Raw genomic sequence first — 144,179 nt, forward strand, 5'->3', positions numbered from 1 at the left:
TAAGCGCGATTACTTAAAAAAAAAAAGTAGAATGGCCGCTTTCGTGGGACTCTTTACTTTTAGGTGACGTAGCTGTTGCAAGATTGATCATCTATACCCATCCTGCTTAAAATAAAAGGGAACAACAGCTGTGCCCGTACGACGAAATAATGTTAGGAGAGAGAGAGAGAGAGAGAGAGAGAGAGAGAGAGAGGGGGGGGGGTAAGTAAGAGGGAAAGGGGGAGAGAGAGAGAGAGAGATGGTGGGAAGGAGAGAGGGAGGGAGGGAGAGAGGATTCTGTAGAGTCACGAGAAGTTTGTTTATGACTGCGAAGAGATATCGCCCCTGGCCTTGAACGTGATAAAGCGTGTAGCGGCTCTCACGAGGTTGACCAGATGGTCCACAGTCTGTAGGGAGACGTACGCGTGTCAACAGCCGGCGGTAGCGGGGAAGGCTCCTGACAGCTGCCACTGCGTCGCTGCTGACTGCCGGGTCGCGGGTTCGAAGCCAGTCCACAAGCACAGACGAGTCGCGTAAGTCTGTCTCTTTCATCAGCAGAGCGGACCTGGCTACACAGACAATATTGCGCAGGGTGTCTGGGGGTATTATCTGAGAGTCTCGCATTAGGCCACTGGTGGTCTCCGCTGGCTCGATACAGTGTAGCTACGTCTCGTTTGAGTTCTCCGTCCCACTTGATTTTTGTATTTACACTGAGGTCACAAGACTCATGCCTCCTAATATCATGTTGGACGTCATTTCGCCCAGAAGTTTTGTAGCAACTCTATGTGGCATGGACTGAAGTCATTGGAAGTCCCTGTAGAAACACTGAGCCATGCTGTCTCAATATCCGTCCAACTGCGAAAGTGTTGCTGTTACAGTATTCTGTGGACGAACTGACCTCTCCATTACGTCCTATAAATGTACCATAGGATTCTGGTCAGCTGATCTTGGTGGCCAAGTGATTTTCTCTGATTGTCCACCATGTTCTTCAAATCAATCACGAACAACTACATCGCACTGTCACCCATAAAAATTCCATCCTTTCTTGGGATCATGAAGTCCATGAATGGCTGCAAATGAAGTAGCCGAATATAACCATTTCCGGTCAATGATCGCTTCAGATAAACAAGATGACCAAGCCTATTCCATGTAAACACAGCCCACACCGTTATGGAGCCACCATCAGCTTGCACAGTGCCTTGTAGACAACCTGGGTCTACGCCACAGTCGAACTCTACCGTCAGGTCCTACCAACTGAAATTAGGGCCCATTTGACCAGGCCACGGTTTTCCAGCCGTCTAGGGTCCAACAATACGGTCATGAGCTCAGGAGAGGCGCTGCAGGCGGTGTCGTTCTGTAACCAAAGGCACTCGCTTAGCTCGTCTGCTGCCACAGCCCATTGATATGAAATTTCGCCTCACTAAGAATACGTTCCTCGTACGTCCCATATTGATTTCTGCAGTTATTTCGAGCAGCGTTGCTTGTCTGTCAGCACTGACAACTCTACGCAAGCGTTGCTGCTCTCGGTCTTTAAGTGAAGGCCGACAACAACTGCGTTATGCGCGGTAAGAGCTGACGTCTGAAAAGTGGTATTCTCGACACACTCTTGACGCTGTGTGTCTCGGATTATTGAATTCCCTGACGATTTCCGAAATGGAATGTCCCATGCATCTAGTTCCAACTACCACTATGCATTCAAATTCTGTTAATTTTCGTCATGCGGCCGTAACCACATCGGCGATCTTTGCACGTGAATCTCCTAAGTACAAATGAGACCTCCGCTAATGCACTGCCCTATTATACCTCTACTACCGCCGTCTGTGTGTGTGAAAATGGCCATCTCGTCACTTTTGTCACTGTACATTGCACTGAAAATGCCTGCAGCAGCGGCCCACATCTCAATGGTATGCGTTGTGCGTCTTGTCTCCACACAATCTTTCTGCATCCGCTCACGGTTCTTGGATGTTGAGAACAGCGAAGCTCACAACACTGTCCGCCCTCAGGATCGCGTTCAAAACTGCTCGGTTCTGTACCAACGTTAATTGTTCGGAAACTGTACCACACAGCAGTGTGGACAAATTTACTGCTCATCATCTGGCCGATGTGCAAGTCGTTTGTGGGTTCACTGAATGCAGCGCGAGAGCAGCAACAAGCGACTTGCTGCTGTCGTGTGTTGTATATTTTGCGGAATTCGTATTACAGATCTTTTGACTGTTGTGAAGGTATTTTCAAAGATCCCAAGGTAATTGGGGCAGCAAAGCGAATGAATCGTAATTACGTTATTACTCTGTAACGAGCCATCTGACAACACCGCCGGCCGCAGTGGCCGTGCGTTTCTAGTCTCTGCAGTCTGGAAGCGCGAGACCGCTACGGTCGCAGGTTCGAATCCTCCCTCGGGCATGGATGTGTGTTATGTCCTTAGATTAGTTAGGTTCAACTAGTTCTAAGTTCTAGGGGACTAATGACCTCAGAAGTTGAGTCCCATTGTGCTCACAGCCATTTGAACCATTTTGACAACACGGCTGTCTTATACTAAAATATAAACTACCACTATTATATATATATGCTGTTTTTGTTTTCACTTGGAAGACTAGTTTGATGCAGCTCTCCATGACACTCTGTTCTCTACAAGCCTCTTCGTCGAATAATTATTACAACTTCTGAATCTGAAACTTCCTGGCAGATTAAAACTGTGTGCCGGACGGATACTCGAACTCGGGACCTATGCCTTTCACGGGCAAGTGCTCTACCAACTGAGCTACCCAAGGACGACTCACGCCCCGTCCTCACAACTTTACTTCTGCCAGCACCTCGTCTCCTACCTTCCAAACTTAGCAGAAGCTCTCCTGCCTGTAACAAACAAAAAAAAAAAAAAACTGAGATAATGGATCAACGACAAACTGAAACGGGTGTCTTGCGACGTCCGCCCCGAGCAGATACAATGAACGAAAATGAACAAAAAAAAAAAAAAAAAAAAAAAAAAAAGTTGCCCGCGAAAGGCAAAAGTCCCCAGTTTGAGTCTCGGTCCGGCACACAATTTTAATCTGCCAGGAAGTTTCATATCAGCGCACACTCCGCTGCAGAGTGAAAATTTCATTCTGGAAACTTCTGAATCTGCTTACTGTATTCATCTCTCGGCCTCCCTCTACGATCTTTTGTTTCCCCATTTTCTGGAGGGAGGGGAGGGGGGCATGTCGGTGTGAAAAGTTTCTCAAATGATTAAAGTTATAAGTGAAGTTTGTTGGAAATTGCTAAATGCGCTCATTGTCAAATACTGGATGAATCAAGTCCAGGAATATAAGCGCCTTCACTTAGGCTGCCTCAAGACGAACACACAATGTTTAACTATAATACGTATATTATTGGGCTAAATTTTTAATATACGATTTTACCTCCTAATGACTAGATTACGACAGCTTTTTAAATTTTTAAAATCGGTCTATAATCAAGCGAAATATTGGAAATACAATTTCTGCTGCCCTTCGAAGGTGTTGCGCCAGTGGTTCCACCGGTTCCCGTGAGATCACCGAAGTTAAGCGCTGTCGGTCGTGGTCGCCACTTGAAGGGGTGACCATCCAGGCCACCAAACGCTGTTGCCATTTTTAGTGGCGCCAATTAAGGAGCTACTCGACCGAATAGTAGCGGCTTCGGTGAAGAATACCATCATAACGACCGGGAGAGCGCTGTGCTGACCCCACGCCCCTCCTATCCGCATCCTCCCCTGAGGATGACACGGCGGTCGGATGGTCCCCGTAGGCCACTCGTGGCCTGAAGACGGAGTGCTTGGAAGGTGTTAAGTAGGCAACCGGCAGCTGGTATCGGTTTCCGGTGCAGCGGTTTACTAATACAGATAGCAACAGAAATGACCAACCCGCAGAAGCAGAAATAACTGCCCAGTGCGGCATCTAGGCCTTGCATGGACTCGACAAGTCGTTGCAGCCCCCCTGCAGAAATATTCACTCATGCTACCTCTAAAGTCGCCCGTAACTGCGATTTTGGCGCTGCAGGATGTTCTGCATGCACTGACCTCTCGATTACGTGCCATAAATGTTCGATGGGACTCATGTCGGGCCACCTGGGTTGCCAAAACAGTCACTCGAATCGTCCACTTCAGCCGCCCATTTCCCTCCAATACTAAATTGGTAAACTGTTGATGTCTCAGAACATGTCCTGTCAACCAATCCTTTCTAGTCAAGTCGTGCCACAAATTTCTTTTCTCTTCTATTCTATTTAGTACCTCCTCATTAGTTACATGATCTACCCATCTAATCTTCAGCATTCTTCTGTAGCACAACATTTCAAAAGCCTCTATTCTCATCTTGTCTAAACTGTTTATCGTCCATGTTTCACTTCCATACATAGCTGCATTCCATACAAACAATATCAGAAAAAAATTTCATGACACTTAAATATGTATTCGATGATAACAAATTTCTCTTCTTTAGAAACCATTTCCTTTTCATTACCAGTATACAATTTATATCCTCTCCACTTAGGCCATCAGCAGTTATTTTCCAGAATGAGATTTTCACTCTGCAGCGGAGTGTGCGCTGACATGAAACTTCCTGGCAGATTAAAACTGTGTGCCCGACCGGGACTCGAACTCGGGACCTTTGCCTTTCGCGGGCAAGTGCTCTACCAACTGAGCTACCGAAGCACGACCCACGCCCGGTACTCACAGCTTTACTTCTGCCAGTACCTCGTCTCCTACCTTCCAAACTTTACAGAAGCTCTCCTGCTTCACAGCAGTTATTTTGCTGCACCAAATAACAAAACTCATCAACTACTTTGTCTCGTTTCCTAATCTAATTTCCTCAGCATCACCTGACTTTATTCTACTACATTCCATTGTCATTGTTTCGCTTTTCTTCATGCTCATCTGATATCCTCCTTTCGAGACACTGTTTATCCCACTGAACTGCTCTTCCACGTCCTTCGGTGTCTCTGACACAATAGCAATGTCATCTGCAAAAACTCAAAGTTTTTATTTCTCCTCGCCGAACTTTAATTCTTACTCCAATTTTTTCTTTGGTATCCTTTCTTGCTTGTTCAATGTACAAACAGAACAACATCGAGAATGCGCTACAGCCATGTCTCACTCCCTTCTCAACAACAGCTTCTTTTTCATGCCCCTCGACTCTTGGTGGTGGTGGTGGTTAGTGTTAAACGTCCCGTCGACAACGAGGTCATTAGAGACGGAGCCCAAGCTCGGGTTAGGGAAGGATTGGGAAGGAAATCGGCCGTGCCCTTTCAAAGGAACCATCCCGGCATTTGCCTGAAACTTATAACTGTCGTTCTGTGTAAGCTGTAAGCAGCCTTTCACTCTCTGTAGTTTATTCCTCCTACCTTCACAATTTCGAAGACTGTATTGTACACAATGTCGTCAAAAGCTTCCTCTAAATCTACAAATGCAATAAACGTAGGTTTGGCTTTCGTTAACCTATCTTCTAAGATAAATGGTAGGGTCACTGTTCCCTCGGATGTCCCTGTTTCGTTTCAGAATCCAAACTGATCACCCCCGAGATCCGCTTCTACCAGTCTTTCCATTCTTCTGTAAAGAATTCGAGTAACTACTTTGCAACCATAACTTATTAAACTTATAGCTCTATAATATTCACACATATGAGGACCTGCTTTCTTTATAATTGGAATTACTATATTTTTCTTGAAGTCTGAGGGTATTTTGCCGGTCTCATACATCTTGCTCACCAGATGGTAGAGTTCTGTCATGACTTGCTCTCCCAGTGCTGCCAGTATTTCTGACGAAAAGCCGTTTACTCGTGGGGCCTTGTTTCGGCTTAGGTCTTTCAGTGCTCTGCCAAACTGTTGACGCAGTATCATATCTCCCTTCTCACTTTCATATCTACGTCCTCTTCCATTACTGTAATATTTCCCTCAAGTTCAGGTCCTTTATATACTCCTTGCGCCTTTCAGCTTTCCCTTCTTTTCGGGAAGGAAGTCGGCCGTGCCTTTTCAAAGGAACCATCCCGTCATTTGCCTGGAGCGATTTAGGGAAATCACGGAAAATCTAAATGAGAATGACCGGACACTAGTTTGAACCGTAGTCCTCACGAATGTGAGCCCAGTGTGCTAAAATAAATATGACACTTCGGCGGGAGTGTAACGATACACAAACAGATACATATACGTGTGTGTGTGTGTGTGTGTGTGTGTGTGTCCCAACACTCCCACCGAAATGTCATATGTATTTTAGCATACTGGGCTTGCATTTGGGAGGACGACGGTTCAATCCAGCGTCATATGACTGGATATCAACCGCCCAACTTATGCTTCAGAAGACCGGATGGAACCCTAGAAACCAGTACCAAAAACAACTGTGACATTCTGGCAAAGTACTTTGGAAAACGCCTCAACACGGACCCCCCTATGGAAGAAATGACGACAGAAACCAGCACTTACAATCCAGATAGTGAACGTCCAACTCTAGAAGAAGTTAAACAAATAATGAAGTCACTCAAGAATCGTAGAGCATCAGGAGAAGACGGCATCATCGCGGAAATCTGGTAGTTACAAAACACAGAAAATCCCTGATGACTGGAAAACTGCCCTGATACACCCACTACACAAAAAAGGTGACAAGACTGACCCGAACAACTACAGAGGAATATCCCTACTACCGGTCACATACAAGATCCTCTCTAAAACTTTACTAAACAGACTAGAATGCCAGACCGACCACTTGATTGGGGAATACCAAGCAGGCTTCCATAAAGGGCGTCTTGAGCGGAACAAATTTGGAACCTGAAAATGATTTTACAACACAAACAGAACCTGATCACCACCTTTGTGGACTTCAAAAAGACGTAACACTCTATCGACCGGAAATCTCTCTTAAAAATTCTAGCAGAATACAAAGTAGTCAACAAAACACGAGCTATCATAGAGCAAACATTAACCAACACGACTTCCAAAGTAAAGTTCTGTGAGGAACTATCAGAGGCCTTTGAAATTCGCACAGGTGTCCGACAAGGCGATGGCCTCTCACCTCTCATTTTCGATCTAGTGTTAGATAAGGTAATAAAAGAATGGGAAACATTACAACAGGGGATAACCTTAGGAAACCTACAGATTAAATGCCTGGCTTTTGCAGACGATTTGGCGATTGTCACGAAAGATATAAATAACACAAAAGACGCTATTAAAAAACTACACGAAATCGCTTCCAAAACTGGACTACAGATCTCTTACGAAAAGACAGTTTATGAGCACAAAGAAACTCTCATCTCTGAACACAAAGTACGGCACGATTTACAAAATGGCAAACTTTAAATACCTCGGTGAAACGCTGCAAATGAGCGGACATAACAGAGACTCAAACGAAGAAAGAAAAACTAAACTGGACAAGGCATACAAAGTAGTGTGGAATCATTGCAACGAGAAGTCTAAATCACAAAAAGCCAGATTACGCCACTACGACACGGTGGTGCTCCCCGAGGCACTGTACGCAGCAGAGACCACACTAATCCTAGGGCATACACGTATCAGACAACTAGAAAAAGTAGAGCGGAACATACTTAGGAAAATATTTGGCGCAACTTACAACAACAATGGAATATGGATCAAGAAACCTACAGAGGAACTATACAAACATACGGAGACAATGACGGAAAAGATTAGGAAACGCAGACTACAATTCTATCAACACCTGTACATAATGCCATCACACAAACTGACGAAACAGATGTTTGACTGGGTAAGCACTAGACACAATAAATGGGTTTCAGAAGTAAAAAACGACCTGAACCAATTCAACATAACAGCAGACACAATAAACGACAAAATAAATTTCAGAAACATCATTAAGAAAAGTAAACTACGTGTGACACAGTGTGACAAACGAACAGGTGTAAAATGGACCGAAGAACGCAAGCAAGATCACAGCCGGAAGATGAAAGAAATATGGGCATCCAAAAAGGCAATCATGATGAAGCCGAAGACACAAAGCCGACAAGAAGCATGGACAGAGGAGCGGAAACAGAAACACAGCGAGCGAATGAGGGAAGTTTGGGCAGCAAGGAAGGCAGCAAAAGGAACTGGCCACGTAGTTTAGTCCAACTGCGCTCTTTAAGGGCAAAACACCAATAATAATAATAATAATAATAATATACATATATATACAGCGAATTCAAATACCAACGTTCACAGATGTAGCTTTAAAAACACATTAGTGCCGGCCGCGGTGGTCTCGCGGTTCTAGGCGCGCAGTCCGGAACCGTGCGACTGCTACGGTCGCAGGTTCAAATCCTGCCTCGGGCATGGATGTGTGTGATGTCCTTAGGTTAGTTAGGTTTAAGTAGTTCTAAGTTCTAGGGGACTAATGACCACAGCAGTTGAGTCCCATAGTGCTCAGAGCCATTTGAACCATTTTTGAACACATTAGTAGTTCTATAATAATGATTTATTAGAAAAAAGAGCTTTCACCCACTATTTCACTCCCATAAGATTAAACTTCCAAAAATTATGAAACACATATTTCTTTATTTCTGACCACCAAATACCAATGTTCGTAGGTCTAGCTTTAAAATTATCTAAGTAGCGAACTTTCCTTAAAATCCTTCATTCCCTATTTCACACCCTAAGGACTGGAATTCCGAAAAATTGCTTCTTAAACGACGCCTCCTGTATAAGATCCACGCCTTCTCCAAATTTCAAGCATCTATCCTTAGCGGAATAGGCTGGGCGATGGTAAAAAAAAAGCTCAAATGTGTGTGAATCTTATGGGACTTAACTGCTGTGGTCATCAGTCCCTAAGCGTACACACTACTTAACCTAAATTATTCTAAGGACAAACACACGCCCCGCGCGATTGGCCGAGCGGTCTCAGGTGCTGCAGTCATGGAGTGTGCGGCTGGTCCCGGCGGAGGTTCGAGTCCTCCCTCGGGCACGGGTGTGTGGACTTAGCAGTTAAGTCGCATAAGATTTCACACACATTTGAACTTTTTTTTTTTTTTTTTTGACAAACACACACTCCCATGCGCGAGGGAGGACTCGAACCTCCGCCGGAACCTGCCGCACAGTGGCTAAGATCAGCCAGTGAGTCAGTCAGTCAGGATATTGTGAATCAGTCAGTCAGGATATTGCCTATTATGTACGGATAAGAAGAACATTGTGAAGCCATGTCAGGTTCACTAGCGTCCGTGTAATCTTCATTTTGCATCTTATGTGATGCAACAAAAGGTAGCTTTCCCCACGCATGTTACGGCGGATCACTGAGAACGTACCAGGATACGACGCGGGATCTACCTCGGGTCGCCTGTACACGTGTTGGAACCCGGCACTTTGTGAGCGGCGACTCACATCGCCCGTTTTGTCAGTTTGTTATCGCGAAAATACAGCAGCCACGGTCGTGACCCGTCTTGCGTAAGTCGGACGGGCAGATAAAAGGCCCGGCCTTTCCCAGTGGCGGCGCTACAGAAGCTGGGCGTGCCGAGTCAGGCAAAGAGAAAAACATACAGAGTACGAACCCGACACCACTGTAATGCACGGCCGTCATAATAAAAATCTGGGAGGGTGGAACAATCCCACGGGACTGGAAATGTGCTTCGATACACGCTCTGCTTAGGAAAGGCGGTAAGGCAGACACGAAAAAATGCACTGAAGCGACAAAAGGCGTGGTATAGCCATAAGCACGTTTACAAATGGCGGTGGTATCGCGTACGTAAGGTGTAAACAGGCAGTGTATTGGCGGAGATGTCATTTGTACTCGGGTATTCGTGAGAAAAGGTTTCCGATGCGATTACGAGTGCACGACAGGAATTATATTACTGACCATTAAAATTGCTACACAGAGAAGAAAAGCAGATGATAAACGGGTATTCATTGGACAAATATATTATACTAGAACTCACATGTGATTACATTTTCACGCAATTTGGGTGCATAGATCCTGAGAAATCAGTACTCAGAACAACCACCTCTGCCCACAAAACAACCACCTCTGGCCACAATAACGGCCTCGATACGCCTGGGCATTGATTCAAACAGAGCTTGGATGGCGTGTACAGGTACAGCTGCCCATGCAGCTTCAACACGATACCACAGTTCATCAAGAGTAGTGACTGGCGTATTGTGACGAACCAGTTGCTCGGCCAACATTGACCAGACGTTTTCAGTTGGTGAGAGATCTGGAGAATGTGCTGGCCAGGGCAGCAGTCGAACACTTTCTGTATCCAGAAAGGTCCGTACAGGACCTGCAACATGCGGTCGCGCATTATACTGCTGAAACGTAGGGTTTCGCAGGGATCGAATGAAGGGTAGAGCCACGGGTCGTAACACATCTGAAATCTATCGTCCACTGTTCAAAGTACCGTCAATGCGAAAAAGAGGCGACCGAGACGTGTAACCAGTGGCACCCCATACGATCACTCCGGCTGATACGCCAGTATGGCGATGACGAATACACGCTTCCAATCTGCGTTCACCGCGATGTCGCCAAACACGGATGTGACCATCGTGATGCTGTAAACATACCCTGTATTCGTCCGAAAAAATGACGTTTTGCCATTCATGCACCCAGGTTCGTCGTCGACTACACCATCGCAGGCGCTCCTCTCTGTGATGCAGTGTCAAGGGTAACCGCAGCCATGGTCTCGTACACTCGTGTACAAAGTATTAGTTTCCCCTGCCATTTAGTTCCAGAATTATGGCTTTTGAAAGAAGGTGGCGTGACCAGGAAATTGCAACCCGCATCTGGCAATCTATCCTCAGAACCCAAATTCAGGTCTTAACAACTTTGGAACTATTCCACACAGTCCAGTGAAATTTATTAAACCCAGTAACATCCATTTAGGGAACACACTCCATGAATCAAAACACAAACAACATATTTCTGAGAGAAAATAAAAAATTCCAAAATGTGATTAAAAATGTAATACGTTAAAAGGTACATATTGTAGGTGCCCTCTATGCCAAATATAATTCACTCACAAAGAGTATAAATTTTTTTATGGTAAGCTTAATGTGGCCTAAACACATAAAGAACTCATCATGCCCACATCAGTCACAAAAACTAAGTTAGATGCACACGAAAATACAAAAATTTGAAAAATTACCTGAGAAACATGGATTTTCCACTTGTAGCACAAAAGGGACATGTGGTGTCCAACCCAAATTCCACACACTGCATAAGTAGACCATAGTGATATTTATATCAAAATTTCAGCATGTTATTGCAAGACATTTGTGTACAATGGAAGTTGACAGACGTATTTGGTGATGTGGCCATTGTTCCACAACACAATTTTGTAAAAACATATCGTAAACTGTTCTGTCTCTTCTTATCCTCTCCCACAACTGTTTAATCACTAAGCAACAACATATAGGTTTGACGATTCCATTTCTACCTTTGCTGTATTATGATCATAGTAATTTATTTTGATAGTGTCAGGTGATTTTGGTGCTCTATCACTACCAAATGTTTAGCATACCTTTGTAATTTTACTCACTCACTCTGGTGCCTGCGTATATACAGTGTTCATCTTCACACATATTACATAAAAAATTATGAGGGATCTGTAGCTTTTCAGTGAAATAGCAGTTAAAACACATTATTTCAGGGAAAAGTATCTACATGTGCATCCACTTGGCTGTTTGCAGATCGATCTTAACTGCCTAAGACTGATTCCAGACTAATTCCAGACTCTTGAAGAGCGGTCGGGAAAAATCGGTACCAAGTCTTTTCGTCCGAGCTCTCACCTCTTATTTTACAACGATGATCATCTCTCCCTATGTGGGTTGCCGTCAACAAAATATTTTCGCATCCACAGGGGAAAGCTGGCGATTTAAGTTTCAGAAAACATCTCGCCGCAACGAAAAATAATTTTGTTCTACAGACTGGCACCACAAGTTTGGTATCACATCCGGGACACTCTCAGCCCTGTACTAGCTGCTCTCCTCTGACGCTTTTCGACGTTCGTCGTCAACTCTGCTCGATACAGATCCCACACTGTGCAGCAGTACTGCATAAGAGGACGGAGAAGCGTAGTATAGGCACTCTTTTTAGTAGACTCATTGCATCTTCTTAGTGTTGTACGAATAAAATGGAGTTTTTGGTTTACTTTGTTCATTCCAATTTGAGTTATCGGTAATTGCAATTCCTTCGTGTTTACTTGAAATAACGCTAAACATCGCCTCAGTATCAAAACGGATACGTTCCTCGTACGTATCACGTTTATTTCTGCAGTTATTTCACACAGTGTTGCTTGTCTGTTAGCACTGACAACTCTATGCAAACGCCGCTGCTCTCTGTCGTTAAGCGAAAGCTGTCGGCCACTGCATTGTCCGTGGCGAGAGGTGATGCCTGAAATTTTGTATCATCGGCACAGTCTCGACACTGTGGGTCTCACAATAGTGAATTCTCTAACGACTTCCGAAATGGAATGCGCCATGTATCTAGCTCCAACGACCATTCCTTCCTCAAAGCGTGTTAATTGCCGTCGTCTGGTCATAATCAAGTCGGACATCTATTCACATGAATCATCTGTGTATGTCTGTATCACTATTCCATGACTTCTGTCACCTCAGTGTCTCCACATTTTTGTGTTTGTAGATAAAAAATAGTATTTCTGTAAATACACACCTCAAAAAAAAGTTTGGCATCGCCTCGGTTCCCAGAACTCCCGAAGATAGACGTTGACTGTGGACACTGAATCTCAGACACAGTCCCTTTGGCTGTTCAGAGATGTCACTAAACCCGCCCAAAGATGTAAACAACCATGCATGAGCAGCGCCTGTTAGACGGAGGGGGTCCGCCAGCCGATCAGTTCGTCATTCCACCAGGAAGGAGGCACACGGCTCGTGTTGTCTGTAGTTCAACCGTGCCTAGACGGTCAACACCGCGGTTCGATCGCGTCCGCATTGTTACTTTATGCCAGGAAGGGCTCACAACAAGGGAAGTGTCCAGGCGTCTCACAGTGAACCAAAGCGATGTTGTTCGGACACGGAGGAGATACAGACAGACAGGAACTGTCGACGACATACCTCGCTCAGGCTGCCCAAGGGCTACTACGGCAGTCGGCGACCGCTACTTACGGATTATGGCTCGGAGGACCCCTGACAACAACGCTACCAACTTGAATTAATGCTATTCGTGCAGCCACAGGACGTCGTGTTACGACTCAAACTGTGCGCAATAGGCTGCATGATGAGCAAATTCACTCCCGACGTCCACGGCGAGGTACATCTTTGCAACCACGACACCATGCAGCGCGGTACAGATGGGCCCAACAACATGCCGAATTGACCCCTCAGGATTGACATCACGTTCTCTTCACCGATGAGTGTCGCATATGTCTTCAACCAGACAATCGTCGGAGACGTGTTTCGAGGCAACCCGGTCAGGCTGAACGCCTTAGACACACTGTCCAGCGAGGGCAGCTAGGCTGTTTATGGACGACATGACCAACCAACCACTCTGAGGGATCTACGCCGAATCGCCGTTGAGGAGTGGGACAATCTGGCCCAACAGTGCCTTGAAGAACTTATGGATAGTATACCACGACGAATACAAGCATGCATCAGTGCAAGAGGACCTGTTACTGGGTATCAGAGGTATAGGTGTGTACAGCAGTCTGGAACACCACCTCTGAAGGTCTCGCTGTATGATGGTACAACATGCAATGTGTTGTTTTCATGAGCAATAAAAAGGGCGGAAATGATGTTTATCATGACCTCTATTCCAATTTTCTGTAGAGGTTCCATAACTGAGCTGATGCAAAACTTTTTTTGATGTGTGTGTAACGTTTTGCATATTTACAGACTGACCGCTGAAGATGCTTCATAAATAATAGCGGAAGACGCCTGTGAAAAAGTGCTTAAATTGCAATAAGTTTTAGTTGGAAAAATTAATAGTAATGATACATAACAGCTGCTGCGGAGAATGGCCATGCAGACAGACACAATAAGAAATTAATTATTTTGTGCAACCGTTGGGTATTCATTAGTCATATATATGTAATGAAATCCTATCAGTACCGTATAAAAATTTTGGTAAAATACAGGTAAAAATAATACAACAGTAACAACATCCAAGTAAGAGGCCTGTGCATTTTAAAGCTTTACTATTCACTGAAAAATGAACTACTTCTACTACAGATGAGGATAACTGGATATTTTCTGTTCTGGGATGAGCATTATGCAAAATTGGAAACAAATTCGTTTTCCAAAGGCGTAAAAATATTAAACACCACAGATATAGTCAAAAATTGTGTACCGCGAAAAAATCTAGTTTTTTGAAAAAAATTGTTAATATCACTGTACGTTTTTCTACAAAATCTGTAAATGGACCTTCATATATGCAAAACCGACGGCAATCGTAGGTGTCCAGAAAGGCATAAATATTGAACGCAGTGCAGCGCTTAAAATTCTATCTGACGTTAGCTATGACAAGAATAGATTTATTTTACGGCGGAGGCATCTTTATCATGGTGTTAATCAACGAAATAGCTTCCGGAATGCGAGTGGTTACCCAAAAAGAAAAACCGGAATAACATTGCTTGTGTAGTACGCATTTCTGCCGCTAGGCGAGTACAGCGCACCTCATTGCCAGTTCAGTGCCGCCTGTGTTGTCGAGGGGATTGCTCGACTTAAAAATGGCGACATGCCGATAGATGACAAACATCGTTCTCGACGTCCATCAACTGCCCGAATCGACGAAAATATTGAAAAAATTAAAGAGCTTGTACTCACAGGCCGTTTTAGGAAGATTGTGCAACAGCGTCCGTCAAAAAAGACCCGATTTTTGGCAGACAGAAGACTAGTTGTTCCAGCACGACAACGCACCTGCACACACAGCCATCTCTGTTGGACAGTTTTTGGCTAAAAGTGGCACGGTTCCGCTGTCCCACGCACCTTGATCGCCTGATCTGACTCTGTGCTACTTTTTCTTATTTCCATGCAACAAAAGGGGCGTGAAAGGACACAGATTTGACAACGTCAACGAAGTGAAGAGAAAAGCAAGGGAGGGGCTGTCAGCCAATTCTAAAGACGACTAAAAATGTTTTCAACAGTGAAAGCACCGGTGGGACAAATGTATTAGTTATAATGGAGAGTAGTTTTAAGGGCATAAGGTTGTTCTGTAAACAGCTTGAAAATATACAGGGTGGTCCATTGATAGTGACTGAGCCAAATATCTCACGAAATAAGCATTAAACGAAAAATCTACAAAGAACGAAACTTGCCTACTTTGAAGGGGGAAACCACATGGCGCTATGGTTGGCCCGCTAGATGGCGCTGCCATAGGTCAAACGGATATCAACTGCGTTTTTTTTAAATAGGAACCCCTATTTTTTATTACATATTCGTGTAATACGTAAAGAAATATGAATGGTTTAGTTGGACCACTTTTTTCGCTTTGTGATAGATGGCGCTGTAATAGTCAGAAACGTATAAGTACGTGGCATCACGTAACATTCCGCCAGTGCGGACGGTATTTGCTTCGTGATACGTTACCCGTGTTAAAATGGACCGTTTACCAACTGCGGAAAAGGTCGATATCGTGTTGATGTATGGCTATTGTGATCAAAATGCCCAACGGGCGTGTCATATGTATGCTGCTCGGTGTCCTGGACGACATCATCCAAGTGTCCGGACCGTTCGCCGGATAGTTACGTTATTTAAGGAAACAGGAAGTGTACAGCCACATGTGAAACGTCAACCACGACCTACAACAAATGATGATGCCCAGGTAGGTGTTTCAGCTGTTGTCACGGCTACTCCGCACATCAGTAGCAGACAAACTGCGCGAGAATCGGGAATCTCAAAAACGTTGGTGTTGAGAATGCTACATCAACATCGATTGCACCCGTACCGTATTTCTATGCACCAGGAATTGCATGGCGACGACTTTGAACGTCGTGTGCAGTTCTGCCACTGGGCAGAAGAGAAATTAAGGGACGATGAGAGAATTTTTGCATACGTTTTATTTAGCGATGAAGCGTCATTCACCAACAGTGCGTAAACCGGCATAATATGCACTATTGGGCAATGGAAACTCCACGATGGCTGCGACAAGTGGAACATCAGCGACCTGGGTGGGTTAATGTATAGTGCGTCATTATGGGAGCAAGGATAATTGGCCCCCTTTTTATCCATGGTAAACTAAATGGTGCAATGTATGCTGATTTCCTACTTAATGTTCTACCGATGTTACTACAAGAGTTTTACTGCATGACAGAATGGCGATGTACTTCCAACAAGATGGATGTCCGGCACACAGCTCGCTTGCGGTTGAAGCGGTGTTGAATAGCATATTTCATGACAGGTGGATTGGTCGTCGAAGCACCATACCATGGCCCGCACGTTCACCGGATCTGACGTCCCCGGATTTCTTTCTGTGGGGAAAGTTGAAGGATATTTGCTATCTTGATCCACCGACAACGCCTGACAACATGCGTCAGCGCATTCTCAATGCATGTGCGAACATTACGGAAGGCGAACTACTCGCTGTTGGGAGGAATGTCGTTACACGTATTGCCAAATGCATCGAGGTTGGCGGGCATAATTTTGAGCATTTATTGCATTAATGTGGTATTTACAGGTAATCACGCTGTAACAGCATGCGTTCTCAGATATGATAAGTTCATAACGGTACATGTACCACATTGTAACAACTGAAATAAAATGTTCAAACATACGTACGTTCTGTATTTTAATTTTAAAAAACTACCTGTTACCAACTGCTCATCTAAAATTGTGAGCCATATGTTTGTGACTATTAGAGCTCCATCTATCACAAAGCGATAAAAGTGGTTCAAGTAAAAGATTCACATTTCTTTACGTACTACACGAATATGTAATAAAAATGGGGGTTCCTATTTTTAAAAAAAACTCAGTTGATATCCGTTTGACCTATGGCAGCGGCATCTAGCGGGCCAACGATAGCGCCATGTGGTTTCCCCCTTCAAGCTAGACAAGTTTCGTTCTTTGCAGTTTTTTCGTTTGACGCTTATTTAGTGAGCCGCGTACGATGAATGGACCACCATGGATAGCCTTTAAAAAATAATTCCGTTTTTTTTCTGGGTACCACGTGGCAACGTGCTTAGTGGTCACGTGCTAGGGAACCTAATGTTACGAAATACTGATGAGTGGGTAATAGCGAAGCACCAAAACACTCCGGAGAAGATATCAATAGCGCACGTGCCGCAGATAACGGAAGGGTAATCTCTGTGGAGATAAAAAGCCAGATACGCGAGCAATTAAAATGCACTAGCCGAGAAACAAGAGACAGAGATAACGCGAGCCGCTCCGATGGCTGCAACTAGACAGCTCGAAGGGTAAACTGAGGTTGCGGCACTTTCGTCGACCTCCTCCTAATGGGCGTGGCCACTCTTCATCACTGCCGCAGACGAGTAAAGCCGGGTTCACACAGGCAACAAAAGTATCGCCACTGCGAATGGCGAACTGCAGTTGCTTTGTAGTTGCATGTGTGAACTCCTAGTTTTCGGTGGCGCCATTTAAGAAGCGCACCTTTCGTCACGCCACAAAAAGTTGAACTAGGTTCTACTTTGTTGCGTCATTTTGCCTTCTCCACAATCGAATAACTTCATTCGATTACTACCTGGCGGCTGGATTCAAACCTTTCTAGTGCGTCTTCATTCGCAGATTATGCTTTTGTTTCTGCGTTTGCTATTACTATGTCAAAAAAGTGATCAACAGCGACAATTATGAGATACTTGTAGGTGTATCAAGAACGAGAATGCCTTTGGAACCACAAAAGCGAATCATACAAAGACAGAAATTTGAGAGATGCTGCAGTAATTGAAATAGTAAACAGCGTGCGTGAATATGCACCTGGAATTGATGTAGCTACAACAAAGTTAAAAATTCGAAGCATTCGAAATGCTTACATGAATGAACATAAAAAAGTACTGAAATCACTTAAGAGTGGTGCGTCTACAGACAGTATTTATAAACCCAGCCTTGCTTGGTTTGAAGCTGCAGACCGGTTCTTAAAACATTTAGTCGAGACAAAATACACGAGAAACACTTTGGTAAGTAATATTTTACATTTATTATGTTTCCAAAACATCTTATTTAGTAACACGTACAGCCGTTTAATCAGCTGATACAGGTGACGCCATTTTGCAAACTGCGCATTTACGAAGAATTCGTGGCGCCCTGTGTGAACGGTAGCTCACAGCGGCGCTTCAGAATGGCTTGACTTGTGGCGATACTTTTGTTGGCTGTGTGAACCCGGCTTAAGGCACACCGCCAGATGGGGACGTGGCCACTCAACACGCCCTCGGCTGTTGCATTCCTCAACTGTGCGCACTCGACAGTCAGCTGGTTCCCAGCTCACGGGACGCAGGCTGGCTCTACAGTGCAATGTTGGCCAGCGTGGTGGATGTCTCTGGCCTGGTTCTGTGAGGCTCTCGCCACTCCCCAACCCGCTAGGCCAGCCGTCCAGGGTGAGGGGCGAGGGAGGGAAGCAGCGGGTAATAACGGAGGGCGCCGGCTTTCATTTAAGGATTTATTTTTCGCATTATGTAAGAAAAAGACTTCTGAGGAACAAATTGCTAGCGTCTGATTCTCATTTCCATTAAAAGACGCCAGTAATACTGTTTTGTTGGCAGAAGAGCCAACACCGGTGTTACTAGGGGAGGCCGAAATGCACGCGTCTTAGCTCACGCAGGCTGGCGTGAGGAGGGAAGAACTATGCTGACGTGAGGTCTGGAACATGACAAGGAATTAGAATTCAGAAAGAGGACGTAATTAGTTTCATACATAACTTTAATCCATTAATGATGAACGTCGCTCTTGACGGTACATGAGTCACAATATTATCTGTTCAGAAGACATAGTAACTGAATATGGCGCCTTGCTAGGTCGTAGCAAATGACGTAGCTGAAGGTTATGCTAAACTGTCATCTCTGCAAATGAGAGCGTATGTAGACAGTGAACCATCGCTAGCAAAGTCGGCTGTGCAACTGGGGCGAGTGCTAGGGAGTCTCTCTAGACTAGACCTACCGTGTGGCGGCGATCGGTCTGCAATCACTGATAGTGGCGACACGCGGGTCCGACCTATACTAACGGACCGCTGCCGATTTAAAGGCCACCACCTAGCAAGTGTGGTGTCTGGCGGTGACACCACAAATACACTGAAGCGCCAAAGAAACTTGTATAGGCATGCGTATTCAAATACAAGGTTATGTAAACAGGTAGAACGGCGCTGCGGTCGGCAACGCCTATATAAGACAACAAGTGTCTGGTGCAGTTGTTAGATCGGTTACTGCTGCTACAGTGGCAGGTTACCAAGATTTAAGTGAGACTGAATGAGGTATTATAGTCGGCGCACGAACGATGGGACACAGCATCTCCGAGGTAGCGATGAAGTGGGGATTTTCCCGTACGACCATTTCACGTGTGTGCCGTGAATATCAGGAATCCGGTAAAACATCAGATCTCCGACATCGCTGCGGCCGGAGAAACATTCTCCAAGAACGGGACCAACGACGACTGAAGAGAATCGTTCAGACAGAAGTGCAACCCTTCCGCAAATTGCTGCAGATTTCAATGCTGGGCCATCAAGAAGTGTCAGCGTGCGAACTTTTCAACGAAACTCATCGGTATGGGATTTCACAATAGTAGGCTCACTCGTGTATCCTTGATAACTGCACGACACAAAGCTTTACGCCTCGCCTGGGCCCGTCAACACCGACATTGGACTGTTGATGACTGGAAACATGTTGTCTGGTCGGACGAGTCTAGTTTCAAATTGTATTGAGCTGATGGACGTGTACGGGTATGGAGAAAACCTCAAGAATCCCTGGACCCTGCATGTCAGCAGGGTACTGTACAAGCTGGTGGAGGCTCTGTAATGGTGTGGACCGTGTGCAGTTGGAGTGATATGGGACCACTGATACTTCTAGATACGACTGTGACAGGTGACACGTACGTAAGCATCCTGTCTGTTCACCTGCATCCATTCATGTCCATTGTGCATTCCGACGGACTACTTAAACCTAACTAACCTAAGGACATCGCACACATCCATGCCCGAGGCAGGATTCGAACCTGCAAGCGTAGCGGTCGCGCGGTTCCAGACTGTAGCGCCGAGAACCACTCGTCCACAACGGCCGGCTATGTTAGACAATTGTGGGACATCGAATACTGTAAACATCATTGGCATTTTGCGATCTCACACTCGAGGGGTTCCTTCTAAGTCCCTGACTGTAGCTGAGAAAATTATGTCACTAGCAAACTTGAAACTTCAATACCCTAACCAAATTTCTCCTTGAGTTTCTTTGCTCCTTGCTCAGTGCAGAATTGAATAACACCGGGTGTAGGCAGCAACCCTGACTCACTCCCCTCTCAACTTTGGCTTCGCTTTAATATCCTACAACTCTTACACTGAAGCGCCAAAGAAACTGGCATAGGCATGTGTATTTAAATACAAAGACATGTAAACAGACAGAGCGGCACTGCGGTCGGCAACGACTATATACAACAAAAAGTGTCTGACGCAGTTGTTAGACCGGTTACTGCTGCTGCAATGCCAGTTTATGAAGATTTAAGTGAGTTTGCACCATGCTGCTATAGTTGGGATAGAGCGATGGGATACAGCATCTCCGAGGTATTTTCCTGTACGACTATTTCACGAGTGTACCGTGAATACCAGGAATCCGGTAAAACATCAAACCTCCGACATCGCTGCAGCCGCAAAACGATCGTGCAAGAACGGGACCAATGACGATGGAAGAGAATCGTTCAACGTGGCAGAAGTGCAAAACCTTCCGCAAACTGCTGCAGATTTCAATATTGAGCCATTAACAAGTGTCACCGTGCGAACCAGTCAACGAAACTCATCGATATGGGCTTTCAGAGCCGGGTCAACACCGACATTGGAGCGTTGATGACTGGAAACATGCTGCCTGGTCGAACGAGTCTCGTTTCAAGTTCCATCGAATAGATGGAGTGTACGAGTATGGAGACAACCTCATGAATCCGTGGACCTTGTCTCTCAGCAGGGGACTGTTGCAACTGTTGTAGGCTCTGTAATGATGTGGGGCGCGTGTCGTTGGAGTGATAGGGGACCCGTGATACGTCTAGATACGACTGTGACAGGTGACACGTACGTAATCATCCTGTCTGATGACCTGCATCCATTCATGTTCTTTGTGCATTCCGACGAACTTGGGTAATTCCAGAAGGACAATGCGACAATCCAGACTTGCAGAATTTCTGCAGAGTGGCTCCAGGAACAATCTTCTGAGTTCGAATACCTCCTATGGCCGCCAAACTCCCCAGACACGAATATTATTGAGCATATCTGGGATGCCTTGCAACGTGCTTTTCAGAACAGATATCCACCCCTCGTGCTCTTACGGATGTATGGAGAGTCCTGTAGGATTCATGGTGTCAGTTTGCTCCAGCACCAATTCAGACATTAGTCGAGTCCATATCACGTCGTGTTGCGGCACTTCTGCGTGCTCCGGGGGCCTTACGCGATGTTACGCAGGTGTACCAGTATCTTTGGTCCTTCAGTGTATTTCATCGTGCAGCTCCAGTCAGCGATCGCCTGCAGTATTAGCTACTTATCGAACATTTAACGACCCTTAATGACATTAAATGAACACTTTGCACAGTGGCATTAATGAAGACGAAAGATCAGTCCTGACTGCTGCTCGAAAGGGATCTTTTAAGGATTCATCCAAGACTGGATTTGCTTTCTTTTCAATATAAAACACACATATCACACAAATTGTGCAAATTTCAGAAAATTCCGACTTTTCAATCATATGCATTTTACTCCTTTCATTTTCTTTTTGGATGTTCAGCGTCAATGCAACAGCTTTTAAAATCGCATTTAAACATTGACTGGTGTTCTATTCTCAACTGTATGTCGTGATCTTTCACATATTAAAACATTATGAGGGAATGAGAAGCAATATAAATGGAAGTAATCTGTGCACTAATTTGTAAAAAAAATGTCTAGTGAAATACACATCTTTGCTGAGTTACAATAACTGCACCTGCAGCTGTTGTTATTTATAAACTGATAGTAATTGTTAACTTTCACCACCTTTTACTAATTGAAATATATGATTCGTTTAAAATTTTTTGTCCTGATTTGATAGAAGACCCTCTTTAATTATTGCTATTGTTGTAACTGATCGTTGCAACAATTAGAGAGAAATATACAGATATCCAGGGTCATTTTCGTGCCAAGTATGAGAAGTGCTGAGAAAGAAAGAATACGGGGTGGGGGGGGGGGGTGGGGGGGAGGAAAACGTTTCAGAAGGGGGACGCGATGGAAAAAAATTTGAGAATCCCTGCAATAAGCTATAGCACCCTATGACTTGTCTTACCAGCATGGGCGTCGCAGAAATTTTTCCAAGAGGTTACCAAATTCTGATATTGTAATTTCTTATGTGGCCAATTCGGTGAGTTTTGAAAACATGTCATGTTCCAGGAACTAAATTTATCAAGAACTACACAAAACTTACTGTACCTCAAACAGTTGATAGTTGTCCAGTTAATACTTTTAAAATCGACAACTTCCAAAGCCACACAGTTAGCATGTTCATTTGTACATGCGAAGTACATTTTTTTGTGTTTTCAATATGATCATAACAGCACCATCTTGATTCAACGATTTAAAATTTCATTCTCTTGCTATTAAATCTAGTGTATCCAATGGGCTGTGAAATAATGCTAAAAGACATTTATAAAAATATTATTTGTGGCCATGTAATGCGACCTGAAACTAAAATTAAAAATCTGAAACTGTGAAGATGAGAACAATTTACAAAACGCTGTAGGATACAACAAAAATAAGCGACATTAATACTCCTCGAATTGGAGGAACACATTGTAAACTTCCAGAAAAAGGCTTGTCAGAGTTAACGTCATCTACAACACTTTCTTTGCTTACAAAACACATCTGACGAAGTTAATGGATTTATTTCATTACTTCCATACTTTCTATTTTTTTGCGTTGTCTAGCATATCTCAAATTAAAGAAAATGTGTTTTGAAAATTGGCTTGAATACGTAAAGTGTATCCTAGGGACAGTGAGCAATAAAACTGTCTCTTGATAAGGACACAAGGGTGAACTTTTGAGTCTGATTGAAAAGTCCCGAAAGGGCATGCTATTCTGGACTTCCATGTAACATCTACCTCAGGTAAAGTGATGTAGTTCCATTGAAGGAACGGCAAACAACCGTTGACCTCATGAAAAGGCACAGTCTTGGAAAAATTAATATCTGTAACCCATTGGTATACGTTTTCTTTTGCAAAACGACAATCCTTTAGGTTCTCTTGTTTCAACTGGACAATTCAAGTAAATTTTAGCCATTTATATTAAGCTGGAAGCGATGCATTTGGCGATGCAATGATCGAACACCATGTGTGCTTATCCTTAATAATTTAATTATTCTTAAAAATCTAGCCTACATCTTAATGCAAAACGGGGTTAACTTTTTACAAATTAGGTTCTTTTATGTGGACATTAACTATATACAAGGTCATTCGTCACCAAAAGCGTCATTATTCAACAACTAATTTTTCGTCTGAAGCTAATTTTTATTCATTCTACTAAAATAAATGATTAGCACTTCGTTTGAAGTAAAAATAATCACCATTCACAACAGTTTCAGTTACAGATGAGAATAATTGCACTTTCCCTTTTTTGTCACCTTTGGAGTGGATCCTTTTGTATCAGACTTTATGATATAATCTGGAAAATTAATCAGTTTAGACAGAAGAAACCACTTCACGAGCCAGAGGAACATGAGAAATCTTCTACGATCACTCTGAAATGAGCCTGTAGAATGCACTTTTAACAGCCCAGGACTAAACCAAGTCAGTCCTTATCTTCCCACTTGATCACGTTATTCAGCAACCATGCCAACTCGACTGCCGAATTCGCAGGTCTACGACTGCAAGTGGTGTTGTGTTACATTTCATGCAGTTGAGACGGTTCCATCTGCTGGAGTGGACACCTTTGTGACCTTGAAATTCCACTCTTTTTTCCGGCACTTGTAGGCATAAAATGATATTTTCTATTTCGACCGAAGCATTTGGACTCACAGATAACGTAGAGATGGCTGTGTTCATTAGAGTCTACTGCAGTAGTCCTGCAGTGTAAAACTGGAAGTAGAATTTGTAAACCACAATGCGTCTTCTCCTCTACAGACAGTCGGTCGACTACTGTTGAACTTCCATTCTGCATCAAGATGGGGGGCGTTCTCGAGGACACGTGATGCGCATGCTACCATGTCAGCATGCTGGACCGGTTCCTTCTGGCAACTGCCAGAGGGCTGTGTGGAGATGGGACAGAGAAAAGATTGAGGACACTATTTTAGCGATGTTCTATAAAGGTCCACATGTGGTTAGCGCCGTAACAGCGAGAACGTCAAAGAATCAGCGTAAATCCTCGTTAATGACGTGAATACGAAAAAAAACAAGAGACCGTAGCCATTGCTAAAGTCACAGTATTTCCCATCATGCACTGCAGTGTTAATCTACAGTTTAGCAGCGTCACCGACAGTCATTGCAAGAAAATCGAGAGAATCCTGTAATGAATAAAAAGTCCGTACCCCAGACTACATTAGGAGACATATGCTCCTCTTGCTCCCCCCCCCCCCCCCCCTCCCCCTTCGTATGTCTATGCTTACTAGATAGGTTGAAGAAAAGCAAACCTACATTTCCAGCACTTGTCGGATTTAGGAACAGCTTTCGAAAATGTTGGCTGGAATTATGAAGGCGGCTGTGGTAAAATACGAGGAACAAAGGTTATTTACAACTTTTACAGAAACCAGAATGCAGTTATACTCTGAAGAGCCAAAGAGACTGGTACACCTGTCTAAGATCGTGTAGGGCCCCCAAGAGCATGGCATGGCATGGACTCGACTAATGTCTGAAGTAGTGCTGGAGGGAATTGACACCATGAACCCCGCAGGGCTCTCAGTAAATCCGTAAGAGTACGAAGGGGTGGAGGTGTCTTCTGAATAGTACATTGTAAGGCATCACAGATATGCTCAATAATGTTCAAGTCTGGGGAGTTTGGTGACCAGAAGGAGTGTTTAAACTCAGAAGAGTGTTCCACTCTGTAGAAATTCTGGAAGTCTGGAGTGTCGCATTGCCCAAGTTCGTCGGAATGCACAATGGACATGAATGGACGCAGGTCACCAGACGGGATGCTTCCGTACGTGTCACCTGTCAGAATCGTATCCATACGTATGACGGGTACCATGTCACTCCAGCTGCACACGGCCCACACCGTTACAGGGCCTACACTAGTTTGAACAGTGCCCTGCTGACACGCAAGGTCCATCGATTCATGAGATTGTCTCCATACCCGTACACCTCCATCCATTCGACGCAATTTGAAACGAGACTCGTCCAACCAGGCGACGTGTTTTCAGCCATCGACAGTTGAATGTCGCTGTTGACCCGGCTCTGAAAGCTTCGTCGAGTGGTTCGCACGCTGACACTTGTTGGTGGCCCAGCATTGAGATGTGCAGCAATCTGGGGGAGGGTTGCACTTCTGTCACGTTGAACGATTCTCTTCCGTCGTCATTAGTTCCGTTCGTGCAGGATCTTTTTGCCATCGCAGCGATGTCGGAGGTTTGATGTTTTACTGGATTCCTGGTATTCACGGTACATTCGTGAAATGGTCCTACGGGATAATCCCCACTTCATCGCTACCTCGGGGATTCTGCATCCCATCGCTCTAGAGCCGACTATAGCACCACGTTCAAACTCACTTAAATCTTCATAAACTGCCATTGTAGCAGCACTAACCGATCTAACAACTGCGCCACTTGTTGTCTTATATAAGCGTTGCCGACCGCACCGCTGTATTCTGCCTGTTTACATACATCTGTATGTGAATACGCATGACTATACCAGCTTCTTTGGCGCTTCAGTGTACAAGTTGTGGGATATTAAAGCGAAGCCAAAGTTGAGAGGGGAGTGAGTTAGGGTTGTTGCCTATGCCCGGTGTTAATCAATCTCTACATTGAGCAAGCAGTAAAGAAACTCAAGGAGAAAAATTTGGTCAGGGTATTAAAGTTTCAAGATTGCCAGTGACATTATAATTTTCTCAGCTACAGTCAGGGACTTAGAAGGAACCCCTCGAGTGTGAGATCGCAAAATGCCATTGATGTTTACAGATCCGACGCCCCATAATTGTCTACCATGCGACCAAAATATTGGCTGCTAACGGCAATCGTGGGACTGGACTGGGGTTATCCAACGGTGATCAGAGCACGAGGCCAGAGAGCATTATGGAACTGCTTAGCCGGCGAGCCGCTCGGGACGGTGCTACAGTGCTGCTGGTGCTGGTACAAAGCAGAGCAAATGGCAATGATGAACAAAGCAAACATTGCCATAAATCTTCTGCAGCAGTTACCGAAGTTGACATTTCGTCAGAACGGAATCCAAGGAATTTCGCACAGTGAGAAAGAAGTGGCAGATGAAATATTAGCGTCTCTGCTAGATGAGTCAGTGGAATAGACACTACTGGCCGTTAAAATTGTTACACCAAGAATAAATGCAGATGATAAACTGGTGTTCATTGGACAAATACATTATACTACAACTGACATGTGATTACATTTTCACGCAGTTTGGGTTCATACATCCTGAGAAATCAGTACCCAGAACAAACACTTCTGGCCGTAATAATGGCCTTGATACGCCTGGGCATTGATTCAAACAGAGCTTGGATGGCGTGTACAGGTACAGCTGCCCATGCAGCTTCAACACGATACCACAGTTCATCAAGAGTAGTGACTGGCGTATTGTGACGAGCCAGTTGCTCGGAAACCATTGACCACACGTTTTCAATTGGTGAGAGATCTGGAGAATGTGCTGGTCAGGGCAGCAGTCGAACATTTTCTGTATCCAGAAAGGCCCGTACAGGATCTGCAACATGCGGTCGTGCATTATCCTGCTGAAATGTAGGGTTTCGCAGGGATCGAATGAAGGGTAGAGCCACGGGTCGCAACACATCTGAAATGTAGCGTCCGCTGTTCAAATTGCCGTCAGTGCGAACAATAGGTGACCGAGATCTGTAACCAATGGCACGCCATACCATCACGCCGGGTGATACGCAAGTATGGCGATGACGAATACACGTTTCCAATGTGCGTTCAACGCCATGTCGCCAAACACGGATGCGACCATCATGATGCTGTAAACAGAACCTGGATTCATCCGAAAAAATGACGTTTTGCCATTCGTGCACCCAGGTTCGTCGTTGAGTACACCGTCACAGGCGCTCCTGTCTGTGATGCAGTGTTAAGGGTAACCGCAGCCACGGTCTCCGAGCTGATAGTCCATGCTGCTGCAAACGTCTTCGAACTGTTCGTGCAGATGGTTGTTGTCTTGCAAACCTTCCCATCTGTTGACTCAGGGATCGAGACGTGGCTGCACGATCCGTTACAGTCATGCGGATAAGATGCCTGTCATCTTGACTACTAGTGATACGAGGCCGTTGGGATCCAGCACTGCGTTCCGTACTACCCTCCTGAACCCACCGATTCGATATTCTGCTAACAGTCATTGGATCTCGCCCAACGCGAACAGCAATGTCGCGATACGATAAACCGCAATCGCGATAGGCTTCAGCCCGACCTTTATCAAAGTCGGAAACGTGATGCTACGCATTTCTCCTCCTTACACGATGCATCACAACAGCGTTTCAGCAGGCAACGCCGGTCAACTGCGGTTTGTGTATGAGAAATCGGTTGGAAACTTTCCTCATGTCAGCACGTCTTAGGTGTCGGCACCGGCGCCAACCTTGTGTAAATGCTCTGAAGAGCTAATCGTTTGCATATCACAGCATGTTCTTCCTGCGGGTTAAATTTCGCGTCTGTAGCACGTCATGTTCGTGGTGTAGCAGTTTTGATGGCCAGTACTGTATGCTGTCGTTTACGGTAGACTGTGAGCACAATGTGCACGAGGAGTGCCGTGTTGATGACACGTGTTTAAAAGTGAAACACGTGTCTAGCCAAGTAGTCATCATCCTTGTCGGACAGGGCGTCACAAAAACCGCCTCCAGTCCAACGCAGTAAAGGGCAATCGTTGTCCAAGGAGCGAGTGCTAAACATAATTACGTACAAGAAGATCGTCCGAGGCATACTAACAAAATACAATTATGAGTCGATTCCCAACAAGTATGCAGCCCTATGACCCTATAGTGTATGAGGATAATCTATGGATATTCCATGGAGGACGAAGCTCACTTGCCGATCGCTGTGGCCGAGCGGTTCTAGGCGCTACAGTCTGGAGCCGAGCGACTGCTACGGTCGCAGGTTCGAATCCTGCCTCGGGCATGGATGTGTGTGATGTCCTTAGGTTAGTTAGGTTTAAGTAGTTCTAAGTTCTAGGGGACTGATGACCTCAGATGTTAAGTCCCATAGTGCTCAGAGCCATTTGAACCACAAAGCTCACTTGCTACAAAAACTGCGCGTTTGAAACTGCTCTGTTTAATTTACAGGATGTGTGTGGTGTGGGCCAACGACTTGCCGCAGTCGTAACACCGGTTCCCGTCAGATCATCGAAGTTAAGCGCTGTCGGGCTGGGCTAGCGCTAGGATGGGTGACCATCCGGTCTGCTGACAGTTGTTGACAAGCGGGTGTGTACTCAGCCCTTGTCAGGCAAACTGAGGAGGTACTTGATCGGGAAGTAGCGGCTCCGGTCTCGGGAAATGACACACGGCCGGGAGAGCCGTGTGCTGGCTGACCAGGTGCCCCTCCGTATCCGCATCCAGTGACGCGTGTGGGCTGAGGATGACACGGCGGCCGGTCGGTACCGTTGCGTCTTCATGGCCTGATCGGGACTTGGCCCGATCGGGGTTTGAAGAGTAAATGCATATGAAAGCAACCCTGGAAATTAGAAGCACTTAGAGAGTTGTATTAAGGTCAATTAACATCAATGCCTCAATGCATTCGTATGCAACTGTGCCAACTATTAATCTGTTTGGTAAATTGGATGGTAAATTATTTATTGTGCTGTGAGAAGTTGTACGTGCTTTGCCCCCTACGATTCTTCCTCGTGTGTGTGATTTTGCAAGGGCAGCGGTGAATATTGACGTCAAAGGAAGCAATACTGGGAAACGGGGTGCAGTGGAACTACAACTATGGTATGGGCACCGCTTTTAGCCACTAACTGGTCTAAATAGCCTGCTTTTGCTTGGTTCCTGGGCTGCGTACAAAAATCACACCCCTTTAGAGCACACTATCTCTCCTGAAAAGTGTGTGACACTGCAGTTAATACCATCTGTAACCAATGAACCAATTTAGCTTCTGGATGTTTGTTTTTTCCGTGCCTATAAAACATATCATCGCAATCGTCTGCAGCTGCGCCTTAAAGGATAGCTAGTTTCACAGTAATGTCCACGACAGACTGCTCCGCATTCGCTTGCATGCCATCACATTCAATCAGTTCTCATCACCCCGTTACACCAATACGATTCTGTAAGGATTCTTTAGGAGCGGATACCTAGCTGAACGCCCTGGACGGTTTGTGGCTCGCAAGGAGTTCGTGTTCTATCTCGATGGTGCGAACCTTTGTGATCGTTGGGGCGTGCCATTTTTCATTCGGTGCCCACGGTGCAAGTTAATGGTTTGTTTTCAACATTTCTTGAATGTCGACGGCGTCCATTTTATAAGTGTAGTACGTACATCCCGTAAAAGGTTGCTCTCCGCACCACCCAGAGACTGATTTTCTGTCGCCCACCTGATGCACATAGTGAGACATTACCAGCTGATATTTTTCCTGACCCAGTTGCTAACACAGTACTAATGAGCCTTACTTAGGATGGAATTTACGATATCGCACTCAAGGAGTTCCTTGTTAGAAGAGCAGCTAAACGGAACTGATAGTGTGTTGAAATGGTGTTATAAGTTGAACGTCAACGAAACTAAGAGAAGAGGGTAGTGGAATATAGCCGAATTAAATCAGGCGATGCTGTGGAAATTAGATTAGGAAATGAGACACTGAATGCAGTACCCGACCGGCCTTTCTGCGACTGCACCACGGCACGTGTTACGAATCAAAACTTGGAGGGGTGGTCTCTCCACTGATAGGTTTAATTTTCAGTATGTCTCGTAGTATTCGCGCAGTGGTATTCGGAAACCCTGGAGGTACTCACGAATAATCGTGTAGTCTATACATAAACACTGACAATTAGGCTTGTCACCCCAATTACGTTTATTTCTGTGAACATGTTTCCGGAACAGTGAAAGAGCCTGTGATGTTCATTACTCGGCAGCGCATCTTGTAGTAACTGTCGGAGGACATTTTGAAAGTTTTGCACACATCTCTGTTCGATTTGTTGAGAAGAACGTAAGGACAATCACGTAATCACTCACAGAACCGCTCCAGATACTAGCAGCAAAGTCGTGCTGATAGGATCGTCACACCACTGCATGTTGGTTTTCTCGTCCCAGAAACATCCATTCCTTCTGTCCATCAAGCGCTCCCTTTAAAAATGGTCTCGTCTGTAAAAAACACGAAAGCAGCGAAAAATCAGACGCCTGCACATTTGCAAGCTCGAATACGCATGAGAAGTACACTGCCTGCAGAGAATGAACTCTCTACGGGTGATAAGGGTATAGCTTTTGTCCCTGCAAAATGCCCAAAACATTTGTTTGGTTTGTGTTCAGAAGTAATGCAACACACGAACTATCGGTGATACAATTGTCACCAATAGTGCGTAACACATTCTCTTCTGGATCAGAAGTCATGCCTTACCTCACAAGGCAAGTACCTTCCATTTTATCAAGGGAGCTCGTCGCTCTGAGACACCATTGACATCATTAAGTCTCGTCTGCAGGTCGTTTAGAAGGCGCAATGAGTGCTACGTGCAGAGAAATGGGCACTCGTTTTGACACCTCACTTAAATGAATGCTGTGACGCCAAAATATGCACCGGAATACAGCGAATTATGTACATCATGATGCATCCACCACTGAAACTTCTAGTGCTTCTAGCTCGCTAATTACAACTGATAGAAATTCGATTTAAGCCGATTTCAACATATCTGAATAAATACTTCTGCTAAATTGTAGGAAACTGTACAGTTCTGGGTGTGACTCTTCTGGTTCAATTTTTCAAGGCCTATCCACTGCGCCAACTTATTACTAAATCTGAGGGGAGTGCGATGGGGAGGTTCCCTTGTCAGTTTTGCATATGGTCGGAAAACACACTTGATGTCACATCTTTCGAGGACTCTTCCGATTCTTGACGACATGGCACCAAAGTACGGCAAGAAGGCCAAGGTGTAGGGTGTCTTCGTATCTTCAATCTGCTCCATAGATTGAACTCGCTTGGGCCTGAATGCATTACGTATCTGTCTATCAGAATAACCGTTTTGACGGAAGACTGTCTTCAAATGTTGCATCACACTCGGCAGGCTTTCAGAGTCAGACACAACAAGCGCTCTGTGAACTAGCGTACGTAATGCACTACCGCATTGTGCAGGATGATGGCAGCTTGTGCCCTGCAAATATAGATCTGTATGCTTGCGGTATACGCTGTGTCCCAAGGTTCCATCTGCTTTCCTTCGTACCAAACCATCAAGAAAAGGTAAAGTGCCATCTTTTTCCACTTCCAGAGTGAAGTTAATATTCGGGTGGAGGGAATTTAAATGTTGAAGAAACGCAGGTAGAGTATCCAGTCCGTGTGGCCACACCACAAACGTATCGTCAACATACCGCAGAAAGCAAGAGGGTTTGAGAGTGGCTGGCTGTAGTGCTTTATCTTCAAAGTGCTCCATAAAGCAATTGGCCACCACATGAAACACCCCCGTTTAAATTCCTTATTGGGTTTTGTGGAATTTTTCGAAGCCGCCAAAACAGTTAATTATTATGATTATATGACCGTGTGCTTAATGGGTGAAAGGCTATCGGTTTTTCTGCTGTGGTTTCGGGGGTATTTCAACCGAGTGCGACTGTTTTGCAACTGAATAGTGAAATGATGGAAAGTTTGTCTATTATTAAGGACCACAAAGGTTGCGATGTACAAACTGTATTGTATTTTCTACGAACACACAAATTGTGAGGCAGTTGCTACCTTTGCCTTACACGTCTAATTACGGTTATATCTTTTTATTGATTGCTGATTTCCAGTACTTCGTCACACGCAATGCTGATGGTTAACATTCACAACAATCCTCACTGCAATCCATGGTTGTTGCTGGCCGACGAGGTTGACGCGAAACACGTAAATCGGCACTTGTCACTTTCTGTTTCATATCACTCGCGAATAGGTATTAGTGAGGGTCAACCCCACGACGATCAGGGGGACGCGCTCACTCGTCAACTCACTCGACCACCATTCCTGCCGGTCTCTGCCGCACCACTTATCACTCGACACACTCTAGTGCTACTCCCACTCAACACTCGTCTCTCTGCCTTCTGCAGCGCTCCACAATCGACTCCTGTCTGCTATCGACCTGGGCGTCAGATACTAGCGTCTATGTTCGTGGGATCACGGATCCCTTACACACAGCAGAAAGAGGGCTCCCCCTGGCGACACCGTCCACAGATCTGTTAGAAAATTATAACTCGTTGCTGTAACGCTATGGCAAGTAAAGTACGGTCATAGCTCCACAGAAAGAGTAACGTTTCTTACTTCCAGCTATCTAAATAAATTTTCCTTTCACTTACTATTTTCAGATTACAGCGAAACCCCTTATCTGAAACACCCCGTACAACTTGGTTCGATCGGTGCCCCTAAAGGCACTCCATTATGATGACATTTACGGAGATCGACGTATGAATGACACTGAGTGAGTGACCAGTGGTGTCTCGCTGCAGGACATGTCGGCCGCCATGCTGGCCCGTGGATTGTGCCGCTTTCTGGCGTACACTCCGCCTGCGAGGAGGAGGGCGCCGCCCCCGGCTGCCCGCTTGGTCTCCAGAAGCCTGGCTACGCCCACCACTGCCGCCGCCGACCCCGGGGTGCTGAGGTCGCCCTACCCTGACGTCGACATCCCCGACGTGCCGTTCTACGAGTACGCCTGGAGGCACCTCGGCCGATATCCTGACAGGGTCGCCATGGTAAGCTGACCTCTGCTCGCAGCTGGCTGGCGCAGTACCTGCATTAACAGGCAGGCTGTGGCAGGAAATGACGCAGGCACATCTCCGCACACTGTCAGAGCACGTGCCAAGTAATTTGGCTCACGTGCAGAACCCATTCTCGTTCTGAGCGCTGGGCGAGTCTATTGCTTTGTTGTTACCTGCCGACCTGTTTACTCTGTCTCTTTACTATACGGCATCTTACTGCACCTTTTGCACACATTAGGTACAGGGAAATTACATAACCAAAGACGTGAGAGTATTCGCAATGCCTTTACATTTATGCCAGAGGGGGTAAATCATGAAGCAATAATCTCTTTAAAAAAGATTAAGAGAATAAAGTAGAGGTGTTTTTAGAGGTACTTCTCAAGGTTTCTGTGCTTCACGAGAGAAGCAGACAAGCGAGGAGAAAACTATATTTGGCTAAATTGGCAAATACACTCCTGGAAATGGAAAAAAGAACACATTGACACCGGTGTGTCAGACCCACCATACTTGCTCCGGACACTGCGAGAGCGCTGTACAAGCAATGATCACACGCACGGCACAGCGGACACACCAGGAACCGCGGTGTTGGCCGTCGAATGGCGCTAGCTGCGCAGCATTTGTGCACCGCCGCCGTCAGTGTCAGCCAGTTTGCCGTGGCATACGGAGCTCCATCGCAGTCTTTAACACTGGTAGCATGCCGCGACAGTGTGGACGTGAACCGTATGTGCAGTTGACGGACTTTGAGCGAGGGCGTACAGTGGGCATGCGGGAGGCCGGGTGGACGTACCCCGCCGAATTGCTCAACACGTGGGGCGTGAGGTCTCCACAGTACATCGATGTTGTCGCCAGTGGTCGGCGGAAGGTGCACGTGCCCGTCGACCTGTGACCGGACGGCAGCGACGCACGGATGCACGCCAAGACCGTAGGATCCTACGCAGTGCCGTAGGGGACCGCACCGCCACTTCCCAGCAAATTAGGGACACTGTTGCTCCTGGGGTATCGGCGACGACCATTCGCAACCGTCTCCATGAAGCTGGGCTACGGTCCCGCACACCGTTAGGCCGTCTTCCGCTCACGCCCCAACATCGTGCAGCCCGCCTCCAGTGGTGTCGCGACAGGCGTGAATGGAGGGACGAATGGAGACGTGTCGTCTTCAGCGATGAGAGTCGCTTCTGCCTTGGTGCCAATGATGGTCGTATGCGTGTTTGGCGCCGTTCAGGTGAGCGCCACAATCAGGACTGCATACGACCGAGGCACACAGGGCCAACACCCGGCATCATGGTGTGGGGAGCGATCTCTTACACTGGCCGTACACCTCTGGTGATCGTCGAGGGGACACTGAATAGTGCACGGTACATCCAAACCGTCATCGAGCCCATCGTTCTACCATTCGTAGACCCGCAAGGGAACTTGCTGTTCCAACAGGACAATGCACGTCCGCATGTATCCCGTGCCACCCAACGTGCTCTAGAAGGTGTAAGTCAACTACCCTGGCCAGCAAGATCTCCGGATCTGTCCCCCATTGAGCATGTTTGGGACTGGGTGAAACGTCGTCTCACGCGGTCTGCAAGTTCAGCACGAACGCTGGTCCAACTGAGGCGCCAGGTGGAAATGACATGGCAATCCGTTCCACAGGACTACATCTAGCATCTCTACGATCGTCTCCATGGGAGAATAGCAGCCTGCATTGCTGCGAAAGGTGGATGTACACTGTACTAGTGCCGACATTGTGCATGCTCTGTTGCCTGTGTCTATGTGCCTGTGGTTCTGTCAGTGTGATCATGTGATGTATCTGACCCCAGGAATGTGTCAATAAAGTTTCCCCTTCCTGGGACAGTGAATTCACGGTGTTCTTATTTCAATTTCCAGGAGTGTAGGTTGTGATGTGATGCACACATAATTTCCATGTGTTGGTTAATTTTTGATTTACACTGTGTAGGGAAGCAGCCTACTCACGCCATATAAAATTCACATCAGTCTTTCCATTGTGTGCCAGCCTAGTCCGCTGTAACTAGCTCTGACGTCATAAATGTTCCGCAATACTTTAAAAATCAAGTAAATAACCTGAAACGTTTCTAGCATGTCAGGAGTAAAACAAAATCAATATGTGTTGGATATCAGTTGAATAACTTTAACCATTTTCGAAATTTGGACGTTTTTCTGTAAAAATCACTGGCACAACAGAAAAGAGCTAGAAACTTAAAAATTTATATTTAGATTCCTTTTGCATAATAATTTACTGGAAACAGTATTCAGGATCTCACAAATTAAAATTTTAGTTGACATTCATTATTTTCAGGTTTTTATCTTAAAAATTAAGGAAGCAAGTTAGATTAAGTGGGCGAATAAATAAAGCTAGGATGTTTAAATGTAAGTAGAAGGGAGATCCGCTATAATCGTAAAGATGTGAGAAGTTTCAACTGAATAATTATAAAACTAGAGCGATAGCGTATCTCCAAAGGGCAAGTTCAGAGCTCGTCTACTGCGTCTAGTATAATTAAATTAATTCTCTCGCCAAAAATATTTGACTTAGCCACGTCAGACTTTTATTATGATTACTTACCTTTGTGCTGATTGCACATTTAAATTGAGAGCTTCATCGGCCATCAGCAAAGAAAGCAATAGTTTATTCGATAACTTAAAGTGGTGCATTACTAGCCCAGCAGCTAGTCGGGAGAGCAGATATGATCAGGCGTTCCCTTAGCCGTCCGCACCGCGGCTTTATACGTAAGAATGCTGCGCGAGAAAGGGAGGCCTCAGTTTTCTCCAGACGCTGATTAGCGCACCACCTGTGCCGGGAGTCGCGTCACATCGGTATCGTTTATATAAATATCCTCGGATGCAGTAACTTGCTCAGGATACGTGTAGCCATGAAATCGTTTAATTCTGGGATGACGTTAATGATCTATCTGTAGTTTGCGAATGTCGTATTTTCACTTGCCGCCGCAGGACACACATTCTACAATTATTAGCGTGAGGTTTGATGAACATTATCATCAAATTATGGCGAGCATTCACTTAAACATTTAATTTGAACAGTTATAGTGGCAGCAGTGCATTGGACTCTGAACTGATCTGGTAGTTGGATTGCGTGGATTCTTTTGGGTCTGTGACCTTCAGAATATAGTGAACATTTTAGAGAGAATGGTTTTTGATTATGAATCCTAGACAATCTCCTAATTCCTCAGAGCTATAAGATGTGGCTACAAATGTATTTCTCAGATGAAGTGGGCACTAGGAATTCTAATTACAGGCTTCACGTTTTGCTAATCACCTTCTGGTTGCCAATATTGTAGTTAGAGAGCCAGTGTTGAGAACGGCAAACAACAGCATTAAATAAATAATAGGAACATTTATTCTATTATTCCACCCGCCGCCCCACAACTGCCCACTATGCTAAATTTCTAGCCCTATGTTGCTGTATGAAATTCCATTCTGGCAGCCTGTGGTCGAACTCGTTTGCTTTTGTCGGTCCTGTGTGCACGCAGGAGTGCGCAGTGACGGGTCGCCGCTACACGTACTCCCAGCTGAGAACGGCCTCGCGGAGGTTCGCGGCAGCCCTCCAGAAGGCTGGTCTGGGTCCTGGCCACGTGCTTTTCATGCTGCTCCCCAACTGCCCCGAATTCCTGGCCATCATCCTCGGTGCCAATGAGGCGGGCGTCTCCATCGCCACGTGCAACCCTGCCTACACCACTGGTAAGGACTCCAGTCTTCATCACTTTGTGTAACCAGCTTACACTACCACTAAAGGCTCTACAGCGTGCTACCCAGCCTACATGACCAGTAAGATATGCATCTAACCCTACACAACAGGTAAGGGCTCTATGTCGTTACCTGTAATCCTATCTGTACTACTTATATGAGGTCTAGTCTCCATTGCCACCTACGACTTCTTGCTCCTGTAAGGGCTCAACCCTCCATCACAACATGCAATCAACCTACTCCCTCAAAAAGTACTGCTCTCTCCATCTTCACCTGAAGCTCTATCCGTACCACAGCAAGGGCTCCACTCTCCATCTCTACCTGCACCACCAGTAAGGACTCTGCTGTTCCAGCCACAACACCAGTAAGGGCTCTCCTCTCCACCACCGCCTGCAACTCCACCTGCATTTCAAGTAAAGCCTCTATTCTTCATCAGATATTGAAACACAGGATGCATTTGAAAGAAAGGTACTTAGACGAATTATCGGCCCAATCAGTGAAAGAGGAAGATGGAGGAGGAGATACAACCATGAGTTGTATACAATATACAAAGACCAACCCATCAGAAGGATAGTGAAATCATCCAGACTGAGGTGGGCGGGACATGTGGCTCGCATGAATGATACAGAAGTACCAAAAATAATATTACAAGGAAAGCCAGGAGGGCAGTGAGGACATGGTCGACCAAGAGCCAGATGGGAAGATGGAGTAATCGAAGATCTTTGGAAGATGGGCTATAGAAACTGGAGAGTATTGGCAAAGGACCGAGAGAGATGGAAGGAAATTGTAGAAGAGGCCAAGGCTCGTCATGAGATGTAGAGCAAAGAAAGAAGAAGATTACAAGTTCCTAACCAGCAGAGAATTGTATAGTTTCATCTGTGTGCACTGATAGTTTAGTTTTTGAATTTCTGTGTGTTAATTTAATATTTAAAAGACACCGTTCTCAGTTTATACCAAATAAATTAACAAACGACGGAGCTGACCCCTTTGCTGCACAAAACAGGTCAGAACACTGTTACAGAAACAACAACAAAAAAAGATGCCACGTTTAAATAAACACAAAATACCCAAGATAGGCGATCTTTTACAGAAGCTCGGAATTCAGCGTGGACTTCAGTGCTTATAATAGTTTCCACAATGAAAGTTTGGCTCGAAACCTCGCACAAAATCCAAAGATATTCTGGTCGTATGTAAAGTACGCTAGCGGCGAGACGTAATCAATGCCTTCTCTGTACGACTGCAATGGAAATCCTATCGATGACAGTGCTGCTAAAGTAGAGTTAATAAACTCAACCTTACGATTCCAGAATTCGATTCGAGAACTGAATTAGAAGTGGATATCCTCGGAGAAGTGAAGCAACTTAAATCACTTAATAGATGCAAGTCTTCCAGTCCAGACTGTATACCACTTAGGTTCCTTTCAGAGTGCGCTGACGCAATAGCTCCGTATTTAATAATCATATACTATCGCTCTGCTCGACCAAAGATCTTTACCCAAAGTCTGAAAAGTTGCACAGGTCACACTAATATTCAAGAAAGGTAGTAGTAATAATCCACTAAATTACAGGCCCCTAAAAAAAGGTTCAAATGGCTCTGAGCACTATGAGACTTAACTTCTAAGGTCATCAGTCCCCTAGAACTTAGAACTACTTAAACCTAACTAACCTAAGGACGTCACACACATCCATGAACGAGGCAGGATTCGAACCTGCGACCGTAGCGGTCGCGCGGTTGCAGACTGTAGTTTACAGACCCATATCATTAACATCGATAAGCAGCGGGGTTTTGGAACATACATTGTGTTCGAATATTGTGAATTTCCTCGAAGGTAACGGTCTATTGACACACAGTCAACATGTATATAGGAAACATGGTTCTTGTGAAAACTGTTTACTCACACGAAGTGCTGCGTGCTGTTGACAAGGAATTTCAAATCGATTCTGTATTTTAGATTTCCAGGAGTCTTTTGACAGTACGTCACAATCTACTACTAATCAAATTGTGTGCTTATGGAATATCGTCACAGTTACGCGATTGGATTGGTGATTAGTTGTCAGAGAGGTCACAATTCACAGTAACCAACGGAAAATTGAGTAAAACGGAAGTCATTTCCGCCGTTCTCCAAGGTAGTGTTATAAGTTTCTGCTGTTCCTTATCTACATAAACGATTCAGGAGACAATATGAGGAGCCATGTTAGACTGTTTGCAAATATGGCTGTCGTTCATCGTCTGGTAAAGTCATAAGAAGATCAAAACAAACTGCAAAATGATTTAGAAAAAATATCCATATGGTGCTGGCAATTGACACTCAATGAATGTGAGGTTATCCACATGAGTGCTAAAAGGAACCCGTTAAACTTCAGTTGCGCTATAAATCAACCGAATCTAAACGCCGTAAATTCAACCAAATGCCTAAAAATTACAATTCTGAACAACTTCAGTTGGAAAGATCACATAAAAAATGTTGTGAGGAAGTCGAACCAAAGACTACGTCTTATTGGCAGAACACTTAGAAGATGCATTTCGCACTTCCGTCCTCTTTTGGAGTATTGCTGCGCAATGTGGGACGCTCACCAGATAGGATTAACAGAGTACAACGAGAAAGTTCAAAGATGCGCGACAAGTTTTGCATGATCGAGAAATACGGGAGAGAACGTCACATAAATGATACAGGACTTGGCGTGGACATCATCAAAACAAAGGAGTTTCTGGTTGCAGGGGGATCTTCTCACAAGATTTCTATCACCAACGTTCTGCTCCGAATGCGAAAATATTCTTTTGACGCCGATTTACATACGAAGAAACGATCGTCACAATGAAATAATGGAATCAGAGCCCGCACACAAAGATATAGGCGTTCGTTTTCTCTGGACGCTGTTCGGGAGTGGAATAATAGAGAATTATTGTGAAGGTGGTTCAATGAACGAGATGTAGATGTAGATGTAGAACTGAGCCTGCCGCGCGGGATTAGCCGAGCGGTCTCAGGCACTGCAGTCATGGACTGTGCGGCTGGTCCCGGCAGAGGTTCGAGTCCTCCCTCGGGCATGGGTGTGTGTGTTTGTCCTTAGAATAATTTAGGTTAAGTAGTCTGTAAGCTTAGGGACTGATGACCTTAGCAGTTAAGTCCCATAAGATTTCACACACATTTGGACATTTTTAGAACTGTGCTCTACTTCTCATGCCATCTGCAACTCCACCTACAGCACCAGTATGGGTTCTACTCTCCATCACCACTAGCATCCATGCCTACATCACCATCATGAGCTGTTCTCTCGTTCACCTCCTCTACTTCACCTACACCATCATGAGCTGTTCTCTCGTTTACCTCCTCTACTTCACCTACACCATCAGCATGTGCTCAAGTCTGCCTCACCACCTGCAACTCCACCATCACCTCCAGATCTCTACTCTCCATCACCACTAGCATCCATGCCTACATCACCATCATGAGCTGTTCTCTCGTTTACCTCCTCTACTTCACCTACACCATCAGCATGTGCTCAAGTCTGCCTCACCACCTGCAACTCCACCTTCACCTCCAGATCTCTACTCTCCATCACCACTAGCATCCATGCCTACATCACCATCATGAGCTGTTCTCTCGTTCAACTCCTCTACTTCACCTACACCATCAGCATGTGCTCAAGTCTGCCTCACCACCTGCAACTCCACCTTCACCTCCAGATCTCTACTCTCCATCACCACTAGCATCCATGCCTACATCACCATCATGAGCTGTTCTCTCGTTCACCTCCTCTACTTCACCTACACCATCAGCATGTGCTCAAGTCTGCCTCACCACCTGCAACTCCACCTTCACCTCCAGATCTCTACTCTCCATCACCACTAGCATCCATGCCTACATCACCATCATGAGCTGTTCTCTCGTTCACCTCCTCTACTTCACCTACACCATCAGCATGTGCTCAAGTCTGCCTCACCACCTGCAACTCCACCTTCACCTCCAGATCTCCACTCTCCATCAACTGTGCCTTATATTCCCAGAAATGTCTATAGCCTCTATCACCACCTGGAACCCCATCTACCCCACTGGCTTGAGCTGTCCATACTCACTGATGTAAGTAAGTTGTTACTATCATATTAGAAACATTCTACACGTTTTTTGTCACTGTTAAAGTCATAAGCATCTGGGCGAAGTTAAAAGTGGGAATGATATAAAGTAATACATGGGCCAGGGGAGAGATGGCAACAAACTGTGACCCCCCCCTCAAACCAAAACCCTGGACCACATCTGAGTAAAGCCTCGTAGAGGGTGTCCAGAAAATGACTCCCTGATTTCAAAATTAAATATCTCGAAAACAAAGATCGATACAGGAATGCAGTAAACGGTATGTTTATTGTGAAAGCCGTAAGGAGTTTATACAGTAGTTTGAAATAATAGTTACAAAAGCTGCTAACATATGGTGCTGTAATCGCCATACGTAATGCGTAGTATAAATAGTGAATCGAAGCCCAGAGCGATCAGTTCCACTATTGAAAAGTGAAAGGAGGTTAGCGTACCGAAGGAGGAGATTAAAACCATGTACTCCATTGAACAACGAGTTTTTCTGGTGCTAGAGTATCACAGGTTAGAAGAGAGCCCTACGGCAACAAGGCGAAGTTTTCAAGCACGATTTAATGTTCCAAAAGGACCCGATGGGAAAACCATTCGTACGCTCTTCGCAAAATTTCAACGAACAGGGAGCGTAACTGATGATCTAGTGGGGCAGGTTGGCCGCAAGCAAACCGCAGTTACGCCTGAAAATATCGCCACAGATTCTGGAATTATTCAGCGAAATCCAATTTCATTCGTCCGTAGAATTGCATCTGAGACTGGTTTGAAGCGTTCCAGCACGCACAAAATACCGAGAAAGAGCCTACACATGTTTCCATTCAAAATTCAAACGCACCAGGCCATACTCGTATAAGCTGTGCAACAAAGGGTTGCCTTTGCTAATCAGATGCGCACAATGATTGATAGTGAAGGATTTGATGTTGGCTGCATCTGGTTTACAGATGAAGCACACTTCCACCTGAATCGATACGTGAATAAGCAGAACTGGCGAATTTGGGGTTCCGAAAAGCCGTATTGGTGTGAAGCGAAACCCGTGTATTCTCCTAAAGTTACTGTGTGGGCTACAGTATGCAGCAGAGGCATTATTGGCCCTTTTTTCATTCGAGAAACGGTCACTGATGCACGTTACGTTGCAATTTTTGAACAATTTGTCGCCACACAGCAAGCGTTACAGGATCGACCAGGTACTGAATGGTTTATGTAAGATGGAGCCCGACCACATCAGACCGAACAAGTGTTTCGCTTTCTTGAAGAATACTTCGCGAATCGAGTCATTGCTTTGGAATATCCCAAATTTACTGGTGCAGGCATGGACTGGCGCCAATATTCGCCGGATTTGACTCCCTGTGACCTTTTTTTGTGGGGCACAGTGAAAGACATGGTGTACCCGAAGCATCGCGCCACGCTGGACGAGCTTGAATCGGTTATCTCTGTGACATGTGAATCCATTTCAGTTGAGACACTACGAAATGTGATGACGAATTTCATTCTTCGTTTGCGCCACCTCTGTAGTGCCAATGGTGAACATTGTGATGTGATTGTTTGCAACGATTGTTTTCATACGATTACTTCACTTATGTATGCTGATATGAGTTGTACAGCGTACAGCGCCACCTGTTAGCAGCTGTAGTAACTATTATTTCAAACTGCTGTATAAACTTCTTACAGCTTTCACAATAAACATACCGTTTACTGCATTCCTCTATCGATCTTTGTTTTCGAGATATTTAATTTTGAAATCGGGGAGCCCTTTTCTGGACACCCTGTATGAAGGCAATTGTGTGGAGTCATAGCCGTTCGCACAGCTTCGGCACGTAGATGCAGTGCTCGCTCTCCCAAATCGCACTAGCTGTTTTCACGTCTCAGCATGCATGCTGACCTTATGCCGGTGCCCCACAGGGGAGATGAGCCGCCAACTGAGAGACTGCCGGCCCTCTGCCGCTGTGACGACCCCCGAGCTCGCCCCGTCGCTGTCCAGCGCCTTCCAGGAGGCGCGCCTGGAGCCGCCCCAGCTGCTGGTCACCGTGGGCGTGGCCTACTCCAGCACCCAGCCTACCTCAGGAGCGACTCCAGAGGGGGCGGCGGACTTCGGCCAGCTGGTGGGGGACGCCAGCCTGGACGGGGCCCTGAGGCCGCAGCGCACGGGCCCCGACCACCTGTTCCTGCTGCCCTACTCCAGCGGCACCACGGGGCTGCCCAAGGGCGTCATGCTGTCCAACCGCAACCTGGTCGCCAACGTCCAGCAGACGGCGTACCCCCGCGTCCAGGTGCTCGACGTCGACGCCAGTGAGTCCACCATCACTTCCCATCAAACTTTTCATAACAGTGTTTACATTCCGCTCATTACAATACACGGTGATGCTTAATATCGAGCGATTTGATGAAGCGCGCGAATCGAGCTGCGTCGGAGAGATTCGGAGGGGATAGCGCCAGTTATCAGAGACAGCAAAGGAGTTGGAAGAGCAGTTGAACGGAATGGACAGGATATAAGACGAACATCAACAAAAGCAAAACGAGGATAATGGAATGTAGTCGATTTAAGTCGGGTGATGCTGAGGGAATTAGATTAGGAAATTAGATACATAAAATAGTAAAGGAGTTCTGCTATTTGGGGAGCAAAATAACTGATGATGGTCGAAGTAGAGAGGATATAAAATGTCGACTGGCAATTGCAAGGAAAGCGTTTCTGAAGAAGAGAAATTTGTTAACATCGAGTATAGATTTAAGTGTCAGGAAGTCGTTTCTGAAAGTATTTGTATGGAGTGTAGCCATGTATAGAAGTGAAACATGGACGATAAACAGTTTGGACAAGAAGAGAATAGAAGATTTCGAAATGTCGTGCTACAGAAGAATGCTGAAGATTAGACGGTTAGATCACATAACTAACGAGGCGGTATTGAATAGGATTGGGGAGAAGAGGAGTTTGTGGTAGAACTTGACTAAAAGAAGGGATCGGTTGGTAGGACACGTTCTGAGGCATCAAGGGATCACCAATTTAGTACTGGAGGACAGCGTGGAGGGTAAAACTCGTAGAGGGAGACCAAGGGATGAATTCACTAGGCAGGTTCAGAAGGATGTAGGTTGCAGTAAGTACTGGGAGATGAAGAAGCTTGCACAGGATAGAGTAGCATGGAGAGCTGCATCAAACCAGTCTCACGACTGAAGACCACAACAACAACAGCGTCAGTTACGTTTGGCGCGAAATAGCATTTAGTCATAATGGAGCGTTGGACCCCACGTAATCGTACGTACGCTGTCAGAGCATTTTACCAAAACGGTAGTTCATACCTGTTAGCACGTAATGCATTCCGCGACCACTTCAACATTAATCGGAATCGGTCGGTGCCATCTTCCTGTGCTATTAAAAAGTGGGTTGGGAACTTTGAGGAGGTGGCGTCAACGAGAAAAAAGAAAACTGGGAGACCAAAAACTGTGAGCACACCTGAAAATATCAAACGTATAAGAGTTGCCACTGAGGGAAGCGCGACGCTTGGGATTTCAAAAAGATTGGTAAAAATAATTTTACACGAAGATTTGCTCTTTCACCCCTGCAAAATCCAAATGGTTCAGGCCCTTAAGGAAACAAATTATGTGAGCTGAACCCGGTTCTGCTTAGAATTTTTGGACATGATTAATCATGACGAGGACACTGTAAACCGTTTCTGGATGAGTAATGAAACCTACTTCCATCTCCCCAGTTACGTCAACGAGCAGAACTTTCGATTTTGGGGTGACGTTAATCCCAGAGAACTGCATCAGCAACCATTGTACTCCAGAAAAGTTACTGTGTGGCGCGCCATGTTTTCATTAGGGATCTTAGGACCAAATTTTTTTGAAGATGGCCTTGGCCATACTGTAACAGTGTCTTCGCAGAGCTACACAGACAGAAAACTTTTTCACTCCACAAGTTTGACACTGCGAAGTGAACGATGAGACGTTTCTCCAGCAGGTGGAGCAACCTTCCACATTGCTCGAGTAAGTATGAATATTGTCAGTCGTTTGTTCCCAAATCATGTGACCTCCAGAAACGGCGATATTGCATGACCCTCTCGTTCACTGGCTCTCACAACATGTGACTTGTTCTTGTGGGATTATACGAAAAGCAAAGTTTACCAAGGTAAACCTCCTTGAACATTTGAAGCCCTGAAAGGGCTGATGCGACAGGAAGTTGTTCAAATCCCACTGGCAATCCTGCCCAGTGCCCTGTGCCATGAGTCACCTTGATGTCCGGCTGGAGGAATGTGTGCGTCGGACGCCATCTTACCGGAGTTATCTTCAAAAAATAATCGAAGTTCTGCTATTCCAAGAAATGTTGTTGTTGTTGTGGTCTTCAGTCCTCAGACTGGTTTGATGCAGCTCTCCATGCTACTCTATTATGTGCAAGCTTCTTCATCTCCCAGTACGTACTGCAGTCTACATCCTTCTGAATCTGCTTAGTGTATTCATCTCTTGGTCTCCCTCTACGATTTTTACCCTCCACGCTGCCCTCCAGTACTAAATTGGTGATCCCTTGATACCTCAGAACATGTCCTGCCAACCGATCCCTTCTTCTAGTCAAGTTATGCCACAAGCTTCTCTTCTCCCCAATTCTATTCAGTACCTCCTCATTAGATCTGTGATCTACCCATCTAATCTTCAGCATTCTTCTGTAGCACCACATTTCGAAAGCTTCTATTCTCTTCTTGTCTAAACTATTTATCGTCCACGTTTCCTTCCATACAAATACTTTCACAAACGACTTCCTGACAACTAAATCTATACTCGATGTTAACAAATTTTTCTTCTTCAGAAACGCTTTCCTTGCCATTGCCAGTCTACATTTTATATGCTCTCTACTTCGACCATCATCAGTTATTTTGCTCCCCGAATAGCAAAACTCCTTTACTACTTTAAGTGTCTCATTTCCAAATCTAATTCCCTCAGCATCCCCCGAAATGCTTTTCACGTATTTTAAAATTATGAAATAAAAAATTTAACGAAGTGTTTTTACGTAACAGAGCTCCATGACGACCATGAATATAAAAAAAACTGCTGCACTATAGAAGAGAAGATAACTGAAAGAAATGCACAATGAGACGAACATAAATGACACTTGTGTTCAAAGACAATTATTACACTGACATCACTGTGTTTTAGGGTGGTCATTTGGACATTGTGGAAGGCAGTTCACGGTTCTTAATACTGTGTATGATAACCATGGATAGTGCTGCGTGCTCTGAAATACGCTCCCATGCTTACCACGAGGTTGGTAAGGAGTTGTTGTGCTAGGGCGTCGCAGTCCTTCACCAGTGTAGTTCACAAGTGCTGGCGGGTTGTTGGTGTAGTGTCTTGTACCTTAAGAAAGCAAAGGAGAGGATGTCGTTATGGGTGGCTGGTATCCTCTTTCTAGAACACAAATGCACACGTGGATTAACACGGTTCTTTATTTACGTGAACAGACAGCTACTACTTAACTTTAATAGGGTACATATGTTGTGGTACAAGCTCATCCTTGCAGACAATATCAATCTTGCTACAGTCGGATGCTATGTACTGTGATAGCCTGAGATGTGGACAGTAGTCGCACTGCAATGAATGGTGGACACCGAACTGGAGAGTGAGCTAGTGGCTGACCCTCTGGTCAGCAGCGGCAGCCTGAATACTTTCGGTCGAGAGGGCGCTGGCGGCGTGTTGCTTGCAAGCGTATCTTTGGCCTCTCTCCTGATAGGTGCACTTGATCTGGCGCCTACTGTCGATCTTTGCACTACATCTTTGCCGACCAGCGTGTTGGCGGCAGCTTATGCCAGTACAGCTGGTGCATGTGTGTTTGTGTGTGTGTGTGTGTGTGTGTGTGTGTGTGTGTGTGTGTGTGTGTGTGTGTGTGTGTGTGTGTGTGTGCTGCAATATGTGTCCCCATCAGATTGCACACACGCTCGCTGGGATTTAAATCAGGGGCACGGGTAGGGCAGTTCATTTGTCGAATACCCTCCCAATCCGAGAGGTCCTCCACCTGTGCTGTCACGCGTGGTGGCATAGCAGCACAGAGTGGCTGCCCAGTTTGAGGTGCGACGTCACGGACTGCGTGGCCCCTCCCTCTGGAGGGTCGAGTCCTTCCTTGGGCATGTGTGTGTGTGTTTTGTTCTTAGCATCAAGTTAGTTTAAGCAGTGTGCAAGTCCAGGGACAGATGACCTCAGCAGTTTGGTCCCATAGGAATTCACGCACATTTGAACATTTGGCACACTGTCATCCACAAAATGTGTGAGGCGAATGCAACCCTGAAGAGGCACAGAGAGTCACAATAATACTGATCAGTGAGTGTAAAGATCTGCGATAGTGTCAACAGCATAAGGGACTGGGCAGAGAGGGGTGGGGTCTCAAGCTCTTCTCAGCTAACCGCAGGTTCACATTAGGCGACAGGTAGGAGCACATAATGCAGCCAGAAAAATTGTCGAACGTGATCGTTTCGGAGGTCCAGGTGTTATGATGTGTAGAGATATAATGTTGCATGTGAGAAACTGAACACGGTTCACTGACTGGACAACGTCACTGGACACTGTACTCCCTCCCCATGTGCGCGTTTTCAGCAGTGCATATGGCCCTGACCTCATTTTCATGCATAACAATTCGTGACCGCACCGAACAGCGCATGTGGGAGAGCTTCCAGAAGGAGAAGATGTTTAGTGAATGGATTGGCCTGACCGATCTTCAGACTTAAACCCCATCGAGCACGTGTGGGACATGCTGGAGAGACGTATTGTAGCAACGACCACAATAATTTTGCCTTGGAACTCTTCCATTTGGTCCGTGTTTGCACAGAAAAACAACAATATCAGAAATGGAATCCGCCTTCATGCAAAACACCTTGTTATTCGTTTATTTCTATATGCACCAACGTCCATCCAGCATTTGTCCACCCCGGTGGTGGAGCAATGGAATGGCCGACCACAAGAATTCCTCACCAACCCTCGTGGCCAGCTTGGAGGCACGTTGCAGAGCACACAATGCCGTCTGCGGTGGTCACACACCCTACTAACAACCATATCGCGCCTTTTCTAATGTCGAGGGGACAATCATGAATCGCGGTGGCTTCAGTGTTATTGTCCTTGAATAAAAGCGTCATTTCTCTTCCTCTCATTGCGTACCAGTTTCAGTTACCATCTGTACTATACTGTAGCAGTTCTTTCTGTGTACATTCGAACTTTAATCAGGCTGCACCAGCTTGAACAGTTCCCAACTGACATGCAGCGTCCATGGATTAATGAAGTTGTCTCCATACCCGTACACGTTTATCCACTCGATGCAATTTGAAACGAGACTCGTCCGACCAGGCAACATGTTTCCAGTGATCAACAGTCCGATGTCGGTGTCGACGGGCCTAGGCAAAGCGTAAAGCTTTCTATCAAGCGGTCATCAAGGGACACGCGTGGACCTTCGGTTTCGAAAGCCCATATCGACGATGTTTCGTTGAATGTTTCGCACGCTGACACTTGTTAATGGCCCAGCGTGGAAATCTGCAGCAGTTTGCGGAAGGGTTGCACTTCTGTCACGTTGAACGATTCTCTTCAGTCGTCGTTGGTCCCGTTCTGGCAGGATCTTTTTCCGGCAGCAACGATGTCGGAGATTTGATGTTTTACCTGATTTCTAATATCCACGGTAATCTCGTGAAATGGTGGTATGGGAAAATCCCTGCTTCATCACTGCCTCGGAGATGATGTGTGTCATCGCTCGTGTGCCAATTAATACACCACGTTCAGATTCACCTAAATCTTGATAACCTGCCATTGTAGCAGAAGTAACCGATCTAACAGCTGCGCCAGACACGTGTCGTCCTCTAGAGGTGTTGCCGACCGCAGCGCCGCATTCTGCCTGTTTACATAGCTCTGTACTTGAATATGCATGTCTATTCGAGTTTCTCTGGCGTGTCAGTGTGAATGATAAACAATGTTCGCCATAGGCCTGTTTCAACATTTCAAAGGTCACACTCAGGGTTCCCCAAGTTTAACACAAACCTTCATGGCTTGACGTCGTTCTAAATTCCACTGTTTCAGTTTCATACCTCACAACAAAAACAAAACTTCACTGGTGGCGCTCTCAGAAATCACATGATGGCTGTACGGATCTGAAACTGGGACTGAGCACCTGGAAGAGATGATCACCTCAGTCTACACAGGTAGAACAACACACCGTTGCCAGATCGCTCAGAATGTTGTCAGTCTCATTACTTATCCCACACACCTCGTAATATTCTCAAACACGGAGGAAGCTGAGTCTCACCGGCTACAGCATGCCAAGCAAAATACACTACTGGCACTTAAAATTGCTACACCACGAAGATGACGTGCTACAGACGCGAAATTTAACCGACAGGAAGAAGATGCTGTGATATGCAAATGATTAGCTTTTCAGAGAATTCACACAAGGTTGGCGCCGGTGGCGACACCTGCAACGTGCTGAGGTGAGGAAAGTTTCCAACCGATTTCTCATACACAAACAGCAGTGGACCGATGTTGCCTGGTGAAACGTTGTTGTGATGCCTCGTGTAAGGACGAGAAAAGCTTACCATCACGTTTCCGAATTGTTAAAGGTCAAATTGTAGCCTATCGATATTGTGGTTTATCGTATCGCGACTTAGCTGCTCGCGTTGGTCGAGATCCAATGACTGTTAGCAGAACATGGCATCGGTGCGTTCAGGAGGGTAACACGGAACGCCGCGCTGGATCCCAACGGCCTCGTATCACTAGCAGTCGAGATGACAGGCATCTTATCTGTATGCCTGTAACGGATCGTACAGCCACGTCTCGATCGCTGAGTCAACAGATGGGGACGTCTGCAAGACAACAACCATCTGCACGAACAGTTCGACGACGTTTGTAGCAGCATGGACTATCAGCTCGGAGTCCATGGCTGCAGTTACCCTTGACGCTGCTACACAGACAGGAGCGCCTGCGATGGTGTACTCGACGACGAACCTGGGTGCACGAATGGCAAAACGTCATTTTTCCGGTTGAATCCACGTTCTATTTACAGCATCGTGATGGTCGCATGCGTGTTTGCCGACATCGCGGTGAACGCAGAATGGAAGCGTGTATTCGTCATCGCAATAGTGGCGTATCACCCGGCGTGATGGTATGGGGTGCCGTTGGTTACACGTCTCGGTCACCTCTTGTTCGCATTGACGGCACTTTGAACAGTGGACACTACATTTAAGATGTGTTGCGACCCGTGGCTCTACCCTTAATTCGATCCCTGCGAAACCCTACATTTCAGCAGAATAATACACGGCCACATGTTGCTGGTCCTGTACGGGCCTTTCTGGATACAGAAAATGTTCGACTGCTGCCCTGGCCAGCACATTCTCCAGATCTCTAACCAATTGAAAACGTCTGGTCAATGGTGGCCGAGCAACTTGCTCGTCGCAATACGCCAGTCACTACTCTTAATGAACTGTGGTATCGTTTGAAGCTGCATGGGCAGCTGTACCTGTACACGCCATCCAAGCTCTGTTTGACTCAATGCCCAGGCGTATCGAGCCCGTTTTTACGGCAGGATATGGTTGTTCTGGATACTTTCTCAGGATCTATTCGCCCAAGCTGCGTAAAAATGTGCTCACGTGTCAGCTGTAGTATAATATATTTGTCCAATGAATACCTGTTTATCATCTCCATTTCTTATCGGTGTGGCGATTTTAATGGCCAGTAGTGTAGTTCGAGTGCCAAAGAAATTGCGCCCTTTGCAGCCTGCATTGGTTCCGGCTTCCCCACTAATGACGCACCACCACTTTGCAGGTGGGGTGTGCGAGCCGGGAAACGTGGTGCCGGTGGTGCTGCCGATGTACCACCTGTACGCGCTGGCGCTCATCATGCTGCAGAAGGTGTGCGCCGGAGCCACCATGGTGTGCATGCCCAAGTTCGAGCCCGCTCTCTTCCTCGACGTTTTGGCCAAGCACAAGGTGAGTCGTGTCGTCCAGACACCAGCAGCACCTGTTCAGCGATTAGACAACCCTATTTCTTAGAAATGCTCTCACGGTTCAGTCCATAGTCCAGTGCTTTTCATAATTTTCTTTGCGTTGCAATGTTCTGTATGCGATTTATGTGCTGAAAATACCTACCAGTATCTAAGTAGCCCAAAGAACATGAAGATGACCTTTATCTAGTATCTTGATGGACACAAAACCTGCCGGCCTGGGTGGCCGAGCGGTTCTAGGCACTACAGTCTGGAACCGCGCGACCGCTACGGTCGCAGGTTCGAATCCTGCCTCGGGCATGGATGTATGGGATGTCCTGAGGTTAGTTAGGTTTAAGTAGTTCTAAGTTCTAGGGGACTGATTACCTCAGAAGTTGAGTCTCATAGCGGTCAGAGCCATTTGAAACATTTGACACAAAACATGGGTCATAAACTAAACCCTAAGGAATCACTTTGAACACGAAAGAATGAAAAAGTTGGCGTAGTTCTCTCGTTCACACTCACTAATGCCTTACACTGTGGTGATAAAAGTAACAGGACACCTCCTAATGCCGTGTTGCCCGGCGCAGTGCCGCATCCCAACATGGCATGGACTCATCACTTCGTTGGAAGTCCCCTGCAGAAATACTCGGCCATACTGCGTCTCTAACCGTTCTTAACTGTGAAACTCTTGCCGGTGCAGGATTTTCTGCAGGAACAGATCTCTCGATTATGTCCCTCGAAAGTTGAATAGGATTGATGTTGGGAGGTCTGGGTGGCCAAATCACTCGCTCGAATAGTTGAGAAGTTCTTCAAACCAACGACAAACAGTTCTGCACCGGGGACATGGTGCACTGTTATCCATAAAATTCCGTAGCTGTTTGGGAAGTCCATGGATGTTTGCAAATGGTATCCAAGTAGCCGGACATCATCAGGGACAAGTCTGTTCCGTGTGAACATCGACGCCATCATTATGGAGCCGACACCAGTTTGTACAGTGCCTGGTTGACATCTTGGGCCCGTGGCTTCATGGAGCCTGTGCCACACTCGAACCCTACCATCAGCTCTTACCAACTGAAAACGGGGCTCATCTGCCGAGGCCACTATTTTCCAGTCGTCTAGGATTCCACCTATACAGTCACGATCGCAGGAGAGGCGCTGGTGGCGATGTCGTGCTTTTAGCAAAGACACACGCGGCGGTCCTCTGCTATCATATCCCGTTAACGCCAAATTTCGCTGCACCGTCCTAACAGATACGTTCGTCGTACGTCCCACATTGATTTATGTTGTTATTTAACGTAGTGTCGCTTGTCTGTCAGCACTGACAACTCTACGCAAAATCCGCTGCTCTAGGTCTTCAAATGCATTGTCCGTGGTGAGAGGAAAGGCCTGATATTCGAAATTTGGGCACACTGTTCATACTGTGGATCTCGGAATGATGGATACCCTAACTATTGAATCTCAATGTAGACAAGTGTAATGTGCTGCGAATACATACAAAAAAAGATCCTTTATCATTTACCTACAATATAGCAGGTCAGCAACTGGAAGCAGTTAATTTCATAAATTATCTGAAAGTACGCATTAGGAGTGATTTAAAATGGAATGATCATATAAAGTTGATCGTCGGTAAAGCAGATTCCAGACTGAGATACATTGGAAGAATCCTAAGGAAATGCAATCCGAAAACAAAGGAAGTAGGTTACAGTACGCTTGTTCGCCCACTGCTTGAATACTGCTCAACAGTATGGGATCCGTACCAGATAGGGTTGATAGAAGAGATAGAGAAGATCCAACGGAGAGCAGCACGCTTCGTTACAGGGTCATTCAGTAATCGCGAAAGCGTTACGGAGATGATAGATAAACTATATATATACACTCCTGGAAATTGAAATAAGAACACCGTGAATTCATTGTCCCAGGAAGGGGAAACTTTATTGACACATTCCTGGGGTCAGATACATCACATGATCACACTGACAGAACCACAGGCACATAGACATAGGCAACAGAGCATGCACAATGTCGGCACTAGTACAGTGTATATCCACCTTTCGCAGCAATGCAGGCTGCTATTCTCCCATGGAGACGATCGTAGAGAAGCTGGATGTAGTCCTGTGGAACGGCTTGCCATGTCATTTCCACCTGGCGCCTCAGTTGGACCAGCGTTCGTGCTGGACGTGCAGTCCGCGTGAGACGACGCTTCATCCAGTCCCAAACATGCTCAATGGGGGACAGATCCGGAGATCTTGCTGGCCAGGGTAGTTGACTTACACCTTCTAGAGCACGTTGGGTGGCACGGGATACATGCGGACGTGCATTGTCCTGTTGGAACAGCAAGTTCCCTTGCCGGTCTAGGAATGGTAGAACGATGGGTTCGATGACGGTTTTGATGTACCGTGCACTATTCAGTGTCCCCTCGACGATCACCAGAGGTGTACGGCTAGTGTAGGAGATCGCTCCCCACACCATGATGCCGGGTGTTGGCCCTGTGTGCCTCGGTCGTATGCAGTCCTGATTGTGGCGCTCACCTGCACGGCGCCAAACGCGCATAGAACCATCATTGGCACCAACGCAGAAACGACTCTCATTGCTGAAGACGACACGTCTCCATTCGTCCCTCTATTCACGCCTGTCGTGACACTACTGGAGGCGTGCTGCACGATGTTGGGGCGTGAGCGGAAGACGGCCTAACGGTGTGCAGGACCGTAGCCCAGCTTCATGGAGACGGTTGCGAATGGTCCTCGCCGATACCCCAGGAGCAACAGTGTCCCTAATTTGCTGGGAAGTGGCGGTGCGGTCCTCTACGGCACTGCGTAGGATCCTACGGTCTTGGCGTGCATCCGTGCGTCGCTGCGGTCCGGTCCCAGGTCGACGGGCACGTGCACCTTCCGCCGACCACTGGCGACAACATCGATGTACTGTCGAGACCTCACGCCCCACGTGTTGAGCAATGCACCCGGCCTCCCGCATGCCCACTATACGCCCTCGCTCAAAGTACGTCAGCTGCACATACGGTTCACGTCCACGCTGTCGCGGCATGCTACCAGTGTTAAAGACTGCGATGGAGCTCCGTATGGCACGGCAAACTGGCTGACACTGACGGCGGCGGTGCACAAATACTGCGCAGCTAGCGCCATTGGACGGCCAACACCGCGGTTCCTGGTGTGTCCGCTGTGCCGTGCGTGTGATCATTGCTTGTACAGCCCTCTCGCAGTGTCCGGAGCAAGTATGGTGGGTCTGACAAACCGGTGTCAATGTGTTTTTTTTCCGTTTCCAGGAGTGTATATATCGCTATCGCATAACTTTTGTCACGTCAGCGTGTAATCAGAGATCAGAGCCATTTCTTTTGGCAAAATTTTCTAAAGGTGATCTATAGCTTTATCAGCCTGGCAGTTAAATGTTTCATAGGCCATAGCTGCATGGGAGACAAGTAGTCATGAACTTATGATACCCATAATACGTAAATGGAAATTCAGTTTTTAAAAACGCCATAGTGCAGCAAATGCATTATTAAACTCAGTGACGACTTGATATATATTTGATTGACAGTTGTGGATACATCATTTTCAGATTGCTTAATTTCAATAAGGACTTTCGGAATACTAATTAAAAAATGAAACAGCTGAATTTTTTTAAACAGTGCTATACTGTGCTTTGACAGTTATCTGAAAAATAGACGTAAACCAACTGTTTATTGATCAAAGAACTCATCATGGAAATATTTTAGCTCAGAACTACCCCCAGGGTTCAATCCTTGCTCCATTGTTTTTTTTTTCCTCTATATCAATAACATTTACTTTGTGTATAGAGATGGCTATTATATTATGTATACAAAGTATAAAAGGTCACTGCATTGGGAGAGATGCCATTTGCACTCGGATGATTCACATGAAAAGGTTTCCGATGTGACTGTTGCTGCACGATTGGAATTAACAGATTTTGACTGCGGAATAGTAGTTGGAGCTAGACACATAGGATATTCCATTTTGGAAATTGTTAAGGAACTCGATATTCCGAGATCCACAGTGTCAAGCGTGTGCCAAGGATCCCAAATTTCATTGATTGCCTCTCACCACGGACACCGCAGTGGCCGGTGGCTTTTACTTAACGAACGAGAACAGCGGCGTTTGCCTAGAGTTTCCAGTGCTAAGAGACAAGCAACTCTGTTTAAAATAACAGCAGAGATCAATGTCGGATGTAGATCGAACGTATCCATTAGCACATCGCGGCGAAATTTGGCGTCAGTGAGCTATGGCAGCAGAAGATCGACGCGAGTGCCTTTGCTAACATCGCTACATCGCATGCAGCCACCTCTCCTGGGCTCGTGAGCATATCGGTTGGACTCTGGAAAACGGTGGCCTCGTCAAACGAGTCCCGATTTTAGTCGGTAAGAGCTGATAGTGGAGTTTGAGTGTGGCGCAGGCACCACGAAGGGATGGACACGTCAACAAGGAACAATGCAAGATGATGGTGGTTCCATAATGGTGTGGGATGTGTTTACATGTAATGGACTGGATACTCACGTCCAACTGAACGCTCATTGGCAGGAAGTGGTTGTGTGCAGCCACTTGGAGACCACTTGCAGCCATTGATGACAATGAGCCATGAGACAGGGCCACAAAAGAATGGGGTAGAACGGTCGAGCAGTTTCTCTTGAGCCACGTATTCCTGTAGTCGGTGCTAACCGATGCTCGAGGTGATGTAGAGGGCGGCACTGCTGGACAGTGGATGACGGGAAACGAGTGATTTGGAGCGATGAAACGCGGCAAACCAGTGGAAGGGTTTGGGTTTGGTGAATGCCTAGGGAACGTCACCTGCCATCATGTGTATTGCCAACAGTGATGCACGGAGGAGGAGGCGTTATGATTCTGGAAGGTGTTTTCCGTGGTTAGGGTGTGATCTTCTAACTGCGCTTAAGGAAACGCCAAAGGCGGAAGGACACGAACACATGTTACGGCGTTAGGTACTGCATAAAGAAGAGGAACATCCTGTAGATGGTGAATGTTTGTATCAGTACCACAACGAAACCTCTCGTAGAGAAGCATCTCTGAGGCAATTTTCTGTGGACAATAACACCTCTGAAATAGATCTACCAGAGTCCCAACCTGAACTCAAGGGAACATCTCTGGGATGAGTCGGAACATCGATTTGGCTCCAGACCCCAGTGCCCAACTACACTACATCCTCTGGTTTCTCATCTTCACGAAAAATGGGCTGCCATCCCTCCACGGACATTTAGACACCTCGCCGGAAGCGTCCCTAACAGACATCAAGCATTCATAAAGGCGAAGCGTGTGAACACCACACATTAATGTCCACTAATAGGTGTTCTCCCGTTCTGATACATTTTTTCAGATATTTTGAGTGATACTCACATTAATTTGCAGACGAGAGAGAAAGAAAAAAAAAGGTAGCTCATGAAAGTCGTGTAAAGCGGTCAAGACGTCGCCAATATAGTGTGTGACTGGATTGAAGAGTTCCTAGGTAACAGAACGCAGCATGTCATTCTCAATGGAGCGCAGTCTTCCGAAGTAAGAGTGACTTCAGGTGTGCCGCAGGGGAGTGTCGTAGGACCGTTCCTATTCACAATATACACTACTGACTATTGAAGTTGCTACAGCACGAAGATGACGTGCTACAGACGCGAAATTTAACCGACAGTAAGAAGATGCTGTGATATGCAAATGATTAGGTTTTGAGAGCATTCACACACGGTTGGTGCCGGTGGCGATATCTACAACGTGCTGACACGAGGAAAGTTTCCAACCGATTTCTCATACACAAACAGCAGTGGACCGATGTTGCCTGGTGAAACGTTGTTGTGATGCCTCGTGTAAGGAGGAGAAAAGCTTACCATCACGTTTCCGAATTGTTAAAGGTCAGATTGTAGCCTATCGCGATTGTGGTTTATCGTATCGCGACTTAGCTACTCGCGTTGGTCGAGATCCAATGACTGTTAGCAGAACATGGCATCGGTGGGTTCAGGAAGGTAACACGGAACGCCGCGCTGGATCCCAACGGCCTCGTATCACTAGCAGTCGAGATGACAGGCATCTTATCTGTATGGCTGTAACGGATCGTACAGCCACGTCTCGATCCCTGAGTCAACAGATGGGGACGTTCGCAAGACGCCAACCATCTGCACGAACAGTTCGACAACATTTGCAGCAGCTCGGAGACCATGGTTGCGGCTACGCTTCACAGGAGTGCCTGCGATGGTGTACTCAACGACGAACCTGGGTGCACGAATGGCAAAACGTCATTTTTTTCGGATGAATCCAGATTCTGTTTACAGCATCGTGATGATCGCATCCGTGTTTGGCGACATCGCCTTCAACGCAGATTGGAAGCGTGTATTCGTCATCGCCAAAGCGGCGTATTACCCGGCGTGATGGTATGGGGTGCCATTGGTTACACGTCTCGGTCACCTCTTGTTCACATTGACGGCACTCTGAACAGTGGACGTTACATTTGAGATGTGTTACGACCCGTGGCTCTACTCTTCATTCGATCCCTGCGAAACCCTATATTTTAGCAGGATAATGCACGACCGCATGTTGCAGGTCCTGTACAGGCCTTTCTGGATACAGAACTTGTTCGACTGCTGCTGTGGCCACACATTCTCAAGATCTCTCACCAATTGAAAACGTCTGGTCAATGGTGGCCGAGCAACTGGCTCGTCACAATACGCCAGTCACTACTCTTGATGAACTGTGGTGTCGTGTTGAAGCTGCATGGGCAGCTGTACCTGTACATGCCTTCCAAGCTCTGTTTGACTCAATGCCGAGGCATATCAAGGCCGTTATTAAGGCCAGAGGTGATTGTTGTGGTTACTAATTACTCAGGATCTATGCACCCAAATTGTGTGAAAATGTAATGACATGTCAGTACTAGTATAATATATTTGTCCAATGAATACCCATTTATCATCTGCATTTCTTCTTGGTGTAGGAATTTTAATGGCTAGCAGTGTAGTTGTTCAGGGTCGTCAGCAACGGTCCGTAATACTTGTATGAGTGTTTGCAGTGTATCTGCGCTATGGAATAACTGTTAAGACAAAAACTGGAAACCGAGTTAATTAGCATTAAAGTTAACCAATGAGGTCGTTGCGCCAAAAAGTTCCAGCGGAATGTATGCCACCTTTGCTTGCTGCCAAAGGCGCTATTGCGAAGACTGGTGCTTCCCGGTGGGTGTGGCGTGTGACCGGCGGCCAGGTGACACGCCTGGGTGTGTTCCGCAGGCGACGCTGCTGTACCTCGTGCCTCCCATGGTGCTGTTCCTGGCCGGCCACCCGGCCGTCAAGAAGAGCCACCTGGAGACCGTGCGGCGCGCCGTCTCGTCCGCCGCCCCGGTGGGGGAGAAGGACATCGCCCGGTTCTTCGAGAGGGCGCCCGCCAGCCTCAAGTTCTTCCAAAGTGAGCCACCAGCTACTCTACGATATCTCTAGTTACTCGCGTATGAACTTCGCTTGTAACCTGCAGGTGACACGATGCACGCTGCGATACACACTGATCAGCCAGAAGATTACCACCTCCAGCCTAATAGCCGGTATGTCCACCTCGGCCACGGATAACAGCGGCGAAGCGTCGAGGCATCGAAGCAAAGGGGCCTTGGTAGGCCGCTGGGCGGATTTGCACCACATCTCCACGTACACAGGTCACCTGATTCCCGTAAATTCCGGGTAGGGGATCAATCAGCTCTGATGCCACGTCCAACCACATCCCAGACATGCTCGATGGGGTTCAGATACAGCTACTTGTGGGACCAACACATCCATTGGATCTCGTGACTGTGTTTCTCGAATCACCCCATCACATTCCTCGTCTTGTTATGCGGTGCATTATTTTGCTGAAAAATTCCACTGCACACTGGCACACGCACGGCTGCAGAGGCCCATCTTTAGGAGTGTTCGGTGCACCCTGTGTCCAGACACACTTGTGTTCACCCAGCATTAATGTCTGATGTTAGTACCGCCGCAGTTCGCCGCCTATCCCGTTTCACCAATCTGCCCAGCCTACGATGTCTGACATCCTTCACGGTGGGTGACCACACAATGCTACAGCGTCTGGATGTAGTTTCTTCTCGGTTTCGCCACGTGTTAAAGACACACAACCCAGCACTTCTCGAACATCCGGCAAGTGGCACAGTTTCAGCAACCCTAGTGCCAAACAGCCGGACACAATCTGCCCTTGGTAAAACTCAAATGCATCACACGCCTTGCCCCTTCTACATGCGGGCAGCATCCTCAGTGCTACTACATTAACAGAGCGTGTGTCTGGTTAGCAATGATTCCTCTCAGGATTAAGCTGCTATTGCCTGTACGGGTTTATATCAAATGGCTCTCAGCACTATGGGACTTAACATCTGAGGTCATCAGTCCCCTAGAACTTAGAACTACTTAAACCTAACTAACCTAAGAACATCACACACATCCATGGCTGAGGCAGGATTCGAACCTGCCACCGAAGCGGTCGCGCGGTCCCAGACTGAAGCGCCTAGAGCCGCTCGGCCACACGGTCGACCGGGCTTGTATCCATGGTAGGTCGGCGGTCGTAATGTTCTGGCTGGTCAGTGTGATTCTACTGAACTCGCCGCTCCCTCTATACATCCAATATCGATTTCGACCCCTCCTATTCCTTAACAAATACTTCATACGAAAACTACATGCACACTGTGACCTAAAATTCAAGGTCATGAAATCTGGTTCTGATGTAAAGTAACAGAAACTTTTGACCACTATATGAAATTGCTAGAAATTATCCGTCTCTTTCATTATCGATCTTTTTCTAACAAAACACGCAGATAACCTTAAGCGTAAACTTCCGCAGTCGTTGTCATTCTCAATAAAAGTTTTCAGTGTACGTGACCGCAATGTCAATATACAGGCTATCCATAAACACCGTACAAAGAGAAACACTGCTTAGAATAAAGTCAAATTTGAACAGTATGTTATTGACCCAGGGGAAACGTCATCGAACAAAAAAACATTTTACGAAAATTTTATCAATAGACGGCCCTATAAGCGTCTTAACGTAAATGGGGTCGGCTATGATTGGCAGATGAATGGCAGTACAACGGCTATGTACAACACCCTCAGTGGCATTCTAGCGAGAAGGAAGTACTTTTCTGGGCGGTATCACTAACCTGGTGTCTTGCTGCTTCAGTAAGTCCAAAAATGCTTCAAATGGCTCTGAGCACTACGGGACTTAACAGCTGAGGTCATCAGTCCACTAGAACCTAACTAACCTAAGGACATCACACACATCGATGCCCGAGGCAGGATTCGAACCAGCGATCGCGCGGTTCCAGACTGAAGCGCCTAGAACCGCTCGGCCACCCCGGCCGGCGCCTTCGGTAAGCCCCTCGTCGCACAGTAGTAGCGCTCAGTCGCCAGGTTCCCTGTAGGTGGTGATCCTGCTGAACTGGAGTGTTTGAGGATGCCTGTTGTCAATTGTCAACAACGTTTGCACTATACTTGTTTTAAGACAGAAATTGATTTGTCACACACGTCACAGAATCAGCATTTGCAATAAGTTGGCTCTGGAGTGCGCCGTTATATTCGACCCTTTACACAGTTTAACACCGATTTCTGACTTGACATCATGATAGGCACTGCCCACGACACGTGCCGTTCTGATAACTAATAACTTCACTTTCTAGCTTGTTTAACTGCTGAAATATGTAGTCGCTACCGTTCTTTTAGAGCGGCCCCGGTTACTCGACCGTGCTTTTTTAGTGGCTCGTCGCGACCAACCCGCTCTGTCTTCCCGAAGAGAGAGACACCTCCCCCCCTTTCTCCATCAGCCAACAAGGACATTTCTCTCGTTTCAGCCAATGGGCGTTGGGCGTTCAGATCGCTATTGCTAGGCGGATCTGACGTCACGTTTGCGGACATTGTGACGGACGTTGGTCTGGGAACACTGTCTCAGATTTTAAGATCCTACTCCCGAATTGTCGGATCTTGTCTCTAATAAGGTTGCACAACATTGCCTCCTATGATTTCATCTGTAATGCCCATTGCTGACGCTTAGTTGATAAATGTTCATGTAGCCTGGCTGCTATTGAGCATTTCTGATCGCATAAATGTGTATAATACTTGGCTTAAACACGTGACGGGAATGTAGGTATGCATTACATATGCAGAATGAGATTTTCACTCTGCAGTGGAGTGTGCGCTGATATGAAACTTCCTGGCAAATTAAAACTGTGTGCCGGACCGAGACTCGAACTCGGGACCTTTGCCTTTCGCGGGCAGCTGCTCTACCAACTGAGCTACCCAAGCACGACTCACGGCCCCGCCTCACAGCTTTATTTCCGCCAGTACCTCGCGTCCTACCTTCCAAACTTAACAGAACCTCTCCTGCGAACCTTGCAGAACTAGCACTCCTGAAAGAAAGGATATTGTGGAGACATGGGTTAGCCACAGCCTGGGGGATCTTTCCAGAATGAGATTTTTCACTCTGCAGCGGAGTGTGCGCTGGTATGAAATTTACTGGCAGATTAAAACTGTGTGCTAGTTCTGCAAGGTCCGCAGGAGAGCTTCTGTAAAGTTTGGAAGGTAGGACGCGAGGTACTGGCGGAAATAAAGCTGTGAGGACGGGCCGTGAGTCGTGCTTGGGTAGCTCAGTTGGTAGAGCAGCTGCCCGCGAAAGGCAAAGGTCCCGAGTTCGAGTCTCGGTCCGGCACACAGTTTTAATCTGTCAGGAGTTCGCATTACATATGGTTTGAGTTACCTTATTACGACATCCGTACTGTTTGATGTCCGTGACTACTGAAGTTCGGCAGTCACCAGTTGTGACAACGTTAGTTAGGTAAGCCAATCCACTAGGGCTAGGTGGTACCACATTGGTTCGGAAAGATCGGTTTTTAATTGTCCTCAAGTCAAAAACCGGATAAAGAGCAAACTGACTTCGCTTTGTAGTTGTCGTGTAGCCAAAAACCACATGAAAACCAAAGTGACATGGGTTTCTAATCGCCATGAGACTGGAGCAAGACGTGCTCAACATGATGTGCAGTGTTTTCTGCCACAAGTTGAAATCCAGGTACAGCACGTTCCACAACAGAGCGGAGTGTGTCGGAGGTCACAGTGAGGACGCGTTGCACAGAGCATGCCTTCGATTCGGCTGCGTTCGTAATGAGAGCACTGAACACAACGTCTTTCATATAACCCCGCAGCCAGAAGAGCCACGGATGAAGATCAGAAGGTCTGGACGGCCAGGCTTTGGGGAAATGACGGCTGATAGTTCCAGCATCACCGAGCTGCCGCTGCGGCAGCCGCTTCACTGGTTACGCAGTGTGAGGAGGAGCGCCATCTTGCATAAAAATGATCATACTCACATGTGCAATGGAATGACGCCGGTGCACTAAAGACTGCCACAGCTGTCATCAGTGACGGGACCCGCAGGACTCATCTTTTGGAAAAAAACACCGTCCTGCTACAAATGATGGCGTCAACCCGCACACCTTTGCAGAATGAAAGTGGTACCAGTCGGTAGATGTGCGTGCGGATTTTCCGTTGCCCGAACTCTGCAATTCTGCATAATGACATGTCCTTGGACGTGGAAGTGGGCTTCGTCTGTCGACACGATGTTCCATTGCCATGAACTGGCCACTTCCATGCGAACAAGAAATTCCAGAACGAACGTTTCTCTTTCGCAGGAACCAACGGCTGAACGTGGGAGACTTCGTGTGGACAGCAATGCAGGATGTTTCACAGGACTGTGTGCACAGTGGTCGTAGGCATGTCCAACGTTTGGACAATTTCCAATGAGCTGCCTGTTTGCACACCTCCGCTCGACCCCTCCTGTAATTCAGTGCCCACATCTTCCATAGACGTCGAACGGAACTGCTTCCCTCCCTCCGCCATACGGCATTTGACAAGAGCCTGTCTTTATCGAATTTTGTAATCATTTTCTCCAAACCCTTAGAAGATGTCGGACAATGCCTTTTTTCGTACACCTGAGTGTCCGGAAGTTCTACAGAGCTACTGGCGTACAGTAACCGTTCTCGTAAAACAGCTTTACCAGCAACAAGCGATCCTTCATGGTGGCAGCCATGTAGGGTGTCTCGAACGCAAACTGAGGAACAGCCATCCTCTACGCTTACAGCGCCATCCGCTGGATATATTTTCGTTTTTTATTTTTTCTCGTGACGTTTCCGCAATCGTCGATAATATGCTGTTCTAATTTGACGTTATTCGGAGCAGTGGTCCTCCTCCTACGGCGTCTTGAAACTGGAACTTTAATTATGAACACCCTGTATAAAATTCTCTGACGTCGTTTTTTCTCTGCGTCGATTTCCACAAACAAGTCACAAACCTTCCGACCTGTCAGTATAGACTAACCGTTGCGCGTCCACGCAACTACACTTCGACACCTGACCTCCAGCCCGGGGCAATAGCTGATATGTTGCCCAGGTAAAAACAAGCATTAATGGACGTACCAACCAACCCAAAAAACGCACGACTTGTAACAATAATAATTATGAGTCTGTAAATGTCGTAAATACTGGTGTAATGTTGTTCAGTACACCGTCCTCAATCGCTAGTAGAAATACCTGCACTTATTATAAGTTACACTGTGTACTGAGAATACCGTCACATATACTGAAAAATTTTACTGACAAGATCAGTCAGTCTACATCGCAACCGCTTGTAATTTTTCCGATAGTTAGTTTCTGTTATAGAAACACCATGTTCACACCAATATGAAACTCCCATGGTTATGTTTGAAACTAGTTACGTGAAGCTGCCCGTATATGCTTTGGGTCGCCATACACGAGCGGCGGGTCGCAGCGTTATTGATGCAATCGGTCACTCGTTTGCCAAACTGTTCGAACCAGTGTTGGCTGGCTGCGTCGAGAATTTCTGTTACGGGAAATGAATTGCTTTGTTTAGCAGCAATCGTAGTTAATCTCCGTACAGTTGCAAAAAATAAGTTTATAAAAAACGGAAATTTTAATTTATTTAACTCGTTTTGAAAAACTCTTCTTGGGAACTCTTAGCTATTTTACAGAACATGCAGGGTGAAGAAAAAGTACCGCACTTGGCGGTCGGCATGCGAGCCTCATCCCAATTCGAGACGAAAGTGTATCTAGCAAAACCTAGTGTCGTCAGTAGGTTTAATAGAAATATGATTCAACTAACGAGGCTTGGCAACACTGTAACTTCGCTTGAGCTAAGAACAGGTAACATGAATTATGCGATGCCTCGGAGCTGCTCCATAATCTCCGTGAGACGAGGCAGTGCCTTGGGTAACGGACATGCACGCTCGCCGATATTCGAGTCGCGCTCACGCGAAACTTTTTTTCTTCAATTAAAGCATCAAACTGTAACCAATTTAGTGCACCAAATGCGGCATCTTCTGTATTTATTTCTGTTACTATTACCTTCATTTAAACATTAAAACATAATATAAACTTCTTACAAACGTAAACGACCACTTTTCTTTCCTCCATGAGACTAGCGAAGCCAATAGAAAATAATAGTGGGTACAGTAAAATCGTCTGTATCCACTGAGGTAGAAGAAACACAACATGTCGGCTACACTAAACATTATGTTGTGCACACTGTAGGCACACTGTATACTTGACGTACACTCTTATCTTCACAGAGCTGATACCAAGCACGTACGAACAACTATCATATTAGAGAAGATGTTCAAAGGGATCACCTTACAATCCCAAACAATTCGCCACTCGCTGGATCATTCTTTGTTGCATCTAACAAGGGAACCTCCCCATCGCACCCTCCTCAGTTTTAGTTATAAGTTGGCATAGTGGATAGGCCTTGAAGAACTGAACACAGATCAATCGAGAAAACAGGAAGAAGTTGTGTGGAACTATGAAAAAAATAAGCAAAATATACAAACTGAGTAGTCCATGCGTAAGATAAGCAACATCGAGGACGATGTGAGCTCAGTAGCGCCGTGGTCCCGTGGTTAGCGTGAGCAGCTGCGGTCCGAGTGGTCCTTGGTTCAAGTTTTCCCTCGACCGAAAAGCGTACTTTCTTTTTTCGCAAAGTTATGATATGTCCGTTCGTACATTGACGTCTCTGTTCACTGTAATAAGTTTAGTGTCTGTGGTTTGAGACCGCAACGCAAGACCGAGCGATTAGTAGACGAAATGACGTGCCTCTCCAATGGGAACCGAAAACGTTTGATCGCAAGGTCATAGGTCAACCGATTCGTTCACAGGAAAACACGTCTGATATATTCTACACGACACTGGTGACGGCATGTGCGTCACATGACAGGAATATGTTGTCGACCCACCTAGCTTGTACACTTGGCGAATGTGTAAAAAGATTCTTCTACCTTGCCCGATTTAGGTTTTCTTGTAGAAGTGATAATCACTCCCAAAAAAGTGATGAAAACATAAGAGTTTGTCACATAAACTACAACAAATGAATGCAACAGTTTGACAGTCACACAGTTTTCCCTGTGCTCTGTCGAAACATATGTTTTGTTTCGATGTTTGTTTAGGTGTAGTGTCCCCATACTACGGCGCAGTTACCTCGTATCGGACGGACAGATAATAATTGCCTGAAAAAAAAATAAACTTTTCACTTGAGGGTAGACTTGAACCAAGGACTTTTCCGTCTGCAGCTGCTCACGCTAACCACGGGACCACGGCGCTACTGACCACACACCATCCCGATGCCTTCTATCTTGCTCATGGACTACGCAGTTTGTGTATTTTGCTTATTTTTTCATAGTTCCACACAACTTCTTCCTGTTTTCTCGACTGATCTGTGTTCAGTTTTTCAAGGCCTATCCATTGTGCCAACTGATAACCAAATCTGAGGGGGGGGGGGGGGGGGTGCGATGGGGAGGTTCCCTTGTAAGCAACATACCTGCGTCCGCCATTGCTGAGGCGGCATGCACGCGAGCTATTAGGTCGAGTACATCCACGGATGGAGTACAATAAACCTGATATAAGAACGTAGGCTTCCGCGGCCGGCGTCACAGTGATTAAAATTCTTCTGGGTATTATGCAGCGTCATTGCTAAAAACTAACAACAATAATAAACTAAAACCGACGTTTCGGCCGAATTGCGACGGCCTTCCTCAGGGCACGACTGCTTTCGCATGGGGATAGGCGCTTCTATTTATTACTGACTACCGATGTCTGACGTCACTGTCGTAAAACTTTTAATTGGCCCTCTAATACGATTGGCTAGTCATGACGTAAGGGAAGATGGAAGGAAAGAGGCTATTCGTGGATGTCCATGCCGTCAACGATTGGTCTCTGTTGATGTCAGGCTGCTTAATAATTTAGATCGCCTCCCGTATTTTGCTTTCTCGCATCCACGATTTTTTCTCCAATACTGGGGCTTCCTGGAACGTGATAGGTTGTCCACAGCCACGGCGGTGTTCCGATTTATTATGTTGTTGTAATAGTACATAGCGTTCGTATTGTGCTACTCGTAAGCTGACAGGTCTCCCTGTTTCTCCTATGTCGACAACTCCGCACTCACACCGTAGTCCGTAAACACCTGCAGTCTTAAGGTTGTTGACTACATCCTTGGTGGACCCTATCATTTCGTGGATCCTGTGACTGCTTCGAAAAATCGGTTTGAAATCTCGTCGGCGGAGGACGTTGCCTACACGTTCACTGACGCCTCTTACATATGGTAAGCGTACCAGTGGAAACATCTAGAGAAACAAGGCGCAGCCGCAGCTACACACCATTGCTAACCCGCCGGGCAGCCATACTGCAAGCAGGAATCGCATGCCTGAGATTTCAATACAATCAACGATCACTGACCGATCACTGCGACTTGCTCATACATGTGCGACCTGCAAAGCGATCGGTCGGAGCGAATGACTCCTGCTAGCAGGGTTCACAAGGACAGCAATCGGATTTTTGTAATTTTTTATGTTTATTATACGTTAAGTTCGGAGCTCAAATACTAATATCCGAAAGCAGTTCGACGCAGCTCTCAAAAATTCTCGAGAAAATTGACTTTGAAGTTTCCCGGCCACTTTAATAGCGGAATATGAGTCCGATTTTCTTTTATTTATTTATTTATTTTGTAAAAATCGACAGCTCATGTATTTTGTTGACAGTTATTCTTTCTGTTGCCTAATTTAAGGATCTATATCTACATAATTAGGGTTTATTCAATGTTTAACTGCACGCTCGCGTGTAAGTGTGTGTGTGCTTGTGTGTGTGTGTGTGTTTGTTCCTTAGAGTTGTGAAGTTTCAATAATATTTCACGAAATGGTTTTACTGTGTAAGTGAGGCTCACGCAATCCCTCATTTTTAACAGCTTACGGTATGACGGAAACTTCACCGACCACGATTCTGCCGGACAGAGACGTCGAGAGCTATGCCACAGTAGGCAAACCAGTACCAAACACTTTGATCAAAGTCGTAAGTACTGACACCTCTGAAGTTCTCGGACCCAACCAACCTGGAGAAATTGTTGTGAAGGGGCCACAGGTACGTTACAGACATGAAACAGAATACCCTATAAAATGATTAGAGCTAAGTTGTCAATAACAATATAGAGTTTTTAAAACAGGTGTGAAACATGTTTATGAAGTAAAAGAGTAAAACAAGGCAATTCAAAATGAATATGGCGATTACAAACGGCTACAAATACACTCCTGGAAATTGAAATAAAAATACCGTGAATTCATTGTCCCAGGAAGGGGAAACTTTATTGACACATTCCTGGGGTCAGATACATCACATGATCACACTGACAGAACCACAGGCACATAGACACAGGCAACAGAGCATGCACAATGTCGGCACTAGTACAGTGTATATCCACCTTTCGCAGCAATGCAGGCTGCTATTCTCCCATGGAGACGATCGTAGAGATGCTGGATGTAGTCCTGTGGAACGGCTTGCCATGCCATTTCCACCTGGCGCCTCAGTTGGACCAGCGTTCGTGCTGGACGTGCAGACCGCGTGAGACGACGCTTCATCCAATCCCAAACATGCTCAATGGGGGACAGATCCGGAGACCTTGCTGGCCAGGGTAGTTGACTTACACCTTCTAGAGCACGTTGGGTGGCACGGGATACATGCGGACGTGCATTGTCCTGTTGGAACAGCAAGTTCCCTTGCCGGTCTAGGAATGGTAGAACGATGGGTTCGATGACGGTTTGGATGTACCGTGCACGATTCAGTGTCCCGTCGACGATCACCAGAGGTGTACGGCCAGTGTAGGAGATCGCTCCCCACACCATGTTGCCGGGTGTTGGCCCTGTGTGCCTCGGTCGTATGCAGTCCTGATTGTGGCGCTCACCTGCACGGCGCCAAACACGCATACGACCATCATTGGCACCAAGGCAGAAGCGACTCTCATCGCTGAAGACGACACGTCTCCATTCGTCCCTCCATTCACGCCTGTCGCGACACCACTGGAGGCGGGCTGCACGATGTTGGGGCGTGAGCGGAAGACGGCCTAACGGTGTGCGGGACCGTAGCCCAGCTTCATGGAGACGGTTGCGAATGGTCCTCGCCGATACCCCAGGAGCAACAGTTTCCCTAATTTGCTGGGAAGTGGCGGTGCGGTCACCTACGGCACTGCGTAGGATCTTACGGTCTTGGCGTGCATCCGTGCGTCGCTGCGGTCCAGTCCCAGGTCGACGGGCACGTGCACCTTCCGCCGACCACTGGCGACAACATCGATGTACTGTGGAGACCTCACGCCCCACGTGTTGAGCAATTCGGCGGTACGTCCACCCGGCCTCCCGCATGCCCACTATACGCCCTCGCTCAAAGTCCGTCAACTGCACATACGGTTCACGTCCACGCTGTCGCGGCATGCTACCAGTGTTAAAGAGTGCGATGGAGTTCCGTATGCCACGGCAAACTGGCTGACACTGACGGCGGCGGTGCACAAATGCTGCGCAGCTAGCGCCATTCGACGGCCAACACCGCGGTTCCTGGTGTGTCCGCTGTGCCGTGCCTGTGATCATTGCTTGTATAGCCCTCTCTCAGTGTCCGGAGCAAGTATGGTGGGTCTGACACACCGGTGTCAATGTGTTCTTTTTTCCATTTCCAGGAGTGTATTTGATGCGTAGCGAAACATCGATAAGAATTACAGAGAATCTAAAAAACGTTCAAAATAAAGATCATTGCGCAAGCGCAGTGAAACCGAAGCTCGTGCATACGTGGTGATGCGTAAATAGAAAGTTGCGTATCACACAGAAAAAAGGTGGCCTCCATACAAATGGAATTCTGCTTGTTAGAATTTAACAGTTGTCGTTCTGTCATGATAATGAACAGAAGATTTCGTCTGCGCTGTGGTCGACCACCTCCAAATGCCAACAACATTCGCAAATGGCACCAGCAGTTTGAAGAGACAGGATGTTTGTGAGAAGGCCACGTGTACCAGCACAGAAGTTGAAAGAATTCGCCTTCCTTCGAAAGTAATCCACGGAAATCGACCTACGAAGCCAGCCAGTATGTAGCTACAAATACCACAAACCCAGAATCAAACTCTACATAACTCAAATTTTATAGCAATTGAAACAAGGTGGTTACGGCGAACGTATGAATTTCTGCATCTACATATAAACTCTGCAAATCACTGTGACGTGCACGGTGGAGGACACATACCTTTGTACCAGTTATTAGGGCTTTACCTTCCACTCAATTACGGGGCAGAGGAAGAATGATTGCCTAAAGACCTCTGTGTGCGCTATTTTTTCTTTTTTACCAGTCTATCCACACGATCTCCACGGGAGCGATACATTGGGGGAGGGAGAGGTGTAGTACAATATACTCCTAGAGTCATCATTTAACCCTTTCCTGCCCGTACTGTGAAAAACAGTACCAAAAGATTTAACATTTGGGAGAATATTACCGTAGCAACTAAAAACACAGTAGTGCACTGTAATACATTTAATTGTTTTAATTTATGTGTATGTAAAAGTGGCAATGCTGAGAGCCCTGTCATGCTGCAATTATCGCATCTGACCGTGTTATTTACTTACTGCAATAGTAATCCAGTTTATTAACCGAAACGGTACGAAACCAGATTACGATCTTCAAAACACTCACAATATTGTTCTTTCACATTTAGCAGGTTCAGTATGTGCGTAAACTCTTATGACGAAATGAACACCACAGAGAAGAAATATCTCTGGAGTGAGCAATGCGTTTGAACATGTTATCGACATTAAGCTGGACTTGTCACGTGATCTCAGGACGATGTTGTTGATGACCAATTCACATTGGCTGTCATGTCACGTTAATTCATGTCACGTAAAAATATTTCACAATGCATTTCAAATGGCGGCATTCACAAAGGCCATCACGGACTATCACATCACATCTCAGGTAGAAAGTTTCGACGGCATCGTCTTTTTCCAACAAATTATGATTGTTTTCGAGGCAAACTGCAAGATCAGATATCTGAAAGCGAAAAATTACTTAGGTTTTACAATAACAAACTGGAGCTGACTCTCACAAAGTATATAATAATTAAGAACATAACTAACAAAGCAATTTCCTTTTAATAGCATTTAAGTCAAATCGTCAGCTATAACGAAGGAGAAAAATACAGTTGTTTATAACGCTATTACTTACGTAAGAAAAAGAGATAATGGAAAAGATAAACAGGCTCTATTTATTTCTTTGAAGCTATTGTTTGAGATTTTTGTACGTGTATAATTTTTCCAGTAAATAAATGTCGATATTATGAAACGTTCTTTCACTTCTCAGTACTTTAACATATGTTACGAAGTTTGGTTTGGCCGTTATGAAACGTTCTCGTTGTTACTTTTTCAATTCTACTAAACTCCGACTTTCGTGCCACAGATGTTGATTTATAGCCCCGTTTTCAACGTACAGTACTGGGCTAAGCGAAATGACGTGACGTGACGGACAGTGTAAATGCATGCTAACCTGACAGTGCTGTTATGTGATGCCCGTTCATTTTGTTCTTTAAAGATAAGAGCCCACTTTATTTCAGCTATCGAGTGCAAATTTTTATAGTATCTGCAAGGCGCCTATACCAAATCCACAGCACTTACGAAGGGAATCTGTCTGTACTAGCGATATGATGACATGCAAAATTTACAGGATGCTTTACACATAAACCTACACTATCGACGGTGGCAATGTATGTAGACAACACAAAATAAATTCTGCGCATCTGAATACTCACTCCAGAGATATGTCTGCTCTATGGAGCAACACAACGATACGACAGACTGTCGAATTTTTTCCTTCTTACGTGGCAGAGATACTGGACTACCATAACCAAGGAATTTCCTGTCCTACACCAGAGGTACATAGACGTTCCAAAAGGATGCCAGTGCATGAATTCATCAAATTCCCACAAGGCAGGAATCGGATAAAGCCGAACCTTGAAACTTTGTAAGTTTTATTGGGCTAGTTTACGTCTATTACGCTATGAAAATGTTGGAAATTGTGAAGAAAATAGCATTTGCTGCATGTCTCATTTTTAGTGGTGAGACATCCTTCCACAGAGGTGACAATATTCGAGTAGGGGGCACAGAAAAGTCTTCGTGTGTAACCGAACGTCAGGGTGACTCACAGAAACTTAATGTTTAGTCATTCATGTCCTTCAGTAACATACTTGAGCAATGGCTGATGCAACATGTTGGTACGGATTCCGCGGATTACATCTTTCAGCAAGATGGAGCACCCTCCACTTTGGAGTACACAGGTTCGCAAATTTTTAAAACAACAGCTTTAAACTGTTGGATCTGTCTTTGTGGATATGACAATGCTGTATTCTGCTGTTGGTCACCTACACATCCGTATCTGAAACCTGTCGATTCCTTTTTATCAGTTTGTGTGAAAAACCTTGTGTATGTGCCTCCTTCGCCGGCCGCGGTGGCCGAGCGGTTCTAGGCGCTACAGTCTGGAACCAGGCGACCGCTAAGGTCGCAGGTTCGAAACCTACCTCGGGCATGGATGTGTGTGATGTCCTTAGGTTTGTTAGGTTGAAGTAGTTCTACGTTCTAGGGGACTGATGACCTCAGAAGTTAAGTCCCATAGTGCTCAGAGCCATTTGAGCCATTTTGTGCCTCCTTCACCAAAAACAATTCTAAAACTGAAAACACATTTCTGATGTCCTCTATTCGATGACTCCACATATGTTTCAGAATGTATGGTGTAAAACGGATTATCGCTTAGATGTCATAGGGTCATATACAGCACATATAAAGAAAGTACTTTTTTTAACATTCTCTTACGTTCTCTCTCTCTAAAGAAAAATCAGTTGGCGTCAGGTGCAGAGAACGGAACACAGTATCATCATATTTGGTAAAACCGATCTAGTGGTTTCGAAGATGTTGGTTGAAAATGTGCAAACCTCCATATCCCCACATAGTGGTGCTCCATCTTACTGAAGAATTACGTCCTAATTCTTTACCAGGCTGTGGAGTTGGCCATTAATGAAACATTTTCAGCAAATTTTTATTGAAACACTTAGCTTAGCGAAGAAAAACGGACAGTACAATTTTTGTGCTGACATCGGAACAGAAATCATTACCTTTCGGTGAGACAAGGTAATATTCAATTAAATTTTGAACTTGCTTTCACATTCTCTGTAATTCTTACCGATGGATCGCTATGCATTCAATAGCCATAGCCGTATTTCATCGCTATATTCATTTTGAAATGCCCTGTACTTGCAATGTTGTGTATCTCTTGGTTTCAGTTCTGATTAAATTGATAACGTTTGCAATTAGTTGCTAATTCAATGCTGTTTATCTTGTATGAGAGAACAACTGTTACTCATCTTTTTCGCCACATTTTTATTTTTTATTTTCAAACAAATACTTTACATTTAATTGTTTAAGGTATAAAAAAGTGTTATAATAATAAGTACTTATTTTACAACAAATATTTTGTTTTCAGTCATTTGGATTTTATAGAAGCAATTTTGGGGTGACTCTTTATTGACATTAGTTGTTAGTGTAGTCTGTAGATTGAGGACTTTAGTTTCATTATCAAGCACCACATACCTTTATCCAAATAACTCAACACAGAATATTTAGTCTAATAACAGTTATTCTTATCTACAAGCAACTTCAGTACAAACTAGTTAACAAACAAAAACATATGTTTACTATTTGGTTTATTATTATTCTTTTTCATGCTTACTAGGTAGCTTCAACAGCGCACAACTTCCTTTCTTATTTTAAATCTTGATCTACAGATTTCTAAATGGAAGGTAGAGCATACACTTTCTAGACAATGTATCGATGTTGGAATTGCGTGGAACGAGATCCACTCATATAGGAACATAAAAGAGAAAAACATATTTACGCTTGCTAATGAATTGCTGAGAATCACACCAGCAAAGTAAGTCTTTCTCACAAAATAACAGCTTCTGTAAATTCTACAAGGTTAACAACATCGCTACAATGCTAATACCACTCATCTAAAGTGTTAACGTTTACTTTAAAAAAACTATTTTTTTACGTCTAGTTGCATGAGGGCATGAGTAGGACCAAAAAATAACCTGTTCATTAATGTTAACACTAATCATGTACACACCTCTTGCAAACTTGCAAGATCCTCTGGTGGTACTAAACCTCCACAAATATTTCTTGGTGTAGCTACTAGTTTGCATTAGGTGATATAGACATCTTGCAGTATGACTGGTCGAAATTATTCACTGTAAACTGCAAGTTTTAAGATAACTCTCGGTTATCTCAGTGGATCGGCGCGTAAACCTTCCTCCCACATGTTCTGTGCAATGTTCTCACAGATGTAGTCCTTTGTAGCAAATCTCATAGGATATTGGAATCGTTCGAAGATGCAAACGGTCCAACTGTGTGGCTGTGATCTGTTTTATGGGAGCTAATCAACTTAAAATAATATTTCGGGATACGATTGCCATTCATTTATTGACATCTGCTGTGAAGTAAATAACAGTCACCCAGTTTGATACAAATAACATAAAAAAAATGCGGAAGGTACGAGAGCATGTTCGACACTGGGATCAGATCTGGAGTGCATCCTAATGCCGACTGAAGAGCCAGGAGTGCAACAGAAATTTCTGGAACACTTGGATAGCAGGTGGGATGTGGAAGCTTAATGCCGAATATATTCGTTAACTAAATTAGATAATGTGAACATACATACCTACATCATTGGACATTGTTACCAGCAAATTGTCATAGTTTGGAAAAACGTAGTAAGTTTACAAAGTTAGCTCTTCGACAAAACTCTCACAAAATTTAATTGTTTAAATAAAATTTATATGCAGCACTTTAAAATGAAAAGAGGTAAAGAGTGATGTGTTCCTTACCTGAAGCCATTTATTTTCTAGATAATGAAACAAAGGCACCTTAAAAGTCAAACGATGCGAATTACAAAAATTTATAAACCTAAACTGAAAATGTTCCCTAAATGCGATGTACCATTTTCTGCAAAGCTAGCGCATATGGAAAATTACCTTTTTAAACATCCTCGAAATTACAGTGACAGAATTCCTAAATTAGACCTCCCTACCAGGTCACACATCTGCTTCCAAGTACGCCTGACAGCGTAGTGCCCTGTCTCCTGTCGAATGACTACTTAACAACTACATAATCTTTGGAATCCATAGAACCTCCTTCAAACATGCGCTCAGAAAAGGTGTTATCTCTGGCCAATATCTCAGACAAAACTGCCACTTCTCACACAACATCCTTTCAATTTTTCGCTCCCTGTATTTTACTCCATCTACCTTCGTGACTCGAAAGAGTGTAGTCCAGTCAACAGTGGCAAAAGCTTTCTCCACATCAACGAATGCTACAAATATAGATTTGCAGTGACTCAGTCCGTCTTCTGAGGCAAGTATTGCCTTGCGTGTTCTCACATTTTGCCTATGGCCAGACTGATCCTCACTGACATCAGCTTCTCCTACTTTTTCCACTCTTGTGTCAATAATTCGTATGCTCATTTTTCTACCATAACTTATGCTAATTCTTTGGAATCCGAATGATTGTGTGCCTACAAATGCGACAGGTGATGCTGGGGTACTACAATAACCCCAAAGCGACAGCGGAGACCATCAGAGATGACGGCTGGATACACACAGGAGACATCGGCTACTACGACGCAGAGTCCAACTTCTTCATCGTGGACAGGCTGAAGGAGCTCATCAAAGTCAAGGGCTTTTCGGTACGTATAGCTCTCTCGAATGTGACACCCCCAGTATGGTGAAACAGTGAAGGCAGTGGCAAGTGTTACACCATGTTGCACCAGTCCGATAACTGTCAAACTTTGTCGAGGTATCCCTATCATAACGGATATGAAATGATTATGTCCATTTTTAGCACCAGTATAAGCTATGAATCTTAGAGGTACGAATATACTCATACACTGATTACATTTGATTTGATTTGAACAGGGAAACAAAAACAACAGTGGTCATAGATCACTACTGATCGCAACAAAACACGGTTTATTGCGCTGTTTAAGTCCCCCCGACTCTAGCTTTGCGAACCAATACGCTTAAAAAGTAGTAGGAGGTCCTTTACTAGTTCTTTATTAGACAAAATTTCTTGAGAACTTGATGATCCTCGAATGCTCTGTCTTTTAACCTCCGACAATTTCTATTGGAACATTAGGTGTGGTGTGGCTTCATCACCCTCGCCACACAGCCCACACTTAGGGGCTTTGTTCCTATACCCACCGTTTGCAGGTGTTTCTTAAAGTCACTAGTCCTACCATAGGTTTATTCTGCCACCTTTTCACGCATGGGTTACTGAACAGCATCAGCTTCGAATATTTTTGTTTTGGGATCATAGATCAGTATTGTATGTGCTGCCTTGATTTAACCATCGCTTCAGTAATGGTTAGGACGTGTTCCAATCTAATAAATCGAGTCATCGCACCTGTCCTGGCGAGCCTATCAGTTTGATCATTGCCACTAATTCCTTAGTGACCAGGCACCCACAGCACGTTTACCCTGTTGGTTTCCCTTACTCTCAAAAGGGCTTTGTTGCAACCTGCGGCCGGCCGGGGTGGCCGAGCGGTTGTAGACGCTTCAGTCTGGAACCGTGCGACCACTACGGTCGCAGGTTCGAATCCTGCCTCAGGCATGGATGTGTGTGCTGTCCTTAGGTTAGTTAGGTTTAAGTAGTTCTAGGGGACTGATGACCTCAGAAGTTAAGTCCCATAGTGCTCAGAGCCATTTTTTTGCAAATTGCAACGATCCTTGATCTTGTTTTTGGGATAATAAAGAGTTCAGAGCTGCTTGGATCTCTGAATAAATAGAGATGCTACGATCCTTGTACCACCTACGTAGATTCCCCTCCTTGCACACCTTGATAACGGATATTCGTCCAATTGTCACCACCAATTCTTTTTATACAAGTAGCCGGAAGTATTGTATAGTCACCCAGCATTTTCCCCGACACTACCGTATTTGCCTCATTTCCTATATTGTGTGGGATTCTGGATAATCTATGGGTATCCAATTATTTCCAGTTTTTAGCTTGTATGGTCCCACAGTTGCCTCCATTTTGGCCCAATGTGTAATGAGGCCCTGCTGGTTGGTTGGTTGATTTGGGCAAGGGTATCAAAAAGCGGGGTCGTCAGTCCCATCAGATTAGATAAGGATGGGGAAGGAAGTCGGCCGTACTCTTTCAAAGGAACCATCCTGGCATTTGCCTGAAGCAATTTAGGGAACTCACAGAAAATCTAAATCAGAATGGCCAATTGCAAGTTTGATCTGCTGTCCTCCTGAATGAGAGTCCACTGTGCTAACCACTGCATGTCCAGCATGGTCTCCATCCCAGCAGTGTCCTACTTTGTTCCACCAAACTGAGGTCTCATAAATTATCATAGTTTCTACTGTAGTGGTATATACCCTACTTATGTGTTTATTAACGCTTGCAAGAGATCGTCCTCAAAACGTTTGTAGAAATTTCTTGGATTCCTAAAATATATGCTGCATCACTTAACGAAGATTGCTGGATGAGGATTGGTATGAAAGTATACGGCTTCCCATCACATCATAGAGATGCTCTATGGGTGAGATATTTGGGGATCGGGCAAACCAGTCAACGATTCGGGCATTTCTCAAGGAGTCCATGGTGTAAACTGCCTTGAGAGGTCTCGGGTAATCCTGTTTGGAATGCCATGTGGTATGAAGGAAATGATAACAGGATTTTCCATTCTTGCCACATAGTGGCGATCACTCGGCCTCCAATTAACAAATACCGAATCACACATATTGTCTTCTTCAGTAGATCCCCTCACGACAACTCCAGGAGTTGCAGAGGTGTGGGCTCGGGGATCGCTGCTTCTTATTAACTTTTGGCGAGTGGTCTGCGCGCACGTTGGAATGGATCTGACTGCGACAGATGGAAACGGAACTCATTGCTGAACACCAAAGAATTGCACTCGATGTCTCAGTTGAATCAGCCTCGACACCACGCATTTGTCTGTAGTGTGGAGTCAGCACCTCGACGACTCAGTCAGGCTTCCAGTAATGTGTTGCCCACAGCTCGTGGCGACAGCCTGCCTGTTTTTCAGCTGCTACCATCTGTAGCACCTTTCTCAAAATTCGAAAGATGGGCATGATCTGTTGCGATCATCCCCTGAGAAAGTTTCGGTAGCGTTAGGTACACCTGCTATTCGTCGTGTACTCACACCATTCTTCACCTGTAGGAATGGCTTTTTCTGTACTGAACATATGCTCATATAAGAATGAAATTTTAATCAAGATGTCGCGCAGGGGTACCAGTTTGGTAGGGTTCAGTCAAAGTGTAACATTTTGAATGCAACAACAAGTTTTCTGTTTCCATTTACCCTTTATTCAGTTATGTTTCTTGGTGGTATATTACTATTGAATGTGTATGTTTCTTTAAGAATTTTGAGAGCTTTCTGTTTACTATGAATGTTGGGCTGACTTGGAGGAAGTCCAAAGTTTTCTCTATGTATACTACTTTGAATGTATTTGCAGTTGCGAATTCCTTAAGTATGTCGTTCTATTCATAACACACACACACACACTTATATATATTTTGTTCTGTTCATAAAACACACAGATATATATAGTGAACAGAGCAACATACATAAGGAATTCGCAACTGCAAATACATTCAAAGTAGTATACATCGAGAAACCTTTATTCCTTATCTATGTTGTTCTGTTCATAGAACAACATACATAAGAAGTTCGCAACTGCCAATACATTCAAAGTAGTATAGATAGAGAAAACTTTGGACTTCCACACAAGGGCTTTGTTGCAACCTGCAACAAGCCTAACAATCCTTGATCTTGGGGGGGTTGATCTTTCAGGCATGACTAAAAGAACAGACACCATGTGTGTACAGTTCAGGAGAAGATGGCCAATGATTTGTTCAGAGCAGATGCACACCAGGCTCGGGAATCGGCGAAATGCCGCGAGTAATGAGGATAATGGGCAAGAGGCACTGCGTCAATAGTGTGTGGCCCAAGTTGAGAATGTTGGCGTGCTAGGGTAGACCGTGCAACTGCAGTGACTGCTGTGTCCAGGTGGGGCAGTGGTCAGCGCATCTGACTGGCAAGCAGGAGACCCGTTTTGAAATCCCGGTGCAGCATAAATTTTGAACGTTCCCCATTGATGTAAATCAGTAGCCGCTCATAGCCAATATCTGTAATTCACTTGTGTCTTAATGCTATGATTGTAAGAACAAACATTGAAACTCAGCAAAAAGCTCTTCAAAAATTCATAAAGACACACACATTCAATAGTAATAGAACACTTAGAAATATAGCAGAATTTACACAACACGTGAAAAACATAAAAAAGTTCCTGATGAAGCCACATTTGCCTAATTTGACATACGGAATCTTTATTCCTATATACCAAATCACGGATATTTCTGCCAACCTACATAAACATAAAAAAATTCCTTCCACTCGCATTGGAATCCTCACTCTCACACAACTATTTCAAATTCAACAATAAACTCTACAAACAGATAGTCTAGCAACGGTATCAAACCTTTCTGGATTATTAGCTCAAATATTTATAAACAATTTACAAAGCAAAGATCTGAAACCAACCACCATCTCTCCAAATCGTCATCTACTACTATTGATATGTAGAAGAGACTGTCATTTTAATCAATGGCACAAAAGATGGTATCAATGAATGGATCCGCTTGTTCAACAGCTCCCATGAAAACTAAGTTGCCAGTTGAACATCAAGCAGGTAACAGCACAAACTTCTTAAATCCTACTATTAAAACAGAGAATTTATCAGAATGAGATTTTCACTCTGCAGCGGAGTGTGCGCTGATATGAAACTTCCTAGCAGATTGCAACTATGTGCCGGACCGAGACTCGAACTCGGGACCTTTGCCTTTCGCGGGCAAGTGCTCTACCATCTGAGCTACCGAAGCACGACTCACGACCGGTCCTCACAGCTTTACTTCTGCCAGTATCTCGTCTCCTACCTTCCAAACTTTACAGAAGCTCTCGTGCCTGCGAAAGGCAAAGGTCCCGAGTTCGAGTCTCGGTCCGGCACACAATTTTAATCTGCCAGGAAGTTTCAAATTATCAGAAGCACACCACAACACACCAGCACGCTACCATTCACAGCTCCTCTTGTGACCCCACAGGCTACAAAATTGCAACATTACACTGTATGATCAGCAGGGCAATCCAGCCACCAATCTCTGAAGATAAATTAACAAGAAATTGAAACAATAAAACAGCCATTGAAAGTGACTATAACATCTCCATATCTTAAACACTCAATAATGGCAAAATAATCACAACACAAAAAACAAATAGAAAATTACATCTTCCATACAGTCCCACTTCACGATAATATTTCATATCAGACTGTCAATGCCTTCAAACGAAAAGGCATAAACATATACACTCCTGGAAATGGAAAAAGAACACATTGACACCGGTGTGTCAGACCCACCATACTTGCTCCGGACACTGCGAGAGGGCTGTACAAGCAATGATCACACGCACGGCACAGCGGACACACCAGGAACCGCGGTGTTGGCCGTCGAATGGCGCTAGCTGCGCAGCATTTGTGCACCGCCGCCGTCAGTGTCAGCCAGTTTGCCGTGGCATACGGAGCTCCATCGCAGTCTTTAACACTGGTAGCATGCCGCGACAGCGTGGACGTGAACCGTATGTGCAGTTGACGGACTTTGAGCGAGGGCGTATAGTGGGCATGCGGGAGGTCGGGTGGACGTACCGCCGAATTGCTCGACACGTGGGGCGTGAGGTCTCCACAGTACATCGATGTTGTCGCCAGTGGTCGGCGGAAGGTGCACGTGCCCGTCGACCTGGGACCGGACGGCAGCGACGCACGGATGCACGCCAAGACCGTAGGATCCTACGCAGTGCCGTAGGTGACCGCACCGCCACTTCCCAGCAAATTAGGGACACTGTTGCTCCTGGGGTATCGGCGAGGACCATTCGCAACCGTCTCCATGAAGCTGTGCTACGGTCCCGCACACCGTTACGCCGTCTTCCGCTCACGCCCCAACATCGTGCAGCCCGCCTCCAGTGGTGTCGCGACAGGCGTGAATGGAGGGACGAATGGAGACGTGTCGTCTTCAGCGATGAGAGTCGCTTCTGCCTTGGTGCCAATGATGGTCGTATGCGTGTTTGGCGCCGTGCAGGTGAGCGCCACAATCAGGACTGCATACGACCGAGGCACACAGGGCCAACACCCGGCATCATTGTGTGGGGAGTGATCTCCTACACTGGCCGTACACCTCTGGTGATCGTCGAGGGGACACTGAATCGTGCACGATACATCCAAACCGTCATCGAGCCCATCGTTCTACCATTCCTAGACCGGCAAGGGAACTTGCTGTTCCAACAGGACAATGCACGTCCGCATGTATCCCGTGCCACCCAACGTGCCCTAGAAGGTGTAAGTCAACTACCCTGGCCAGCAAGATCTCCGGATCTGTCCCCCATTGAGCATGTTTGGGACTGGATGAAGCGTCGTCTCATGCGGTCTGCACGTCCAGCACGAACGCTGGTCCAACTGAGGCGCCGGGTGGAAATGGCATGGCAAGCCGTTCCACAGGACTACATCCAGCATCTCTACGATCGTCTCCATGGGAGAATAGCAGCCTACATTGCTGCGAAAGGTGGATATACACTGTACTAGTGCCGACATTGTGCATGCTCTGTTACCTGTGTCTATGTGCCTGTGGTTCTGTCAGTGTGATCATGTTATGTATCTGACCCCAGGAATGTGTCAATAAAGTTTCCGCTTCCTGGGACAATGAATTCACGGTGTTCTTATTTCAATTTCCAGGAGTGTATTTTACCACCGACAAAAAGGTTGAGCAACCGTTACCTAATAACTCCAACTCAAGAGATCCGCTGCACCATACGGGTGTGTAAAAAATTTAATGTTTGGCCCAACCTAACAGGTAGAAGATTTGACATTAGCTTCAAAGAACACGTGGCAGCACTGAAAAACAAAATGTACCACACATCAGGAATATCCACTCAGCTGCATGAAACAAAACACCATGCTTACAACACAAGTATCAACATCCTACATAACCAACCTAAAGCCAAAAAACTAGACATCCTCGAAACACACAGAATATACAGTCACCACAGGAAACAACCTCAATGCATATTAAAGGACAAGAATGACAACAGTTATGGCAGCATTATCTCTGCTTTTAACAGGGGCGTACATTATTAAATATTCGTTACACACACACACACACACACACACACATACACACACGTCACCCCCACCTTCATTTCATATTTACCATGAAATTAGAACTGTTACTGTGACATTTTCCAAATGAGCAATCGAAAGACCTCATTCACAAATATACCAACACACCAACAGCTTGTATCATCTGTCAGCTTGAAAATATATAGTGCACTAACACAAAAAATGACGTACAACGAAGAAATATCCTAATGGGACGGGATGATTTATTCAAGTGAAAAGAACTTCACAAATTAAGCAAGCCAGTAACGTGTTGGTCCACCTCTGGCCCATATGAAAGCAGTTAATCGGCTTAGCATTGATTGACAGAGTTGTTGGACGTCCTCCTGAGTGATATCGTGCCAAATTCTCTCCAATTGGTACGGTAGATCGTCAAAATCCCGATCTGGTCGGAGGGTCTTCCCATAAAGTTCGAAACGCTCGCAAATGGGGAGCGATCCGGCCATCTTCCTGACCAAGCTACCGTCTGGCAAGCACGAAGGCAAGCAGCAGAAACTCTCGCCGTGGGCGGGCGGGCGTTATCTTGCTGAAATGTAAGCCCAGGATGGCTTTGCATGAAGGGCAACAAAATGGGACACGGAATATCGTGGACGTACTGCTGCGCTGTAAGGCTGCCACTCTGTGAGATGGAATGGCGCCAGAGACCATCACTCCTGTTCGTCAGGCTGTACAGAGTGTGATTGTCGAATTGGCAACCCACTGATGTCTGGGAGGCCTCCAGTCGTGTCTTTGCTGATCATCGGGGCTCAGTTCGAAGTGGGGCCCATCACTGAGGACGACTCTACTTCAGTCAACGAGGTTCCAGCCGAAGCCCTCTCACTTGACTAAATCGTCCAATTTTTCTGAAATGGTCATCATTTATTTGCTCATGTACATGACATCCACCGATTTACGTCCCTTTGGTGCGTCGTTTTTTTTGTGTCAGAGTGTATCGTAAAGCATAATCAGTGTTTTACTCCTATCTTTACTTAGTTATTACATGCACCAGATATAACGTTAACAACCTACAGCTCTGGAAAACTTTGCTCTGATTCAGTCAGTCCTTTCACCGTTTTTATCTCTTTCTCTCTCTCTCTCTCTCTCTCTCTATCTCTATCTCTATCTCTATCTCTATCTCCTCTTTCTCATATTTACCATGAACCAATTTACTTATTTGCATGTTTTCTTTGATATTTTCCAGAAGAACAGCTGGCCTGCCTAGCTCACAAAACTCAATAGACTCACGCAAACAAAACCAATAGTTTGAACACCATATCAGCCTGATATTACATGACCTGTTAATATTATTTAGTACTATTATTAAGAGTATATCTATTTGTACGTCCTTAATTCGGTAACAGAGCATTACTCCTACATTTACTTAGTTATAACACATAAGAAAGCAAATATAAGTTTAACAAACCAACAGATCTAGCACATCAAAAACTTTTCTCTCATTTTCTCACTCCTTCCATCCTTCATCACTGAGTCCCAGACAATACTGTCATTTACGTGTAATTTTCTTACTGTTGGCAACATAATTATTGCACTTAAGACTTTCAACAAGTCATATGATTACATAAAAGAGTACGAAATTTGAGATATATATATTACAGGGTAGGATCTGTATACGATATGAAATATTTACTCCAAAGTTTATTTTCATAAACTCAACCAAACATGTCCACAACGCTATAAGATATACTAATGGTATAATGGTGCTGTTTTGCTAGAAGTTCTCTGTATTTTGAAATAGTGTTTCTGTTTTGCTATATGTTCTTTGCGCCTACCAGTTTCAAAAATGTTCAAATGTGTGTGAAATCTTACGGGACTTATCTGCTAAGGGCATCAGTCCCTAAGCTTACACACTACTTAACCTAAATTATCCTAAGGACAAACACACACACCCATGCCCGAGGGAGGACTCGAACCTCCGCCGGGACCAGCCGCACACTCCATCACTGCAGCGCCTGAGACCGCTCGGCTAATCCTACGGGGCAGCAGTTTCCAGACACCGTGTTTGTTTGCAAAGTGTGACTGTTTGTAATGCGATGTCCCGTATTACGCAGAGAAAGGAGCCTGTGACCATTGGAGGTACTCCGTGTTTGTTGTTTTATTTGCACATCTACATTTACTTTTAGTTTTTAGTCAAAGACCGCCACAGAGCCACGTTCTGAAATAGTGCCTTGTTTCTCCACTACACAGTGCCACAGGTTACCCCTAAGCCTTACCACAACGCTCTTCTCCTCACGGCATCACAACCCTGTGTGGGTTTTAGCCTCAGCGATAAGTTTCCTCCAGTCTGCCCTCTCCAGGGCGGTTCTCCGCCACCATCCAACTCCCAGAGATTTCATATCTTCTTGCACATCATCTATCCACCGCTTTCGTGCCCTTCATCTCTGTCCTCTTCCGGATGGCCTCCAATCAAAGATATTTATACTTGTTCTTCCAGTACCCATCCTGACGACATGTGCAAGCCAGGAAATTCTACTTTTTATAATTCTTACGATGTTAGCTCCTTGTAAGAGGGGGGTCCAGCTGAAACGTTCGCCCTAGATCTCCAGAAACCATTATTACCCTCATCTGCCCCATATATCTTGCGCAGCACTCTACGTTCAAGTATTCTGAGCTGCTGCTCATCAACACTCGTTAGCGTCCATGTTTCGCATCCGTAGGTTACAACTGGCCTGATCAAGACCCTGTATAGTTGCAGCCTCAGCTGCCTATTTAATAATCTAGGGGCCAACAATTACTTAAACGTGTGGAAGCATCTGTTATCACTTAGGATGCGCCGTTTTATTTCGGTTGACATGGAATTTGTGCAGTTCCTAATAGAGCCCAATTAGTCAAAGTTCTGCACATGTTCAAAATTGAAACCTTCTGCTGATGGTCTATCATTTTCCTTCCTGGTGGAATTCATGTACTTATTCTTCATTTCGTTTATAGAAAGGTCTCTGGGTCCTGTGGGTCCTTTCAGCTGGCTGACTGTCCTCTCTGGTGATACCCTTCTTCTGTTAGTAAATGCCACACCACCAGCATATGCGGCTGTCTGGGCCGACCTTGTGCCCATGTAACCAGATACCTGAAGCTTCCACAAGGCTGCTTCAAGAGTCTGACTGAAAAACGTTGTACAGAGTGCGTCTCCTTGTGTCACTCCTTTGCTAATGCTAAGCCAATTGCTCAGTTCCCCATCCACGCGGACTGCAGCCTTAGAACCAGCCAATGTTGCTTGAGTAACTGAGACGTACTTCGATGGTATACCAAGCAGCAAATCAATTAGCATCTGTGCTCTGTCTACACTATCAAAGGCCTGCATGAAGTGTACATAGAGGTTATGAAGCTCAGTGTTGTACTCATATGCCTTTTCATGTACTTACCTCAACAAATATCTGGTCCATTATTGACCTATTAGACCGAAATCCAAATCAATACTCTCCCAGAATCTCCTCTGCATATGGTGCTAACTTGTTGTACATAATACTAGATAAGAGATATTACAATACACACGTAGTGTTGCCGATGATACAATCATTGCGGTAAATAGCAAATCAAGTGTAGTCTTAGAAAGATCAGTTAATAAAATATTCGTGGACATTAATCACTGGTTCCTAGCCAATTTCTTGTCACTAAACTTTGAAAAAAACACACTACATGCAGTTCAGAACTTGTAAGGGGTGTCACACGAGTATATGCCTAACATGCGATGACAACCAGATAGAGAAGTGGACAGTGTTAAATTTTTGGGATTGCAGCTTGATAATAAATTCAACTGGGAGGAGCACACCACAGAACTGCTGAAGCGTTTTAACAGATCTCTGTTTGCAATGCGAATTGTGTCAGACATAGGAGATATAAAAATGAAACAGCTGGCATACTATGCTCTTTCATTCCATAATGACATATGGGATTATTTTTTGGGGTAATTCATCAAGCCAAGCTAAAGTTTTCCGGGCACAAAAACGTGCAACAAGAGTTAAATGTGGTGTGTACTCAAGAACATCCTGCAGAAGGCTGTTTAGGGACCTAGGGATACTAACTACTGCTTCCTAATACATTTATTCTTTAATAAAATTTATCATTAAAAATATATCACTTTTTCAAACCAACAGCTCAATTCATGCAATAAATACCAGAAATAAGAATAATCTTCAGAAGGATTTAAAGTCACTTAGTCTTGTACAAAAAGCTGTGCATTATTCAGGAACACTCATTTTCAATAACTTGCCCGCAGCCATAAAAAGCTTAACAGCCAATGAAATTCAGTTTAAGAGAAGTCTAAACGATTTACTGGTGGCCAACTCCTTCTACTCCATTGATGAATTTCTCAGTAGAACCAACTGATTTGAGTGTGTAAATATACAAGTACAATATAACTTCTGCACAATTTGAGTGCAGTAACGTGTTCATTGGAAATAAGCGTGTGTGTGTGTGTGTGTGTGTGTGTGTGTGTGTGTGTGTGTGTGTGTGTGTGTGTGTGTGTAAGTACAATCTAACTTCTGCACCATTTCAGTACAGTAATGTGTTCATTGTAAATAACTATTATAGTAGTTGTATACACGTTTATTACCTTATAAATAAATAAATAAACTTTTTTATTTTAAATTCAGTGCATTATTATTTGTAAAATGACTCTTTCATATAGTGCTCATTAAAAAATGACGTTCATTCCACTTGGAACCTGTGGAATGGTACATTAGCTTATTTGTTTGAGTTGTAAGTATTTGTCCTGTATCGATTGGAATGAAAGTAAATTTAATCTAATCCACCTGATGATGGAGGTTTACATATCCGAAACGCCTGGTGGATATAAGTAAACAGTGATTGTGTACAGAAAACTTGTTGTTTCATGTAATATCGATAACAGTCACGCTAAAGCCTAACCTAAAATGTGCGCATTTAAATGTAGTACTTTGCATTACTGCCCGCAGGTTGCCCCGGCTGAACTGGAGGAGATCCTGCGAAGCCACCCCTGCATAGAGGAGGCGGCGGTGGTCGGTGTCCGACACGACAGGTTCGGAGAGGCGCCCAAGGCCTTCGTCGTGCCCAAGAAGGGCGCGCGGGGCAGCCTCAGGCCCGAGGACGTCCTGCAGTTCGTCGAGGGCAAGGTAGGCACCTGCGGGCACGTGCGAGCAGAGACGTGCAGATACCCCGGACAGCAGCGGTTGACCAACCCGACTGCCACCTGCCGTACAACCTGACAACAAGGAGAGATGGTCTCTGGTACTATTTCATTTCATAGAATGATCCTGTCCTGATTGGCACATTCTAGTCTGAGCGTAGAATTGTACCGGCTGCTGCAGTTACAGGCACTGACTATTCGGAACAATAAGCTCCAGTGTTACTTTTGCAATGAATTGCAAACTGGAAGAAAACTGTTTTTCACAGAGGTTGGTTTTCAGGCACAAAGTTAGAAGAAGGTGGATCGTCATAACGTGTCTTTGGGGAACAGATTATTCACACATAAAAAAAAGGTTCAAATGGCTCTGAGCACTATGGGACTTAACATCTATGGTCATCAGTCCTCTAGAACTTAGAACTACTTAAACCTAACTAACCCAAGGACATCCCACAACACCCAGTCATCACGAGGCAGAGAAAATCCATGACCCCGACGGGAATCGAACCCGGGAACCCGGGCGCGGGAAGCGAGAACGCTACCGCACGATCACGAGCTGCGGACGCAGAATATTCACACTAGACTGTGGAACACAATCGTGAATCATCTACAGTGAACAGGCACATCAAAAAAAGTTTTGCATCACCCCGGTTTCCAAAACTCCTGAAGATATACGTTGACTCTGGATATTGTATCACAAACAGTACCTTTGAGTGTTCAGAGACGTCAGTAGACCCACCCAAAGATGTAAACAAGCATGCATGAGCAGCGCCTATTAGACGGAGGGGTCCGACAGCCGGTCAGTTCCAGTCATTCCACCAGGAACCATGCCTAGACGGTCAGTGCCGCGGTTCGATCGCGTCCGCATTGTTACTTCGTGCCAGGAAGGGCTCTCAACAAGGGAAGTGTCCAGGCGTCTCGGGGTGAACCAAAGCGATGTTGTTCGGACATGGAGGAGGTACAGAGAGACAGGAACTGTCGATAACATGCCTCTCTCAGGCCGCCCCACGGCTTCTACTGCATTGGATGACTTCTACCTACGGATCATGGCTCGGAGGAACCCTCACAGTAACGCCAAGTTTTGAACAATGCTTTCCGTGCAGCCACAGGACGTCGTGTTACGACTTAAACTGTGCCGCAATAGGCTGCATGATGCGCAACTTCACTCCCGACGTCCATGGCGAGGTCCATCTTTGCAACCACGACACAGTGCGGCGCTGTAGAGATGAGCCCAACACCGAGCCGAATGGACCTCTCAAGATTGGCGTCACGTTCTCTTCACCGATGAGAGTCGCATATGGCTGCAACCGGACAATCGTAGTGAAATGTCTGCGTAAGGAGAAGAAACTAACTATCAAAGTCCGAAAACATTTTATTGGACTGTTGAATTAACCAAAACAAATTCTCCAAGTATAACACCAACACAAAAGAGTGATCCATCTTCGAATCACAACAACATACAAGAATAATATAGAAAAACAACTGAAATAATTTCCTACTAGTCTCCGCCGGAGACTTCTCCGATATACCGAGCCTAATCCAGAGATCAGCGAGAAGATCCGAGCAGGGCTGCCGCGGTTGCAGGTATCCACGTCTGCTGGCGGTCGATGAACTGCCGATGTGCGGCCGAGCGCCGGCCTTTATAGCGCTTCGGCGGATGAGTACCTCGGAACTATTTTCCATCACGTGATTTGATGTGTGAAAATATTGCCGGGATCTGCAGCGACCTCTTCCTTGTGTTTAGTGGACCCTGGTGGCCGCTGGTGTCTTTGCAGTGGTGTCGTTGTTCTTGTTGCTGTTGTGGCCGATCATCAATATTGCCTGTCGGTTGTTTAGTGCTTCGGTGTGCCTTCGAAGCACGCAACCCGCGGCTGCAGGCAGTCAGTTGGTTGCTGATACTCTACTCCGTCCAGCAAGTACAGCAAGGGGGAGGTTCTCTGATGTTTTGGGGTGGCATTATGTGGGGCCGACGTACGCCGCTGGTGGTTATGAAAGGCTGTACAATACGTGAATACCATCCTCTGACCGATAACGCAACCATATCGGCAGCATATTGGTGAAACATTCGTCTTCATGGATAACAATTCGCGCCCCCATCGTGCACATCTTGTGAATAACGTCCTTCAGGATAATAACATCGCTCGACTATGTTTATGGACGACGTGACTAACCAACCACTCTGAGGGATCTACGCCGAATCGACTTTGAGGAGTGGGACAATCTGGACAAACAATACCTTGATGGACTTATGGATAGTATGCACGACGAATACAGGTACGCATCAGTGCAAGAGGACGTGCTACTGGGTATTAGAGATACTGGTGTGTACAGCAATCTGGATCACCACCTCTGAAGGTCTGACTGTATGGTGGTACAACATGTAATGTGTGGTTCTGATGAGCAATAAAAATAGCGGAAATGATGTTTATGTTGATCTCTATTCCAATTTTCTGTACAGGTTCCAAAAGTCTCGGAGCCGAGGTGATGCAAAACCGTTTTTGGTGTCTGTATTTTGTGCCACGTTCTCTTCAAGTATTAATGGACCATATTTCTTTGCAGAGAAAACTGTGACTGCTTTTGTGTACCTGGACATGCTACGGCAATGTCTTATGCCACAGTTACAGAAAGACAGTGGAGACTTCATTTTGTAACAAGACAGTGCTGCACCACATTTTGTTTGAGACGTTCGTGTCTTGTTCACTGGCCTTCACAGTCAGCTGACTTACTCGTAACTCTATGTGATATCTCCTCATGAGGTTACGTCAAAATTGGTGTGTTTCGGCCTCCACTGCTACTTAATTTGGAAGAGTTGCAATTAAGGATAATTGATGTAGTGGGACTGATTGTTGACCATAACGTGTTGGAGCGAGTGTGGCATTAGGTTTACTACAGTATTGAGGCTTGCCGCGTGACAAACAGTAGGCATATGAGTATCTATAACGTGGCCATCCCGGCTAGCCGTGCGGTGTAACGCTGTCCCCCGAGCGGGAAGGGGTGCCGGTCCGCGGAACGAATCAGTCCGGCGGATTAGTGTCGAGGTCTGGTGTGCAGTCCAGTGTGTGGATGGTTATTAAGGCGGTTTTCCATCTTCAGCGAATGCGGGCTGGTTCCCCTTATTCCGCCTCAGTTACACTATGTCGGCTATTGCTTCGCAACCACTGTCTCCACGTATGCGTACACCATAATTACTCTACCACGCCAACATTGGGGTTACACTCGTCCGGACTGAGACGTTCCCGGTAGGGGAGGGGGGGGGCACCGGGGACGGAACCGCACGATAACCCTGGGTTCGGTGTGGGGCGGCGGCGGGGTGAGTAGACTGCTGTAGCCTGTTGTGGGGTTGTGAACCACTGAGGGCTACGGCAGGGACGAAACCTCTCCGACTTTTCTAGGTCCGCAGTTCAATACATACATAAAAAACCACTCCGTCTACAGGTCACAAGTCGCCCATCGGGACCGTCCGACCGCCGTGTCATCCTCAGTTGAGGATGTGAATAGGAGGGGCGTGTGGTCAGCACACCGCTCTCCCGGTCGTTATGATGGTATTCTTGACCGAAGCCGCTACTATTCGGTCGAGTAGCTCCTCAATTGGCATCACGAGGCTGAGTGTACATACCTATAAAGTGAACTAAAAACTTGGAGAGATGCGCTATGCACCGATATGTGCCTAATGTCTATGTCTTGTGGTGTTTGTTGGTCGGCTTTTGAAACTTTGGAGGTGCTTATGACTGTAGATATAGCCCTTATTCCAGGCACTAACGTCATAACTGCAGTGTAATGTTGTATGCATCATTCAGCTTGGGTGAGGCAACGCTTTTCAGGGGCCTAATTAAAAATTCCCTGTTAAAACTGCTTTTACCGACGCAAAATCCTTTATTGGGGGTATTGCGCCGGTATTGTTCTTTCCGTTTTAGCCACGTCAGGGCTGCACAGTTTCAACTGAACTTTTCCTTTCCCGTGCACCTATGCTTTTAACTTTAGAATGACGCCCAAATGGTGGAGATCGCATAGAAGGCGTACAACCGCTACGCTTTGAAGAGAATGTATTACAGAGATTCAACACATACCCGTCGACAAGCAGTTGCGCTGTGGCAGACACATAACAGTTTGGAGTGTGATTCACGAGGAGAGAAGGCATCCATTCCATTTTCAGAATGCACAGGCGCAGACGGCCCATTATTTTGCTCCACATATAGAGTTCTGGTAGTGCTGTTTGCAGCACTGGGATACAAAGCCTTATTACACTGCGCATGTTTCGTTCATAGACGAGGCGTCCCTCATCCGTGATGCTGTGTTAAATACCCGCAGTTGATGTATTTGGACGGAAGATAACCTCCACGCCATCCAAGACCCAGGTCGTCAAGAAAAGTCTTGGGCTAGCGAGATACATGATTACATGTTTGGCCCATACATGCTCCGTCCTCAGCTTACAGGCGATAGCTGCGTAACAAGTGCTGCCCATACATGCTCCGTCCTCGGCTTACAGGCGATAGCTGCGTAACGACAAGTGCTGCCGGATTTACTGGTGAAGAGGTGTCACTTGCAGTCCATCGAATATATTGTTCCAGCACAATGGGGCACTCACACACTTCAGTCTGTCTTCCAGAATCGGACAGATGGTTGGGGATTTTTGGATTGGTTAAGGTGTATATTGAGCAAGCAGTAAAGGAAACAAAAGAAAAATTCGGAGTAGGTATTAAAATCCAGGGCGAAGAAATAAAAACTTTGAGGTTCGCCGATGACATTGTAATTCTGTCAGAGACAGCAAAGGACTTGGAAGAGCAGTTGAACGGAATGGATAGGGTCTTGAAAGGAGGACATAAGATGAACATCAACAAAAGCAAAACGAGGATAATGGAATGTAGTCGAATTAAGTCGGGTAATGCTGAGGAAATAAGATTAGGAAGTGAGACACTTAAAGTAGTAAAGGAGTTTTGCTATTTGGGGAGCAAAATAACTGATGATGGTCGAAGTAGAGAGGATATAAAATGTAGACTGGCAATGGCAAGGAAAGCGTTTCTGAAGAGGAGAAATTTGTTAACATCGACTATAGATTTAAGTGTCAGGAAGTCGTTCCTGAAAGTATTTGTATGGAGTGTAGCCATGTATGGAAGTGAAACATGGATGATAAATAGTTTGGACAAGAAGAGAATAGAAGCTTTCGAAATGTGGTGCTACAGACGAATGCTGAAGAATACATGGGTAGATCACATAACTAATGAGAAGGTTTCGAATAGAATTGGGCACAACTTGACTAGAAGAAGGGATCGCTTGGTAGGACATATTCTGGGACATCAAGGGATCACCAATTTAGTACTGGAGGGCGGCGTGGAGGGTAAAAATCGTAGAGGGAGACCAAGAGATGAACACACCTGCAGAAGGTACTGGGAGATGAAGCAGCTTGCACAGGATAGAGTAGCATGGAGAGCTGCATCAAACCAGTTTAAGGACTGAAGACCACAACAACAGTGTGGCCCTGATCTTGACCACCTCGGTGGGCCGTTCATAGTTCACTGGGCACATCCGTGCAGCATGATTTGAAATACTCAGTGTACGATGATCCAGAAGAGTCATCCACGACTCCCGAGGTCAGTATGTATCTGTCCTCCGTGTTACAAGTTTGCGGATCACTGGATCCCATGAAATGCAATCGACAAGCTATATGACGCTGGAGTTTACGAAATCGGCTGCGAAAGTGGATTAGTGTACGCAGGCGACCCATCAGCACATGGGCATCAGCCAGCCGGAGTGGCCGTGCGGTTCTAGGCGCAGGTTCGAATCCTGTCTCGGACATGGATGTGTGTGATGTCATTAGGTTAATTAGGTTTAAGTAGTTCTAAGTTCTAGGCGACTGATGACCTCAGAAGTTAAGTCCCGTAGTGCTCAGAGCCATATGAACCATTTTGACCATCGGCATCTGAACATGAAAAATACACCCGACTAAGAGAACACAGCAATGGCATAATGCCAGCATGAGTATGGTCAGCAGTGGCATAATACCAACATGAGTATGGCAAAGAGATAGCATTTCGAGAAGCCTGCGCACTGAACAGCTAAGCTACCCGCCAACTCCAATGAAGAGGACGGGTACAGAATTCTGGCGTGTTGGCTGGCAGCAGCAACAGCGCTACGGAACGGCAACTCAAAGGAAGGACGAAAGGCTGGGTGTAACGTCCCGTCGACACCGACATCAATAGAGACGGAGCACAGACTCGGGCTGTGTCAAGGATGGGGAAGTGAATCGAATGTGCCCTTTCAAGGGAACCAACGCTGCACATGGCAGTTCATACGAAGCAACCCACACAGGCGCGCGGGAGACATTGAGGACCTTAGGTGCCCAGAGTACTTGCACGACTCAGCCAGCTCTGGGCAGCACATAAACAGCGGTAAGTCACAACTGCCGCCATTTTCCCGTCCGCCCATTTCTACTAGTGGCTAGCAATAAAGCGAACACCAGTCACGAACGTTTATTTCCACCACTGAAAGAAAGCGAGGAAAAACGCCAATAAAGGACGTCCAACACCTATCCTGCTCACCCTCAGTAGACTTTCAGAGGTCGACATCAGTCTCTCTTTCGCCAGTAAATAAGAAACCAAACTTTTCTCGTTCAGTAGTTAGCAGTAAGACAGCCTGAGGGAGGCTACTTGCAATAGTGGCCTAACGTGGGAAACGTACTGAAAACGCGGCCACAGACCCAGAAGAATTTTATTGAATGAGTCGTTCCCCACCCACAGTACTTAACTCCGTGTAACTTTTTCCTCTTCCCCAAGGTGAATGAGCAAATATTTGACACTCTGAAGGAGACTCAAGTGAAACAGCAGGAATCACTAAACACCGAGACGAAGAAAGACTTCCGGATTGCATTTCAGAAATGGCAAGAACGTTGTCTGTACACACGTCCCCAAAGGGACTATTGGGTAGGTCATGGTGCAAAATAACATCTAGGTAACATGTAATAGTTTTAATTAATATATTTTGGGAGCTTTTGGATCCTGCGCAGAAACTGAATGCTGCTATGACAATAATATCCTCCACCGTCTCTGCCACCGCAACTTCAATACTTTTTCACTTATCTTATCTGTTCAGGTGGCTCGGAATTCTATCTCTGCCTTCCCTGCACACATACCTCGTCCCGAGATTTGTTATTGACAATACTGACTAGCTCAGAAACTCCGACATTCATTCAGTGAACACCAGACAGAAAAAAAAGTGTAAACGCAGGCTTCCGCGGCCGTTGTCACAGTCAGTAAAATTCTTCTGGTTTACATGAATAGTGAAGAGGGGTACCGACTTCCAGCAACTTGGTTGCCAGCTGTGACAGCTTTGCGCAAGAACAGCTCTCGCAAAGCAACAGGCGCGCGGTGGGCCACAGACGTGGAGGGCACACAGAGCGCTGACGCGGCCTGGTCGATACTAGGCAGTTAGTAAACAACGTTACGCTGTAGTCGCCGCTCAGTCTGCTATTCACCGATTTCCTCCAATGGCAAGCACTAAAGGAAACTCCAGTGGAAAGCGCCCATTTCCGCCAATGACAACACGCAATGCAAACACCAATTAAAACAACCCCTAATACCCTTCCTCCTCACCCTCACACCCAATGACAGCACTCCTCCATAGTAAATAACTATCCAAACTAGTGCTCATTCAGCAGTTACCAATACACCCTGAGGAAGGCGCCTTGCAACAGTCGCCGAAACGTCGGAATTTTACAGATGACAATGCGGCCTCAAACCCAGAAGAATTTTATTGACTGTGACAGAAAAAAAAACTATTTGCACTTGCATAACACTTCCTTAAGCATTTTGCACCACAAAAATGCAAACGAACTTCTTCTCCATGACAATCCGGGTTTAATATTTTTTTTATGTGGGATCTAAAATTTAAAAAACCTCTCTCAGACCGGTCTGATTTAGCTTCACTGATCAGGATAGTAAAAACATGCGTATATTAAGGGAATTTTCATTCACAAAGCAGGCTTATCACATTCACACAGTTCAATACTGTTCTATCCTGATTAAATTAAGCTTAACTTAAATTCCCCAGTGAAGCAATTTCGAAGTCTCGGTGCGACGAAAATTGTCAGTCGATCTCCTGAAAACATTTGTAATGATTATTAACTTGCGGTGATCACTCGGGGAAGACCGGAGATCTGCTGGTAAGACCGTGTTAGCCCATTTATTTGAAGTAATAAACTGGATATCTGGAGCGTACAAAACGGCAGGTTCGTCCAGTGTAAATCAGACGTTCCCCACTGATCCCGTGCAACACAGCGTAGTAAGCAGACACTGTCAATAATGATCAGTTAAATAATACGCGAACACACTTACTTTAGTTTAGTTCATCTATTAAATTCCTTCTCATGTAGAATCTCATCAAGATGCCGACTAGCTCAACAATACATACGTATCCATCCTCATTCTTTCACGGCTAATCGCCAAGATCTCCTTCATTCTTTTCATAAGAGAAAACATACATAACAGAGAAGCTATTCCATGGAGTAAATGCACGCTCCAAGGAATAATAGGGCTTGAAACTACTTTGTATTGATAATCATCGTATATTAAAGTTTAGGAATCGGCAAGATAAAAAGAGATATTTCCAGATATGTACTGAGTTCCATAATTTATAAAATTTCTGAAAATATCGCGGAGAGACCCATGCAAGAGCCATTACACGGGGTCTCACACAAGTCTGCGGACCCGAGAGGAGCTCACAAAACTTCATTGGACTGTTCTCCCTCATCGACCCTACAGCCCAGATCTCGCAAATTTTGTGCAATCGAGGATGCATTCCTCGGAAAGAGGTCCCTGTACGATGGGGAGGCTACTGATGCAGCGACACGTTGGCCCCAACATGGACCAGTGGAGTGGTACCGTGAGGACATACTGGCCATCCCAGTCAGGTGGCGTGAGGCCGTCGCACTGAGCGCAGACAATGTTGGAAAATGTGGTATTGTGTGCAAAAGAGTGTGGAATAACATGGTGTACTGGAATCTTGATTAAAGCCAACCTGCTTTCGGATAAAATGTGTTGCATTACTTGCTGGACACCCTACGTAGGTATCACTGACCAAACTCTGAAATACGTCAGCGTGTACGATTTTTAAAGCTGCCGTGTGCTGTTGCAGGTTGTGGAGTACAAGAGGCTGGCGGGCGGCGTGGAGTTTGTGGACGCCATTCCCAAGAATCCGTCGGGGAAGCTGCTGCGGCGAGTTCTGAGGCAGCAGGCGCAGTGAACGGCGGCACGGGAGCCACGCCACGAAGCGACCGCTCTGGCGGCAGAAGAGGGCGCAGGGCAGCCCTCTCCAGAGCGCACGCACGGTTTCACAAGTGGGACTTTTGTTCACCTTCCAGCCAACGGGAATTGTAAACAACTTTTCGTCTGTACGAGCACACAGAAAATAAACGCCAAACGCCTTCTTGTCTATATTAATGAATTCTTTTACTGTTCCTCTAACCTTCGGTGCCGCCCCAGCAGGTTAAGGTTGCTGTAGCTACTGCACGTACAAATGGGGCTGGATCAGTTCACCAGTGTGTGAATGTAATCAAGGACAGCAGACAATTCAACATTTAGCCCAACGATGTGCACTTCATTCATACCCTGGAATTCCCGATGACGTGTTCACTCTCACACCCACCTTAATTAACTGGTTGGAAAACGCGGACTTTAAGGTTTAATCTTGCCTCATATCATATGTATATTGTATAAAATCATCTGCATTATATCAACTGTTTATTGTATAAAATCACCATACGACAAATAAATAAATCGTTTCTCTGTAAAATAATTGCACATTTAACGGTAAGCGACAAAGAAATTGCGTTTCTATTCGTGCACTACTATCATATGTTATCAACCAGTTTTCGTCTTACTAACCCATCGCCAGGCAACAACTGATGATCGGTAGCATCCGTGTTGTTTGGAACTGGGATTGTGATGTTCTACTTTTGTGGAATTTATACCTTGATTTGCTCCATGTCCCTGAGCTTCTTTTCCTTGATGCAATCTACCGAACACGAAAAAAGAAATGAGAACCGTAAACTCGTCCACTTCGACAGATCTTCAAATTCAGATGTGATTATCGTGACTGTTGTTTAACTTCTGTTGTCCTTATGTTACTGAACGTAGGGACTTGTGTGAAAGAATTACATACTAATTACTGCAATACAGTTTCTAAAATACAGAGGAAGTAATGGAAAAATGTAAGTGGTCAAAGTTAGCATCTTGCGGATACATATTTTCTACTACATTTGGAAATGATTGTTGAACATACCTGCTACCCGCGGCTTATCATTTTATAGCTCTTCCATTTACATTAATATTGATATTACCCTGTTCTGTAGCTCGTTGTTCTGTCTCGCGTTTTACTACATAGCCAGGCGTTCAGTGAATCCGCAGATCCGGGCACTTGGAACAGGGACCCACAGAAAGCCAAACCGCAGGTGGTCCGATCTGGTAAGGCTAGAAAACGGTGCCAGTACACCAGCCTGCACAACAAGAAGTAGTTCAGATCCTTAACGTATATGTACTCGTTCATGTTCTGTTAGTACGTAGCCAGCAATTATCCGAAATGTCACCAGTCACCCTCATCTCAATACCAAGCCATCAAGAGTGATCGCAAAACCACACAAACAACATAAACAGCATGGACCTCATATCCACCAGTGTACAAAATTTCGGTAGAGAACCATAAAGATTAGGTACAAGTGCAATGGACAACCACGCACATACTAAAGATTTAGCATAAGTCTCACTCATTAACTTTTAATCATTCATGCCCATCTCACCCACCAAGACGGTGAACATGAACACCACAGTCCGACTGCGTCAAATTAGAAGAAAGACGTCTCAGTACCATCACTGTATGCCTGTGCCTAAACTGCCTACTACACAAGTTAATTAAGTAAAAGTAGATCCAGAGCAAACCACGGCACTCGTACGAATGAACGGCGCGAAACGAGTGATGAGTGGCGCGCACGCAAATCAGAATCCGATGAAAGGCGTGGGTTTGGAGAATTCCTGGAGAACGTTACCTCTGGTCATATGCAGTGCCAACAGTGGGGTAAGAAGGTAGTCTCGTTATGGTACATCTACATCTACATCTACATGGATACTCAGCAAATCACATTTAAGGGCCATTTTATCGTGGTGATCCTTTCTCCCTATGTAGATCAACGTCAACAATATATTTTCGCATTCGGAGGAGAAAGTTGGTGATTGGAATTTCGTGAGAATATTGCGTCGCAACGAAAAACGCCTCTGTTTTAACGTGTTCACCCCAGATCCTGTATCATTTCAGTGACACTCTCTCGCGTATTTAGCGATAATACAAAACGTGCTGCCCTTCTTTGAACTTTTTCGATTGAGCTGTGGTACAAAAAAAAAAGAATATGTGCTGTTCTGAAGAGCGCGCCGCAGCGCGTTGTGTGAAGCAGTCGCCCTCCGTTTCTGGCAGTGGCGCCGCTGTGGCAGTCGCGGTTTTGGTGTCTCCCTCTGGTGGGAAAGGGGAGAGGTTGCCTGTTCACACGCATTTAAGGGGCGCTGTGAGCTCGGTAGGAGGGAGTCGGTCAGTTGAGGCGAGGCTAGTCAGTTGGTCAGCCGGCTCAGTGTGGGGCAGTCAGAGTCTCTGCCTGTCATCGGAGTGCGAGCATGTCTGTCGTTTGGATCAAACTTTAAGCCAGAAAATGAGAGTCTTGCCACTCCGCCAGTAACAGAGCTCAGGTAGTGGTCGCCCGGTCGGGCCTGAGTTCCTGCATCTGAGTCTGCGCGTTAGGCCGCCAGTCTGCTCGAGTTGTTCGGGCAACGGTCATTGGCGGTTGCATCGGTCGGTTGCGCACTGAGACACGAGATGACTTGTCCGCCTTGAGCGTCGGCGCATGTGAGGTCCCCACGTGAGTCCAGTGGGCAGCGCCGTATAGCGAGGGGTAGTGGCTTCGCGGTCGACACGAGAGCAACAGGAGCGAAACCACGACATCAGTCTGGCCGGTGCGAGCTGCGACGCCGCGAGACGGGAGATCGGCGCGCCTTCCTGCGTCCGTTGAAGCGGCTGGCAACGGACGGTTCGGGAGAGCGTTGGGGGTGCTGCGACAGGTCTTCGCCAGCAATCGCAGTTTATTAGAAGTTAAAGTGACTGGAGATATGTTGTTTCATTTACTTGTTAAACTCTACTTGTTTTCTTGGTGAGGTCACCAGCCGCTTTGTTTTGGGGCCGTCCCACCATTCTTCTCCGTTTGCCCACCCGCGGGAAGGTCGTTATTGTGAATTGGATGATCCGTTTTTCCGTCGGGGAATTAGGAAGGTTTAGAGCAATCTGCGGTTCGAGTTGTTTAGTAACCTCCCCCCCGTCAGTCTGCCATACGTTAATAGCTGACTCTGTCTTGTTTGTCGGATTCGGTGTTAACGAATTTATAGAATTAATGCAAGGGCCGAATTCATGAAATATGTTTTTATCATGCCTATCATTTTGCGAGGCGGTATATGTGTAATGTAGAGCATGTTGTACACTTTATGTAAGTCTGAATTTCATTTAAATAGTCATTTTTATAAAGTTGCCACCCTTCCACCCTAAGAGCCCTTTTAAAAACAAATTGCACTTTTGGTGGAAAATAAGTTCTTAGTGCGGGTGTTTGTACCATTTCCATCCCTCTTACGGGTGCATAGTTAATGTGTTTGTGTGAGTTGTTAAAAATTTTATTTTAAAGTAATCTGGTGTGTTGCAGATTTGCAACAGTGTAGTTTTTCAGAGGTCAGATTTGTTAAATTGTAATTTGAAATTTCGAGGGTGCTTTTCTGCTTATACATTTTAAATCTGTTTTGAAAAGGTTTTTATGAATAAAATTTCCATTGGTTGAAATTTAATTTCTTTCCATCAGTTACTCCTTGGCAACTACTTCCACGCTTACATAGTGGGTTAATGTTCTTGATGAATCGCTAGTAAATAAAGTAAATTCTTTAAGAAAAGATTTTGAAAGTAAATTTTCCCGGTTCATCTATGTACTCCGTCAATCCTATCTGGGAAGGATCCCAGGACGGACAAGCGTAGTGTAGGCAGTCTCCTTAGTAGGTCTGTTACATTTTCTAAGTGTCCTGCCAATAAAACGCAGTCTTTGGTTAGCCTTCCCCACAACATTTTCTATGTGTTCTTTCCAATTTAAGTTGTTCGTAATTGTAATTCCTAGGCATTTACCTGACTTTACGGCTTTTAGATTAGAGTGATTTATCGTGTAACCGAAGTTTAACGAATTCCTTTTAGCACTCATGTAGATGACCTCACACTTCTCGTTATTTAGGGTCAATTGCCAATTTTCGCACCATACAGGTATCTTTTCTAAATCGTTTTGCAGTTTGCTTTCGTCTTCTGATGACTTTATTAGGTGATAAACGACAGCGTCATCTGCAAACAACCGAAGACGGCTGCTCAGATTGTCTCCGAAATCGTTTATATAGATAAGGAACAGCAAAGGGTCTATAACACTTCGTTGGGAAACGCCAGAAATCACTTCTGTTTTACTCGATGACTTTCTGTCACTTACTTCGAACTGTGACCTCTCTGACAGGAAATCACAAATCCAGTCACATAACTGAGACGATATTCCATAAGCACGCAACTTCACTACAAGCCGCTTATGTGATAGTGTCAAAAGCCTTCCTCAAATCCAGAAATACCGAATCAATATGAAATCCTTTGTCAATAGCACTCAACACTTCATGCAAGTAAAGAGCTAGTTGGATTTCACAAAAACGATGTTTCTAAGCCCACGTTGACTGCGTGTCAATAGACCGTTTTCTTCGAGGTAATTCATAATGTTCGAACACAATATATGTTCCAAAATCCTGCTGCATATCGACGTTAACAATATGGTCCTGTAATTAAGTAGATTCCTCCTATTACCTTTCTTGAGTGTTGGTGTCACCTGTGCAAGTTTCCAGTCTTTGGGTACGGATCTTTCGTCGAGCAAACGGTTGTATATGATTGTTAAGTATAGAGCTAATGCATCAGTAAACTCGGAAAGGAACATAATTGGTACTCTCAAGGGTGTTTTCTGTGTTTGGGTGTGGTCTCTTTGGAATGCTTAAGGAAAGGCTGAATGCAGAAGGGTACGGAAGTGTTCTACGGCACTGTGTAGTGTTTACAGTAGAGGAGCAGTTCAGAGGCGATGACTGATAGTATTCGGGTGACAGTCCACCCTGTCACAAAGCGGCTCCTGGGATTTGTGGACGATAACATCCTTGGAATGGACCGAGCTGCCCGTATTCCCGACCTAAACCCAATGGAATTCCTTTCAGACAAGTCAAACCGCCGACTTTGCTACAGACGACGGCGTCAGACATTACTACCTTCTCCGGTGTCGGCTGTCGAGGAAGAATGGATTGCCTTTCCGCCACAGACAATCACACTGAAAATACCTGCAGCAGAGATCAAACAGTCATAAAGGTGAAGGGTGGACACACTCCATATTAATGTCCACTAACAGGTGTCAGGATGCCTTTGATCATATTCGGTATGTTACAGCACCTAGTTGTGTACCGTGGTACAGCTGCATATGGAAAGTAATTGAAAATCATTGAAGTATATGAAAAAAACGTAAATTACTTACAAACTAAGTCGTGCACACACTTTATTCAACACCTAAACTTAACTACAGATATTCGGATTTAGGTTATGGCATGTTCGACTTGCCTGCCATCATTGGTGATGATGTGGGGCAGACGAACAACGAAATTCTGCATGATCCGCTGAAGTGTCGAAACATCGATTCTGTCGATGAGCTGCTGAATGGCTGTTTTCGGCTCAGCAATGTTTTTGGAGTTATTTCTGTACATCTTGTCTTTAATATATCCCCACAAAAAGGAGTCGCATGTTTTCACATGCAGACAATATCGTGGTCAATAGAGTCCCATGCCAGTGGCCTCTGGGTGCCCCGGAGCCAGAATGCGGTCCTCAAAGCGCTCCTGCAGGACACCAAACGCTCTGCTGTTCCGATGAAGTCGAGCTCAGTCTTGCATAGACCACATCTTGTCAAAATCAGAGTCACTTTGAATAATGGGGATCAAATCATCTTCCAAAACATCCACGTACCGTTCGGTAGTCATCGTGCCATCGAGGAATATCTCATCGATTATTCCGTGGCTGGACACTGCGCACCACACAGTCACCCGTTGAGGGTGAAGAGACTTCTCGATCGAGAAATGCGGATCTTCAGTGCCCCAAATGCGCCAGTTTTGCTTATTGACGAACCCATCCAAATGAAAGTGGGCTTCGTCACTAAACCAAGCCGCGGTCAACCATGAAGTTTGAACGTCCTGACGCAATCCGTTCAGAAGTAATGACGACTATATATCATGTAGTTCAGTGATTGTAACCCTGTTTCTTAGGACGTAAATAACAGGAGCTGTGCGAAGGACACATTTCAATACTAACATCACATGGCTTATGATTTATGACACAAAATACACTTTACCCAGAATTAATGTTTCTTGTTTTTCAATAAGAAGATATAGGACATTGGAACCGAAATGACAGTTTATAGATACAAGAGTGTTAAGTTATAGATTACAGAACGAGTGCTACCAAAACAGTCATACTAAGACAAAATATACTGACGTAGGCGGATTGTGTGAGTGTAGTGTGAAGAAAGTTTAGGTACTGTAGAAGAGGGAAAGAGTACAAGAGTACGTTACCACAGAATACATGAATGAATATACAAACATTACCTGCCACTAGCTACAGTAAGGCCTCAGAGTAAATGTGATAACTAAATTGTTTCGATGAAAACATGGCCTCCTCAATAAAAGAAATTATACAGCAGGTACAAAATCGTAAGACGAAGGAATACAAACTGAACAACACAAGACACAAATGAGACGTACAAAGGAGTTCAAGTGAACATCTATACTAGGTGAACCAGAACTCCACTTACAAACTTTCAGCGGTTGTCTCCTGAGTATTTTGGTATAACGCCGGCGGCTCTATGGAGAATAACTGTGTTGCAATGATTTATTCAGTTTGTTACAGAATGATCCTTGTTTCTGTGAAAATATATTCACCACCGTGAAGAAGACTCTAATATGCAATAACCAAAACGTACAATAAACAACACACAATAATGCTACACCCCTCAGAACGAAACACGTACACTTTCATCATAGACTGGTCTCAAAATAATGCATAAAACCGCTATTTCCCAGTATTTTGTCTGATTATTCACTGCATAATCATACAAACTGACAACACATGCTCCAGTAAGACTCTCGAAACAGTTGACTGGCTCGTGTCCAGAGTCCGTCTCTACGTGTCGACTGCTAGAGGCAGGAATGTCACCGGTCGCGTGTAACACATCCCGTTTCGTATCGGGTGTTCCAGTACACCTCACACAAACAATCTAACACGGAAGTGTCCAGTTTCTCGTACGTGCCTATAAGAGGTGTGATCAAATTGGTTTCGACGTCATAGACGTACACCCATATTAACTGAGTCTTGCATCGGCTCCTGGTAGAACAGCATTATAATAAATGAAAAGCGCTATTTGCTTTTGTTCTCCAGTATTACTTTTATTGTGATAACCGGTTTTCGGCTCACAAACCCGTCTCAGGGCATTTACTATGGTCACCTAAGTCGCTTACATTCTTTATATATTCTGTAGTTACACTGATAATTGTTTCTTCTTTTGAAACCTCCTGGCAGATTGAAACTGTGTACCGGACCGAGACTCGAACTCGGGATCTTTGCCTTTCGCGGGCAAGTGCTCTGCCGACTGAGTTACCCAAGCACGACTCACGCCCCGTCCTCACAGCTTTAATTCCGCCAGTACCTCGTCTCCTACCTTTCAAATTTCACAGCAGCTCTCCTGCTAGTTCTGCAAGTTAATGTAAATAAAAAATTAAATCAGGCGAGAAGAAGGGAATTAGATCACGAAATGAGACACTAAAGTAGAGAAGGGATAAAACGCTGAGAGGCAATAGCAAGAAATGCATTTCTAAGAAACAGATATGTTGATATCGAATATAGATTTAAGTTTTAGGAGGTCGTTTCCGAAGATATTCGCCCGGAGTGTAGTGTTGTGTGGGATTGACACGTAGACGACAAACACTTCAGACAAGTAGAGAATAGAAGCTTTTGAAACGTGGTTCTAGAGAATAATGGTGATTAGCTGGGCAGATCGCATAACTATTGAGGAGACACTGATTGGAAATGAGGAAATTTATGTCACAGGAATACTAAAACTTCCTGGGAGATTAAAACTGTGTGGCAAACCGGGACACGAACTTGGGATCCTTGTCAATGAAGTTGCGAGGGCAGTTCGTGGGTCGTGCTTGGATACTCAGTGAAGTTCTCATTGATTGAATTTAAAGAGGTCATGCGATATCCAGTCCGGATGACCGACGAAAAAACGACGAAGAAACAGATCGAAACATCATCATCATCATTTCTATGGCACACACACATGCAGTACATTTATAATACGTAACGAATGAGATTGAGTAAAACAAAAATAAACCGACTAAATATTAATATCTAATATCTATTCCACAGCTACGGCATAGGAATTCATAAAATCGATTCATGTGCCCTTATAGCATCTTAGGACACTTTCCTGTCTCATATGTGTGAAAGATTGTTTCAGTGCACCGCAGACACAACTCGGAGAAACCACAATAACTCATTTATAGAGTGCGTCAGAGTAACGACGATATCTAGTGCGGATTCCATTTAATTTGACCCGCAGTTTCCTGTCGACACCCACAGTATCAGAGTTATACACAGAAGCGCCAAAGAAACTGGTATAGGCATGCGTATTCAACTACAGAGCTATGTAAACAGGCAGAATACGGCGCTGCAGTTGGCAACGCCTATATAAGACAAGTGTCTGGCGCAGTTGTTACATCGGTCACTGCTGCTACAGTGGCAAGATTTGAATGGGTATGGCCACGATCGATGGGGCACGGCATCTCAGAGGTAGCGATGAAGTGGGGATTTTCCAGTACGAGCATCTCACTAGCCTACTGTGAATATCAGCAATCCGCTAAAACTTCAAGTCTCCGACATCGCTGCGGCCGGAAAAAGATCCTGCAAGAACGGGACCAACGACGACTGAAGAGAACCGTTCAACGCGACAAAAGTAGAACACTTCGCAAGTTGTTGCAAATTTCAATGCTGGGCCATCAACAAATGTCAGTCTGCGAACCATTCGACGAAACATAATCGATATGGGCTTTCGGAACCGAAGGCCCACTCGTATACCCTTGCTGACTGCATGACACGAAGCTTTACCCCTCGCCTGGGCCCGTCGACGCCGATATTGGTCTCTTGACGGCTGGAAACATGTTGCGCGGTCGGACGAGTCTCGTTTCAAATTGTATCGAGCGGACGGACGTGTACGGGTATGGAGACAACCTCATGAATGCATGTACCCTGCATGTCAGCGGTGCAGTTGGAGTGAAATGGCACCCCTGATACATGTACATACGACTCTGACAGATGACACTTAATTAAGTATCCTATCTGATCCCCTGCATCCATTCATGTCCGCTGTACATTCCGACGGACTTGAGCAATTCCTACACGACAATAAGACACCCAACACGTCCATAATTGCTACAGAGTGGCTCCAGGAACGCGCTTCTGAGTTTAAACACTTTCACTGGCCACCCAACTCCCCAGACATGAACATTATTGAGCATATCTGGGATGCCTTGCAAGGTACTGTTCAGGAAAGATTTTCACCCCCCTCGTACTCCTACCGGTTAATGGACAGGCCTGCAACACTACTTCAGATATTTGTCGAGTCCATGCCACGTCCTGTTGCTCACCTCGATATTAGGCAGCAGGAGTACCAGTTTCTTTGGCTCGTCAGTGTACGAGGTAAGGGCCGCTAGATAATTCGCTAGTGTTCCCTTTGACTGACTAAGTTCTTTTGATTGACACGCCACAACGATATCGTCTGGATAGCAGAATTTCCTTGAAGATGTTTCGGAAGGTCAGAAATGTAGAGGCTCAACAGGAGAGGACCAGGGACTGAGCCCTGTGGCAGACCATTACTTAGTTTCCCTATGGAGTTTCGTTTCTCACTCAAGCAACCTTGAAAGTGTCCATTCCTTCTAATGTTGTTGTTCGGCGTTTAATTATTTTCAGTAATTTGTAAACCATCCCATCCCTCCAGATAGTTGATATGCTGCTGTAAGGTCGATAAAGGCCACGGATGTTTATAGTTCCTCCTGGAGGAAAACTGTCAGCGCAAGTACCTGGTCGTTGCAGCTTCGGTTAGGCACAAATACCGTTTGTTCTTTTAGAATGGCCGGTCGGAGTGGCCGTGCGGTTCTAGGCGCTACAGTCTGGAGCCGAGAGACCGCTGCTGTCGCAGGTTCGAATCCTGCCTCGGGCATGGATGTGTGTGATGTCCTTAGGTTAGTTAGGTTTAATTACTTCTAAGTTCTAGGCGACTAATGACCTCAGAAGTTAAGTCGCATAGTGCCATTTGAACCATTTTCTTTTTTTTTTTTAGAATGTATTCTAAAATACAGCCACTAATTGTATTGTAAATAAGTCTCTCGAAGAGCTTATATGAGCAACTAAGCAGGGAAACTGGCCGAAAGTTCTGGATGACATCCGGTGATCTGTTAGGTTTTAAGATTTTCACAATTTTTGTCTTCAAAATAACAGAGAAGATTCGAGTCAGTAAGTGTTAGGCATAAAAATTCTGGGTGTGTAATATCAGACCCCGAGGCTTCGCCACTTTTAACCTCTGCTAAGGCTACCTCTATTTCGTCTAGGGTGAATGGAGAAGAGAATTTTTGATCGCTTGGAGATTGAATGTTTAGATCCATTAGCTCTTTTTTGACACTGGACGATCTGGACGTTCTCAGTATGATTAGCTGAAATACCAGGCTTATGATCATATGTATTAAAGGAGACACCCCACCTACGGAGCAAGGACCAAGCCTTCCTATTTGAATTCCTGAAATTCGAGTTTTCTACCGTCTCACACCTTCGCACTGTCCTTGCATTATCAAGACTGTGAAGAAGTTCATCTGCAACGTCACTTTCTCCACCTCTGTCAAATTGTTCATATACGTGTTTCACATCTCTCATCCCACCCTGGGATATATCCTCTCCTATATCCACGGGCAACCTGTTTTTTAGCAGATGCAAGAATAGCTCCAACTAAACGGCTGCAGCTCTTTGTGTTTCTAAACTTCCGCTTAGATCGTGGTAATGACTTAACCAGTGGAATTTTTAAGCCAATATTGAGAATAACAGGTCTGTGTAGGTTCTGTGGGAAGTGTGGCAGATTTTTATTGATGCAGAAACTGGTTGGTCGTCACGATCAAGGGAGAGCAGGCTTACAGCCTCTCTGCCATGTAGCTGTTCTAAATGTATACAAGTCTTTGGCGTCAGAAACTAGGAAGAGGTTTTTATCTTCAGGCCAGTCAACAGTGGGTGTTAAAATGACCAGCATATATTGGCGGATGGACAGTAGTTGGTAGAACATCTGGCGAACTCTCTAAATCAGGGGTTTGTAGATATAAGGAGCGTTCAAAAAGAAACGAGCCGAATGTATAATTACAGAAACCAGTACCTGTATGTTAGAAGTATTGACCATGGCTGTTGAGGCACTTGTCCCACTGTGACGCAAGTCTGTGAATGGCTGTCTCGTAAGATTCCCGGGGCTGCCATGTTGACCAGTTCCGCACGTACAGCTGGATGTCGTCCGAGGTGAATCGTTTGCCCCTCAGACCCTTTTTAAGGGGACCAAAAATGTCGTAATCACAGGGAGAGAGGTCCGGACTGTATGGAGGGTGGCCGAGAACCTCCCATTTGAAGTTCTGCAGGAGTGCCGCGACTGAGTTGGCCGTATGAGGCTTCGCATTGTCGTGGAGCAGAATGAGCCCACGGGTGAGACTGCTTGGTCGTTTTGATTCGATCGCTTGGTTAAGGGTGGTCAAGGTCTGCAAGTAACGCTGGGCATTCACTGTTGTCCTGTGCTGCAAGAAGTGAATCAGAATGGGGTCATCTTGGTCAAAGAAGAACGTCAGCGTAACCTTTCGTGCACTCGTGTGGACGGCCTTGGCTTTTTTTGGTGGTGGTGACCGATGATGCTTCCACTGGAGACTTTGTCGTTTTGATTCTGGTTCGAAGTGATGACACCGTGACTCATCTCCAGCCACCACTCGTACCAGGAGCGCATTCCCTTTCCGAGCATAGTGCTGCAGATGAGCAAGACAGTGAGCCATTCGACACGCTTCCTGATGTGGTTGAGGACTGTGGGGCACCCATTGGACACAAACTTTGCGGATGTGCAGTCGTCCCTTCACGATGGTGTGAACGCTCCCGACGCTCAGTCCGACCACGGCGGCTTTGGCTTGCACTGCCACCCGGCTGCCCTGGGTAACGAGTGCACCCACCACCTGGACGATGTCGTCGGTATTGCAGACCGCGCATCACCGGCTAGCCACACCCGTCCTTCCCTGATGCGCTTCTGCCTCGCCTTGGCCCTTGCACGGGACACGCAGTGTTCGCCGTACACTTGCGACATTCGGCGGTGGATGTCCGTTTCTGCTGCTCCTTCCGTTGCCAGAAAACGAGCAACACCTCTCTGCTCTTCTGTTGACGCCTCCGTGTCACTTTCCGCAATAAGCCTGGCAGCGTTGGACGACTGATGAATTCCGCTACGAGCTCAGTATAGTCACGTGACGTGCTCGCGTGCCTTCAAGCGGCGGGCTGTGATCTTCCACGCTTGGTCGGAACCACAGCTCGTTACACACGCCACGATATCACCCTCCTGTCACCGGTTTGTGTATTCCAGCCTCCCGCTCGTTTCCTTTTGAATGCCCCTAATACAATGTATAGTCAGCTCTTCAAGATTTATTAAAATATTACCCTTTTCGCCAGCTGTATTTGCTGAAATTAAGAGTTCACGATCAAATGGTTCTGAGCACTATGGGACTTAACATCTGAGGTCATCAGTCACCTAGAACTTAGCACTACTTAAACCTAACTAACCTAAGGACATCACACACGTCCATGCCCGAGGTAGGATTCGAACCTGCGACCGTAGCAGTCGCGCGGTTCCGGACTACAGCTCCTAGAACCGCTCGGCCACTGCGGCTGGCGTGCACGATCAATGTTAGCTCTAACGTAAGAAGCAACACCATAAACGTTGTGGTAAGCTGCGCCAATATGCTGATAGTTGTATATCTTTTCTCTTTTACGAAGATCGTCTTCGTTCGATGCATGGGTTTCCTGGATTAAAAGCACGTCAGTAGTATTACTTAAAAATATTATAACTAACAATGACTTTTAGCTCGGCAAATTGGTTCTTTATTTACTTGGTTAACAAAGAATGAGCGTTCCTAGTCTTTTAGTAATTTGGTTCTGGGAAGGGCTCTTTGGTAGTGTTTGGTTCGCTAAACAGAGAAGACAGACAGAAATGTCGGTAGCGCAATGGTCCACGAAAGCATTGGTTCCAGGTTGGAATCCCAGTTCGGTACAGCGTTTTAATCTGCCAGGATTTTTCAAATCAACTCGCAGTCCGTTTCCTTTAATTTACGTCTATGGTCACAAACGTTTTGTTAACAGATGATCGGTTTCGGTCTATAATGACCATCAGATCTGTTTTATAAAAACAAAGTCCTAATGTACTCTGCCTGCTGATGTGGCCGTGCGGTTCTCGAAGCTTCAGTCTGGAACCGCGCGACCGGTACGGTCGCAGGTTGGAATCCTGCCTCGGGCATGGATGTGTGTGCTGTCCTTAGGTTAGTTAGGTTTAATTACCTCTAAGTTCTAGGCGACTAATGACCTCAGAAGTTAAGTCGCATAGTTCAGAGCCATTTGAACCATTTTTCCTAATGTACTTTGTTTTTGTAAAGCAGATCTGATGATGGTCATTATAGACTGAAACCGGTAATCTGTTAACAAAAAGTTTGTGACCATAGACGTAAATTAAAGAAACTTATTGTATATATCGATCACTGTTTTATTCGCGACAGTGACGGAACTTGTGGAACTCACAGTCCACTTCAGAGAGAAAATTTATTCTCGCAAGGAACTTTTGTTGGATATTTTCCAATCCGTGTCATACCCTACAGTTTTTACTCTGTACTGCTCCTCATCCTATCAGTCAACTTTACCATCTTCCCCCCCCCCCCACCCTCCCCCCCCCCCTCCACCCCCTCCCGAACTCTTGACTTTGCCGTTGTTGGGGAGGCTTACGTGCCTCACAGATACAGACAGCCATACCGTAGGTGCCACCACAACGGAGGAGTATCTGTTGAGAGGCCAGACAAACGTGTGGTTCCTGAAGAGGGTCAGCAACCTTTTCAGTAGTTGTAGGGGTAAGAGTCTGGATGACTGACGAATCAGGCCTCGTAACATTAGCCAACATGGCCTTGCTGTGCTTATACTGTGAAAGGCTGAAAGCAAGGCGAAGGTATAGCTATCATTCTTCCTTATGGCATGCAGCTCTCCTGTATTGCTAAACGTTTATGACGTCCTCTTGGATAAAATATTCCGGAGGTAAAATAGTCCTCATTGGCTTCTCCGGGCCCCTTAAGAGGATGTCGTTATCAGGAGTAACAACACTGGCGTTCTACGGTCAAAGTGTGGAATATTCGGTGCCTTCATCAGATAGATAAGTTAAAAAAATTAGAAATGGTCGTGGATAGATTGAAATTAGAGTGGAGATTACTGGAGTCGAAAAGAATTTGACAGGGCACTGAAAGACCTAAGTCGAAACAAGGCCCGTAAAGTATGCGGCATTCCGTCAGAATTGGTGACGGCTCTGGGAGAGGCAGCCATGAAAAAAATCTTCCATCTGGTATGCAGGATTTATGAGACAGGCGAAATACCCTCAGCCTTCAAGAACAGTGTAATAATCCCAACTTCCAAAAAAATCAGATGCTGACAGGTACGAATACTACCGAGCTATCAGTTTAATAAGTCATGGTTGCAAAGTACTAACACGAGTTATCTACAGAAGAGAGCAAAAACTAGTAGGAGAAGACCTTGGGGAAAATCAGTTGGGGTTCTGGAGAAGTGTAGGGACAGGGGACACTGCGGCACCTCTTAGAACATGAGTAAATGAAAGACAAACCTAATTTTATAGCATTTTTAGACCTAGTGAAAGCTTTCGACAATGTTGACTGGAATACATTGAATTCTGAAGGTGGCAGGGGTAAAATATAGGGAGCGAAGGTTGTTTACAATACAGAAGCCAGACGGCAGTTACAGGAGTCGAGGGGCATGAACGGGAAGAAGTGGCTGAGGAGTGAGCTATACAGGACCTTAGCCTATCCCCGATGTTATTCAGTCTCGTTTAGGGAGAAGAAAGAGAAACTTTGAGGTTTGCCGATGACAACAAAGGAGTCGGAAGAGCAGTTGAAGGAAATGGATAGCGTCATGAAAGTAGAAGATAAGATGAACATAAAGAAGGGTAGAAGGATTTTGCTGTTTGGGCAGTGAAATAAGTGATGTTTGGCGAAGCAGAGAAAATATAAAATGTAGACTGACAATGAGAAGAAAAGCGTCTCTGAAGAGGAGAAAATTGTAAAGATCGAGTACAGATTTAAGTGATAGGAAGTCTTTTCTGAAGGTACTTGTCTGGAACGTAGGCACGTATGGAAGTCAAACGTGGACGTTAAACAGCGCAGACAAGAAAACAATGCAGGTCCTGCAGTGCTATCTCACGTTCAGTGAGGATGAACACTTTCATCCATTAATCTTATTACTGATAGCGCTTCACCCGGAAGGTTAACCCCGTCTCTAAAACTTTCTTTTGTATCTTTCATTGCTTTTTTCGATACGTAGGTTGAATAGTAGGAGAGGAGAGGAAAGAGAGAGAGAGACAGAGAAAAGATCTTTGAATTAGGTACCCACCTCCCTCTTCTCCTTCCATTCTTACTGGATCCATTATTAACCGCTTAAGTGCCAGAGGCCTTCCGCTGACGTCATGGGGAAACCAAGTGTAGTCGACAAAGGCAGCCAGTTTTCTTTCGCCTCGTCCGTAAGCTGTGGTTCCCCTCACAAGACCGGTAACCGACACGTTACAGGTACTGCATTTTTCCCAAATACAAAAACGAAAAAGTAACAGATCGACATGAAGTTGAGTTGCAAAATTATTTTTCTCTTTTCAAAAATAAGAAAAAAAATTTAAGACCTACATTTTTCGATTAGAACGTCTTGAGATCTGATGTAGACTTTGTGTATATTCTTTTCTTCACTTTTTGTTTGGTGTTTTGTACAGCAGAGAGCCGTCCTCGTTACAAGGCACGCCATTGAACTCAGTGTAAATGTCACACAGAATGTGTGTCAAATACAGGGTGGCGCACGAAATGTGTTACCATTTTGTTTTTGAATATAAACTTTATTGTCAATACAATCTGAAAGGAACATATACTACAATGAAGAGCCGTCCATGGAGATTTGTTCTAACTCAGCACATGCTCAATATGTCCACCATTTCGTTTCTTAACTTTCTTCAAACAAACACTGAAGTTAGTGATTACCCTACGGCACATGTCTTCCGTAATTTCACTGCAAGCTTGAAGAACAAGTCTTCTGAACTCCATTAAATCACGTGGACGTTTCGGGAAAACTTTTTCCTTTAGGTACCTCCAAAGAAAAAAGTCACACGGATTCAGGTCTGGACTATTGGGGGGCCAATTTTGTCCGTCATTGAAGCGACCTGGAAACCTGAGTGAAATGATCCGCATGTCGAAATGCTCGTGCAGAAACTCCAACACAGTGTTTGTAGTATGTGGCCTTGCTCCATCTTGCATGAACCACTGCGTGTTGAAGGGCAACGCAGTAGCAAGAAGCTGTGGAATGAAGCTATTGCGAAGCATGCTCAAATAACCCTCGCTGTTCACAGTTTCTTCAAAGAAACAGGGTCCAATAAGTCCTTGACTGGAAATTGCTACCCATGCTGTAATCCTCGGAGCGTAATGTTGTCGTTCATGAAGCACTTGTGGGTTTTCAGTGGCCCAAAAGCGTACATTTTCTTTGTTAACCACACCGTCTAAATGAAAATGCGCCACGTCTGAAAACCAAACCTTGTTGAGAGTTTCTTCCCTATCCTCCGCCCACTGAGCAAACAGTAGCCTCTGCTGCTTGTGTTCTTCAGTGAGCTTCTGTGCACAAGTCATCTTGTATGGGCACATATGGAGGTCACTTTTAAGAATGCGTCGAACGGAGCGTCTGGATATTCCCAGTTGCACTGCTGCCTTTCTACACGATTTCCCGGGACTTATCTGTACAGCAACTCGTACCGCTTCAGTATTCTCCGGCGAACGAACAGGCTTAGGCCGAGGTCGCTTCGTTTCCAATACTGTTCCTTCCTGTACAAATTTATCGTACAACCTGTGGATGCTCTTCTTGCACGAGACACATCGTGTGTTAAACTGTTGTCTAAAACGCCTCTGAGTCACAACAAGGCTTTTCGTTTCATGAAAAAGCAACACAATTGCCGACCGTTGCTGTGTCATCAGTCTTCCATTGTCAGCCATTGCTGCTTACTAGTCTCCTAGCGGCAGTATCGTGAATTACACGTCATTTCGTAACTCATTTGTTTTTCCGAGCTCTACTGGTACTGCTATAGAGATCCCAGCGGGATATCTAATGTGCGTCGTAAATTGTGAAAGAAACAATTGGTAACACATTTCGTGCGCCACGTGCGTACGTGAAATTGAAGTACCTCGGAGAAAACGATATAAATGGTGATTTCGTGATAATATGACTGACGTTCACGGATAGTGGAGAAGGGTAAATGTATCAGTATTAGGTAACTGACCCTGGTGTGGACACGACTGGGCCCAAAGTTATATTCGAAAGCCGTTCTGATACCTCGGACAGTGGAATACGTGTGCTAATGTTACTGAGCTCTGGGCTTGGTGGCGTTGAGCGGTGCAACAGATCGTCTTCTGATCTCGTACCAACACTGGGAGGCTGATCAGCTCCTCTAAATACACGTCACGTCACAGCCAGCAGACTTAGTTCTCGGAAGTTACCTGTTCCAGGAAGTGGCATTTGCGTTCAGGGTCCTGTGCTATGTTTGAGTGTTACAAGGAATACAGGTATGGTGCTTGGATTATTTATTTGCGGAATTGTTTCGGACTCAAGACTGGCGCAGTTGTGTCGAGGCGACACGCTACTGGACTGGCGGCCATGTCACAACAGCTGTTTACTATAACAGACATTTCCACAATGCCATACTGATCTATAAAGGTCATAAATACGAAGTTTTCTGTTCAGCCGAAAAAATATGTACAGTTCAAAAAAAGATTAAATTTTCGGTACAGCTCGAAAAAGAGGAAATCATAGATTTTCTCGACCCAACAGTGACCAAAAACGATTGCAACTATTTATCTCAAGTGCTCAAAAATCCGACCAACACAGGTACCACAATAGAAGTCTACTTTAGCCAGCCAACTAGGTGCGAGGATACCTTCACTACTGGCGATTAAAACTGCTACACCAAGAAGAAATGCAGATGATAAACGGGTATTCATTGGGCAAATATATTATACTAGAACTGACATGTGATTACATTTTCACGCAAGTGGATGCATAGATCTTGAGAAATCAGTACCCAGAACAACCACCTCTGGCCGTAATAACGGCCTTGATACGCCTGGGCATTGAGTCAAACAGAGCTTGGATGGCGTGTACACGTTCAGCTGCCCATGCAGCTTCAACACGATACCACAGTTCATCAACAGTAGTGACTGGTGTATTGTGACGAGCCAGTTGCTCGGCCACCATTGACCAGACGTTTTCAATTGGTGAGAGATCTGGAGAATGTGCTGGCCAGGGCAGCAGTCGAACATTTTCTGTATCCAGCAGGCTCGTACAGGGCCTGCAACATGCGGTCGCGAATTATCCTGCTGAAATGTAGAGTTTCGCAGGGACCGAATGAAGGGTAAAGCCACGGATCGTAACACATCTGAAATGTAACGTCCACTGTTCAAAGTGCCGTCAATGCGAACAAGAGGTAACCGAGACGTGTAACCAATGGCACCCCATAACATCATGCCGGGTGATATGCCAGTTTGGCGATGACGAATACACGCTTCCAATGTGCATTCACTGCGATATCGCCAAACACGGATCCGACCATCATGATGCTGTAAACAGAACCTGGATTCATCCGAATTCGTGCACCCAGGTTCGTCGTTGAGTACAGCATCGCAAGCGGTCCTGTCTGTGATGCAGCGTCAAGGGTAACCGCAGCCATGGTCTCCGAGCTGATGGTCCATGTTGCTGCAAACTGTTCGTGCAGATGGTTGTTGTCTTGCAAACATCCTATCTGTTGACTCAGGAATCGAGGCGTGGATGCACGATCCGTTACAGCCATGCGGCTAAGATGCCTGTCATCTCGACTGCTAGTGATACGAGGCCCTTGAGATCCAGCACGGCGTTCCGTATTACCCTCCTGAACCCACCGATTCCATATTCTGCTAACAGTCATTGCATCTCGACCAATACGAGCAGCAATGTCGCGACACCATAAACCGCAATCGCGATAGGCTTTATCAAAGGCGGAAACGTGATGGTACGCATTTCTCATCCTTACACGAGGCATCACAGCAACGTTTCACCAGGCAACGCCGGTCAACTGCTGTTTGTGTATGAGAAATCGGTTGGAAACTTTCTTCGTGTCAGCACGTTGTAGGTGTCGCCAGCAGCGCCAGCCTTGTGTGAATGCTCTGAAAAGCTGATCATTAGCATATCACAGCATCTTCTTCCTGTCGGTTAAATTTCGCGTGTGTAGCACGTCATCTTCGTGGTAGTGTATTTTAGATCAGCGATTGTTAGTGTCCGATAACTTTCACTCAAAAATGCCAAAATCGAGAGAGAATTCACCATCAGCATGTAAGTGACGGGGGCACACGGATATAAGGAGAATAATGTGAAGAAAATTAGCTAACATACTGAGGGGAAAACAGGTAAATAACGACTGTAAAAAGAGTGTTCGCGATAAAACAAAAAGTGTAGCAGCGACGTACAGTGGTGCTCATTCGAAGCAACCACTCATAGTCGTCAATACGCTACAGCGGAATTAAGGGTTCCCACCAAAGGAACTTTGGGAGCTAGCCTATACTATAAAATCGGCAGTAAACGTAATAAAGTCATGGATAGGCGCGTTTGTAAAATAAACTATCCAGTCTGTAATACATTTTACGTTGGTGAGACGGACTGGAACTGCGCAGTTCGATTCAGACAGCACTCATCTATATTAATAAGTGGCATAGCCAGTTCATGGGACCCGGTCCCAGTTAAGTGTTGCCTATATAATCGCAACAAAATTTTTGATTCTCAATATTTCGTACATTTATAGACGGAATGTAAAATGCTTTCCTTACGTTGTCATTAAGGGTATACACTGAGGTGATAAAAGTCACGCAATACGGCCCAATATCAATTCGGACCTCCTTTTCCCGTTGTAGTGCAGCAACTCGACGGCCGGCCGGACTGGCCGAGCGGTTCTAGGCGCTACAGTCTGGAGCCGCGCGACCGCTACGGTCGCAGGTTCGAATCGAGCCTCGGGCATGGATGTGCGTGATGTGCTTTGGTTCGTTAGGTTTAAGTAGTTCTAAGTTCTAGGGGACTGATGACCTCAGAAGATAAGTCCCATAGTGCTCAGAGCCATTTCAACCATTTACCAACTCGACTCGGCATGGACTCAACAAGTCTCTGCAAGTCCCGTGCACAAATACTGAGGTGCGCTGCCTGTACAGACATCCGTAACTGCGAAAGTGTTGCCGGTGCAATATTTTGTGCACGAACTGATCTATCAATTACGTCCTACAAGCGGTCGAAGGATATATATATATATATATATATATATATATATATATATATATATATATATATATATATATATATATATATATATATATAATGACTTTTGAACACTGTTAAGGCAAATACATTGTTTGTTCTCTATCAAAACCTTTCATTTGCTAACTATGCCTATCAGTAGTTAGTGCCTTCAGTGGTTAGAACCTTTTATTTAGCTGGCAGTATTGGCGCTCGCTGTATTGCAGTAGTTCGAGTAACAAAGGTTTTTGTGAGGTAAGTGATTCATGAAAGGTATAGGTTATTGTTAGTCAGGCCCATTCTTTTGTAGGGATTATTGAAAGTCAGACTGCGTTGCGCTAAAAATTTTGAGTGTCAGTTTAGTGTTGATCAGAATAGGTAAAGAGCGAAATGTCTGAGTACGTTCAGTACTGCTCATCTGTTTGAAAATCTAATAATGTAAGAGGATTATCAGTACAGTAGTTGACAAAATTTTTCTAAGGGGACGTTTCAACGGGGTAAAAAAGATCGGGAACCACACCGAAACAGAAAACGAAAGAAACGAACAAAAAGAGGGCGGAGGGGGTTCAAAAATGGTTCAAATGGCTCTGAGCACTATGGGACTTAACATCTGAAGTCATCAGACCCCTAGAACTTAGAACTACTTAAACCTAACTAACCTAAGGACATCACACACATCCATGTCCGAGGCAGGATTCGAGCCTGCGACCGTAGAGCGGTCGCGCGGTTCCAGACTCCCCTCGGCTGCTCGGCTGCACCGTCGGGCTCAGGGGGGGGGGGGGGGGGGGAGGACGCACACCACAAGGAAAAGTAGAGGGACGTATTGAAACCATAGAGCGGATGGTCTGGGCTGGCTGACCACATGGATAAAAGAGGATGAGCCAACCATTGTGCAACACACTGTCGGCCGTTGTGGCCGAGCGGTTCTAAGCGCTTCAGTCTGGAACCGCGCGACCGATACGGTCGCAGGTTCGATTCCTGCCTCGGGTATGGATATGTGTGATGTCCTTAGGTTAGTTAGGTTTAAGTAGTTCTAAGTTCTAGAGGACTAATGACCTCAGATGTTAAGTTGAATAGTGCTCAGAGCCATTTCAACCATTTAGCAACACACTGAGTAGTCCAGTCTAAAAAGACAAGGCAAGATGAGCAAAAAGGGAAAAGACGAATAACAAGGAAAACAAAATGCAAAGAAAGAATGAGTTAAATCGGACGGAAGATGGAGGACGCGAGAGAAGCAAAGACGCCCACCCTTAGATGATACGATTAGATTAGATTAGTACTTGTTCCATAGATGATGAATACGACACTTCGTAATGACGTGGAACGTGTCAGGTTAATGAAAGGTGTCTATACAAGATACACTCCTGGAAATTGAAATAAGAACACCGTGAATTCATTGTCCCAGGAAGGGGAAACTTAATTGACCCATTCCTGGGGTCAGATACATCACATGATCACACTGACAGAACCACAGGCACATAGACACAGGCAACAGAGCATGCACAATGTCGGCACTAGTACAGTGTATATCCACCTTTCGCAGCAATGCAGGCTGCTATTCTCCCATGGAGACGATCGTAGAGATGCTGGATGTAGTCCTGTGGAACGACTTGCCTTGCCATTTCCACCTGGCGCCTCAGTTGGACCAGCGTTCGTGCTGGACGTGCAGACCGCGTGAGACGACGCTTCATCCAGTCCCAAACATGCTCAATGGGGGACAGATCCGGAGATCTTGCTGGCCAGGGTAGTTGACTTACACCTTCTAGAGCACGTCGGGTGGCACGGGATACATGCGGACGTGCATTGTCCTGTTGGAACAGCAAGTTCCCTTGCGCGGTCTAGGAATGGTACAACGATGGGTTCGATGACGGTTTGGAAGTACCGTGTCCCCTTGACGATCACCAGAGGTGTACGGCCAGTGTAGGAGATCGCTCCCCACACCATGATGCCGGGTGTTGGCCCTGTGTGCCTCGGTCGTATGCAGTCCTGATTGTGGTTCTCAACTGCACGGCGCCAAACACGCATACGACCATCATTGGCACCAAGGCAGAAGCGACTCTCGTCGCTAAAGACGACACGTCCCCATTCGTCCCTCCATTCACGCCTGTCGCGACACCACTGGAGGCGGGCTGCACGATGTTGGGGCGTGAGCGGAAGACGGCCTAACGGTGTGCGGGACCGTAGCCCAGCTTCATGGAGACGGTTGCGAATGGTCCTCGCCGATACCCCAGGAGCAACAGTGTCCCTAATTTGCTGGGAAGTGGCGGAGCAGTCCCCTACGGCACTGCGAAGGATCCTACGGTCTTCGCGTGCATCCGTGCGTCGCTGCGGTCCGGTCCCAGGTCGACGGGCACGTGCACCTTCCGCCGACCACTGGCGACAACATCGATGTACTGTGGAGACCTCACGCCCCACGTGTTGAGCAATTCGGCGGTACGTCCACCCGGCCTCCCGCATGCCCACTATACGCCCTCGCTCAAAGTCCGTCAACTGCACATACGGTTCACGTCCACGCTGTCGCGGCATTCTACCAGTGTTAAAGACTGCGATGGAGCTCCGTATGCCACGGCAAACTGGCTGACACTGACGGCGGCGGTGCACAAATGCTGCGCAGTTGGCGCCATTCGACGGCCAACACCGCGGTTCCTGGTGTGTCCGCTGTGCCGTGCGTGTGATCATTGCTTGTACAGCCCTCTCGCAGTGTCCGGAGCAAGTATGGTGGGTCTGACACACCGGTGTCAATGTGTTCTTTTTTCCATTTCCAGGAGTGTATTACGTTAGACAAAATATTACACGAAACTCAATTTTTTGTGGAGGTTGGGAAATTACCCACTTACTATATCGAAAAATTCATCTAATGATTAGAAGGAGTTGCCATTAAGAAATTCGTTTAATTTCCTTTTAAATGTTATATGGCTATCTGTCAGACTTTTGATGCTATTAGGTAAGTGACCAAAGACTTTCGTGACAGCATAATGTACCCCCCCTTTGAGCCAAAGTTAGATTTAACCTTCAGTAGTGAAGATCACCCTTTCTCCTAGTGTTGCAGCCAACACTATTTGTTAACAACAAATTTCATAATTGTATATATATATATATATATATATATATATATATATATATATATATATATATATATATTGTGAGGCTACAGTGAAGATCTCCAGCTTTTTAAATAAATGTCTGCAGGATGATCTTGGATGAGCTCCAGCAATTATTCTGATTACACGCTTTTCTGCAATGTACACTCTTTTACTCAATGGTGAATTACCCCAGAATATGATGCCATACGAAAGCAGAGAATGAAAATAGGCGTGGTAAGCTAATTTACTCAGATGTATATCGCCAAAATTTGCAATGACCCTAATAGCGTAAGTAGCTGAACCCAAACGTTTCAGCGGATCCTCAGTGTGTTTTTCCAGTTCAACCCCTCATCAATGCATGTTGTTGTTGTGGTCTTCAGTCCTGAGATTGGTTTGATGCAGCTCTCCATGCTGCTCTATCCTGTGCAAGCTTCTTCATCTCCCAGTACCTACTGCAACCTACATCCTTCTGAATCTGCTTAGTGTAGTCATCTCTTGGTCTCCCTCTTCGATTTTTACCCTCCACCCTGCCCTTCAATACTAAATTGGCGATCCCTTGATGCCTCAGAACATGTCCTACCAACCGATCCCTTCTTCTGGTCAAGTTGTGCCACAAACTTCTCTTTACCCCAATCCTATTCAATACTTCCTCATGAGTTATGTGATCAACCCATCTAATCTTCAGCATTCTTCTCTAGCACCACATTTCGAAAGCTTCTATTCTATTCTTGTCCAAACTAGTAATCGTCCATGTTTCACTTCCATACATGGCTACACTCCATACAAATACTTTCAGAAATGACTTCCTGACACTTAAATCTATACTCCATGTTAACAAATTCCTCTTCTTCAGAAACGCTTTCCTTGCCATTGCCAGTCTACATTTTATATCCTCTCTACTTCGACCATCATCAGTTATTTTGCTCACCAAATATCAAAACTCCTTTACTACTTTAAGTGTCTCATTTCCTAATCTAATTCCCTCAGCATCACTCGACTTAATTCGACTACATTCCATTATCCTCGTTTTGCTTTGGTTGATGTTCATCTTATATCCTCCTTTCAAGGCACTGTCCATTCCGTTCAACTGCTCTTCCAAGTCCTTTGCTGTCTCTGACAGAATTACAATGACATCGGCGAACCCGAAAGTTTTTATTTCTTCTCCATGGATTTTAATACCTACTCCGAATTTTTCTTTTGTTTCCTTTACGGCTTGCTCAATATACAGATTGAATAACATTGGGGAGAGGCTACAACCCTGTCTCACTCCCTTCCCAACCACTGCTTCCCTTTCATGTCCCTTGTCTTTTATAACTGCCATTTGGTTTCTGCACAAATTGTAAATAGCCTTTCGCTCCTTGTATTGTACCCCTGCCACCTTCAGAGTTTGAAAGAGAGTATTCCAGTCAACATTGTGAAAAGCTTCTCTAAGTCTACAAATGCTAGAAACGTAGGTTTGCCCTTCCTTAATCTACCCTCTAAGAGAAGTCGTAGGGTCAGTATTGCCTCACGTGTTCCAACATTTCTACGGAATTCAAACTGATCTTCCCCGAGGTCGGCTTCTACTAGCTTTTCCATTCGTCTGTAAGGAACTCGCGTTAGTATTTTGCAGCTGTGATTTATTAAACTGATAGTTCGGTAATTTTCACATCTGTCAACACCTGCTCTCTTTGGGATTGGAATTATTATATTCTTCTTGAAGTCTGAGGGTATTTCGCCTGTTTCATACATCTTGCTCACCAGATGGTAGAGTTTTGTCAGGACTGGCTCTCCCAAGGCCGTCAGTAGTTCCAATGGAATGTTGTCTACTACGGGGGCCTTCTTTCGACTCAGGTCTTTCAATGTTCTGTCAAACTCTTCACGCAGTATCGTATCTCCCATTGCATCTTCATCTACATGCTCTTCCATTTCCATAATATTGTCCTCAAGTACATCGCCCTTGTATAGACCCTCTATATATTCCTTCCACCTTTGTGCTTTCCCTTCTTTGCTTAGAACTGGGTTTCGATCTGAGCTCTTGATGTTCATACAAGTGGTTCTCTTATCTCCAAAGGTCTCTTTAATTTTCCTGTTGGCAGCATTTACCTTACCCCTAGTGAGATAAGCCTCTACATCGTTACATTTGTCCTCTAGCGACCCCTGCTTAGCCATTTTGCACTTCCTGTCGATCTCATTTTTGAGACGTTTGTATTTTTTTTTTGCCTGCTTCATTTACTGCATTTTTATATTTTTTCCTTTCATCAATTAAATTCAATATTTCTTCTGTTACCCAAGATTTTCTACTAGCCCTCGTCTTTTTACCTACTTGATCCTCTGCTGTCTTCACTACTTCATCCCTCAGAGTTACCCGTCTTTCTTCTACTGTATTTCATTGCCCCATTCCTGTCAATTGTTCCCTTATGCTCTCCCTGAAACTCTGTGCAACCTCTGGTTCTTTCAGTTTATCCAGGTCCCATCTCCTTAAAGTCCCACCTTTTTGCAGTTTCTTCAGTTTTAATCTACAGGTCATAACCAATAGATTGTGGTCAGAGTCCACGTCATCCCCTGGAAATGTCTTACAATTTAAAACCTGGTTCCTAAATCTCTGTCTTACAATTATATAATCTATGTGAAACCTGTTAGTATCTCCAGGCTTCTTCCATGTATACAGCCTTCTTTTATGATCAATGCATACACTTAGAAATTTTGAATATTCTACCTTAGCTCCCGATTTCTGATCGTAGACTATATTTATTAATGGGGTCATATCATTTACTGTGTGGAACTGTATATACTGTGTTTTGTCAATGTTTAATGAGATCCAATTTGCAGAGAACCACTTAATAATTTTCTGAAAAACATCGTTTACAATTTCACCAGTTAATTCTTGCCTGTCGGGTGTGATAACTATACTTGTATCATCGGCAAAAAGCTCCAGCTTTGCATCTTCGTGAATATAGAATGGCAAGTCATTAATATATATTAAGAACAGCAGAGGACCAAAGACCGAACCTTGCGGCACCCCATTCTTGATTATTCCCCAGTTTGAGAAATCACCAGTTTTTTGTTTATTAAGTGAACTGTTTATTTCAACTTTCTGCACTCTTCCAGTTAGGTATGATTTAAACCATTTGAGCACTGTCCCATTCACAAAAAAAAACCGTCACGAATGAAACGGAAAACTACATCTACTGTTGAGGAATTGTCGCCCAACACCGTAAGTAGGCAGCCGCCTGAAATTCGGTATTCTCCGCACGCTCTTGACACTGCAGATCTCGGAGTATTGAACTGCCTAACGATCTCCGACCAGCTACCATGCCGTTTTAAAACAACGTCAGACACCTTTTCAAATGACTGAAGACACATGACGGCTTCTCCAGTGCGGGGCCCTTCCATGCCTTTCGTGCGCGATACTGCTGCAATCTGTGTATGAGCACATCGTTGTCCCACTACTTTTGTCACGTCATCACTTTTCGGCTTACCTGGAAGCTTCGAAAACATTTAAATCAAAACATCTTCACATATTCGAGCTCTTTTTACGAGTAGACTACTTTCCCAGCACAATGAGTTATCTTAGCTAAACGGCGTGGGCACACCTGCATCTTGCAATTTATAGACTACAGTCCCTGATACTGTGCCCAAAACCCAGAAAATTCGGCAGCAATATATGATACCATATGGCTGAAGAGCATAGATGTAATAGCTAAAAACATTTTTCTGTAGGGAAGAAATTTATGGAGTTGAATTTGTTCCTGAGGGGATGCTAAAATAATTGTTTGAGTTCTTTGGAGGGGTCGGGGGGTTGATTTTTTCCCCGAGGGGGCCACTGCTGCTACTGCCCCACCCACCCCCTGTTACCTATGACCTGTATGGTGAGGGCTTTAAGATCAGTAGGCACAAATTTGTCTGCTTCTAGGGAGTGGAATGCGTCTACGATAGCAACAATCGGAGAGTGGTGGTACATCTATAATAGGAAGTACCCCAGAGTGGGGATGGACGCAACCCAAACTTCAATGACACGTACGACATGACAAATGCCACACTGCGTGGCATAATGGTGTATGTCATGTTACACGATGCGACGTTACTTTACTTGACACGATGCTTTATTTTACATGAATTGGAAGTAAAAATGCGCGAATATAAGTGTCTTTGGAGGTGCGAGATAAGTCGCGAAGCTAGTCCGTATCATTTGCATCCCTAGCTTTGCCATATTCGCCTTTCTTGTCCTACGACAGATGAATTTTTCACTCTGATCGTAATATAACCACATAAAATATCGTAAGACAAAAAACCTCTGTGCACGCTTCAACCGAATGTATATGGGATGTAAAGCTATCGTATAGGTCGTTGATGCATGCATCAAGTATAGTCATTTAAAACGCTGATCGTCGAGATACTCTCAACTGAATGTAAGCGAGCAAAAATCTTTTACTGGACCATATCAAAAATCTGTTTGTCTTCTGACTGTTTAAGGCTGATCTGAATCTAACGAAATGTTCAAGAAATAGAAATTGATCGCAGAAATAGTTCTAGGAATGAATATGCTTTGATGGCTCTAGAATTAGTGTTATAAAGGAAGAAGATAGAATAAACTTCGAGAACACCTACGAGTATCTCTATGAACACCTCAACAATAACTGCAGCCAACAAAAGTAACACGGAGCTTCGAGTAACTGATGCCACGTAGCAACGACCGCTGCACTTCGCAAACTTCCGATTACATATTATGCTACTTCAATATATTTTATTTTATTGAAATTCGGTTTTAGTTTACTTCTTTTCTCTTACTTCATATCCGTTGCCTTTCTATTATATTTTCATTCCTTATGGTTATAATCGCTATAAAAATTGAAATATGAGAAACAGGCCAAGACACATGTTGTCTTCATTTCTTAAAAATTTCGTTAAATTCTTATCAGCTTAAACTGTCAGCAGACAAACACATGTCTCAAGCGATTAAATACAACTTTTTTGCTTACTTACACATCATTGAAAATAACTGAAAGAACTGTGCTTTAAATGAACCTTCTTTTAATTGATCTCTGGGATAGCTTTGCATCCTGTACAAGGTGTTTCGTAAGAGTGTGCAAAAATGTAACACGACACAGACAGTGTTCCACCGAACAGTTTGAGATAGGGTACTTGGGCTCAGAGAAGCCGGATAATGACATACAGATGTAAACTTGTCTACAGCGTTTTCCAGCATTACTTTTTTCCAGCTCTTTTACAACTAACATGCGTACAAGTTTATGCGTACTGTGCTGTTTATTTACATGTACATAATTTATTTTCTGCAAGAAAACACGGAGGACGAGCCTGATTACAAGGAAATCATGATGCAAGTTTTGTTTACTTGATGTTCATGCAAAGAATTATACCTGATTTGTTGGAGAACATACCCTTTGACTAGAATGAAATTTTCACTCTACAGCGGAGTGTGCTCTGATATGAAACTTCCTGGCAGATTAAAACTGTGTGTCGGACCGATACTCGAACTCGGGGCCTGTGCCTTTCACGGGCAAGTGCTCTACCAACTGAGCTACCCAAGCATTACTCACGCTCCGTCCTCACAGCTTTACTTCTGGCAGTACCTCGTCTCCTACCTTCCAAACTTTACAGAAGCTCAAGTTTTAACAGGTTCTTTTACTTTTTATTATCCTGATGATGGAAGCTTGACTTCCGAAACGCGTCAATCTTTGTGTTTTACACTATAAACAAGTGGTTGAGGCGATATATTTTTTAACATTGACGTTCACAACCACGACCTCTCATCCAGCATGGATAAAATCAAAGTTAGTTTAAGTTATATTAAGCAGTGTATAAGCCTAAGTACCTATGACCTCAGAACCTTGGTCCCATAGGAGCTTTTATTCATATTTCCGATTCACCTGTACAGTTTCATAAAGAGGTGTTCGAGTGGTCAACGTAATCACTGCTGACACCATTAACAATCATCTTCTGTCTCGAAATCGTGTTCCCCATCGCCTTCAGATGCGAATCCGTCGAGAATCACTCTCTACACCAAATTGGGATTCATCTGTGAACATTGGCCTACTCTTCGACTGTCCAGGTGGCATCTTGATGACTCGACACTGGCCGTTTCCTTCTGTGACGACGCGTCAGACGTACACACACTCAGCAAGCCTCCGACAGTAAAGGCCACTCTGCCGGAGCCTTCCACCTAGACACAACACGTCCAGTGGATCCTGCAGGGTTAGATGCCAGTTGCTGCGGCTGGCCGTCGTGTCCTCTCTTTCTGGTGTCACACGCGGTCGGCCCTGCCCTGGTCTTCTGGATACAGTTTCTGTTTCTACAAACCGTCTCCACATCCGAAAAACAACAGAACGACTCACGTTGAGGCATCGGGTCACATCAGTTTGAGACAATCCTGCTTCCATTCTTCCCATGGTCCTCCACCGCGGAGAACCCGGTAGGCGTCTTCTCTGAGCCATACTGCGCCGTCTGTGACTTTGCACACGGCGACTGTGGATGTGGGACTACCCAGCAAACACTACCCGTTTCATAGGTGACCTGACGTCATCGTTGGCGTGGTATTCCTTTGACCGAAACGTCAGTTTTCGCGCTGAACACGATCATACGGAGATTTGTTGACGGTTTGTATGATAGTGTCGTGAATTAGACACATCACGGGGAAATAGCGGTTTGTTGCTTTAATTTTGGACACCAGTGTACCGGGTCATCAAAAAGTCAGTATAAATTTGAAAACTGAATAAATCTCGGAATAATGTAGATAGAGAGGTACAAATTGACACACATGCTTGGGATGAAATGGGGTTTTATTAGAACAAAAAAACAACAAAGTTCACAGATGGAGCTGAGCAGCAAAACGTCAGTAACTGCTACCGTGACGGGTGAGAGGTACGCCAATATGTTACAGAATCGCACCATCCCCAGCCTGGCTGATAAACGCCTGGAACGTGCAATGTTTATGCAGGATGGCGCTCCACCCCATATTGCTAGACGCGTTAAAGATCTCTTGCGCGAGTCGTTTGGTGATGATCGTGTGCTCAGCCGCCACTTTCGTCATGCCTGGCCTCCCAGGTCCCCAGACCTCAGTCCGTGTGATTATTGGCTTTGGGGTTACCTGAAGTCGCAAGTGTATCGTGATCGACCGACATCTCTAGGGATGCTGAAAGACAACATCCGACGCCAATGCCTCACCATAACTCCGGACATGCTTTACAGTGCTGTTCACAACATTATTCCTCGACTACAGCTATTGTTGAGGAATGATGGTGAACATATTGAGCATTTCCTGTAAAGAACATCATATTTGCTTTGTATTGCTTTGTTATGCTAATTATTGCTATTTTGATCAGATGAAGCGCCATCTGTTAGACATTTTTTGAACTTTTTTTTGTTCTAATAAAACCCCATGTTATTCCAAGTATGTGTGTCAATTTGTACCTCTCTATCTACATTATTCAGTGATTTATTCAGTTTCGAAATTTATACTGACTTTTTGATCACCCGGTATTTGCCTCTTCAATTTAATATTTTGTTTATACGTATCTTGAAACTGTGAGGGTCAATATTTTCAATCTTTAAACTCATTACTCTTCGTCCGATTTCGACGTTTATTACATGAAATAATAAGAATAAAAAGAACGAAAACCGGTTATTGCAGAAACCGATCATTTTGAACGGTTTTAACAGTCAAGTTAAACTGACATGAAAAAAACGATATAACCGAAAACAGGTCGTTTCAGCGATGACCGCCATCTATTCTGTGATCCCCCGTCGAAAGTCGTGAGTAGAGATCGTGGGAGGGCAGTCACGTGTTGACCGCTGACTGCTGACCGCAGCGCACGAGCGCCGACCAACACCGCAAACGCTCTTTTGTCCCGGCAACCGGCTGTCTACGACGTGTTTCCTTCCTAGCTGCTATAGTTTATAAACGAAAAACTTACGTTTGAACAGCATCACCTCTCGGCCCAAAGCCTAGGAAACCAACCCGGCTCTAGTCCGAACAAGGTATGCACTTCCTATTGGCTCACAAAATTCTACATCTTACGACCGAACACCCCTAAATATACTGCAGCTATTCAGCACCTCATTCCTCTAGATCTTCAGCTATACTCCGCGAGCCATCTAGTGGTGAGCGGCAAAGGTACCTTGTATCTTTATGTCTTCCACCGTGACTTCCACTCCCGCGCCCCTCCCCTTCTCCCCCGTTCCGGTCTCGAATGATTCACGGGAAGAGCCATTGTTCGTAAGCCACGGTGTGGGTTCAAATCTCCCTGTGTTTACCTTCACGGTCTTTTCGCGAGATGTACCTAGGAGGAGGCAATATACACTCCTGGAAATGGAAAAAAGAACCCACCATACTTGCTCCGGACACTGCGAGACGGCTGTACAAGCAATGATCACACGCACGGCACAGCGGACACACCAGGAACCGCGGTGTTGGCCGTCGAATGGCGCTAGCTGCGCAGCATTTGTGCACCGCCGCCGTCAGTGTCAGCCAGTTTGCCGTGGCATACGGAGCTCCATCGCAGTCTTTAACACTGGTAGCATGCCGCGACAGCGTGGACGTGAACCGTATGTGCAGTTGACGGACTTTGAGCGAGGGCGTATAGTGGGCATGCGGGAGGCCAGGTGGACGTACCGCCGAATTGCTCAACACGTGGGGCGTGAGGTCTCCACAGTACATCGATGTTGTCGCCAGTGGTCGGCGGAAGGTGCACGTGCCCGTCGACCTGGGACCGCACCGCAGCGACGCACGGATGCACGCCAAGACCGTAGGATCCTACGCAGTGCCGTAGGGGACCGCACCGCCACTTCCCAGCAAATTAGGAACACGGTTGCTCCTGGGGTATCGGCGAGGACCATTCGCAACCGTCTCCATGAAGCTGGGCTACGGTCCCGCACACCGTTAGGCCGTCTTCCGCTCACGCCCCAACATCGTGCAGCCCGCCTCCAGTGGTGTCGCGACAGGCGTGAATGGAGGGACGAATGGAGATGTGTCGTCTTCAGCGATGAGAGTCGCTTCTGCCTTGGTGCCAATGATGGTCGTATGCGTGTTTGGCGCCGTGCAGGTGAGCGCCACAATCAGGACTCATACGACCGAGGCACACAGGGCCAACACCCGGCATCATGGTGTGGGGAGCGATCTCCTACACTGGCCGTACACCTCTGGTGATCGTCGAGGGGACACTGAATAGTGCACGGTACATCCAAACCGTCGTCGAACCCATCGTTGTACCATTCCTAGACCGCGCAAGGGAACTTGCTGTTCCAACAGGACAATGCACGTCCGCATGTATCCCGGGCCACCCAACGTGCTCTAGAAGGTGTAAGTCAACTACCCTGGCCAGCAAGATCTCCGGATCTGTCCCCCATTGAGCATGTTTGCGACTGGATGAAGCGTCGTCTCACGCGGTCTGCACGTCCAGCACGAACGCTGGTCCAACTGAGGCGCCAGGTGGAAATGACATGGCAAGCGGTTCCACAGGACTACATCCAGCATCTCTACGATCGTCTCCATGGGAGAATAGCAGCCTGCATTGCTGCGAAAGGTGGATATCCACTGTACTAGTGCCAATATTGTGCATGCTCTGTTGCCTATGTCTATGTGCCTGTGGTTCTGTCAGTGTGATCATGTGATGTATCTGACCCCAGGAATGTGTCAATAAAGTTTCCCCTTCCTGGGACAATGAATTCACGGTGTTCTTATTTCAATTTCCAGGAGTGTATTTGCTGACTCTTCTACGGACGTACGTTGTTTCAATTTTAACAGTAGACCACACCATGATGCAGAATGCTTTAACTTCTCTCCGCATTAATTTGAAGTTAAATTCTTACGACTAATAGGCAACTGCCTTGCCCCAGTGGATACACCGGTTCCCATGAGGTCACTGAAGCTAAGCGCTGTCGGGCGTGGTCGGCACTTGGATGGGTGACCATCCAGGCCGCCATGCGCTGTTGACATTTTTCGGGGTGTACTCAGCCTCGTGATGCCAATTGAGGAGCTACTCGACCGAATAGTTGCGGCTTCTGTCAAGAATACCATCATAACGACCGGGAGAGCGGTGTGCTGACCCCACGCCCCTCCTATCCGCATCCTCCAGTGAGGATGACACGGCGGTCGGATGGTCCCAGTAGGCCACTCGTGGCCTGACGACGGAGTGTTTTATTACGACTGATATTGTTCAATGATTGTCACCTAGTACCTTCTGCCACACATATTGTAATATGGCTCACGGAATATACACTAGTATGTAGATAAAACGTAGTTCGCTTGCAATGAAGAAAACAATATACCGGTGACAATAGAGCAGGACACATCACACCCATAAAGAGAACTACGAAACATCGACAGCACACAGCAGCAGAAAAGTCCATAAACATTCCTCTGAATAACCTAAACTGGGAAGATTTAATGCGTGAACAGGTCGGAAACACGGCTGTGAATGTTAGTACGTCTATGGTACGGAGGCATACTTCTGACGTACGTGGGCTCTTCGGAAAGTAAGATCCGATCGGTCCCATTGAAAAGCAAACCGGTTTTATTTGCGCCAGTTATCTACTCCTTCCAGTTAGTTCCCTACACAGTCGCTGCTCCGACTGCGACGTTTGTCGTAGCTTTGTGCCAACTTTCAAATACCCTCGTCATAGAAGGGAGCCGCCCGTGCTCTCTGCCAATTCTATACGCTCGTCTACAGGTCATTGTCTGGGGCAGAATGTTGTCTTCACAGCCAGCGGTTCATGTGAGCATACCTGAACTTCAGAGGGAGCCAAGTACGGCGGGTGACCAAACACTCCCCATCGAAAACGGTGCAGCAGTGCCCGCACTGCCCCTGTAGTGTGTGGCCAAGAAATGTCATCAAGGAGGAAACGCGTGACAGTTACGTTGTGTGGGTTGCATGACATCAGGCGAAGTCTCTCCCAGGAACACCTACTGTAGTTGGCGGGAGATACTATTGTTCTAGGCGTCTTTACGTGTTCGCTGTCCGCTCATAACTGAAAACAGCGACGTGACGTGATCGACAGCCATACTGGAGGCATCGTCCAACATATCTACAGAGAGATTCATCGGGATTTCATCGTGGTTTCCATTCCGCTGTCGATCGCACCTTATTTTTCGAATAGCCCTCGCAGAATCGCAAGACATATTCTGCGCTCAGGCGTAATGAGGTATCTGGAGCAGAATAGCTTCCTCCGTACCAAGCAATATGGATGATTCCGGAAAGACTGGTCTTGCGATATTCAATTGTTGCTTTTCTCACATGTTGTACTGAAAGTCATGGATGAAGGCTTTGAGGTGGATGTAGCATTTCTTTATATAGCATGACCAGTTGACTCAGCCACACACTAATGCTTATCATTGAAAGTATTCAGAGTAAGTTTGTGTGAGAATTGAGGATTTGTTGGTGGAGAGGACGCGGCATGTTATCTTGGGTAAAGATTTATTGACAGATGAAGAAGTTCCTTTGGGTGTCTCCAGAGGAATTGCGTCGCCACCTTTGCTAATCGTGTTGTGCAGGGTGTTCCTTATTAACGTTTAAAATCCTCCGAAGCAACAAAGAGGTCTCTCAGAGAAGTAATTTAGTAGCAAGATACATGGGGCCCTAATAGTCGGCAAATAACCCAAAAGTGCACGAGAAATGTTGAGCATCAGCACTTTCTCGAGCTGCGGCTGGGCTTGAGCGTGAAGGTATGATTGAGCAACGCAATACTTGCATTCGGACAAACTGTGCAGATTTCGAATACCTTTTGTAAACGTAACATAGAAGTTACAGTATTATTGTCCTCGGTGGAACCGAGGAGAAGCTGTTCTTATTTTGCGTTTCTTTCCTGTTGATCCTTCTTCTTTATATAGACATTATTTAGTAAAGAAAACTTAGCTCATTTAATGGTAACAACGCAGTTCGAAAGCTTATACTCATTTTACTTGGGACGCAATAAGGTAAGTCTTGTACTGTACTTTGCTGTAAACCAGCGGAGACTACCAGACTGGTAAGTAGAGTAATAAATCTTATCTCAGTGGTACAAGATAAAGTACTGCCTGTCGGAATCAAGACTCGAACCCCAGTCCCCACGCACTAAAGTCGCTCACGTGGGCCTGGAACCAGTACTTGACCAGTGATGAGATGAGCAGGTGTGGCAGGCCGTTAGGCTCAACTGCTCTAAGTGCGGTGAGGTACGTCATTGGTGACGTCACATATTCAGCATTCCTCATCCACTTTTGGGGTATCTACCGACATCTGCGGGCCCCTGTATTAAATCACTTGTTCCAGCTTCGGAGGTTTTGAAACGTTACTAAGAATATTATACGTGAATGACATGGTCGACAGTACTGGTACTTAACCTCATACGTACTTATGTGATGCAGTTATCTACAACGAGATGCTATCTGAACAAAAGTTTACCAATATTCAGTCATATCTTGATAGGAGTTCAAGGTGATGCAAGAACGGGTTACATACTTTTAAGGTTCAGAAACATTAACTTGTGCACTTCAAAAATGAAAAAAAAAAAACGCAGTGTCCTATGACTACAATATCAATGAGTCTTAGATGGAATCAGTCGACTCATACAGATACGTTACGTTTTGCTGTAATATGAAACGGAGAATTCACATAGGCTAAGTCGTAGGTAAAGCAGGCGACGGAATGCGGTTTGTTGGCAGGGTAATGGAAAAATGCAGCCAGTCTACAACTGAGACTGCCTATAAGGTACTCGTGCGACTCATCCCAGAATATTTCCCAAGTTTGTGAATACAACTAACAGCAACACTGAACGTACACAAAGAACGCAAGTGCGAATGGGCAAAGGTTTGTCAGGAAGATAATGAAGAACGCTTGAAGAGAGACGCAAACTGTCATCCGAAAGTCTACTTCGAAAGTTTGCAGTATGAGAACTGAGTGAGCAACGTACGGACATACTTCAGCCCCCTACCTAGCGCTCCGGTACGAGTCGTGAAGACCAACTGCAACGCTTGCAGAGGCATATAACACATTAAGAATCAGTTTTGTTCCAACTTAGCACAGTGGCGAGATATGTATCGCGCCTGACTTGCACGCAGCCCGCACGACATATGTGTCTTGCAGGTCCTCTAATCTCCTTTCGTTATCGTCAGTTGTCTACATAATTATAGCAGCATTTTTTCTGCTAGTTGCTTTTTCACCCATCCGTAAACCAGTTTACATTTCATCAACTTCACGTGTTTTTATTTTACTCTGTTAGTATTTGAATAGAAATCGTTTCGCCGCATTATGAAACAATTTTTAATGCGTGTAGAAAATTACGAACTTTTATAAATTATAACTTTGATTTTATTGTTAATTTCACGCACTTATAACCATCTTAATTCCGCAGTCAGATGTCTTAGTCATCCAGTCTGTGGAACGGATGATTTTAGAGTGTAATTACTATTCTACTGATCATATTACATTCAAAAATGGAATTACTATGCATATTCTAGTACTTCTTTACTGTGTGGTACTCTTGTGAAGAGGTGCCTTGAAAAACAAGCAGATGTACCGGGTTTCTTTCCTCAACTTCCGTGCGCTGCTAACTTTGCAGAGCTTGGAAGGGTATTTCTTGGTCCCCGATCGGACAGTTTCCTCCAGTTTGTGTTTCCTCATATCCCCTGACAGTCTCTGAGGATGGTCCTCTTTAAGTGTTCAAAATGTGGGAATTTTCCTGGGGTCTTCGTCTTCTCCTCCATTATCCCCTAGATCATTCACTTCTGGCTGCTGAGTTGCCACCCAGTATCTGGTTGTCTCCAACAGGACTGACTTGTACTTCATCTTCTTTTCAGGGTTCTATGTCCTGTACACTATGAAGGCTTGGAATAGGGCACACTTGGTCGACCAGAGGACTACCTTCTCGCTCCGTTTGACAGTAGTACGACTGAACCGTGAATTTACTTTCAAAATCTTTTCTTAAAAAATTTACTTTATTTAGTAGCGATTCATCAAGAACATTAACACATTTAATCACACTAGGTGAGCGTGGAAGTGGTTGCCAGAAAGTAACTGATGGAAAATGAAATTACTTTTAACAAATGTTAATTTTATTCCTAAAAGCTTTTTCAAAAACAAATTTAAAATTATAAGCAGAAAAGCACCCTCGAAATATCCAGTTAGTATTTTATTTAGAGGCAGAAAGAACAATATTAACAGCATGAGCCTTCGGGCTGAGAAGCTTGCCTGCTCCCTTTCAACACGGCCGCGGTCATCACCGCTCACTTTCCCGCATCTCGTGGTCGTGCGGTAGCGTTCTCGCTTCCCGCGCCCGGGTTCCCGAGTTCGATTCCCGGCGGGATCAGGGATTTTCTCTGCCTCGTGATGGCTGGGTGTTGTGTGTTGTCCGTAGGTTAGTTAGGTTTATGTAGTTCTAAGTTCTATTGGACTGATGACCATAGATGTTAAGTCCCATAGTGCTCAGAGCCATTTGAACCATTTGAACCGCTCACAACAACCTCTGGAAGAGTACACTGGCGCAAATCTGCAACACACCAGATTACTTTAAACTAAAGAAAATTTTAACAATTCACACAAACATGTAAACTATGCACCCCGTAAGATTGATGGAAATGGTATAACACTCAAATTATTTGGACTGAAAGCGCAATTTTTTTAAGGACTCTTACTGTGGAAGGGTGGCAACCTTATAACCTAAAATGACTATTTAAATAAAACCTATAAAATGCAGACTTACACACGACTCGAACGCAGATTGCTCTAAACCTCCCTAATTCCACAAGGGAAAAACGGACCACCCAAATCACAAATAACCACCTTCCCGCGGGTGGGAAAACGGAGAAAAGTGGTTGGAAGACCCCAAAACAAAGCGGCTGGTGACCTCACCAAGAAAACAAGTAGAGTTTAACAAGTAAATGAAACAACATATCTCCAGTCACTTAACTTCTAATAAACTGCGATTTCTGGCGAAGGCCTGTCGCAGCACCCCCAACGCTCTCCCGAACCGTCCGCTGCCAGCCTCTTCAACGGACGCAGGAGGCGCGCCGATCTCCCGCCTCACGGCGTCGCAGCTCGCCCCGGCCAGCCCGATGTTACTCTCGTGCGAACCGCGAAGCCACTACCCCTTTCTATACGGCGCGGCCTACTGGACTCACGTGGCGACCTCACATGCGCCGACGCTCAAGGCGGACAAACCATCTCGTGTCTCAGTGCCCAACCGACCGATGCAATCGCCAATGACCGTTGCCCGAGCAACTCGAGCAGACTGGCGGCCTAACGCGCAGACTCAGATGCAGGAACTCAACCGCGACCGGGCGACCACTACCTGAGCTCTGTTACTGGCGGAGTGGCAAGACTCTCATTTTGTGGCTTAAAGTTTGATCCAAACGACAGACATTCTCGCACTCCGATCACAGGCAGAGACTCTGCCCCACACTGAGCCGGCTGACCAACTGACTAGCCCCGCCTCAACTGACCGACTCCCTCCTACCGAGCTCACAGCGCCCCTTAACTGCACGTCAACAGGCAACCTCTCCCCTTTCCCACGAGAGGGAGACACCGAAACTGCGACTGCCACAGCGGCGCCACCGCCAGAAACGGAGGGCGACTGCTTCACACAACGCGCTGCGGCGCGCTCTTCAGAACATCAATTTTTACTCCGACTCAACGACAAATACTGGTCTGCTCTGTCCCGCCCCTTCATGTCTGTACTGTACTGAAGGATACAGTGAGGCTTCTTCAGAACACCTCTCTTGCTTTCTACACTCTTTATCATAGCTGGACGTACAGTGCTAACCATTGTCCTTCCAACCTCGTAAAACGACGCCTCCCTTTTGCCAGTACAAGCTTTTCCCTCTCATGAGATTTTTCCACAGCAGTTGAAGTCTTCTATTGGCTTACTGACGCTATTCATCATATAGTCTTCCATGCTATCAGCTTGTCTACAGCTGTCAGATTTTTATAGTAGTTTTCCCGATAGACATGATGCCAGATTCCTAATTGCGGTGCCAATACAGAAGAAATGGTCTCGTCCCAGTCTTTTCCCTTTCGCACTAGATATTTCCATGTTACTTATGTAGCTGTTGTGGCCTCATAAACCATTCGTACAAGCAGGCCATATTTCACCGGCTCTCCGGGATTGTAGGTCCCAAACGGTAGGCGGCCTCTCCAATGTATCGTGGCCTCATCAAGTGATATCTGTTCTGTATCCGAGGTTCTCGGGCGTCCAGCCGGATCCGATCTCCGAAGTACGGCGATATTTCGGCGAATAACCGTTCCGCCATCATCAGGTGGTGCTGATGGAATTCCATCGTGAAACTTCGACGATCGGATCCGGCTGGACACCCGCGAACTTTGAATACAGCACATTCGCCGGGAAAGCCTCAGATCACAGGTATCTGTTTTGTTGATTTATATATGGTCTGAAAACGATCCACAAAAATCTGGAGCACCGGTAGGATCTTATAGAGCCTACCTGCTGGGTCATCCTGTAGGAACTGCCGTTGAAGTGCCAAGTATTCCATACTAGTTCTCGTCGATTGCGACTCATCAGCTTTCTGACGATGGATTTTTCAGTTTACGGGGCTGTGCTCTAGTGCTCCAGATACTGTCCTTTCTAACTTGTCCCATCGCAAGTACGATCGCTAAAAATCGTCCAATTTTAAAAATTTAAATTTCAGTCCACTCTAATGTCTTGGCTGATGCTTTATACTTGTGTAAATTGTGATTGCGCTACAGGTTAGATTGTGTTACGGAAATACCAAATAATTCCTCATCAAAAAAAGCGAGGTACAACCTATGAAATACAGCCTGGAACATCGGGAAAGGGTTCCAAAGGTGTGACTGAATTGTCTTTAGTATCGCCATTGCCCGTATCTACTGCACGTTAAGAAACGTCTGCCTCAGTGTGACTACTAGCGTCACTGCCTCTCACAGACACACGCGGCTCTTTCCGCCGTTTAGTTGGCGCAGAGGCCACAAACTCACTGACATTGTAACTAGTACTGCCTCTCTTGTCATTGTCTGTATCACTTGGTGTCTCCGATAATGAATCGGCCTATAAACCAACTTCTACATACATACTCTGCAAGCCACCTTGCGTGGTGGAGGGTAGCTTGTACCACTATTAGACATTTCCGTTCGTGCTCCACTTTCAAACAGAGAGAGGGTAAAGCGACTATCTACATGCCTCCGTATCAGATCGAGTTTCTCGTATCTTCACTTTGTGGTCCGAAATATATGTTGTCGGCAGTGGAATCGTTCCGCAGCCAGCTTCAAGCTCCAGTTCTCAAAATTTTCCCAATAGTGTTCCTCGAAAAGAACTTCGCATTCCGGTCAGAGATTCCTATTTAAGTTCCCGAAGCTTCTCCGTAACACTTGCGTGTTGTTCGAATCTACCGGTAACAAATGTAGCAGCACGCCTCTGACTTGCTTCGATGTCTTCCTTTAAAACGATTTGGTACGAATCGCAAACACCGACGCACTACTCAAGAATAGGTTCCACCAGCGTCCTATATGCCGTGGGTTCGTTACGTACAGGGCCACAATTGTTGAACTACATGAAATAAAACCGTCATAGCTTCTGAACGGTTTGCGCTAAGACGTTCAAACTGCATAGTTGGCCGAGGCGCATGTTAGGAATTAGTATGCTCATTGTTGATTGTTTTAGCGACGAAGCCGACTTTCATCTGGATGAGTTCCTCAAGAAGCAAAATTGGCACATTTGGGGGACTGAGAACCCGCAGTTCGGAACCGAGAACTCCCTTCACCCTCACCAGGCGACTGTGTGGTGTGCAGTGTCCACTCACGGAATAATCGCTGCGATATTCCTCGATGGCACGGTAGTTATCGAACGGTATATGAAGGTTTTGGAAGATCATTTCATCCCTATCATCCAAAGTGACCCGTCTTAGGACGGACTTCAACCTCATCGAAGCAGGCGAGTGTTTGACGTCCTGCAGGAGCACATTGGGGACCGCATTCTGGCTCTGGGGCACCCAGAGGCCACTGGCATGGACCTCGACTGGCCGACATATTCTCCGGATCTGGACACGTCACTCCTTGTTGTGTGACTGTATTAAAAGACAAGGTGTACAGTAGTAACCCGAAATCCATTGCTGAGCTGGAAACAGCCATTCAGGAGGTCATCGAGGTTCCGATACTTCAGCGGGTCGGGCAGAATTGCGCTATTCGTCTGCGTCACATCATCGCCGATGGTGGCAGGCATACCGAACATGTCGTAACCTAACTCCGAATATCTGTAGTAGCTGTTTCGTAAATAAAATTTCCTTTTCTTGCTGCTAGTTACTGTATTTATCCCATACGCGTTTCGCCTTCTCCTATTCTAAGGCATCATCAGTGGGATCTATAACTATACAGTTTTGTTAATTTTAGATTATTAAACAAATCAATTGTTATCTGAAGTAACGTTTGCACGTTGAATAATGTGTGTGCACGCCGTAGTTTGTATCTAATTTGTCATCCTGCATGAGCCACAATGTCCCAAAATTCTCCGGAGTCCACCATTGGTCTCCCCTACCGCAGTCGTCCACCTCATATGACTCTGCAGCGTTACGCCCAGATATTTAAGCGACCACACTAGTGATACTGTATCAGAAAATTACGGGGTTAGTTTTGCTACTCATATGCATTAACTTACATTTTTCTACATTTAAAGCTAGCCGCCGTCCATCACTTTGTCTAAGTCACCTTGTTTCATCCTACAGTCATTCACCTCGGACACCTTCCCGTACAGCGCAACATCATCAGCCACCAACAACAGATTGCTACCCACCCCGTCCGCCAGGGAAAAAACAGCTGTCCTGTCACACCTGCTGGGGCACTCCTGGCGATAACCTTGTCACTCGCCAAGGAGGGTAACATACTGGGCTCCTTTATTCAAAAAGCCCTCGAGCGATTCACTTTGGAGCATCATGTGAAATGCTGCCTGTCTGTTACCATTCCTCCATAGCTCGCCTTCTTTATATGAGAAAAGGGCAAGCTGAGTTTCGCACGAGTGATGCTTTCTAAAACCATGCTCAGTCGTGAACATCAGCTTGTCGGTCTTAAGAAATTTTATTATATTCGAGCTGGAAATACATTCGAGGATTCTGCAGCAAAATCGATGGTAGGGACATTGGTCTGTAATTTGGGGAGTCCGTTGTTTTACCGTTCATATATACAGGAGTCACCTGTGCTTTTTTCCCGTGGCTTGGGAGCTTGCTCTGGGCTACAAGTTCCCGATAAAAGCGATCTGGGTACAAAGCTACGTACGTTTTCCCATCGGCTTACAGAGTGGGGGTGGAGATGCAGCAGGTAGCGCGAGTACACACAGCTGCAGTCAAACCCCAGCCAGCTACACACTGCTATCAAGGCGGCGCTGTGATAGGGAAGGCAGGCTGGCACGTCGAGACGGCTGCAGCGCCCGGGAAAGGATGCGGCGCTGCGACTCAACACCTGCACAGCAGTCGGGGGTTTGCCACGACAAGCACCCTCAGCCACGCACTTGGGAACGATGAGCTGCGAACAGTCACCGTTGTTGTGTTCTTGAGCCCTAAGGCCTCTCTGATGCAAATCTCCGTGCCAGCCTCTTCATTCCGCGTAACTACCGCAACCTTGGTACATTTCAACCTGCTCACTGTAGTCTGCTCGCCACCTTCTCATTCGTTAAGCCATCCGTCTTCATTACTCTTCCGCAGCACCACATTCCAGCAGTTTTCTCTGTATCACGTCGATTGCATTATCTACCAGCCATGCTTCACTTCCACACAAGGCTACGCTCCACACAAATACATCGACATCTGTATTCTGTTGACCAACGTGAGGTGCATGGCAGAGGGTACGTACGTCCCATTGTACCAGTTACTAGGGTTTCTTCCTGTTCCATTCACGCATGGAGCGTGGGGAGAATGATTGTTTGAATGCCTCTGTGCTTGGAATAATTATTCTAACCTTATCCTCACGATTCCTATGTTAGCAACACGTAGGAGATCGTAGTATATCCCTAGGGTCATCATTTATAGCCGGGTATACGCGTAATGAATAATTAAATTTTTTATTGAATACTTCATACAACGATAACTGTGCCGTTATTCTTATTGTATGAAATGGTTTTGGAAAACAGGAATAATAAATCTTTTCTCTTTCATGTTAGTTAAAGGCCACGGCTAATTTTTATCAGGGCTTTATCACCAACAATGGCATACATATCCCAACGTGAAGACATCAGTCCTACTCACGATGGAGTAAAGGTCCTTTTTTTAATATTACGCGATAATACATTTAAACAATGCTTAGTTATTTTTTCTGTGGGGCTTGATGCTCCAAGATATGCTATGGGCAATGGCAGCGTAAGCATTTACTGATATCGCTGTTAATGAAAAACTGTGTCTCTGGCGTAATATGAACTGAAAAATACTACAAGACGCCGTTTTCAGATTATTAAGATTATTCTTTTTATACTTTCCGTATTATATGACTGTTGGAAGAACTTATATAATTTTCGTCATTAATGGCGTCGCTACAATAATGGCCAGGGCAAAATTTAATTATTACACATTGAATCATAACATACAGGATTGGTACTACAAATAATTGTATCAGTTACAGACCGTGAACAATTAACTTCCGTCCGCAAGAACAGCAGAATCGAAAAGACAATGAAACAAAAAATATTCATTCTTCCTCTACAAGAGAACAAAGATAATAATGTTTGTAATTTTGAAAGCGCAGATAGCGCTTCTACGTTGTTAAGTCTCTGCAATTTTTTTTTACTCTTTGTTATTGGAGGCAATGCTATACGGTTCTTGAAAGCTTGTTATTAAATCTTCTCGGGATAGTTTACGTCTGTCTTCAAGAGTCTTCCAATTCAGTTCCTTCAGTATCTCTGTGAGACTCTCCCACGGATTAAACAAACCTGCGACCATTCGTGCTGCCCTTCTCTGTATACGTTCAATATCACCTGTTAGTCCTATTTACTTACTTACACGTCTAGCTCCGTAGGACCTAATTGAGGAGCACATCTCCAAGGTCATGGAACGTGTCAATACACGAAATTACAACATAAGAGCAATAACAGATAATATAAAATGTTTGTGAACACAAAAAAGTTAAGCGATAAGTATAAGTAAACGCAGTCGACAGTATAACACAGGAATCAGCTTAATTTTTCAAGGAACTCCTCAACAGAATAGAAGGACTGACCAACGAAAAATCTCTTCACTTTCGATTTGAAAGCACGTGGATTACTGCTAAGATTTTTGAATTATTCTGGTAGCTTATTGAAAATGGGCGCAGCAGTATACTAATCATCTTTCTGGGCAAGGGTTACGGAAGTGGGATCCAAATGCAGATTGGATTTCTGCCTACTATTAACTGAGTATTATCTGGTATAGGTCCCACACACTTGAGCAGTATTCTAGTATGGGTCACACGAGTGATTTGTAAGCAATCTCTTTTGTAGACTGATGGCACTGCCTGAATATTCTACCAACAAACAGAAGTGCACCACCTGCTTTACCCACGGCTAAATCTATGTGATCAGTCCATTTCCTATCCCTACAAAGTGATGCACCCAGGTATTTTGTACGAGTTGGCCGATTCCAGCAGTCACTCACTGATATTATAGTCACAGGATACTAGTTTTTTTCCTTTTTGTGAAGTGCACAATTTTATATTTCTGAACATAGCTTTTTTTGTTTTGTGAAGTGCACAATTTTATATTTCTGAACATTTAGAGCAAGTTTCCAATCTCTGCACCATGTTGAAATCTTATCAAGATCTGACTGAATATTTATGCAGCTTTTCTCAGGCAATACCTCGTTACAGATAACTGCATCATCTGCGAAAATCTTGATTTTACTTCTAACATTGTCTGCAAGGTCATTAATATACAGCATGAACAACAAGGGTCCCAACACACTTGCCTGGGACACACCCGAGGTTACTTCTACATCCGACGATGGCTCCCTATCCGAGACAACACGCTCTGTCCTCCCCACCAAAAAGTCCTCAGTCCAGTCCCAAATTTCACCTGATACCCCATGAACCATGGACCTTGCCGTTGGTGGGGAGGCTTGCGTGCCTCAGCGATACAGATGGCCGTACCGTAGGTGCAACCACAACGGAGGGGTATCTGTTGAGAGGCCAGACAAACGTGTGGTTCCTGAAGAGGGGCAGCAGCCTTTTCAGTAGTTGCAGGGGCAACAGTCTGGATGATTGACTGATCTGGCCTTGCAACATTAACCAAAACGGCTTTGCTGTGCTGGTACTGCGAACGGCTGAAAGCAAGGGGAAACTACAGCCGTAATTTTTCCCGAGGACATGCAGCTTTACTGTATGATTAAATGATGATGGCATCCTCTTGGGTAAAATATTCCGGAGGTAAAATAGTCCCCCATTCGGATCTCCGGGCGGGGACTACTCAGGAGGATGTCGTTATCAGGAGAAAGAAAACTGGCGTTCTACGGATCGGAGCGTGGAATGTCAGATCCCTTAATCGGGCAGGTAGGTTAGAAAATTTAAAAAGGGAAATGGATAGGTTAAAGTTAGATATAGTGGGAATTAGTGAAGTTCGGTGGCAGGAGGAACAAGACTTCTGGTCAGGTGACTACAGGGTTATAAACACAAAATCAAATAGGGGTAATGCAGGAGTAGGTTTAATAATGAATAGGAAAATAGGAATGCGGGTAAGCTACTACAAACAGCATAGTGAACGCATTATTGTGGCCAAGATAGATACGAAGCCCACACCTACTACAGTAGTACAAGTTTATATGCCAACTAGCTCTGCAGATGATGAAGAAATTGAAGAAATGTACGATGAAATAAAAGAAATTATTCAGATAGTGAAGGGAGACGAAAATTTAATAGTAATGGGTGACTGGAATTCGAGTGTAGGAAAAGGGAGAGAAGGAAACATAGTAGGTGAATATGGATTGGGGCTAAGAAAGGAAAGAGGAAGCCGCCTAGTAGAATTTTGCACAGAGCACAACTTAATCATAGCTAACACTTGGTTTAAGAATCACGAAAGAAGGTTGTATACGTGGAAGAACCCTGGAGATACTAAAAGGTATCAGATAGATTATATAATGGTAAGACAGAGATTTAGGAACCAGGTTTTAAGTTGTAAGACATTTCCAGGGGCAGATGTGGACTCTGACCACAATCTATTGGTTATGACCTGTAGATTAAAACTGAAGAAACTGCAAAAATGTGGGAAATTAAGGAGATGGGACCTGGATAAACTGAAAGAACCAGAGGTTGTACAGAGTTTCAGAGAGAGCATAAGGGAACAATTGACAGGAATAGGGGAAAGAAATACAGTAGAAGAAGAATGGGTAGCTCTGAGGGATGTAGTAGTGAAGGCAGCAGAGGATAAAGTAGGTACAAAGACGAGGGCTGCTAGAAATCCTTGGGTAACAGAAGAAATATTGAATTTAATTGATGAAAGGAGAAAATATAAAAATGCAGTAAATGAAGCAGGCAAAAAGGAATACAAACGTCTCAAAAATGAGATCGACAGGAAGTGCAAAATGGCTAAACAGGGATGGCTAGAGGACAAATGTAAGGATGTAGAAGCTTATCTCACTAGGGGTAAGATAGATACTGCCTACAGGAAAATTAAAGAGACCTTTGGAGAGAAGAGAACCACGTGTATGAATATCAAGAGCTCAGATGGCAGCCCAGTTCTAAGCAAAGAAGGGAAGGCAAAAAGGTGGAAGGAGTATATAGAAGGTTTATACAAGAGCGATGTACTTGAGGACAATATTATGGAAATAGAAGAGGATGTAGATGAAGACGAAATGGGAGATACGATACTGCGTGAAGAGTTTGACAGAGCACTGAAAGACCTGAGTCGAAACAAGGCCCCCGGAGTAGACAACATTCCATTAGAACTACTGACGGCCTTGGGAGAGCCAGTAATGACAAAACTCTACCAGCTGGTGAGCAAGATGTATGAGACAGGCGAAATACCCTCAGACTTCAAGAAGAATATAATAATTCCAATCCCAAAGAAAGCAGGTGCTGACAGATGTGAAAATTACCGAACTATCAGTTTAATAAGCCACGGCTGCAAAATACTAACGCGAATTCTTTACAGACGAATGGAAAAACTGATAGATGCAGACCTCGGGGAAGATCAGTTTGGATTCCGTAGAAATGTTGGAACACGTGAGGCAATACTGACCTTACGACTTATCTTAGAAGAAAGATTAAGAAAAGGCAAACCTACGTTTCTAGCATTTGTAGACTTAGAGAAAGCTTTTGACAATGTTGACTGGAATACTCTTTTTCAAATTCTAAAGGTGGCAGGGGTAAAATACAGGGAGCGAAAGGCTATTTATAATTTGTACAGAAACCAGATGGCAGTAATAAGAGTCGAGGGGCATGAAAGGGAAGCAGTGGTTGGGAAAGGAGTGAGACAGGGTTGTAGCCTCTCCCCGATGTTATTCAATCTGTATATTGAGCAAGCAGTAAAGGAAACAAAAGAAAAATTTGGAGTAGGTATTAAAATTCATGGAGACGAAGTAAAAACTTTGAGGTTCGCCGATGACATTGTAATTCTGTCAGAGACGGCAAAGGACTTGGAAGAGCAGTTGAACGGAATGGACAGTGTCTTGAAAGGAGGATATAAGATGAACATTAACAAAAGCAAAACGAGGATAATGGAATGTAGTCAAATTAAATCGGGTGATGCTGAGGGAATTAGATTAGGAAATGAGGCACTTAAAGTAGTAAAGGAGTTTTGCTATTTAGGAAGTAAAATAACTGATGATGGTCGAAGTAGAGAGGATATAAAATGTAGACTGGCAATGGCAAGGAAAGCGTTTCTGAAGAAGAGAAATTTGTTAACATCGAATATAGATTTATG

The 144,179-nt window shown here is 45.4% G+C and overlaps 1 protein-coding gene across 1 annotated transcript; it reads left to right on the top strand.

Annotated features, from left to right (window-relative positions):
• Positions 1-423: 423 nt before the first annotated feature.
• Positions 424-95,912, top strand: LOC126291604 (uncharacterized). Its single transcript, XM_049985140.1, has 10 exons — positions 424-512; positions 32,769-33,011; positions 36,506-36,713; positions 42,694-43,080; positions 50,560-50,723; positions 57,960-58,134; positions 66,990-67,162; positions 74,675-74,830; positions 86,294-86,470; positions 95,608-95,912. The coding sequence occupies exons 2-10, from the start codon at positions 32,772-32,774 to the stop codon at positions 95,713-95,715; spliced, it is 1,788 nt and encodes a 595-aa protein (XP_049841097.1). The 5' UTR covers positions 424-512; positions 32,769-32,771; the 3' UTR covers positions 95,716-95,912.
• The last annotated feature ends 48,267 nt before the right edge of the window (positions 95,913-144,179 follow it).

Source organism: Schistocerca gregaria, chromosome 9 (assembly GCF_023897955.1).
Source record: "Schistocerca gregaria isolate iqSchGreg1 chromosome 9, iqSchGreg1.2, whole genome shotgun sequence".
NCBI classification, from domain to species: Eukaryota; Metazoa; Arthropoda; class Insecta; order Orthoptera; family Acrididae; genus Schistocerca; species Schistocerca gregaria.

Excerpts from the sequence above, each read along its gene's own strand:
- LOC126291604 (XM_049985140.1), top strand. The coding sequence starts at position 32,772 with ATGTCGGCCGCCATGCTGGCCCGTGGATTGTGCCGCTTTCTGGCGTAC. Across the intron at positions 36,714-42,693 it reads CAACCCTGCCTACACCACTG|GGGAGATGAGCCGCCAACTG; the intron begins GTAAGGACTCCA and ends GGTGCCCCACAG. Across the intron at positions 86,471-95,607 it reads TGCAGTTCGTCGAGGGCAAG|GTTGTGGAGTACAAGAGGCT; the intron begins GTAGGCACCTGC and ends GTGCTGTTGCAG.